General features: G+C 45.3%; 4 protein-coding genes across 7 annotated transcripts; all 4 read left to right on the top strand.

The window, feature by feature from the left end:
- Positions 1-65,838: 65,838 nt before the first annotated feature.
- LOC310770696 (uncharacterized protein) lies at positions 65,839-68,852 on the top strand (the record flags this gene model as incomplete). The annotated part of the gene is made up of 6 exons (XM_083663428.1): positions 65,839-65,971; positions 66,168-66,425; positions 67,139-67,238; positions 67,342-67,399; positions 67,674-68,110; positions 68,383-68,852. The coding sequence occupies 6 exons, from the start codon at positions 65,839-65,841 to the stop codon at positions 68,393-68,395; spliced, it is 999 nt and encodes a 332-aa protein (XP_083519554.1). The 3' UTR covers positions 68,396-68,852.
- Positions 68,853-86,687: 17,835 nt separating this feature from the next.
- On the top strand, positions 86,688-95,535 carry LOC310770703 (anaphase-promoting complex subunit 7-like). Of its 2 annotated transcripts, none has more exons than XM_083663433.1 (6): positions 86,688-86,903; positions 91,299-91,485; positions 92,401-92,521; positions 92,980-93,091; positions 94,601-94,754; positions 95,396-95,535. In XM_083663433.1, the coding sequence occupies exons 4-6, from the start codon at positions 92,986-92,988 to the stop codon at positions 95,451-95,453; spliced, it is 318 nt and encodes a 105-aa protein (XP_083519559.1). In that variant the 5' UTR covers positions 86,688-86,903; positions 91,299-91,485; positions 92,401-92,521; positions 92,980-92,985; the 3' UTR covers positions 95,454-95,535. Both variants share the same exon structure in this region; 1 of them encodes a protein (XP_083519559.1).
- Positions 95,536-95,579: 44 nt separating this feature from the next.
- LOC310770692 (anaphase-promoting complex subunit 7-like) lies at positions 95,580-116,837 on the top strand. 3 transcript variants are annotated; one of them, XM_083663424.1, is made up of 8 exons: positions 95,580-95,713; positions 97,795-97,921; positions 98,012-98,123; positions 112,601-112,787; positions 113,703-113,823; positions 114,282-114,393; positions 115,903-116,056; positions 116,698-116,837. In XM_083663424.1, the coding sequence occupies exons 6-8, from the start codon at positions 114,288-114,290 to the stop codon at positions 116,753-116,755; spliced, it is 318 nt and encodes a 105-aa protein (XP_083519550.1). In that variant the 5' UTR covers positions 95,580-95,713; positions 97,795-97,921; positions 98,012-98,123; positions 112,601-112,787; positions 113,703-113,823; positions 114,282-114,287; the 3' UTR covers positions 116,756-116,837. The 3 variants fall into 2 exon arrangements, 2 of the variants coding, with proteins under 2 accessions (XP_083519550.1, XP_083519551.1); XR_014552342.1 differs by lacking the exons at positions 95,580-95,713; positions 97,795-97,921; positions 98,012-98,123 and adding an exon at positions 107,990-108,205.
- Positions 116,755-140,963, top strand: LOC310770695 (CTD small phosphatase-like protein 2-A; the record flags this gene model as incomplete). The annotated part of the gene is made up of 10 exons (XM_083663427.1): positions 116,755-116,823; positions 116,862-117,015; positions 119,097-119,223; positions 119,314-119,425; positions 123,763-123,852; positions 124,961-125,023; positions 125,895-125,974; positions 138,239-138,356; positions 139,374-139,469; positions 140,616-140,963. 10 exons carry the CDS (start codon positions 116,755-116,757, stop codon positions 140,670-140,672), a joined length of 966 nt encoding a protein of 321 aa, XP_083519553.1. The 3' UTR covers positions 140,673-140,963.
- Between the last annotated feature and the right edge of the window lie 3,216 nt (positions 140,964-144,179).

Raw genomic sequence — 144,179 nt, 5'->3', positions numbered from 1 at the left:
AATCAGCATTGCGACTTAAAGACTCCGCTTGGGCAAATGCTAACTCCACTGGTGATCCTGCAGATTGGCTTCACTTTAGGAAAATGAGAAATAAATCCATTTGTATAATCAGAAAAGCCAAAGCGGATTATTATCTAGCTGCTAGCTGTAACACTTCCAACTTCTGGAAAACAGTTAAAACTCTCAAAGCCACACCTACCTCTACTCTCCCCCCCCAGATAAACGTTGATGGTAAAATAATCTCAGACAAACTTAATATGTGCAATACTTTTAACCAGCACTTTGTATCCGCGAGCTATTTGTTTGAGAGGCTCACTGATAACACGGCCCCCTCGACCCCCGCCCCCATTGGTGATCGCCCACCTCCGCTGGCGATCCCCGCCCCAGTTGGCGACCGACCGCCCTCGCTGGCGACCCCCACCACTGTAAACGAGCGACCGCCTCCATTGGCAACCCCCGCCTCCATTGGCGACCGTCCGCCCTCGTTAGCGACCCCTGCTGGAGATCGCCCGCCCCCGCTGGCGATCCCCGCCCCAGTTGGCGACCGATCGCCCTCGCTGGCGACCCCCGCCCCTGTAAACGAGCGACCGCCTCCGTTGGCAACCCCCGCCTCCATTGGCGACCGTCCGCCCTCGTTAGCGACCCCTGCTGGCGATTGCCCGCCTCCGTTGGCGACCCTCGCCTCCGTTTCCGACTCTCCGCCTCCGCCGGTGACCCCCGCCTCCATCAGCGACCGCCCGCCTCTGTTGGCGACTTCTGCCTTCGTAGCCGACCGCCCGCCTCCGATGGCGATTCCCGCCTCCTCAGATGACCATTTTCCCTTCAGACCAGTAAGTAGTCATGAAGTCTATGAGGCTCTCTCCAAATTGAATACCAGGAAATCCAAGGGTGAGGACGACATTCCACCGTTCCTTTTACGCCTTGGCGCTGACCTGGTCGCCCCCTCAATTGCCCATATATTTAATTTAACATTTGTCACGGGCGAGATCCCGGCCATATGGAAAACTGCTCAAGTTACACCCCTCTTTAAAGGTGGTGACTTGAGCGATCTAAATAATTACCGTCCCATTTCTAAATTGTGCTGCCTTGCCAAGGTGCTTGAAACCTTGGCGAACGTACAGCTCCGTGCATTTCTAGATACTTATAACATTCTTCAGCCTCATCAATCTGGTTTTAGACCCGGCCATAGCACGGTCACTGCCACATCCCTGGTTTTGAATAACATTCTGAATGGCCTGGATAGCCGCCAGCACTGTGCGGCTCTCTTTGTAGACCTCTCCAAGGATATTTCCATAAATGGGTTTAACCTTTTTAGAATTGACAGGAAGGCTAAAGGGGGAGGAGTAGTGATTTTTGCAAAATATCATTTAACAGCTTCTGTTCTAACTGCCTCCTCTGTCCCAAAATGTTTTGAGTGTATTATTTTAGATGTCTGTGTCGGGGGCGATATTCACCTTTCAGTAGCTGGTGTATACCGCCCACCCTCCGCACCGAAATCAGTTTTTGAAGATCTCGGAAAAATACTATCCAACTTCACCGCTGGTGAACTGTTAGTGTTGGGTGACCTAAATTCCGATTGGTTATCTGAAACATCTGCCAGTCTGAAACATCTGTGCCTTGAATTAGATCTATCCCAGCTCATCCAACATCCCACTAGACCGAATGTAAAAAATCCATCTAAATCCACTCTCATAGACATCATCCTGACAAATAGACCAGTTAAGTACCCTCTGAGAGGGGTTTTTGCGCAGGGAATCAGTGATCATTGCCCCATAGCTTGTGTCAGATTGACCAAAAGTTTTAAATCTAGTGGTAAGTTTATAAGAAAACGTAATTTTAATTTTTTTTCAGATCAAGCCTTTTTACATGATTTATTTTATTCTGACCTGGAGAGATCGTGTCTGATTCCTGACCCTGAGTTAGCATTAGATTATTTTTCTTGTGTCTTCAATCTGTTCGCAGATAAGCACGCCCCCTACAAAAAACTGAGAGTAAAAAATTGCTCCAGTCCTTGGTTCTCAGGGGTCATCAAATCAGCATTGCGACTTAAAGACTCCGCTTGGGCAAATGCTAACTCCACTGGTGATCCTGCAGATTGGCTTCACTTTAGGAAAATGAGAAATAAATCCATTTGTATAATCAGAAAAGCCAAAGCGGATTATTATCTAGCTGCTAGCTGTAACACTTCCAACTTCTGGAAAACAGTTAAAACTCTCAAAGCCACACCTACCTCTACTCTCCCCCCCCAGATAAACGTTGATGGTAAAATAATCTCAGACAAACTTAATATGTGCAATACTTTTAACCAGCACTTTGTATCCGCGAGCTATTTGTTTGAGAGGCTCACTGATAACACGGCCCCCTCGACCCCCGCCCCCATTGGTGATCGCCCGCCTCCGCTGGCGATCCCCGCCCCAGTTGGCGACCGACCGCCCTCGCTGGCGACCCCCACCACTGTAAACGAGCGACCGCCTCCATTGGCAACCCCCGCCTCCATTGGCGACCGTCCGCCCTCGTTAGCGACCCCTGCTGGAGATCGCCCGCCCCCGCTGGCGATCCCCGCCCCAGTTGGCGACCGATCGCCCTCGCTGGCGACCCCCGCCCCTGTAAACGAGCGACCGCCTCCGTTGGCAACCCCCGCCTCCATTGGCGACCGTCCGCCCTCGTTAGCGACCCCTGCTGGCGATTGCCCGCCTCCGTTGGCGACCCTCGCCTCCGTTTCCGACTCTCCGCCTCCGCCGGTGACCCCCGCCTCCATCAGCGACCGCCCGCCTCTGTTGGCGACTTCTGCCTTCGTAGCCGACCGCCCGCCTCCGATGGCGATTCCCGCCTCCTCAGACGACCATTTTTCCTTCAGACCAGTAAGTAGTCATGAAGTCTATGAGGCTCTCTCCAAATTGAATACCAGGAAATCCAAGGGTGAGGACGACATTCCACCGTTCCTTTTACGCCTTGGCGCTGACCTGGTCGCCCCCTCAATTGCCCATATATTTAATTTAACATTTGTCACGGGCGAGATCCCGGCCATATGGAAAACTGCTCAAGTTACACCCCTCTTTAAAGGTGGTGACTTGAGCGATCTAAATAATTACCGTCCCATTTCTAAATTGTGCTGCCTTGCCAAGGTGCTTGAAACCTTGGCGAACGTACAGCTCCGTGCATTTCTAGATACTTATAACATTCTTCAGCCTCATCAATCTGGTTTTAGACCCGGCCATAGCACGGTCACTGCCACATCCCTGGTTTTGAATAACATTCTGAATGGCCTGGATAGCCGCCAGCACTGTGCGGCTCTCTTTGTAGACCTCTCCAAGGCCTTCGATACAGTAGATCACAACATCCTGATTGCTCAGTTGTCCGCCATCGGATTAGACGACCCCTCAGTCAGATGGTTTACTAACTATCTGACTGGAAGGAAACAGTCTGTAACGGCGGAAAATATCAAATCCATTTCATTGGACGTCGGGAAGGGCGTGCCCCAAGGTTCCATTTCCGGGCCTATCCTGTTCACTCTTTATATAAATAACATTTTTCTTCCTTCTGATCTCTGCAATGTCCATTATTACGCGGACGACACAATCTTATATTGTTTCGGACCCACCCCGGCACAGGCCGTCTTATCTTTGCAGGCCGCTTTTGATTCGTTGCAACGGTCCCTGTTCGATCTTAAATTAGTGTTGAACTCCACTAAGACAAAGTGGATGTTGTTCTCAAGATCTTTAAACAGAAATGATAATTTGTGTATCCGTACGCTTCAAGGCGACCAAATTCAATTAGTTCATTCTTATAAGTATCTTGGTATTTGGTTGGACACCAAACTTTCTTTTCATGTACATGTAGAACATCTCACAAAGAATTTGAGGAGAAAAATCGGCTTTTTGTATAGAAACAAGTCTTGTTTTTCACGTTTGGCCAGAAAAACTGTTGTCCAATCTTTGATAATGTCAGTTTTTGATTATGGTGATGTGATTTACATGTATGCCTCTCCATCCGTCTTAAAGCCTCTTGATGCTGTATATCATAGCGCTCTGCGTTTTGTTACAGGTGATGCTTTCAGTACACATCATTGTATTCTGTACGAAAATGTGGGTTGGTCCTCCCTGTCGGAGCGTAGAGATCAGCACTGTCTGATATTTATTTATAAAGCATTAATTGGGAAACTTCCACCTTACTTATCCGCACTCCTTTCTTGTAACAGTGGAGGTTATCAAACACGATCGCGGTCCTATATCAGACTGTCTGTCCCACGGGTGCGAACCGAACAAGGAAAGACCGCTTTTCTTGGTTCGCCCCCAACAGATGGAATGTGCTCCAGGAAAACTTAAAAATGGATAATTTGATCCCGCTTGCTTCTTTTAAAGCACTTTTAGAAAGCATTCCTCGCAGGGTGTGTTCATGTTTTATTTGAAATTATTTAATTATGCTCTTGATGCTTGTTATTGTCTGCTGTGTTAACCTGTAATTTTGTAACTGCTGTATATGTTCTTTGTACACCAGGGCTCCCTTGTAAATGAGAGCTTGCTCTCAAGGGACTCTCCCTGTATAAATAAAGGTAAAATAAATAAATAAAAAAATAAAAATAAAAAAAAATCGGTTCTCCTCAATGAACTCTTTATTTCAATGTGTCTCCTCTCCAACACTGCTGTCCCCGGCGCATGCCGGTGTGAATTTCCCATGTTTAAAACTGTTTTGTTGGCACAAAGGCCCGTGCCCAGCCAGAAAACTAGAGACTATATGAAGCTCCACCTCACGTTAGTCGGCTGTGCAATGGAGTGGGGCGAGGAGGAACGAATTCCACCCAAACCTAGTCCAAAAAAAAAAAATATATATATATATATATATATATATATAGAGAGAGAGGGGGATTTTTTTTTTTTAATAATTAAAAAATCGATCCAAATGCCACAGGATCGATTCCAATCCTTAACGATCAATTATCGATTTTCGATAATTGATGAACATCCCTAATCCTGACCTGTCTATGGAAGCGCCACACATGAGCAAACACACACACACACACCAGGGCACACTCACTGCCCAACGCAACGGCATGCGAGGTTTGCATTGCAATTGCATTGATCCACAGACAGGCAGGCAGGCAGACAGACAGACAGACAGACAGACAGACAGACAGATAGGGAGCTCACTTATCTCAAGAGAAAAGGTTGTTTGTTGGCTGAGTGTTAAATGTGAAATGGAGTGAAGAAAAGGGGAAACTTATTCATCTTAAATTAAAGCACTTCATTTTAAGATGCAAATTTTTCCAAAGCACTCTGTTGTACGTTATTTTTAAATGCATTATTTTACTTGAAATGAGAAAAGAACATTTATTTATTATAGTAGGCTAGTTATGTATAATTAATCCAGTTAAATATGAAAACTGTAAATAAGCATTGTTGATGTTTATTTTGATTTAACAGTCAGTTGTTGACTACATACAGACGTACCATTAGGCTACTTCAATCATTGAGTTCAATGGCACTGAATCATAGCGCAAGCTACGTTACAATATTCCGGACCTTTGCTTGAGGAAATCTTCTCTAACTGGACCTCTTTGAATTTTAATTGAGTGCCCCTGGTCTAGTGCATCCTGGTGGCTCACCTGGTAGCACGCCTACGACGGAGGCTTGATCCTTCGCGCAGCCGACGCAGGTTCAAATCCGACCCGAGGTTCTTAAACGATTAATTGATTAACTTTCTGTCGATCGACTAATCATCAGGGAGAAGGGGAGAGAGAGGATGAAGAGAGAGAGGGAGAAGGGGGGAGAGAGGATGAATAGAGAGAGGGAGAAGGGGGGAGAGAGGATGAAGAGAGAGAGGGGGAAGGGGGGAGAGAGGATGAATAGAGAGAGGGGGAAGGGGGGAGAGAGGATGAATAGAGAGAGGGAGAAGGGGGAGAGAGGAGGAAGAGAGGGAGGATGAAGAGAGAGAGGGAGAAGGGGGGAGAGAGGATGAATAGAGAGAGGGGGAAGGGGGGAGAGAGAGGATGAATAGAGGGAAGAGAGAGAGGGAGAAGGGGGAGAGAGAAGCAAACTATTTTTTGCAGATCTCAAAAGCAGGTAAAACACTGGGATTAGTGAGAATGTTGCTAAAAGGAGGAGAGAGCGATGTGCGCCCTGGATGCTGTCATCCTCTGATCAGTGTGCCCTGCAGCCTGGAGGCTGTCATCCTCTGATCAGTGTGCCCTGCAGCCTGGAGGCTGTCATCCTCTGATCAGTGTGCCCTGCAGCCAGGAGGCTGTCATCCTCTGATCAGTGTGCCCTGCAGCCAGGAGGCTGTCATCCTCTGATCAGTGTGCCCTGCAGCCAGGAGGCTGTCATCCTCTGATCAGTGTGCCCTGCAGCCAGGAGGCTGTCATCCTCTGATCAGTGTGCCCTGCAGCCTGGAGGCTGTCATCCTCTGATCAGTGTGCCCTGCAGCCTGGAGGCTGTCATCCTCTGATCAGTGTCCCCTGCAGCCAGGAGGCTGTCATCCTCTGATCAGTGTGCCCTGCAGCCTGGAGGCTGTCATCCTCTGATCAGTGTGCCCTGCAGCCTGGAGGCTGTCATCCTCTGATCAGTGTGCCCTGCAGCCTGGAGGCTGTCATCCTCTGATCAGTGTGCTCTGCAGCCTGGATGCTGTCATCCTCTGATCAGTGTGCCCTGCAGCCTGGATGCTGTCATCCTCTGATCAGTGTGCCCTGCAGCCTGGAGGCTGTCATTCTCTGATCAGTGTGCTCTGCAGCCAGGAGGCTGTCATCCTCTGATCAGTGTGCCCTGCAGCCTGGAGGCTGTCATCCTCTGATCAGTGTGCCCTGCAGCCTGGATGCTGTCATCCTCTGATCAGTGTGCCCTGCAGCCAGGAGGCTGTCATCCTCTGATCAGTGTGCCCTGCAGCCAGGAGGCTGTCATCCTCTGAAACACTTTATGTCCTGATGTGCTCTTCAAAGTGGAAATTCGTTCAATAGCAACACATTTTCCTTCTGAGCTTTTCAAATGTGTTTCTGCTGGTTTTATTAGACTAATTCCGACACCTGCGGAGTAACATAATTAATTTGAGAATTGTGAGGATGGATTTTTTCCTTCTGCTCGCGTTTACCCCTTCTGCAATGTATGCAGGTCCTAAGCAGTAGCCTATGGGAGGAATGATTTTGTCTAGTGTGCTGGAGGATTCAACTAGTCTTTTTGTTTTGTTCATGTGTTTTTTCACAAACCTAGTTTAACTCTCTGTCTTCAGGACATAAACACAAACCTAGTTTAACTCTCTGTCTTCAGGACATAAACACAAACCTAGTTTAACTCTCTCTGTCTTCAGGAACCCAGCTCAACCGGGGGCTTTGAGTTCTTCAGAAATCGCAGCATCAGCCTGTCTCAGTCAGCAGACGCCATCGCGACGGGCAAGTTCAACCTGCAGAAGACCTTCAGCATGCCCAGTGGACCTTCTGCTAAATGGTACAGGCACACACACACGCACACGCACACACACACACACACACACACACACACACACACACACACACACACACACACACACACACACACACACAGAGGTACTTGTAGTATGACCACCTGCACAAATCACAAGTTTGTGGGTGTATTGTTAAATAGATCAGTTTGAAAGAAAAGCTAATCCTTGGTTATGTCCAACAATAGTTTTTGGAAGATTGCTGTTTGAAAAGTGTTTCTGCTCCTGGGTTTTCGCATGTACAGTACTGTGCGAATGACACATGTCAAATGAAGATGGTTTCAAAAATAATGAAATGGAAAGTTTCTAAATGTCAAAAGATATACTATTTAAGGGTTAATGCACGACGAGGTGTCCATTATCACTTTTTAAGGGACGACGTGGAGGCGTGAACCGGTCTGAGGCGAAGCAGAGGATGGTTGCCTCCGCGAAGTCCCTTAAAAAGTGATAATGGACACCTCGAAGTGCATTAACCCGCTTATACCATGGTCACTTGCCAAAGAAACAAAACAAGACCATTCATTTAAATTTCCATGCATTTTGCAATCAAAATGTAGTTTTCATAACCTTGAATATGAGTTGAGAACCGGCGAGACAAAATAGTCCCCCTCGGCTGCTCAAGATTAGGCTATCATTGGATAAAATGGCCGCTTAGTGCCTGCTGCACCTGGCACAATTCTCGAGTCAAGCTAACTAATAATTTGGCCAATTGTAGCCTATTTAACAACATACAAAATAAAACTGGCAATGTCTAAGAATGCAACGCCATGTAACTGGGTCGTTTAAACTCGCATTCCAGGGAATTGCGTTAATGTCGTATAAGATGTAAATGGCGCGAGGCTGGAGTAGAGTGAAAACTATCTGCTTTCAGTATGTTGGAGTCCAGGTATGTTTTGTACAAGGACCTCTCTCAGTGTGTTGCTGTTAAAGGAGAATTTCGTTTGTTTTCAACCTGGACCCTATTTTCCACACTGTATGTGTCTAAAGCTGGGCTCAGACTACAGGATTCTGACAATCCTAGCCGATTTTGAAATCTGGCTGTGACACGCACTACAGGAGAATCTTCCCAGATTATCTTCCTTAGAATCTCAAACATGCACACACTACAAGATTTGTAAATGTGGCGCACCACGCACTACAGGATATTATTAAGATTATCGGCAGGATAATCACATTGATTCGGCCATACTCGAACCTGTTTCGTTTTTGGGGTTCCAGCAGTGACCAAAGCGCTCCGCCCCCACCTCACCTCTCTCTCTTTCCTCATTTTCATGCCCGTCTCGCCAATCAAATGAATCTCACGGTAGTTAGCATGCGTGTAAACAACGCGACTCTATTGTCTGTACAAGCGAGAACACAAACACATGCGCTACCAAAATATATTCCCCTGCTGCATATCATGAGATCGGCAAAAGTTTGGATAGACTGGATTGCTTCCCCGCAGCAGCAAAGCCTTTTTCCCCCACACTGCCTGATAAGACAGGTAGGAGATTACAGCCTCTGACTGGCAGGGGCTCAAAACTACGATATAACAACTTTGTTATTCATTGGTCATTCATTGTGATATAAATTAGTGACATTTTCCCCCAAATACTCATGGTTCTGTGCTGTTGGTATTTGGTAGCCTATCTGATACCTGCAGTGCAGCGCATCAAATGAGCCGCGTCAATTAACGATAATGACGGGAGTCTCCCGCAGCAGCAGAATGATGTATTCGCGCAGATTTTCAGTCCTAAATATCAAACATGTTTGATATGATCGGGACGGCCCCGATGAGGCTTTGAGCAGATCGGGAGGGTTAAGATTGGATCTGCAAACAGCTCACACTACAAGATAATCGGTGCCGAAAGTCGGGCCCGACCAAGCTTGGCAAGCTGCCAGGCCAGATTTCTCCTCCGATTCTCGGGAGGGGTGAATCGGGCATAAATCGGCCCGAAAATCCTGTAGTGTGAGCCAGCCTTTAGGGACTCATCGTGACATATTCTTTTCAAATTGGTCGAGTACTCACCGAGATAGCCTTGTTTACAGCTGGAGCAATGTGCCCAAACAACTATCAGAGTAACTACACAGGGCAATCCCGCACCGCATCTTCAATACACGTTCGCTAATAAAACTGCTTGTTTTGCCGTCTGCGGGAAGGCTCAAACTGTCAATAGTGTTTGGCAACATGGAAACGACTCTATACATGAGTATTATTCTCCGGGGTTTACTGTGGGACAGAGAAAATGTGCGTATGAAGAGGCGAGGGGAGAGAGAGATAAAGGAGGACAGCACAGCGCTGTTGACACTTCCCAGTAACCTCGCGTCACCAGGCTCTTCTCGGCGAGAAAGAGCCTGGCTCCCGCCCACAATTGATTTTGTCACCCTACTGGTTCCCGCCTAGAGCCCGCCCTAGACCGGATGGCAGCGTTTCTAGCTCGTCAACTTTCACGTTAACTTGACAATTTGACCCAAGTATCAGAATCCTCTTTCACCGTTTTGACCGGTGTGTCAGGCGGTGGTGGCGGAGATGCCATATTGCATAAACGTTTTGTTTTATGTAACGCTAGCTTTGTTTTGATCAGACTCTAGTTTAGGTAACATCACCGCGTCAAGCTAACGGCAACAAAGACGCTGTTAGGCGCATTGCCATCCGGTGTTAATTCTGGGTCCGGGGTTTACGCCCCCATGACAAGACATCTCTCTCTCTCTCTCTCTCTCTCTCTCTCTCTCTCTCTCTCTCTCTCTCTCTCTCTCTCTCTCTCTCTTTTTCCTCGCCTGTTCACGCCCATTTTCTCTGTCCGGAGAGTCGTTTCCATGTTGCCAAACACTATTGACAGTGGCTCTTAACTCATTGAGTGCCAATGACGACTAATTACGTCAATTGCGTTTTTTGACGGTGGGACGTGGATCAAAGCCTGATGCATCTCCTGTAAAAGTATGGGCGATGTTGAAGGTGTTTAACACATTCACTGCCAGCAGTTTTTTTTTTACTGTAGGTAGCTTCTGCCAAGGTTTTTTTTTGAGGATTCTGGCTCATCTTTCAAAAGCCGAGGATTATTTTCTGCTAAGATTTTGTGAACACAAAATATCTCAAAAGAACTAATAGAATGTGTGCTTTCTCTGTCTAAAAGAGTTAGTTTGTAGAGTTAGTAGTTATGTAGACATTAGCAGTTGAATACAGCATGGTTTCAGCGTCTGAAAATTTAAGCTGAGATAAATGGCTTTTTGTGAAATTCGATAGAACAGTCACTTTAACCATTTATTTTTGGCGTAAGACGTCAGACATCTAAACAATAGTTTTGAACAGTAATTTCCTCCATAGCAGCAGGAAACCCCCCTCTCCTTCAAACTCCTCCCTCTGTGTGTGTTCTCCTCCCTCCGTGGCTGCAGCGGTACAAGCGAGGCTCTGCCTGTCTGTGCTGCCTGGCTGCTGGCGGCTGCTCTTTGGGCGAGTCTGCATGGGGCTCGTTCGTTTCGGTTGTGAGCTCAGCTGGAATGAAGCTGCGTGCGATTGTGGGCTTTCTGCCGGGCCCCGTTCCAATACCCATACTTGTACTTCTTTCTTGTAGTATGTACTGCCGCTGCCCTCACAAAGTATGGATTGTAGTGTGCAGCATGCATGCAAAATGCATACTATTGGGACACACTACATCTGTCGTCACGTGAGCTTCCTGAACTCCGACCTCTTGCTCACTTCCGCCGACGTCCGCAGCGCCACATTTGAGTTTTTTTTTTTTTTTTTCAATAAACAAAGTCTGGCAGTAACAAACAGTACATTATACAAAAAAATCAGACTAAACATTTACAAAATTGGAACAGACAATCAAATAAACAAAATAAAATAAATAAAGCAAAAAACATTAAGTCAGAGATCTAAACAGGAATCAAGATATGCATGTTTTGGTACACACCATGCTTGTTTGGTTTTAACATATTTCAAGGCTTTCTTAAAGTTAATTATCTCATTCATGAACACGCAGCTCAGTCAGTGCGATGTAACTCCAGTAGGTGGCGGTAATGCACAAAAAGTTGTTTGCCAACCGCCATAAAACATTAGAAGAAGAAGAAGAAGACATAACTTCCTGCTGCGCAAAGGATTGTGGGGAAGTTTGGCTGAAGCAGCATGCATCGATGCATACTCCGAAATAGGAGCTGATGTAGTACAACATCCTGGTACTCTTGGCATACTGCATCTGACATACTATGTATTGGGACATACTAAATCTTTTTTTGCCTACTAAATAGTATGGAAGTATGGGTATTGGAACGGGGCCCCCGTGTTTCAAAGTGTGTTGCACCCATAATCTATTATGCAAATTTGCAATCCCCCACCGCCAGCTCTCAGCGCGAAAGCGAAAGCGTTTTCGCCAATCCATTTTACAGTATGAGAATGGTTTCCTCGCGCGTTCCCCTGCAGTTTTGGCTCGCCTTTTTCTAGTCTGGAGAGCACTGTCGCCACTTAGTGGGTCGGTGGAATGGGTTGTACACGTTCGGTGGCTCCCATATTTTTATAGGAGACGTGGGGGGCGTTGATCCACGTCCCACCGTCAAAAAAACGAGATATCTCGTCCACGGCAGTGAACGTGTTAAGCTATTTTATGGACCCATTAGGTGGCGACAGTGCTCTCCGGATTAGAGAAAGATGAGAAAAAAGAGTAGAAGAAGCCGTGTGGGGAAACGGAAATGCTGTAACGTTGGCTGTGAACAGCAGCCAATCTGCTCCCACAATTGAGCCCCTCCGTCTCCGCTGCGATAGCCCTTCCACATGATTAGTTGCCAGAAAAGGACCACCCGACACTAGCGTCTTTCTGAAAAGCCAAATCATTCTCGGCTGGAGGCGCTGGGAGCCCCTGTTGGTGACAAAAACGGCGAAACGCTGTGAAAATAGAGCTGGGTGTAGCGCACTTTGAAACGTGCAGAGCAAACGTGCAGCAGGGTGGGGCACGCAGGGCACCATACAACACGTACCGACCCAGACAGCAGGCTCGATGGACAGATTGGCAAACAAGCTAGAATACCTGATGCCCACCAACTGTAAATCAAGACCAGCAAGTAGGTGTAGGGTCTGCGCACGCAGGGGCCAGCGCTGCTGGTTGCAGCTAAAAAATATTATTTTGCTATCAAAATTCCTTTGTTTTCGCTGTTTTATTGAAGGAAATTATTTTTGAGGTGTCACTACATCAGAAAATATTAGCTTCAGAGTCAGTGATGTGCTTGAAATGCTTCATTTCACAAAAGGCTCATTATCTCAGCTTCTAGTTTGAAACATCTGTTTTTGGTGAAACCAAGCTATCTTCTACTGCTAAAGAACGGAAAATGATATCAATAAACTTTTTTTTTGCTGATGATACAAGAGAGTCTCATCGTTCTTTGGGCGTGTTCGGTGTTTACATAGTAATATCACACAATATTCTGTGGGTCTTGAGAAATCACTGAAAACGCTATGAAAGGGCTGGCACTGGGAGCATCTGTTTTCCAAAAGTGGCTGGCACTCAATGAGTTAATGGCTCAGAGCCGGCTTCTGTCAGGGGAGGGAAATCTCCGAAACGAAAATCAAAATTGTAAATAAGAGTTATTTTTGATAAACTGAGCACACAGGGGTGATTTAAATAGTTACTTTGACCGACTCAATTTTGTTCTCAACTTAGAAAAGTGCCATATTAACCCTTAACGGGGGTATAGAGCTCAAACTGCTCTCTTGATAACTCTGTTGAAACTATGGCGCATTGATATGAATGGTGAACAGACCATTTGGCTGAACGACTTTACCAACTGTACATTATCACTTTTTAATGGACACCTTGCAGCCAATCAGAATCGAGTATTCACCCAGACCATGGTATAATTAAGCAATATATCACGAGAGCAAGTGTGTTGTGGTGAATATATCCCCCTGATCAGTTGTTATCCCACGAGGCCGCAGGCCGAGTGGGATAACAACTGAGCAGGGGGATATATTCCACAACACACGCTGCTCGAGTGCTATATTGCTTTTATAAAAGGGTTCCAAGTATAATAATATAATAATAATAACACTATAAGTCCGACTGGCATGGTATTCTGAGAGTCAGTTGAAACACTACTGTAAGGCGGGACCTCTAGCAAGAAGATAGACGTGCGGGTGATTTGATTGGATCGTTCTGGAGACTGAAGTTGACATTGGCCAATCCTGGCGCTTGGCTGAGAGCTTTCTGGAAACCCAGGCAGCTCGAGCGCAGCGTTGCATTCTCAGGGCTTGCCCGACACCAACTAACGTTACGGGGTTAAATGCGGGGTTAAATGCGGAGTTAACAGCCTTTCTTTTGCAAAGAAGACATTGGCCCGCATCTATTCTTGTACAAAACATCATTTTCTGCGAAGTATTAGTAAAGTTATAAGCGAAGATCGATTCACAAGGATCTGACAGCTGTCTCCGCCATTTTTTTTTTCTACGTTGTCATTTGAGGTAAGCCTTATTATTACTCTCTTAGTAAGAGAGTTGCCATGGCAACCAATAACCCATGGCCATGGGTTATTGAACTTGGTTACTGGAATTATTCAATGGCTGTGAACCAATCAGATTGCTTGATTTGAGAGAGCCATTTTATAAGAAGAGTTATAGTCTACTAACACACTAATGCAGATTTCTTTTTAAATATATATACCGTAATTCTGCTAATAAGAGCCCGGGCGCTTATTATGCTAAATCAATTTGGACCAGGCGGTAAAAGGAAGACAGGCGGCAATTATAGTCAGGCGGTTATTGTCATTTGGGCATAATTGAGCCAGGCGATTATTCTTTTTTGAACAGAAATGCCTGCTCAGCAAAAACGGAAAGTATCAAATTGCTCATTTAAACCAGTGAGATAGTACTTGGTACACACAAGAGGGTAGGTACAGGCAGTTTAAACCAGTGAGATAGTACTTAGTACACACAAGAGTGTAGGTACAGGCAGTTTAAACCAGTGAGATAGTACTTAGTACGGGGTCATCCCTATGTTCCCCGGGTCCTATGTTCCCCGGGTCCTATGTTCCCCGTTTTTAACACTCTCCGTAACATTTGGGGTGTCTATCCGCTATGCCGACCACCCGCAATGCCGACCTTAGGTTTAGGCGTGAGGGGTGGGAGAGGTTAGGTTTTGGGTTAGGGTCTGGGGGAGGTTAGGAAGGGTTCTATGTTCCCCGGTCCCAGAAAAACGGGGAACATAGGACCCGGGGAATATAGGACCCGGGGAACATAGGTACGCTCCCCTTAGTACACACAAGAGGGTAGGTACAGGCAGTTTTGAACATGCCTAGTATTGTACAAGGGACTGGAATGAACGAAAACAACTCAGTGATAGCCTTCATCTTCATTGTCATCATCATCATCATCATCATCCAACGTTACGGTATCAGTTCATTGCTCTCCTCGTCTCCCTCTGCCAAACAGCCATACCATATTTTAAACAAGTAACATTAGCCTACCGCTCACACATTCAGTTGTTTCTGTTTCATTGGAAAGAAACTCTCCCAGCATAGCAATGTAGAAGGCACGCTAACGTAGCTACCAAGCTAATTAAACAACACTGCAGTAGACAAAACAAGCAGACTTACCAAATACCGGTAGGTAGACGCCAAGTTTCCAATACATGTCCAGTATAATGGGTATAATCCATACTGCATTTATGATCGCTGTTCCGCTGAGAGAAATGCACTTTTACAAGGCACAAGTTAACATTACGCTACGTTAGCCTAAGTTGCCCACCGCTCTCAGTTAAACACTGCATCTACAGCACGTTGCCTACAGGAATCCATACCATTAAACAATGCGGTATGCATACTTGAAACATGTTGGTTACAGCATGTATAATTAAAATATAAAACTGTCTGACAGGAGGAGAAACTTCCGCCTGACTTCCTCCAAAACAACATCATTACCATAAGTGACTGAATTTAGTCAACACAAAAACATACAGTGCAAAAAAACGTATTTATTCTAAAAAATGCCCCGGCGGGAAAATGAGTCAGGCGCTTATTATGCTAAATCAATTTGGACCCGGCGGTAAAGGGAAGACCCGGTGGCAATTAGAGTACAGGCGCTTATTGGAAGAATTACGGTATATAAACATCTAAGACATTTGATATAAAAACTCTTGCGTGCCTAAGAATTTTGCACAGTACTTGTACTGTATATATTCCATGTTAAACTAATACAGTATCTATCTATATATCAAATTAAGTATGTGAGCTCTGTTTGTTTGTTTCAAGTTCTGTGTTCGGCCACAGCTCTGCCGTTTTACGTGCGATCGGGCTGAAACCTTCAGGGTGGGTAAAGGGCACCCGTGCGTGTGGGTGACGTGACGGAGCCTGATTTTTGTATTAGGCTAATTGGGTAATGATGTGATGTCATCTGTGATCATGTCAAAAGTGATGTCATAAGGGGGCACAACACACACACACACACACACACACACACACACACACACACACACACACACACACAAGGAGGCAATGTGATGATAAGATTGATCCAGGGCTCCAGAGTGCGTGTAAATACACACATTTTCCCACCTTAAATTCGGCCAGTGCTGTAAATATTTTTAGAACACGCACCAGCGCACCCTGGAATTTATAGTGTATTTTTCCCCCTCCTAGCCATGTGCTTTGGCATGTGCTTTTGCAAAGATATATATAATTCAATTAGATTGATAGGTTTTCTTTTATATCAGACACAGGTTTGTGTTCCTACCTGACATGTTTCGACGGTAATACTTCCGTCTTCTTCAGAGGTGTCACTAGATGGTGTGTGACGTGTCTTTAACAGCTGATGTTGTTTACAGAGGCGTGATCGTCCTGTCAGATTTGACAGGACGACCACGCCCCTCGCTGTCATCTCGCCGTTTGAGAACGCTGCTCCAGGTGGTGGAAAGCATGTAAGCCCCCTCGTCCCGGTTCATCGTCGTTTGCGCCCGCTTCCTGATCTCCACTGCCTCCATAATCCAGCGCTGGTGTTTGTTGTCCTGGGTGCGGATGACTTTGGCCTTATCCCAGTCCATAATGTGGTTCTCCCTTTTGCAGTGAAAAGGGGAGTAAACAACATCAGCTGTTAAAGACACGTCACACACCATCTAGTGACACCTCTGAAGAAGACGGAAGTATTACCGTCGAAACATGTCAGGTAGGAACACAAACCTGTGTCTGATATAAAAGAAAACCTATCAATCTAAGTAAAGTATAGACACTATGAACCTTTTTGGATTAATTCAATTAGGCCAAATCTGGTACCCTGTACTTATAGCCTATGTAAGATTAGATGACATTGTCTTTAAACAGTAGCCTAATGTTGACTTGCGAGCTGTCTCTCACAACCCAACCCCCCTCCCCCCTCCCCCGCCGCTCGCTCTCACTGACGTTATATACGTGAGACAAGGGAACGAGGCTTCATAGATTTTAGCCTCATTGGTAGAGCATTTGTCTCGTAAACCGAGGATTTCTGGTTCGAGAGGAGACACGAGCGTGCTCCCGTGAGGTGGGGAGGCGAGGCATTTGCCGCCGGGGGGGCATTTCTCGGCATAACACCTGGATTGGCCAGGAGCAAGTCTTTTTTCTTCTTTTGACAGCTGGAATCTCCCACAGCTCCCACATCACAAATCGCTGGTCACGCAGCCCAGCGATTTCATGAACCAACTTGCTCTTGATAGCGGACATTGAAATTAATTATTAGTGTATTAACGCCAATGAAAACGTAACACAAGCTTTTAACACACAATCGATTTTTAAACATTTATTTCAAAACATCATTGTAAAATTCAGGCCTTTAGCCAAAGCTTCAATAACAGAGCTCAGCTGACAGTTTAACCTGCAAATGAAAACTATAAAAAATATCAAATTAGCACATAGGCCTATGCCTTCTCACAGGAATGGTGTCCCTGTAACAGACATGGACATATTATAAAATGGACTGAGCATTGGTCCCGTTTAGTGAAGCCGCTGCATGTTAGATCGCCGCTCTGGCGGTTTAATCCAGTATTAGGTCACAAGGCCCGCCTCCCCATGTTAGTGGATGGGAAAATCACAACCGAAATAATCACAGTATACGTCAGATAATTTTTTTCCAAAGGTGGTTTGTATCATTTGATAGTCATTATCATGCTAATGCCTGTGCAAGTGGTAATTTTTCTGATCAGTTTGTTTTTAAGTAGTTATTTGACATATAAAAAGGCATAAAAATGGATGATTGACAGCTGTGGCAGCCAGTCTCAAGCCGTCATTGGCTGGACAGGCTCTGCACATTATAGATCTATCGTCATAGACAAGACACACGGCTTCATGTTATCTAACGCTCCCTGGAAGTCGGGTGGCTCATGGCCGGGTTGGCTGTGCTGGCTACCAGACATCAATGGAGCGCAATAAAAAGAACATTGTTTTGAGAAAGGTGCGCGAGGAATTAACGTTGGTTGGGGACTGAAGTAAGTTCAGAAAATATGTGTTTTATGAGTTACTACGTTATAGTACACAATGGTTTTAACATGCAGGCTAGCAATGGCGTTAGCCGCTTTCGCTAGTCAGCTGTTTTTCATTATTTATCGGCTTAATATAACTTAACAACCGATAACCATAGCTGGAATAACACAATAATAGACACATATTTTCAGAACTGACCAGGTTGTCCAACTGACAGGAAATGTGTTTTATAACGTTAACTCCCGTCCCAGCTATAAAATGGGGCCTGGCTAGTACACAACCACCAGCCATTAGCTAATCGCTAACGGGTTAGCGTCACATACAAACAGAGGTTTTATTTTTGGTAACGTTTTTATATGGATATGGGAAATGCTTTGACTGTGGGGATGTTTGTTCTTCACAAGTTCCTCTCTCAGCTGTTGTAATGATATACCATTGACATAAATAAGATATAGCTCAGTGGGATATACAGTCAGAGAAGAGACAGGCAGCCTGGCTAACGCACTGGGCTAACGTTAGGTTTGGCTGCCACCACACACTATACCAGTAAACAACGTAACCTAAAGCGTCACAAGATTTGTTAAACCAACATTTGCTCCAAAAGGAATTAAATCATAAAGTTAATCAAAATGCCACAGAAACATTAGGCTAATCAACACAGAGCTGCAAAGATCAGTTGACCGGATAATTTCCCCCTTATAGCTCAGTGAGAGGCTGAGCAGCCCGGAGGTCTATTGTCTGGCTGCTAGGAGCAATCTCCGACAACGAAATTCAGATTTCCGTACAGGCGTTATTTTGATAAACTGACCTCGGAGTGGAAATCTACATGGTTACTTTTGACTAGACAAAAAATATTAGAACTTAAAGTGCCATATTTACAGAGAGGATTGACTACACAAGGCACTGTGCGCAGATCTAGAAACCGCAGCTCTACATAAGAAAGTATAGAGAGGGGGGGGGGCTCAGACTGAGGTTTCAACCCAAAAGACCTAGTGCGCAGACTCTGGTTCTCTGATCTGAGAAGATTTTGGCTTCAATAGACCATACAGGGAGGAGATAGGGACGCTCCATTCATATTATATCCAGAGATGGGAAGTAACGAAGTACAAATACTTCGTTACTGTACTTAAGTAGATTTTTCAAGTATCTGTACTTTACTTGAGTATTTAATTTTCTGACGACTTTTTACTTTTACTCGTTACATTTTAACACAAGTATCTGTACTTTTACTTGTGTAGCCTACATTTTCAAAACAGGTTCGTTACTTTTGTTTAAATGCACGAGAATGTAATTTAAAAACGAGTAGAAACGGGAGAACGGAGCAGAAGTAATAGACGAGTTTCCCAGCGCTGCTGATAAAAGCTCATTCCAGCTCCGCCAATAGTATGACTTGGCACTCCTCCGGGGCGTGGACAAAGAAGAGAAACACGGATTTTCTCTGAGGGGAGACACACGCAGACATTAGGAGCCGGGTAACACTTTACAATAACGTACACAAATACTATAGTACTAGTTACTAGTAAACTAACCATTAACTAATAGCCAGTTAATGAGTAGCTAATGAAAGATTTGGCATTAGTCAATCACTAGTTAATCATAGTTAATGAGTGGGTAGTCATTAGTTAATGATTAGTATCTAATTTCCTGAGTAGAGTAGTTAATCATTACCTAATGATTACTAAATGTCAGCTTGTGAATAGAGTAGTTAATCATTACTTAATGATTCCAAAATGTCAGTGCGTGAATGTATTAGTTAATCATTAGTTCATGATTAGTTAAGGTCACATTGTGAGTATAGTAGTTAATCATTAGTTCATGATTAGTTGTTAGTTCCTTAGTAGAGTAATTACTCATTAGTTAATGGTTAGTCAATGGTCAGTTTGGGAGTATATAGTTAATTGTTAGTTATTCATTACTTAATTATTACCTGTCCATTAGTTACTCTTTTTGTGTACCTTATTGTAAAGTGGTGCATCATACTCAGTAGTTTATGAATACTGAATCATTACTTAATTATTATCTGTCTATTAGTTAGTCTTTTTGTGTACCCTATTGTAAAGTGGTGCATCATACTCAGTAGTTTATGAATACTGAATCATTACTTAATTATTACCTGTCCATTAGTTACTCTTTTCGTGTACCCTATTGTAAAGTGGTGCATCATACTCTGTAGTGTATGAGTACTGAATCATTACCTGTCCATTTGTTACTCTTTTCGCACCCGAATATAAAGTGAAAGATATCCTTATCAAATAAACACTCCTTCCAGGTGAGATTCGAACCCTGAACCCCAAGATTGTTAAATTGTAAGTCTGGTTCTCTACCATCTGAGCTAACCAGCCTGTTATTTGGTGGAGCCATACTATAGGTATGTAGAGTCAGAGACTAAGTATTAAAGTATAAAGACAGGCTTTTCTTAACCCTGCCTGTTAACTGTGGGTGAGAGATCTTCCCAATTTAAAGATCTCTCACTGTGTTACTAACTGTAGACTCAGGGTGACAGATTGTTTTCACAACTTAAATGACTTTAGAACGAAGTGCTCGAGTTGATGCTTGTGGAAAAGTTTTTTTTTTTAAACTGGACGTGCGGTATGTGATCTAACAACCATAATAATGAATAGTCTACAGCATTGCAATATATTCAGTTGGCCGCGCTATCTGATGACGGTCTGGAAAAAAAATACAGAGCAGTAAGAATTTGGTGGCTTAAAACAACTGAGTTGGTTAGTTTTACACCAACTTTGCTGGCTGGCCGTGTTCAGATCTTCAACCAATCACAGTGCTTAAAAACATGAGGCCCACCCAACCGGCAAGCCGGGCACAGTTTAGTCTGAGCCATGGAGCTGACAGAACAAGGATGGTTGGTGTCCAGCTGATTGAGGTGGGCTGCATCAGGACTAAAGTCCAGGTTCATCCCATTGTCTCAATGTGCTGCTGCTTTCACCTTCTGCAGGTCCCACTGTCACATCATCTCACCTGAAGTGACTGCTTGCTACAGTTTTTGAGGTTTGTCTTTGGTGGAATGGAGCCTTGTCTGTGGTGCTGAAGTTGCATTTCTGTAATGTTTTGTTTGTTTGTTTGTCTGTCTGTCTGTCTGTCTGTCTGTCTGTCTGTCTGTCTGTCTGTCTGTCTGTCTGTCTATCTGTCTGTCTGTCTGTCTGTCTGTCTGTCTGTCTGTCTGTCTGTCTGTCTGTCTATCTGTCTGTCTGTCTGTCTGTCTGTCTATCTGTCTGTCTGTCTGTCTGTCTGTCTGTCTGTCTGCTGTAATAGGAAAATATTGTTTTGCTAACACATAACCTGTCCCCATTTGACCTCGCTGTTCTTTGCTGATGTCGCAATACCATTTATCTGAAGTGATATGGACGTTCATTTTAGGCCTGGTGTGGTCAAGGTGTCGCGTCGTCTTGTCTCAGTGGAGACAGAGTTTTGCAAGCATGCAGAGCTACACAGAGATGCATTGACATCCTGTGCAGGTGCAGAACTGCAGAGAGAGGCACAGGCTTCCTGTGAGACTTCCTGTCCTCGCTCCTCTTCAGGGAAGGTGGAGTCCATAGATATATATAAAGGCTAGATGGCTTAAGGCGGAGTCACCAGCGTTGTTGAACGGCCGTCATCTTGCTACAGTGCCTTTCTGGTACGTTCTATGGTAGCTGGTGACCTGCACAGACAAAAATACTCATAACTCGCTGAAATCTTGACGGATTTACAAATGGTTTGGTTTATTACGGCCATATGATTAAAACAAAACAAACAAAAACATAGAAAACACAAAAACAGATGGCATATTCATACAAACATATAGGCATTCATTCACATATACAGTTCCAGTTTTATACATGATTACAAATAATGATTAAATTAGCTTTCTTCAGTTAATGGTAGCAAAGACTTTAAGACAACAAGATTGATAGAAAAAAGGGGTAGAGGGGGGAGGCCCCCATTTTTAAGTGTCCTTAGTTGTTTCTTCTACATAGTCAATCCATTTTCCCCATTTCTTCTCAAATCCCACTACGTTTAGTCTTAGGATGAAAGTGAGCTTTTCCATTTGAAAAATGTCAGTGACTATTTGAAACCAATTTTCTATGCTTGGGGGATCCGTTTGCAGCCATTTACGTGTGTCTTTTCCCCTGCCACTATAAAGACTTTCAATAAATAAGCATCACTCCTCGGGATGTCATCCGGAATGTCCCCCAGGCACAAGGTAAGGCAAGTATTCGGTATTTGTAATTTCAAGATCTCGAGTATTTTGTCCCAGACACCACTCCAAAAAGGCACCACTCTTGGACACCCCCAAAAAACATGGAAATGGTTAGCCTCCGCCCAACACAGTTCCTCCAGCATGTTTGTGGAATTCCTAGCTGCATTGATTTAACTTTGGGAGTAATGAAAAAACGTGTCATAGTTTTCCAGCAGAATTCTCGCCAGGTATTGGAGCTTGTAGTTGTGAATTGGGTATAACAAATATTTGACCATTGTTCAGCAGTAATTTCAGTACTCAGTTCCTTTTCCCATCGTTCCCTAATATAGTCTGTTGTATATTTTCTAGAACCATTAATGCTTTGGTACAACCTCGACACTATTCCCCTTGTCCCCTTTGTATATGTCTGTACTAGTAATTCTACCAATGGACTTGGTTTTACATGAGGACCTTGTTCCTGGATTTCGTGAAGAAAGTAATTCCGTAACTGTAAATATCTGTGGAAGTCCAAATTCTCTAAGTTATACTCGTCTTTCAGAGCTTGAAAGTTCTTCAGTTTATCTCCTTCCATTATTTTACAAAAAGCTGTAATCCCCCTGTTACACCATGATTGAAATCTTTGATCCATCTTCCCTGGGACAAACGCTGTATCGTGTGCTATCCATCTTAGTTTCTTTGATTGTTTTTCTATCTTTAGTTGCTTGACAATGGCAAACCAATTCTGAAGGGTAAATGTTGTGATTGGGTCTAGTTTATCGAATTTGGACTTGGCTAGCTTTTTATCTCCCAGTAGAGCTTGTATAGGGATTTCCAACCTGCTTGTTTCCATAACCTTCCATTTAGCCGTCTTTGCTCAGTGTGAGCGTAGTATATCTAATTCTTGGTTTTACTTCGTTTCGAACTCAAGCTCTCACTAGTGCCTTAAACGCTGCAACGCAGCCCTATGGAAGACTGTTATTTTGCTCCAAAATTACTTTTCAGTAAAACCTGACCACCCACCCGTAGGTGGCGTGGTACCCCCTGGGACTGACACGGATCCACGTGACTACGTCACGTCCTGCCAGCCCAGGGATAATCACTTCCGCTTTCTTCCAGCCGCTGAGAAGACGTGTTTGCTAAAAGCTCCACGGTTAACTATGAGTTAGCTCTTTTACATAGCTTTACTGTAGATACTAGGCTCGTTCCGTCTGATTTGCCCACCTCAAGAGGTTCGCGTGGACGGGATAAAGCAGGCTTCGGGGACCCGACCCTGTACCCTTCACCCTGCGGCGTCGGAACAAGTCATCTAAAGCTAAGAGTATCTTCCTTAGTTAACTGTTTATTGCTACCGCCGTGTAGCTCTGCTAGCTACCGCCGTGTAGTGGTTATTGCTGCCGCTGTGTAGCTTTGCTTCGCTCCCCTGGCTGGGGCAGCGTTTTCGTTTGAGGGCCGATTTAGGTCCGCGCTCAAAACTGTTAAGCTTTGCATACGTGCAAATAGCTTGTACCACGTAGCACAGGAACAAAGAGGCTAATTAGCCCAGTTGTTACAGATAGCTACCTTGGCACCTGTGCGGGTAGCTTTCGTGTGCTAGGTACTTTAGGCGCCGGCTTTAGAGCGCGCGCGTTAGATAGTTAGCTAGTTTGCTCAGTGCAGCTAGCTTGGACTACCTTGTAGCAGATAGTTAACGTGCACACGTGCAGTTAGTGTCTGTGTGCTAAGTACTTCGCACCAGCTACCCCTGTGTAGGGCGCGCCTTAAGCGAGAGTAGTAGCTAGAAGCCATGCTCTTCAGTTAGCTAGATAGCTAGCTTGCTCCCGTGCAGCCAGTATCTAGTGATGTGTAGCACTCCAGCTCTTACCGTTGCAGGCTTAGCTTGCACGTTAACCCCGTTATTCCTGTTAGCAGAGAGAGGGGGGAACAGCTAGGTGCTGTATTAGCTGTGAGGCTACGCTGGCCGGTTACGACCGGCACAATTAATTTGATGTGTGCATGCCTAAGGGCAGGAGCACGCCGCTCAGGCGTTGCTGGGACCTACATAAATGTAGTGTAGCTTTTACTGGCTTCGGCCCCGAAGGGGGCACTCTGAGATTTTAGCTAGGCGATTCGCTAGCTAGGTGAGCTCGCCCCGCACGTTGTGTGGGCCGCTTCTCTCAGTACTTACGCCATCTTAGCCAGCTTGCTTGTCTGCTAAGTGTTGCTTGCCTCGTGCAAATAGCATCTACTAGATTGTAACTCCCTCTGAGGAGTTTCTTCTGAGATTGACTAGCTTCGCGGGCCGCTGGCCTTGGCTTGCGGTCACGCTTGCTTCCCCGTGTTACTCAGGGTAGAGACTCGCTGCACCGGCTTGTGCGCAGGCTTGTGTTAGCGCACGCTTGTCTCTCAGTGCTTATGCTAGCTTAGCTAGTGGCTTCCACGTCTGTTCTCTCGGGTTAACAGGTTGTGGGTATTGGTGCCCCCCCTTCGGGATGGGCTATTGCCGCTTACGTTACCATTGCACGCGCACGTTCGCTAGCCTCCGGGTTGCTTACTGTCTAGCCTGTGCTTCTTGCTAACCTGCTAGCTTGCTTAAGCAGTACTCCCGCTATTAGGGGCGCCCTGCGGGAGCTTGCTATTAGTGGTTAGCTTCCTGCTTCCTCTTGCTACTGAGCAGGGAAGGTCAGGGAGGGGATGGGCCGTGTGTAAAACTACTTTGGCCGAGTATGAATCGGCACGTTAAGTGCGTGTTCTGCCTTGGGCACGAGCACGCTGCACAGGCGCCTTGAACCCTCGGTCTTGTCCGCAGCTAAGCTCTTGAGAGCTGACCAAGGTCCGCTCTCAAAGAGGTGTGAAAGCTAGCTTGCCTTGCATAGGTGCAGATAGCAATATTTAGTACTGTTTAGCACAGAACGATAGTATTTTGCAGATAGCTGGCGTGCACCCGTGCAGTTAGTATCTGTGTGCTAAGTACATTGGGCGCGAGCTACCTCCGCTACAATAGACATACTGCTCCTTGCTGGCGCTACGCGTCCAGCAGGGTTTACAGCTCGCCAAGGTCTGGGCTCAGTGCCAGCCTTTGGCTTGTAGCTCTAAGGACAAGCCCAGCGCCCTTGGTGCCCAAGGCCCGGGGTGGTTGGGAGCTCTCCATGGGTCGCACTCCCTTGTTGGGGCGCCCCCTGCAAGTGCAGAGAGCCTGGCTGGGGGCACAGCGCACCTTGGTCCATGGCCACGGCCTGGCCTCGGTTGGCAGCGCCCAGGTCAAGCCCACCGGTTGGCTCACCAAGGCTGGGCTTAGTTCCAGCCTGCGGCTTGTTACTTCGATACAACAGCGCGTCAGTAGGCGGAGCTTGCGTAAGAAGTTCTCCCCCAGCATGCACAGCTTCTACGGAACTGTCCATGCGGCGGGGGGGCGTAGCCTCTCACGTCCCGCCCCCCCATCAGGGCACCGGATCAAAAGGTCCCGGTGCCCAGCAATATGCTCACGACGGGTTCCGCTCCTTTGGCCACAAGACACCATCTTGTCCAACAGGCTCGATGCCTGGGAGCATCTATGTTCCCCGTCCCCATTACGGCGCACCCTCCAGAGGGGATACGCTCTACAGTTTGCCAGGCCCACACCCACGTTCGACGGGACCCCCGATCTGGCCGTGGAGGGGGAGGCCATGGACATACTCCACAAGGAGGTTATTCGTTCCTCGCCAAAGGGGCGATTCGCTCGGTTCCCAAGGCAGATGTGCGCTTGGGTTTTCTACCACAGGTACTTTATCGTGCCCAACAAGGACGGCTCCATGCGTCCAAAATTGGACCTTCGGCGTCTCAACAAGACGCTGAGGAAGTCCCGTTCCGAATGCTCTCTTCCCCGCCTGTTAAACGAGTTGAGACAGGGGGATTTCTTACTTCCGGGGATCTGGAAGGTGCGTTCTTCCATGTCCACATGGTCAGGAGACACAGGAAATACCTGAGGTTCTCCTTCCTGGGGAAGGCTTACGAGTTCTGTGTCTTGCCATTCGGCATGTCTTTGAGCCCGCGAACCCTCACGGTGTGCGTGGAGGCAGCCATGGCTCCCCTCCGCGCGAGAGGGATCCACGTCTTCCTATATCTCGACGACGTTCTCTTAGCGGCCGACTCAAGGGTCCGTGCCGCGGAACATACCAAGGTGGTGACCGAGCTCGAGCTATACTTCCTGCGAGCCTTTCGCCAGAGCGACAGGCTCGCACGGTTCGGACAGCAAGCCAAGGACGTTAGGTCTGTGCCCTCGGTGTCAGTGCATCAGTGCACAGTGATGTTGGGCCTGATGGCCTCAGCACTGCATGTGCTCCCGCTAGGGAGGCTACACATGCTCTCGTGGTCCAAATATGGTTCTCAGGCTTCGCCTGGACTCGGCCGGGGACCGTCATCGCAGGGTTCCTCTGACAGGTCAGGCCTGGCAGGCGCTGGCTATATGGGCGGACCCCCGTTATCTCTCGAGAGGTACTCGGTGCGGCCCTGTCCCGCTCAGGATGGTGATTCGCACAGACGCCTCCCTCTGGGGAGGGGGTGCGATTTGCGGGCATTTTTCGGCGAACGGCCGGTGGGAGGCTCAGGAGCTTCGCCACATAAACGTGCTAGAGCTGAAGGCGATTCGCCGGGCTCTGCTTCAGGACAAGCCCACCATCAATGGCGCCGTGGGCCCATTGTTGGTTGGGCGCTCTCTTGGGGACCGCACTGCCGGACAAGTCCGCGTGAGAGAACGTTGCCTCCGCAGTCCCCCTGGCCTGCGGAGGTAACACTTCCAGCGGCTCACACATGTGCACCATGTGCTGATTCGCTCGGACAATAGGGCAGCGATCGCCCACCTGAACAAAAGCAGGGCGGTGTGCGGTCGGGGGCGCTGAACCATAGCGGGGATTCACCTGTGGGTGTATCCCCGTCTCCTTTCAGTGTCAGCGGTCTATCTGCCGGGACGGCGGAGTTACGACCGGCCTGCTGTCTCGAGGCAATCCCCGTTATATGGAGTGGTGCCTCCACCCTCGGGTGATGGAACAGGTTTGGGCCAGGGTTGGTCGCGCCTGCGTCGATCTCTCGCATCGCGGCGCGCGACACACTGCCCACTGTGGTTCTCGATCCAGGAGGACAGCCCCCGTTAGGTCATGACGCGCTAAAAGCACACGCGTGGCCGAGGGAGGGGCTCTATGCGTTTCCCCCGACCCCCCCTGATCCGTCAGGTGTTGGACAGGGTGAGGGAACAGCGCCTCCGGCTCGTTTTAGTCTGTTTGGCCCAGGCAGACATGGTTTGCGGACCTGGTCTCCCTGGCGCAAGATCCGCCCTGGGCATTGCCGGTACGGGCCGATCTCCTATCCCAGGCGGAGGGGGAGGTGTTCCACCCCTCCCCAGGCAGGTGGAAGCTAGCGGTCTGGCTCCTGAACCGGACCAGTTGCTAGCCCAGGGCTTGCCTGATAATGTGGGATGCACTATGCAGCAAGTAAGGGCGTGGATCCAGTGAACTGCAGTGTGCGACCAGTTCTCTGTTTCCTTCAGAGCCTGCTTGACGCGGGTCAGTCCCCGCAGTCGTTTAAGGTGTACGTAGCCGCGATTCTGCTTGCCATAGGGGAATTGAAGGGAGCCCCGTGGGGGCGTACCCTTTGGTCTTGCGCTTCATGAAGGGGGCGCGTAAACTGCGCCCGCCGTCGCGGTGCGTTTTTTCCCCAAATCGGACCTGGTTACGGTGCTGGACGGGCTAACGGGTCATCCGTTTGAGCCCTTGGACTCCGCCGATTTAAGGGTTCTGTCTTTAAAGACTGCGCTGCTGCTGGCCTTGTTGTCAGGAAAGAGAGTTGGTGACCTGATTGCCCTCTCGGTGCAGCAGGCCTGTGTGGTTTTGGGAATGATGGGCGCAGGGTTACGTTGCGACCTAACCCGGCTTACCAACCTAAGATTATTAATGTCAGCTTTAGGTCTATGGTCATAGACTTATCAGCATTCTGTCCCCCGCCGTTCAGTTAGAGACGGGTGAGGAGAGACGTTTGCTCATGCTGTGCCCCGTAAGGGCGCTCTCGGCCTATGTGGCCAGGACGCGTTCTTTACGCATTACAGATCAGCTGTTGGTTTGCTTTGGGCAAATTTAAGGGCCCAGGGCGGACCCCTTTCCAAGGATCGCTTATCACACTGGGTAGTGGAGGCGATCGCGTTGGCATACTCTGCCGTGGGCAAGGTTCCCCCAGAGGGTATCAAGGCGCATTCTACGCGAGGTGTTGCGACATCCTCTGCGTTGTTGCGTGGTGTGTCGGTGGAGGACATGTGTGCCGTGGCCTCATGGTCCTCTCATCACACTTTTGTCAGGTACTACGGTCTCGACGTGTCCGGTTCGCAGTTCGCGCATGCGGCGCTGTCGGTGGCAAGAAAGTAGTATCGTTGCCACTCTAATATGTCATTTGGTTAGGCATAAACGTTGCCATATGGCCGTGGTTCACGGGTGCCTTTCGGGTCGCCCTGTGGGGTGCTCCCGGCAGCAAGGTCGGTTGAATGGAGGCACTAGTGAGAGCTTGAGTTCGAAACGAAGTAAAACGTTAGGGTTGTGCTACAACCCAGGTTTTACGAGTGAGAATGAGAGCTCTCACTACCCAGCCTTGCTGTGTCGATGCGTCACGGGGTGCGTCGGATCTCAGCGGGCTCGAAGAAATTAGAGTGATTATCCCTGGGCTGGCAGGACGTGACGTAGTCACGTGGATCCGTGTCAGTCCCAGGGGGTACCACGCCTCCTACGGGTGGGTGGTCAGGTTTTAATGAAAAGTAATTTTGGAGCAAAATAACAGTCTTCCATAGGGCTGCGTTGCAGCGTTTAAGGCACTAGTGAGAGCTCTCGTTCTCACTCGTAAAACCTGGGTTGTAGCACAACCCTAACGTTTTTTACCATTCCAAATGAACCTCGATATTTGTTTGTCCCATTCATTGAATTGCTTAGTGGGGATTTTAACTGGCAGGGACATAAAGAGGTACAGTAATCTTGATAGGATATTAATTTTAATGGTCTCAATTCTGTTACTGAAGTTTAATGGGAGCAGAGACCATCGACCTAAATCGTCTTTTATTTTGGTGTTAATAGGGACATAATTCTTTTCATATAAGTCATCCAAATCTTGCGTTATCCAGACCCCCAGGTATTTTATAGCTTTAAGGTTCCAATTAAGTGGGAAGTTCTGTCTGATACTAGTCGATGGGGTAAAGTTAAGGGATAAAACCTGCGTTTTCTGAATATTTAGCTTATAACCGGAATACCTGCCATAGTCAGAATATGGCAGTTTTGTTGATTTGTTGCACCAATTGTTGGTGCAATAATAAACCATTCACTGAAACTGGAGCCCTGCAGTGTGCGAGCGGTTTTATTCTTTTTGTATATTGTTCACTTTCAGCTCAGCACCTGCCACCTGCCCTTTTTAGTTTGCATGTGCATGTTTACTCTTTTTAACAGTTTTGTGGGTCCCACAACTCAGTTTTGAGAGTCAGGCCTATTTTGACAGCTTCATAGATCCTTTGCTAGAGGTTAATTTGCGTAGAACGGTAATAACTTCCTGTAAAGAGGAAGGAAGTGAATGTGTGATCAGAGATGCATGATTTGTGCAGACCGCCCTCACACTGACTCTGTCCAAAAGCACAACTTCTACATTCTCAGCCCTCACTCACTCTGTCAGCAGAGTGCTGTTGATTTGGACAAATCATTTCATGAATGATGGATTTGTGATACGGACGCCTCAAATATTGTTCTTCAGTAATCTTTGTGGAGGTTGAAGGACCATGTTGTCGGAAGAACCTGGATGTGTGTTTGTGGCTTTGTTGTACCTCTCAGGTATGAAGTGATTGTGTTTATAATTATCTCTTGTCAAATAATGATCATTCTTTGTAAATCGGAGTGGCAGAAGAAGTTGTTGATGTGTCTACAACACTATCAGTTAACCTGTACAATGTGGCCCTTAATAGTCTTGGGACTTTTGTCTGTGTTTAGAACCTTTTTTATTGATTTTTGGTATGGTGACCAATTGAAGGGCACATTTTCAATAAGAGACTTACTTAGAAAATATAATTAGTAATCAAAGGATTTTGCCAGTGAAGTAGCAAGGTAAACACATGAGAAGGACCAAAATTCCATAACCACTACAACGACCGTAAGTGGTCATTTTGAGCACATGATTCCAAACTCTATTTCTGCATTTACATGGACTTGAGTATCCCGGTTATGAGGCTTATCCTGGTTTTGATCAGGATATGGCGTTTACATGGAAGAGAGAGAAAGCAGGTTACTCATATCCCTGTAGCCTACATGATCAGTAGGCTACTAGTATCCCGGTTACTGATCACTGCATGCTATTTGCGCAGGCGCCTGTGATCGTTACAATACAAACGGGGGTCATTATTATTTTTTGCTTATTGGGTGCGTGTGACGTGACGTCATTCAATTTTTTGGGCCAAGACGTGGGATTCCCTTTGTTGTGATCGACACATTATGGACTGTACTGTATTACTTATATGTTTGAATGTGGGACATTTGAGTGTATTGCCTGTGTTTAGATATGGCCTCACATTCGGGGGAAGACAGAGAGGACCAAATGGCTGGGTCACACCCGACAGATACCAGCACAGCTGGGGGCCAAGCCTCAAAGGATTCCGGCCATTGTTTTATCTCTAAGGGTAATCAAGCCATAAAAACCCCTTTTCCCTTGCCTCACGTTACAGAATGGGCACAGTCCAGCTCACAGAGCGCTATCATTGGCCAGAACCATCACAAAAGACACATGACAAGCCAATGAGAACCCTTCGTGACTTCCCCATACAGTGAGACAAAACTGTTTGGAAAGCAGTTTAACTATCAGTCTACAGTAAGAGTCTCAACTAAGCTTGAACCAGGGGTTGGAGGGGCCAGAGAAGCCGGCTCCCCTCCCCCGCTCGCTGCACCCCCTGAACAAAGGCCTAACCAGGCCTGACCACAGCCACCAGAGGCCAGGGTGAACCGCGCAGCAGGCCCAGGGATCGCCTACCAAGGCCACCAGCCGCTCTCCTTGCCCAGAGAAGCCCAGCTGGACCGCAAAAGCCGACAACAAGACCGTACCGCGAGCAGACCGCTCAGCAGACCAAGAGGAGCAGAAGAAGCAGAAGAGCCACACCGCAGCAGATCCAACCAACTGCTGCAGACGAAAGACGCCCAAGACAGACCGTGGCCTGCAACCAGCCACAAAGAAGGACCACAGAGCACAGCACGACCCTCGACTCAACGAGCAGAGAGACTGCACGTCAACGCCCGGCATCATCTGCACCCCCAGCAGACATCCGCTGCCCGCTTTTCCAGGCCAGGGTGAACCGCGCTGCAGGCCATCGCTCCCACAACCCAAAGCCATCCTCCCTACTGCGCGTAGGACAACTCTCCCCAACCAACAGGATCCCGCTCCACAGCGTGGAACACACGTGAGAGTTCATTCATGGTTTAATGGTTTTGGGCAGTTAGGGTTAAATTGCATTATCATATGTGTTGATTACAGTATCCTGTATGTTGATGTACCACGTTTGCACACTGTTGAATGATCTAGACGCCTGAAGGTGAGCGCTAAGTTCAGCAAGAACTTAGCGGCCACATTTGGGCCACTCTTCCTCTCTCCCTCTCCCTCTCTCCCTCCCCCACTCTCTCGGCCTCCCAGCTGAGCCCGTTCAACCGGGAGGGCTAAGCTTGGAACGGTCTAGAGAGGGTCAGAATGTCCGCCGCCCGCAAAAATACAGTTAAGCTGAATTAGAGAGTTTGATTAGTCACTCACACAGAGTGACCCAGGCTAGGCAGGCAGAGTGATCCCTTCCTAAATTCGGCAGAACCGCCATTTTGGAAAGGAGGCGGTTCCAGACCGCCCCCCAGCCACCTCTGTCTGACCGAGTCAATCCTTCCTCAACTTTGGCAAAACCGCCATTTTGAAAAGGAGGCGGTCTACACACGATCAGCCCGCCTCTCAGCCAATCCTGTGATTACATCACAGAGACAGCCAGAACGAGCCACTCCGCCCTCTCCTCCCTCCTTCTCCCTCTCACACACACACACACACACACACACACACACACACACACAAGTACTAATTAACACACACACACACACATTCAGGCCTGCCAGCCAGGCAGACTTAAAGCACACACACACACACACACACACACACACAATTGATAATGTTTGTTCACCTTAGGTATTAGCTATAGATGTGGTAGAGTATTAGTCATAAAAGTAAAATGTGATGAACTGATATTTTAATCATTATGTTAATGTCAATTGATATTGTGATTTATTAAATCTTTTTATTACATAATGCTATGAATCTTGGTGGTTATTCATGAGGTATTTTATCTGTGGAAATCTGTGACAGAAGCTTACGAACTTTGACCTTCAATTAACTGTACAATGTACACTGTATCACTATGAGACTGATATGACAATTTGGTTTGGTGTCTAAACAAGTCATAACTTGACTTTTAGACAGGTCTGTAGCCTTAACTACAGTGGTGCCCCGAATCTTACAGAGAATACAATATTTTCTGTCAAATCTAATAAATTTATGAATATTAATAATTCATAATTATTAATAATCATATTTCATAACCAAACCAGCTCCTGCGAGCACAACATAAATGGTGCCCCGTGTGAGGCTTCTAATATCAGTATTTCCACAGATATGATATGCATGAATAATAAAAATTCATAAATTTTTGAAAAATCAAAGTTTTTCAAATTTTTCCAAAATCAGGTTTTCTATAGCGCTTTGCCAAGCAAATCACATGCGTCAGAAGACACTAAAGGAACTCTAATCATAAAATATGGAATCTTCCCATAATCTTAACACAAGTTAGGATTTGTATTGAACATTTCTGAGCAAAACAGTCCCAAAGACAACAGCTCAGTTTAAAATCCTTGATTCCATTTTTATGTTAGAAACCACAGTTAACAAACTGTTTTCCACTGTGCCTTCAACCTAAAATTATGAGAGATAGCAATGTTCCATCTATCAGAGAGTGATCTTTAACAGAAACAAACAGTGCTGCGCATTTTAAAGTGGGACCTTTGATGCTAATTTGAAAGCCACACCGGCAAGGGTGCGGGGAAGTCAGGCTGCCCCCCCCCCCCTCACATTAGCATTCAAAAACATTCACCCTGTCTCCTCCAGAGCCAGAGACAAAGTGTAAACAAAGCCCTGTGACCACCAGTCACAGTGAATTTGCATGCGAAAGAAAGGCAGGCACACCCTGCACTTGATGACACTGACAGCAGACACCAGCCGAGTGACAGCTGACAGATGTCAAACTAACTGCATGCAATTGGCAGCTAACTCACAGAGAGACTGTCACATTTGGGCCATTCTTTAATTAGAATTAGTAACTGTGGGCATTGACGCTCACGACAACGTGACGCCATAGCAAACACGGTGAGTGCACACACCTTTTGCTTAAAATTGACAGCAGTAAAACAGCTGCTTGACTCATCGCAATGAGTCTGCGCTGCCACAAGATGGTCAGCGCTGAAACTTTCTTTAAGATGGCCGCCACCGACTTGCAAGCGGTAGCCGCCTCTCTCATCTGCCCGCCCACAGGAGGAGCAGATGAATTTAGCATTGTAATGCTAACACTAGCGGTCCTAATAATTCCATTGGGAATTATTTTCTTTCTGCAAAATCGCAGATTCCAGGTGCAGGACGCTGCGCATCAGCGGCAGACCACTGTCTACCAGACGCAGATAGGCAGACTGCGCAACAGCTGTCAAGCTACGCTGCAGGCCAATCTGGGTCTGCATCGACAAGCCCAGGTCTGCCAAACAGAATTAGCCCGACTGCGTACCGAAGTTTCCCGGCTGCAACAGAGCCAAAAGGGCATGCCGACCGGATCCACGGCGGCCCTCGGACCCAGAACGGTCCCCCTCTCGGGTCGCACTGCTCCACCAACCACCCGAGCAGTGATCGCACGACTAAACGCGAGAACGGCCAAGCAGCAAGAGCACCAGAAGGCCGTAAGGGCCATAGCCCCGCCGGCACCGGAGGCTGACACGCCTCCTAGGGCTAGACCAACCCCCGACTCGAATCAGACCCCCGCACACCACTTAGCGCCCGCGCTGGCAAGCAGCCGCGCTGCTAGACATCGCGACACCACACCGCGAAAGGGGGGAGACCGCTCTCACAACGAGCAAACTGATTCAGGCTATTCAGCCCAACAGTCGTCGTCCGACTCAGAGCTCGACTTTCATGCTTATGACATACCAGTCAGTCATTCATCCGAGCAACCCACGTGTAGAATCAGACGTTATTCACGCTTTCATCCAGCTCTGACTTCCACCTCAGAGCACAAACCGCTGACAGTCAAACGACGTGACAGCGCCACTTCCGGTTATGACAAAACGATCCACACTGCAACCCCCTGCAGGGAGGAACGTGTGTCTTACCGACTTTCCATTTATCACGCCCGTGGCGAGTCGATCGACTACCGCCCTGTGCATTATAAACCGTCATTTGCTCAGGCCACCAACGGGTGCGCTGATAGGTCTTTTTCACCAGAGGCTATCCAGCCTTACTCACTTTCTAGCTCCTGTCCACCAAGGAAACAGGAAGTCAGCTCTTCCACCCCTCCCCCCGAAAGGCGGGACCCCGGGCATGATGACATTAGTCGCTCTTTGGTGCCCAATCGGGCAAACGGCCACTCCTTCTTGCAGCCTCTACTGCCAAAACAGAGTGATTCAGGACTCTCTCTCCGAGAAGCAGAGTCACGCTATCACTTACTGAAGTCAATCGCAAACGACATTGACTTGTTCGATCCCGCCAGTCACGAGGTACACTTGACAGATTATCTCAACGAAGTCGAACGTGGTTCGCAGGCTCTGCCACACGCCTCGCCGCGAGAGAAAGCTCAACTGATATGGAGAACGAGCTCAAAGCACGTGCGTGCGTTTATCCAAACGCAACCTTCCCATATCAGAGATGACTTTGACAAGCTTCGCGAAGCCTTGGGCGAAGAGTACATCCTTACCCAGTCGTCAGCGGCGGGGAGGAACGCGGCCTTACACGTCAAACAGAATTACCAGGAACATCCTAGGGATTACTTTAGACGCTTGAAGAAGATATATAGTCAAGGTAGAAATGGCCCGGATCAATCAGACGTGCCACGTCTCAAGGAACTCTTCCTAGACGGTCTGCATGACTCGGTGCGCCCATCCGTAGCCCTAGACGCACGTTGGTATGACCGAAGCATGCGCACGGTCCTCAAAACCGCCTCAATAGCGTGGGAGGTGGAAACCGAAGCAAAAAGCAGAAATGGCCAGTTTCAACCCACCAACCGCGTGTGTGTGGACCCAGAGACGGTACCACACACACGCTCACCACGCAGGCCAGACCACCTGGTTCTGCCGGACAGAGCCAAGGGGGGTAGCTGCTGCCCAAAGAGACATCACAGTCACGCCACAGGGCGCGAACGGCGTGAGTCTCCTCAGCACACTAGGCCCTCCACCCAATTAGACATCCGAACGGGAGCCAGACGCCTGACGGGCAGGGTGGGCATTCAAGCCACCAGAGGCCCTCCCAGGAGATGACATCAAACTCGGTGAAGGGCGGGTGACTGGACGCAGCCACCCTGTCACCCCTGACAGTCACCTGTCACTCGGCTCTCACCCTTATCTCTATGTAGGCTAGATGCATTGTCAACGCTGTGCTGTGAAACATAACACCTTTATGGCAGGCAGACCACATCAAAATAGGACAAAGCTTGGCACATGGCTACACATAGACACATAGCACAACACTGCTGGAATGCAGCACACATTCAAAATCACACCCTGTCACCCTCTCTCTCCTTCTCTCCTCCTGCCCTTCCCTGTTTACCATGTTGATTTTGAAATGATGTTGTGTATGTGACCTTAAGGTTGTATTATCTATATGGTAATGAGTCTAGGTATGGTTAGGAGTCTGCCCAGAACCAAACCTGAACTATGAACGGCCTGAGGATGACACTTTGATCCCACAGAACAGATGGACATGGACCAAAAGTTACAGCAAACTGTCTGTACAGCCCTTCATCCTCGCCTGCGGACCGCAGGTCGACCGCAGTCCACAGACGAGGAGGGGGGATGTTGTGATCGACACATTATGGACTGTACTGTATTACTTATATGTTTGAATGTGGGACATTTGAGTGTATTGCCTGTGTTTAGATATGGCCTCACATTCGGGGGAAGACAGAGAGGACCAAATGGCTGGGTCACACCCGACAGATACCAGCACAGCTGGGGGCCAAGCCTCAAAGGATTCCGGCCATTGTTTTATCTCTAAGGGTAATCAAGCCATAAAAACCCCTTTTCCCTTGCCTCACGTTACAGAATGGGCACAGTCCAGCTCACAGAGCGCTATCATTGGCCAGAACCATCACAAAAGACACATGACAAGCCAATGAGAACCCTTCGTGACTTCCCCATACAGTGAGACAAAACTGTTTGGAAAGCAGTTTAACTATCAGTCTACAGTAAGAGTCTCAACTAAGCTTGAACCAGGGGTTGGAGGGGCCAGAGAAGCCGGCTCCCCTCCCCCGCTCGCTGCACCCCCTGAACAAAGGCCTAACCAGGCCTGACCACAGCCACCAGAGGCCAGGGTGAACCGCGCAGCAGGCCCAGGGATCGCCTACCAAGGCCACCAGCCGCTCTCCTTGCCCAGAGAAGCCCAGCTGGACCGCAAAAGCCGACAACAAGACCGTACCGCGAGCAGACCGCTCAGCAGACCAAGAGGAGCAGAAGAAGCAGAAGAGCCACACCGCAGCAGATCCAACCAACTGCTGCAGACGAAAGACGCCCAAGACAGACCGTGGCCTGCAACCAGCCACAAAGAAGGACCACAGAGCACAGCACGACCCTCGACTCAACGAGCAGAGAGACTGCACGTCAACGCCCGGCATCATCTGCACCCCCAGCAGACGTCCGCTGCCCGCTTTTCCAGGCCAGGGTGAACCGCGCTGCAGGCCATCGCTCCCACAACCCAAAGCCATCCTCCCTACTGCGCGTAGGACAACTCTCCCCAACCAACAGGATCCCGCTCCACAGCGTGGAACACACGTGAGAGTTCATTCATGGTTTAATGGTTTTGGGCAGTTAGGGTTAAATTGCATTATCATATGTGTTGATTACAGTATCCTGTATGTTGATGTACCACGTTTGCACACTGTTGAATGATCTAGACGCCTGAAGGTGAGCGCTAAGTTCAGCAAGAACTTAGCGGCCACATTTGGGCCACTCTTCCTCTCTCCCTCTCCCTCTCTCCCTCCCCCACTCTCTCGGCCTCCCAGCTGAGCCCGTTCAACCGGGAGGGCTAAGCTTGGAACGGTCTAGAGAGGGTCAGAATGTCCGCCGCCCGCAAAAATACAGTTAAGCTGAATTAGAGAGTTTGATTAGTCACTCACACAGAGTGACCCAGGCTAGGCAGGCAGAGTGATCCCTTCCTAAATTCGGCAGAACCGCCATTTTGGAAAGGAGGCGGTTCCAGACCGCCCCCCAGCCACCTCTGTCTGACCGAGTCAATCCTTCCTCAACTTTGGCAAAACCGCCATTTTGAAAAGGAGGCGGTCTACACACGATCAGCCCGCCTCTCAGCCAATCCTGTGATTACATCACAGAGACAGCCAGAACGAGCCACTCCGCCCTCTCCTCCCTCCTTCTCCCTCTCACACACACACACACACACACACACACACACACACACAAGTACTAATTAACACACACACACACACATTCAGGCCTGCCAGCCAGGCAGACTTAAAGCACACACACACACACACACACACACACACACAATTGATAATGTTTGTTCACCTTAGGTATTAGCTATAGATGTGGTAGAGTATTAGTCATAAAAGTAAAATGTGATGAACTGATATTTTAATCATTATGTTAATGTCAATTGATATTGTGATTTATTAAATCTTTTTATTACATAATGCTATGAATCTTGGTGGTTATTCATGAGGTATTTTATCTGTGGAAATCTGTGACAGAAGCTTACGAACTTTGACCTTCAATTAACTGTACAATGTACACTGTATCACTATGAGACTGATATGACAATTTGGTTTGGTGTCTAAACAAGTCATAACTTGACTTTTAGACAGGTCTGTAGCCTTAACTACAGTGGTGCCCCGAATCTTACAGAGAATACAATATTTTCTGTCAAATCTAATAAATTTATGAATATTAATAATTCATAATTATTAATAATCATATTTCATAACCAAACCAGCTCCTGCGAGCACAACACCTTGGATTCCGTCTTCATGGTGGAGTATCCCCGTTTGCGTGCAGCGCGCGGCTTTTTCATTTGAGTCACAACACCTTCGTCCTGTAGTCTGTAATAGGACCCCGCTAGCCGGGCGCTTCTGGCTCATACGAGCGCATTAGCTAATGCGCTCGTAGGTCCCGCACAGAATCATTTTACCTGGAAATACTCACAGTGAGATGTCAGTGCAATTCGACTTAAAAGTCTCACTTCTGGAGCGATGAGGAAATGGAGTTTTGCCGAGTTTTCTCTTTCGGTGATGAAATAATTAAATGCTTGGCAGCTTAGATAGGAGAAAGCATCGAAATGCTGCCTACTTACCCCGCTAGCCGGGCGCAGAGAGCTTTCTCCTATCTAAGCTGCCAAGCATTTAATTATTTCATCACCGAAAGAGAAAACTCGGCAAAACTCCATTTCCTCATCGCTCCAGAAGTGAGACTTTTAAGTCGAATTGCACTGACATTTCACTGTGAGTATTTCCAGGTAAAATGATTCTGTGCGGGACCTACAGCAGCGAGGGTAGAGTGGGAAATGCCCTGACGGCGGTCTGATGAGGAAGTAACGGTGTGGCACTTCCATACTTTCTAATGTTACTGGACCAAATTCTGATAGTGAAACGGGTCATTTTGCGCAAGCTGTGTTGTGTACGGTAGCGGTGTTCACTTCCATGTAAACGCAGTCAGCGATAGGGGCTCACGCGCAAATGTCAGTGCAGGATAAGCCTCATAACCGGGATACTCAAGTCCATGTAAACGCAGTCACGATAAATACCCAATTGAGAGATTAATGCATTTATTGTGTTAACATATATTTTAAAAAGACAAAACCGAAATGTGAAGATATAGGCTAGGCTACACACTAAAAATAGGTCTACAACCCCTGAGAAATTCAGTGAGTTCAAAATGACCACCTATGGTCTTCCTAGGTAAAAAAAAAATATTTTCTTTGCCTTTTGTGTAATTCATATAAAAACGATTTTAAATGACAATACAGAAACTTTTAGGAAAAGTCAGCTACCAGCAGCGTTGTATTTTTAAATTCAACAAAGTTATTGCACATAATACATTTCAAAAAGGTCCAAATGACTGCTGTGGTCTTTCTAGTGCTAAAATGAACTTTTCAAGTGCACTTAATTCACAGCAGGCTATTGTGACGCCCGTGGTGGGCTTGTAGGCGTGCACTCAATTTAAAACCGACAACGCCACCTAGGTTTGAAGAGCCTAGGACTCTTTTAAATAACACAAAAAGGGATCTAAAACCAGGTTCGTTTCATCGGGTGGAGAGCAGTTAAAACCAGTGGTGTATCAAAAAAGGTGAAGAAGGACACAGTGCAAGGAATAAGAGTTTTTAATGGCTAAAATATAAAATGCAACAACAGTGCTCACCTAAGTCTAAAAATAAAAGACAGGGGGTTAAAACTGCAGCAGCTAAAATGTCTTCGTTAAAATACAGCAACTCAAATGGTCCAGCTAAAACTCTGGGCCGAGCCCATGCTGGATGACTGGGGGAATCCGGAGTCCACCATGCAGGGGGGGCCTCCTCTCCTCTTCGGTCAGACCTACAGACACAAACTGTAGGGGAGTCAACCGTCCTTTGCTTACATCCTGCTTATTACACGTCTACACCACAAGCACATGGAACACCGAGAAGGTCAAAGACTTACGCGGAAGGGAGAGTTTACACTCTCCCTCTGCTGGCCGCTAGCGAGCGGTGCTCCAAGGCTGGGTTTGGGTTGAGTTTCGGTCTGGCCCACTGCTCCTTCTGGTCTGCTGCTGCTGGGCTGCTGCTTAGGTCTGCTGCTTCAGGTCTGCTGCTTCAGGTCTGCTACTGCTTCTGGTCTGCCGCTGCTGCCACTGCGATCTGCCACTGCTTCTGCGTCCCACTGTCAGTCACTGCATGTTTTCTGCAGGGAAACGGCACATCGGCGAGCCGGGGAAGCCTCACCCCGCCTGTGGGTCTCAGCAACCTAGGTGTGGGACAACGTTTGGGCATCCCCCCCTCTCTCCCATCCCCCGTCAGTCATCTACGGTGCGCCCATAGGTACGCAGGGAGAGAGAGGGGCCCAAGCCGCAACGGCTCAGTTGCCCACACCTTACCTTGCCCACAGGCAGGGCCGTCAGCTGCTCCCCTCTCCGCCGCTTCCCCTCAGTGTGTGTTTCCGTCCACTCAGTGTGTGTTTTTTCCTTGTCTGTGTTCCCCGTGCCTTCCTGTATCGACAGTTTATATACTTCCCCCAAACAGGTTAAGTCCCTCCTCTGGTGCTGTTCAATTGGTCAACTCAGCTCCATCTATTTTCTAATAGGCCCCCCGCACTGCCTGTCTTTCTTGTGCTCCATCCAGCACAGATTGGTGCCAATAGACAACAGGTGTGCAGTGGTGATCAAGCTTGAGACAATTAACACAAAACCACGTCTAGAAAATAAAAGCATGCATCAGTTCAAAAGGAAACATAACAACTCAAAAAATAATTAAACACTGCAAAAGAAAGAATAAAGAAATACAAAAACATTGTCTCACCGCCCGGCTCACACTATCATCATTCAAATAGCCTATAAAGCCATGATTTTAGATGAAGAAATCTGTCCAGATCTTTTGATCATGTAAGCTTCTGTTTCAGGATTTCTGGGACAAGCAAGCAGCCACATCTGTGCCTTGAAGGGCTCATCAGTGGATCTGCCCTGCTCAGTTACACATCCCACTTCAAGCAAGACATGGTATACTGTAGACTGGGAGGGCCAGAAGAAGAAGATCTCTGTAGATGATCGTGTTATGTATGACAAGTCTAAAGAGAGTAACTCCACTCTAACAATCAATGATTCCAGAGACATTGATGACAATACGTACTTTTGCGGAGATGCTACTGACTTCCTCAACTCAAAATGGAATTTGTCCAGTGGAATTTCTCTCAGTGTTACAGGTACAGTGGTTCTTTGTCAGTGATTTATTACTTTGAGAATAATATCAGTACATTTAACAGTCATTTGTCATTCCAGACCTCCAGGTGAAGGTGATTCCTGTCACAGCGACAGAGGGACAGAGAGTAACACTGATGTGTAGCACCAGCTGTGATCTGACTGAAAAGCCTCCAGTCTACCTCTGGTACAAGAATGGAGTGTTTCTCTATCAGGACTGGTCTCCCTGGTACCAACACCTGGTCAGCAGTGAGGAAGCAGTCAGATACTCCTGTGCTGTCAAAGGCTACGAGCAGCTCAGGACCCCTGAAGTCTCAGTGGGTCAGTGGTGACATTAGCTCATAACTTATTTGACATTAGAGAATTATGATAAAGGAACAAGAAAGACATATTTTCTTAAAAATAATAAAAGGGCTGTATATAGCTATGATGAAAAACCAAAATTATGACTAATAAATATTGTGATAAAATAAATGTTTAACTAATTATGCTCATTAATATAATGCTGTAATACAATGTATTCCCCCCTATAGGTTTCCACTCCAGTACTGTAATGAAGTTCATTAATATAAGAATGCATGTTGTGTCTTTTCCTGCAGATTCTGTCACATCAGCCTGCTTTAGTGTGACCTATGCTGAAGGGTGGATGTGTTCTTCTGAGCAGCCCTGCTCCATCACATATCCCACAGGTTAGAGACTAGCTGTTATCCATCCTGTTCACTCAGTAACTCACACAAGTATTTTAGTGCATTAAATAATCTAGAATGTTTATCAGCCTCTGTGGGCAAACAGTAATATTTCCCTCCACATCAACAGAACTTCTTATCCACAAGTCTATGGCAAAAGTTTTAAACATTAAACATTTTACCTTTTGTTACTGGCACAATTATGTCCTGTAATTTTTCTTAATAAGCCTGCTTTGCTATTTCACATTAAACATATAATCAAGAAAATTGCCATGTAACTGATGGAAAATTCCTCATCCCAACAGAACTACATGTTGAAGTGGGTCCTGATACTGTAACCAGAGATAAAAACGATGTCAAACTGACCTGTAACACCATCTGCACTCTGACTGACCGCAAACCCACCTACACCTGGTTCAAGAATGGACAATTGGAAAGCGTCGGAGACCACATCTCTACTTCCAAATCCTCTGTTGACAGCTTCTCCTGTGGTGTGATAATCCATAAGGATTTACGCTCTCCTGCAGTCTGTGAGTATGAAACAACTCACAGTACTGCAGAACTTCTGCTATGAAACCTTTGTTTGATTAGTCTGCAATGTTTAAAAGACAGTAAGAAACATGATCTGAGGGGTGTCTGGGCAGTAGAGGTAAAAGCACTCTGCTACCACTGCAGAGACCCGGGTTCAATGCCTGGTCGCGGTACCTCCAGGTTGGACAGACGTTCCTACAGATATGACCCGTGTCTGCGGGTGTGAAGCCGGTGGGGAATGAGTCCTGGTTGCTGGACTAGTGCCGCCTCTGGTCGGTCGGGGCGCCTGTTCCAGAGTGAGGGGAACTGGGGGGAATAGCGCGATCGCCCCCCGCACTACGTCCTGCCGGTAACTCCTCGCTCCTCGCAGGTGGAGCAATAGACCAGAGAGGCTAAAAGCGCACTGAGTGAGTGTGCTATTACCCTCTCTGGTCTACCGTATTTTGGATTACCAGAGGCCTGGGCCACTGTCAAGGTAGCCACGAGAAAACATATGGTTTCCGGCCAAGACTTCAACCCAATGATTCTGTTCCGATGACATCACTGGTCGACAACTTAACTCAAGTCAACTATCAATAAATGTCAAACTAAATGAATGTCTGCAAACTGTTTAGAGATTTTGGATATGTGCGAGATCATGTGCAAAAAAAGATTTTCTTTGGTGAAGTGCCCCTTTATTTATTGTTTTGTCTTATAAAGATATTAGGAGGTTAGGGTGGAGAGCGTGTGCATCTGCATGTCATGTGTTACACTCTCCAGGAAAAACTCCTCACACAGGGGGGTCTGGGTACTGTGAGCACATCAGGAATTGACAATTTAATGGCAGAATTTGAAGAAAATGGGAGGGGGGGTAAAACAAATATTTGGGGTGTCCTTGTGGCTCTGTGGTTAAGGCACATACTATATTTAAAAGTGATATTCAATCATTCAAAGTGAGATTTCACTTTTACTCTTTCATCTATATTTCAGGTACTGAGGGTAAGAACTGCTGGAGTGTGAATTACGTCAGCAGGAGAATCTGTGCCCTGGAAGGCTCTTCAGTGGACATTTCTAGTGATTACTCATATCCTAGTGACCAGCAGTCCAAGCCTAAATTAGGTTATAGTATAAGGACACCTGGTATGGTGCTTAGTGAAAGTCTGATAGAAGATGCACGTCATGTGTATCATGACAACATGGAGAACCAACACGTCCTGAGAATCACAAACCTGACAAAAAGTGACTCAGCAGAATACACATTCAAATTCCTAATAGATGACCGGGAAAAGCAAAAATCTGGTGCTCCTGGAGTCACTTTAATTGTGACAGGTAAGTCTTCATTTTTGTTGTGTCATTTTATCTTCTAATGAGCATCATTTCCTGATGGGGGCTCATTGTGAGCCTTTCTGTGAATTCTAGACTCATCTGTGATTTCAATCATGAAATAAGAACATCCTTCCATAATTTTGTCCCGATTGAAATATATCTTTAACACTGAGTGATCAGTCTAACCATCTCTCAGCCCTGAAGGTTCAGGTGACTCCATCTGCTGTGGTGACAGAGGGCCAGAGAGTAACACTGACCTGTAGCACCAGCTGTCCTCTGGCCGACAACACCACCTACCTCTGGTACTACAACAGACAACCTCTGACCTCACCAGAGAGCCAGCACAAACACCTGGTTCTGGACCCAGTCAGCAGCCAGCATGCAGGAACCTACTCCTGTGCTGTCACAACCCTCCAACACATCAACTCCCCTGAAGATACGCTCACTGTCACAGGTGAGTACGGCTTTAAGATATTTCATGAGGTGTGTTTAGGTGTTACAGGTACAGGTTTTGCATTTGAACTTCATAACTGTTCCTTTTTGTGGTATCACATTATGCACAATTCTCTGCATTGGTAAGAATCACAAACATATTACATCACTTACACAATAAGAACATATTTCTTTCTGACTGGTGGATATTTTATTAACATCTGTATAAAGCTAATATCAAGCCAGACCCTTCAAAAAGTGAGTCCTCTGGTGAAACAGTATGTAGCAGATCAGCGACATTGACTTGCAGCAATGATGTTAAGTATATCTGTTTCAAGAAGACTGTAAATCAAGATCTTAAATCTATTATTACCTTTGCTGAAGATGAATGCATGCAGGTAGATGCTCCACCACTGGAATAATCAGAGAATTACAGTAAATGGGATAGATTAGATTTGGTATTGTATGGAAGTGATTTGTAGATCAATCAGGCATCTACAGTCTTTCTGGAGTCCAAGTGACAGAAATCTATTGTGATGGACAACTTCACTCCTTAACATCAATAAATGAACTTAAAAAACTGTTCCACCTAATTCACATTTAATTTGATCACAGACACAGAGACATGGACTATAGCAGCAGCTGCAGGAACCGCTGCTGTTCTCCTAGCTGTCATACTCCTCTCTGTCTTCCTGTGGATGAGGTGAGCTGTGCTCTGTTTCAGAACAATGACATTCAATCTCTTGTCTAAAATGTATTCATTCATTTACTCATTCATTCATTCATTCATTCATTCATTCATTCATTCATTCATTCATTCATTCATTCATTCATTCATTCATTCGTTACACTAACCAGAAGAAAGAGGACCTCCACTCAACCTCCTGGACCTGGGACAACAGACATATGAGCAGGTGAAGTACAATAATTAAACAATTCCATTGCAAAAATATAAACATTGTGCATGTTTCTGTCTTGTTTGGGAAATGTTACAGCTTTTCTCCCTTGCTCTTATTTCTTAAATTGCTCTGTCATAAATATCTTTCTAGTGAACAGAAATATATTTTCTTTATTTGTATGGGCACTGCAGCTTTGACCTTTGTATTGGTAGTTGCTTGTCATGATGGCAATGTAGGAATTAAAGCATCTTGTAATTATAGGTTAGACTGAAGTATGAGTTTACACTATCAGCCTTTTGTTAAATATGAAATGTCAGCATGTCGTCCACCACCGATATGATGGAGACCAGAACTACATTGACTTGCAAACACTGTACCAAACAATGGCTGTCTGCACCTTCAATATAAAAAATATTGCTATTGAGAATCAGCTTTCAAAAGCCCAAATCAGTCTAACCTAGTTGTGATCATTTTATGTTGTTCTGGATAAAAGGGATCAGCCAAAATACTAAAATGCAATGTAATGTAAAATAATGATAATAATGTGTTCTATGTTCTCTACCCAGTTAAGCCACCCTGGTGCTGTGTATGACACCATATCCGCTGTACGCCAGAGCCCCATCCCCATGCAGGGGCGTTTCTAGGGTCTGAAGACATTGGGGGCTTAGCCCAGCCCTCTTTAGGGAGGTTGTTGGGGTAATTGGTAATTGTACACAGGTAATTGTACACATTTCAAGCAATTTGAGATGAATACTGAAAAACTAAATCAGTTGTTCTCAAAGTGGGGTCTGAGGACCACCAGGGGTCCTTAAGAGAGTTCCAGATAGTCCCCATAGTAAATTCATGTTCAACTTCAGCATTAGCCTTGATTGACAAACTGAGAAGGAACCTATAAAGAAGCAAAATACATCACTCACATCCATGTGTTGGGCAGTAAGTAACACGTTACTAGTTACTAGTAACGTGTTATTATTATAATATTACTTTTCCCAGTAACGAGTAGTGTAATAAATTACTAATAAAATTGCAGTAATAATATTACTGTTACCCCAAGATAAAACAACTCGTTACATCCTTACTTTTGTTTATTCCATTCCGTGATTGCGATGTGCTGCAAAATGACATGTAGTCGACGTTCACGTGACCAAACAAGCTCCAAGCATCTCCAAGCAGCATGTCATATAAGGTTAGTGTACAACAATGCGTGACGTCACCGTGTTAGGTTGGAAGCAGAGCCATAGAGGAATGTCCGCCTTCAGCGGCTGGATATTTTCCCATTACTTGGGAAAGTAATGGGACAACTAAGGTGACAAGAACATCAAAGTGAAATATAACCTGTGTCCAGATACTAAGACTTTCCACTGCGAAAAACACCTCAAACCTCCTAAAACACATAACGTTAACGTTACGAGAACAGCACAATATGAAGCTCATGGACTAGACTACCACCAAAGGTGAGCACAGAAACCATAAAGCTATTAAAATACAGAGAAATGTAATGGTAAATCTGACAAGGGCACACTGTCCACTGCTGGCGGACATTTCATTTATTGGCTTTTATCGGTTGGTAACATTGCTATTATTGTCAGGTTAATGTTGCAGGTCTAATGTACAAACTTGTTATGCAAAGATGTACATTTTGTATTGAGAATGTGTTGGCAGTGCACTTACTGCGTTGTTGATAACAGAAGCTGTTTAAAAGATTGCGTCTTGTCATCAATTTGAGCCAGCTGTGCTCTTCATCAAGCATGTAACTTATGGATTCATACTAGCTAGTTTGAAGCTTTAGCTGTGCGCCGACAAAGTGATTAGACCTGTATTCACACATACGCGTCTGAATTTTGATGAGAAAGGATGCAAATACCAATTTTGTGGGGTGTAACGGAAAAGTAATATAACGAGTAGACGAATTACTGTTGGCATGGAGTAATAAGTAAAGTAATATTACTTTAAAAAAGAGTAACGAGTAACGAGTAATATATTACTTTTTTAAGGTAACGAGCCCAACACTGCTCACATCACAGTGTTTGGATTTTACAATCAAAGGTGAAACAACACAGATACTGTATGATGGTTTATAGTGGGACTTTCCGTGCCTGCCCCATTCACTTCAATACAACTGTCCCCAAAGTCTAGCCCCAATGCAACATTTGAACACTGTGATGTCTCTTCCTTCTATATAGGTTACTTGCACACAGAGAGGAAGCAAATTGTTGCATTCCTGATCAACTATAGGCTATCATATCATGTTATATTTGAGGGCTTTAAAGCATGAATGACAGATGAATAGATCTGGGGGCTATTAGAAAAAACAGTTCATAAAACATTCGGGGCTATATATAGCCCCCAATGCCCAGGCCTAAAGACACCCATGCCCATCCCTGCTGCACAGGGCAAACCAACAGAGCAGCCTAAGCTTCACTAAGCAGTGCCCACTTTTCTAAGAACCAGGAAGTTCCTCTCTACTCCACCGTCCTATCAGCTCAGCCCCAGAGACAGGAGGAGGTTCCTCTCTACTCTGCCGTCCAATCAGCTCAGCCCCAGAGACAGGAGGAGGTTCCTCTCTACTTCCCCGTCCAATCAGCTCAGCCCCAGAGACAGGAGGAGGTCTAGTATGCTGCTGTCAACTTCAACAGACCCAACAGTGATGCTGAGTGAGCACTGAGAGGAGGAGGCGCTAGTATAGCGACCAGGACATGCCCTTAATCCGGCTTCCCACCCGCAGACACGGCCAATTGTGCCTGTATGGACGCCCGACCAAGTCGGAGGTAACTCGGGGGCTCGAACCTGTGACCCTCGTGTTGGTAGGAAGGGAATCTACCGCTGCACTACCCGGACGCCCAAAAACCTTATTTTATTGAAATCTTAATTTGTGCTCGTGAAGTGAGATCATCTTGTTTTAATTGAATGTATTATTATAATAACATTCAGCTTGTTTAAAATAATTGGATCTCCCCTACTTCAGTTTATTGCCACTTTTTGGATACTCATGAAACAAGATGAATTGTGTTATAATAAAGTAACTGAAATCATCTCACCCCACTGCAGATATTATTTTAATAATATATTTAATATTCATATTATTTTCAGACTCAACAGATTATGGTTATGATGGAGATTATGATGGAGATTTTTTTGCATTGAATGTAATGTAGTAGTTTGTTGTGATGCTTAGTGCTAACAACAAGCTGTTACTCTTGTTAGCTGTTTTGAGCTTGTATTTGGTAACATGTGTCTCTAGATGTTAAGCAGCTTTAAATGTAGCATTGATAGGTGGTGACAGTGAAAACCCCAAACAGGTTTTCTTTAAAATAATGTTTCTTGCTGTTCCACGTGTAACACATCATATAATGTTTGAGTATTTCTTTATGAATCTTATGAAAGCATGCTCAAAATGAACCAGTTTCTATAGCTTTTCCACTCAGGCTATCCACAGACACTCCACTGCAGTTAAAGCTCAAAACCATTTAGCATAATCCACCGTATCCAGTAGCTGTTTCATTGTGTTAACAGTGTAAATGCTAATGTTTTCAGCTACATGTCAGTTGGAGTGTCAGTGTTATAAAGTATAAAGTGGAACAGATAGAAATCTGTGTCTGTCATGCACAGTTTGAGGCTATGTTGTTGAAACTGTTAATGTTGCAAACTGGAGAATCTTCAGTGGTCTCCTCCAAAACCACAGCTTACGTTCCCTTGAGCCAGGCACTTCACCCCAGATGTTCCAGTGTTTGTTCAGTGACCAACAGAGCAGACTACTTCTCTCTACAGTTCATGTGTGGTATTGTGTGTGTGGAGCAGAGTGTTACTGAGAGAGTGGATGGCTCAATAAAGCTTCAATCAAATAAAGTGGCAGAGTGACTTTCCTTTCCTTTTTACTGGGAACAACATCCAGTCCTTCAGTTAACAGGCGAAAGTCTCTGATTCATGTGTTGATTTCTTTTACATATTACAATCAAATCTTTCCACTCTGTGAACATAAAATTGATCCTTTTAAAAATTGAGCACGTCTGTCTTGAAAATTGGCCTCGTCTCTCTTGGAAAAATAATGAGCTTAATTAAATGTCTGTGGGGCTACCTAGATAAATATAGGTTAAAGGTTAAATTGAAAGAATACAGTGGAAGTAAAACTGCTAAAAACGTCCTCTCTTGGCTCATTTCCACCGCAGGTAGTAGCGCGATCCCGCTCCGCTCGACTCGATAAATGGTCTCATTCCACCACTAAAAACTATCCCAGCCCTGGTTGTATTGGGGTCGAGTCGTGCTACTTTTAGTACCTGCCTCGTCGTGGTTCTATTCTGTGAACCCCGGTTCATACGGTGACGTGAAAACATTGTTGACGACTGATTGGTCAGGCAGAATCGTGTTTACTCTGTCTACTGACTGTCATATGCAATGCTGGTGGCTGCATACCAGTTTAGTGGGCTTACCTTCTCTTCTGTTATGTATATTTCCATCAGTCTTTTGTGTTGCTGCCTTTGCCTCCGGTGAAATAAAATCGTGGCAATTGTCTGAGAAAAAAGTCCGCTGCTCGCTCAGGGAGCTCTGTAGCTGAGTGGAGGCTGCAGCGCTCCGCTAGGCCGCAGCGGGTGTTTGGTGAAGCCGCGGTCTTGCCTGGTGAGAGGCCGCGGGGTAGAGGCTTCACTCTGTTGCGCCTCTCCCGTCCCCGCACAGCGCAGCGCATGCCTGTGAGTTTGACTAACTACAAAGTGATATCCATTCTCCTGGTCGATTGTCACATTCGCCCATGTACACTGTAGGTCATTTAGAGGCACCAGTATTTCATAAACAGTTTAAAAGTTCTGTGGATGGATTTAATTGTAATGTTATGTTATAGCCTACTTCAGCTATAAGCGAAGGACAGATATGCGGTCGCTATGACGACCAGCAGTGGGCAGGGGTGGGTGGGGGCAGATGATCCGCGGTGGAAGCAAACCGTCCATCAAGCCGATACGATTAGAGCCGAGTGGTGACGAGCTGTGCAGGGCAGTAAAATGTGGTGGAAATGAGCCATATGTCAGGGGTGTCAAACATACGGTCCGAGGGCCAGAACCAGCCCACCAAAGGGTCCAATCCGGCCCACAGCATGAGAAGTCCTTCAATCCAATGTGATGCACTTGTGAAGGCTAAGAGGTACCAGGTTTCAGGAGCAAGTTAAATAATAAGTAGCCTATTCATGTTTTCTGTATTCATCACTAAATGCTCAATTATTTTCATTACCCTTGACTATAGAGAATTGCACAGTTCCAGTCCATTATAATGCAGTTACAGACAGTATTTGAGAATGTGTTCATGATAGCTGAAATGTGGAGGTTTTGTCATTTCTATGTTGTTATTGATTTTCTTTGTCTGGCCCACTGGGGACCAAATTAGGTTACATGTGGCTTGTGAGCTAACATGAGTTTGACACCCCTGCTCTATGTTGATAAGAAGCAAGAACAAGAAAGATCTTCAGCTGTTATGTCTTTATGGGGTTGTGGTGGATTACAGTAGAATTAAGTCATCAAATGTAATGATTTGGCTCATTACAACATAACAAGGCTAATCTCAAAGGCTATATTCTAGTGCCAGCCCTCCACCTCCATAGAGCTGAACACTCACGTGACATCTCCTGCCCCAGAAGATAGTTCCTCATTCATTTTATCCATAAACATTTCGAAAAATCAGTTATAAAGGCTGGAACCAAGCCAACCAGTGGCATACTGAATCTGCATGAGTGACCATAAAACATTTCAGTTGGAGCAAAAACAAAAAATAAAAAGCAGGGAGGGGGGGGGAAATCATAACATTTGATAAAAGTGCCTGGGAAATTATCCAAATGGTCTTGAAACATTTCAAAAGGGCAAAAAAAATCCCTTCTCAAAAAAGATAATTTCCTACCCTGCCCCCCCCCCCCCCCTACACACACACACACACACAGAGGAAATGTGGTGTGTGAGCTGCACATCCCCCCTCCCCCACCCACCCAGTTTCCACCAAGTCCTGCCCTACTCTTGCTCTGATTGGCTTACCCTGATATCTCCCCTAACTTTAACCAATCGTACACTCTTCCTGCCTAAACCCAACCAACAATCATCACTCCCCATGCTTAACTAAGGGAGGGACTTGGTGAAAAAGGGGTGGGGGAAAAATCATGTGTTAGCTGCTCAGGTGGTGGGCCTATCCTGGTGCAGGAAGTGAAGATGTTGCTCACTGACTGATGTTTCACTGGTCAAGTTAACGTGTTAAAGTCATCATGTTGCTGTTTGGCTGCAGTTTCAGTTTGATAGAAAACAACAGAAAATAATAGATACTCATCTTTACCACCCATTCTACCATCTCCGGAACATCTAGGTGTCATTCACACTGTGGGCACTTTTTGAAATGGACAATTTTGTCCCCATCACTTTTTAAGAGTCTGTTAAAGAATGTTCTGAAAAATAGCTTAGAATGGCATATGAAGCGGGTTGTTATAGTCTCCTATCTGAAATAAAGGAAGCCTGTCGATTGTCTGCTGGCTGCTGCTTCCACTGCACAGCAGATGTGTGACTTTCATGTCACACTTTGCACACGTGTGGTCGTCATTTATCGAAAACCTCCTTGCCTTGCGTGCACTGGGGGTGGAGGGGCGTTCCGGTGTGTCTCGGCCCGGTCTTCGCTCTCACATCTTACGGGGGTGGGGGCCATCGGTGCTCTCCATCATTGGTTGAGGGAGGTCAGAATAGTTTAGGGTAGGCTATAGATTAGCTCCAGCCTAACTGTAGGCTGTGGATTAGCTAGACCAGAGGATTCCAAAATCTGAGACCATGGGCCTCCTCTCGGAAAAAGCTCCATGGAAAAAGCTGCCTTCACTCTTATTCAAATTACTAGAATAACTCAAACTGAAATAACTCAAATAAATCACCCCCACTCACTGAGCCTCCCCTGAAACTGTTTTGAACGCCCTGGGGAGGCCCACCTCCCACTTTGGAAACCTCTGAGCTGGACCTTTTTGGCCCATTGTCAGCGCTGGTATTAGCGTGGCTAGTTCTCCATAGACATTTCGATAAATCCAAATATAACGAGTTTTAAGGCTCGAACTAAGCCAACACATGATCCAGGAAATACAGCAAGACAGCCAATCAAGCAGCAGCACCAAGCGACCAGCAGGCAGCAGGCGTCTACACACGAAAAACGCCGCTGAACGTTGAAAAACATCTGCACGGGGCATCAGTGCTGTCTGGCGTGTTTATGAGCTCGGTGGCAGATGCCCATAAATCTGAATTATCTTTGCAAATAAACATGCAAAAATTAGACGCAAAATATATGCTGTATCTTAGTCTAATGTAGATGCAACTTTGTAACATGCATTCCAGAAATATCACCATTCATGATATCTCTGCCCTGGTTCATTCATGATGTCTCTGCCCTGGGTCTTTCCCCTCCCTGCACAGCCGAACTGAGAGAGCCTGCCCCAGCTGACAGTCGTGCTGGGGGCAGGGGACATCCCCTGGTTGCCCCCAAATAGTGATTTTCTGCTGAAATGCTGTTATAACGAGCTGTTATAACGAGCAACAGTCCTTTGCCTAATTTTTGATTGGCTATTTTAAGTGAAGTAATATTAATATTTGATCTTAAAACGCTTCATTTTGAGGGCTATATGACGTATTTTACCATGAGCCCTGACACCCTACACCTACACATGAGCACACAAAACGGAGGGGGTAGAGCCAAGTGGTATGGCCGTGGGGGGGGGGGGTTTGGATTGGGCCAAAGTGACCACAGGTCAGGCACTTGTACTCACAATCCTGTGCTTCAAAGACCTGAGCTGAAGCTCTCCACCTCCACTTTGGTGTTCAGGGGGAAACCAAATAAAGGGTTAAAGGGTTAAAGTTCCATAATTGTCCCCCTGCTGAAAGCTGGATTTGTACCTTCTAATGCAGGGTTTCTCGGCTGGTGGGTCGGGATGAAGGCATTGTGTATTACTGCACTATTTTTGGCTAAATACATTTGAATGGTATAAAAAAAACAATTGGGTCGTGAGTTAATGACTACAGGCTCTGAACAGACAACAACAAAACTGAACAGAAACGTTTCGGCTACAAAGCCATCTTCAGTCATGGCTTTGTAGCCGAAACGTTTCTGTTCAGTTTTCTTTCTTTTGTTTCACATGGTAGCACCTTTGTATTGTTTTGTATATTCATTTATGGACCATTAAACATATGGCATCTTCACATCCGTGAACCTTGATTGATTGATTGATTGATTAGTTTATTTGGTCATATTGTTCCAGAAATCAATAATCAATACAAGAATTTTCATGTGGATCAAACAGGACCAAAAGGTGTAGACTGAAGCCGGGGCTTATTATGTCTACCCTTTTAACACAGTCTCAAAAAGCCTTTGTAGTGCAAAAGAAAATATTTAGAGAATGAAAGAAACGAAATAAAGAAAAATAAAAAATTAAATAAAAAATGTTAATCAAACTGGCGTTGTCTCGGCTAAGAAGCATCGAAATTCCATAATATATAATGTAATATATATATAAACATATATCTATATACATATATATATAACCTTTGGAGTGGACATTCCATTTTTTCTATCAGTGTGTGAGCTTCTCCTGGTTCCTTTTGTTTTGTGAAAATAATTATTCACCATGATATACTACGGATATGAGAGTAACGAGAACACTTAAAATCTCAAATAATTTCAACATTTTCAACCTTCTTTGGCTCATTACCAACAATGTGTAGCAGCAACATGTGAAGGGTTCTCCCAGGCCGCCTCTTTTTAAGCGGTGCAGCCGCTTCTATAAGTGACATGTGTGTCCGTTCTGACACGGACCATCTGTATGTAGAGTATGTACAGTATTACAGTATGTATGTCTGTCCTGTGGGCCCCAGCCCCACAATTGTTGATTTGTATAGCACATTTCATACACAGAGGCAATTCAAAGTGCTTCACATAAAATGGTTGACAGGAAAATAAAAGAATAAAAGAAGAGAATAACATGGACATTTAAAAGCATCACAACAAAACTTTAAAAAAGAGTATAAAAAGGGCATTAAGCAACAGGCGCAACAGTTGCAAAAAGAGCTAAAAACGTATAGGGGACTCAATGGATTTGCATAATAGAATAAATCAGTTTATCTATATTGAGTCCCCCGACATCATGACTATAAGCATGACTACACACACATAAAACTCAGGTCTGGGTACGGTGTCCTCTTTTCCTCTATACTGCAGTTTGGACGCCAAGCATACCCCCGCTTGAACCTTGCGTCATCTGTTGTCCGTCGACAAACAGGCCATTTTTTTTCTCTAAAACTTTTTTCTCTAAATACATCAACTGCCCCCGACTGATGATGTCATGCCCCACAATCATCAAGTGATGTGACTGATGATGTCATGCCCCACAATCTTTGAGTGATGTGACTGATGATGTCATCATGTCCCACAATCTTTGAGTGGGCCAGTGGTGACTGATGATGTCCCACTTATAGGTGGATTATGACATGACAGGCCCCTGGACCTGGATGCATAAAGCCCCTCCCCCCTCCTCACAGCGCACAATTTAGGCCAGAATAACAACTAGACTCTGGGCTGGATTATTCATATATCGCATCAGGCGAGTGCTTCGGGGCACCAGCTAATCTGCCTTGTTGGTGGGGCACCACCCATTAAAATTCAGTTGTTTATAAGCTTTGTCATATTTTCTTTATATATTAGCCATACTCCACGGCCAAAATTAATATTGAATACTAAGAGAATATATGCATAATGAGAATCATGATCACATTCGAATGTGTCCAGTTCAAGCATTTTGTGTGGTGAGAGAAAATCTGTTCACTGGGGGAACTTTGAGAAGGCAGGCTGAAAACTACTTCCTCAAGTGTGTTCACCACAGTCAGGCTTTTCTTAACCCTGCCAGTTAACTGTGGGTGAGAGATCTTCCCTGCCCCTAACTGTAGACTCAGGGTGACAGATTGTTTTCACAACTTAAATGACTTTAGAACGAAGTGGTCGAGTTGATGCTTGTGGAAAAGTTTTCTCTTTGAACTGGACGTGCGGTATGTGATATAACAACCATAATAATGAATAGTCTACAGCATTGCAATATATTCAGTGGGCCACGCCATCCGATGACGGTCTGGAAAAAAAATACAGAGCAGTAAGAATTTGGTGGCTTAAAACAACTGAGTTGGTTAGTTTTACACCAACTTTGCTGGCTGGCCGTGTTCAGATCTTCAAGCCAATCACAGTGCTTAAAAACATGAGGCCCACCCAACCGGCAAGCCGGGCACAGTTTAGTCTGAGCCATGGAGCTGACAGAACAAGGATGGTTGGTGTCCAGCTGATTGAGGTGGGCTGCATCAGGACTAAAGTCCAGGTTCATCCCATTGTCTCAATGTGCTGCTGCTTTCACCTTCTGCAGGTCCCACTGTCACATCATCTCACCTGAAGTGACTGCTTGCTACAGTTATTGAGCTTTGTCTTTGGTGGAATGGAGCCTTGTCTGTGGTGCTGAAGTTGCATTAGATCTCTGTAATGTGTTGTTTGTTTGTCTGTCTGTCTGTCTGTCTGTCTGTCTGTCTGTCTGTCTGTCTGCCTGTCTGTTTGATTAAGTCATGCTCTGTAATGGTTTGGCATTGCAGTCTAAGCCTACAGTCTAATCCTACAGTCTAAGCCTGCAGTCTAATCCTACAGTCTAAGCCTGCAGTCTAAGCCTACAGTCTAAGCCTGCAGTCTAATCCTACAGTCTAAGCCTGCAGTCTAAGCCTACAGTCTAAGCCTACAGTCTAAGCCTGCAGACTAAGCCTGCAGTCTAAGCCTACAGTCTAAGCCTGCAGTCTAAGCCTACAGTCTAAGCCTGCAGTCTAAGCCTGCAGTCTAATCCTACAGTCAAAGCCTGCAGTCTAAGCCTACAGTCTAAGCCTGCAGTCTAAGCCTGCAGTCTAAGCCTGCAGTCTAAGCCTGCAGTCTAAGCCTACAGTCTAAGCCTGCAGTCTAAGCCTGCAGTCTAAGCCTACAGTCTAAGCCTGCAGTCTAAGCCTGCAGTCTAAGCCTACAGTCTAAGCCTACAGTCTAAGCCTACAGTCTAAGCCTGCAGTCTAAGCCTGCAGTCTAAGCCTACAGTCAAAGCCTGCAGTCTAAGCCTACAGTCTAAGCCTGCAGTCTAATCCTACAGTCTAAGCCTGCAGTTTAGTCTTCATTCAGGCCTTTGAAAAATTATGATGGAAACAATACATTTTAGCAAGGTGTCTTTGATATATTTATTTTCTTTTTTCTTCATTATTTTATTTGACAGGGACAATGGACAGTCAGAGACTGTCCCAGACTTAGCTAAGAAGCTAAATTTCATCTGCAGTCCCTGGGTCCCTAGATGATACAAGGACAATCAAAAACACAATAAAACAGTTACAATGTAAATCTGATACACATGCATGTACATGCATGTACATAATCTAATTTAAGTAAAAAAGCATAAAATACAACACCAACAAAATTAAAGATAAAATAAAAGATGCACTGTTTAGCATTGGTTCTTAATGATTACATGATTGTTGGGATTTCAGCCATGATTCTAGTTGTTATTTTAAACTAGTGAAGTTAGGGCTTTGTCTGATGCTACTGGGAGTAGAGTATGAGTTGGATTCAAATGTAATACAGTGTTTCTGTGTGTAAAGCCTAAAATGGTGTTTGTAGGCTCAAGTCAATCTATGGTGTAAACTAGTAATTTGTTGTTTGGTAGCCGGCTACTCCTCCGGGTTAATGTGTATATGTAAAAACGTACATCTATACTACTGTTTTCTGTGGGGGGTGGGGGGAAATGTCCATGGACCACAGTAAGGTCCATGGACCACAGTTTGGGAACCAATGTCCTAGGGTTCCACACTGTTAATCCTGGCCTGACTAAGGGCTAATGTACACCGCCTCCGGAATAGATGCGGTACGACTCCGGTACGGCTGCGAACAGACCAACACTCATGTACATGTAATCTGTATGGACGTATGCGGGATCCGACAAAAATAGAACAGGTGAGTAATTCTTCCGTACAACATGTATCGCCCATCTATTAACATGGGCGAGAGTCGATCCGGCAGTTTTGCCGGATCCGCAACCCAGCTGTACGCATCTGGTGTACATTGCCTGTAAGACATACATTCACCTGCATCTCATTAGATTTACAGCACAGCACCTGAACACTCAAAGCCAAGAGCACAATAAGTAAGGGTTAATGCCCGACGAGGTGTCCATTATCACTTTTTAAGGGACGACGCAGAGGCGTGAACCGGTCCGAGGCGCAGCCAAGGACCGGTTGCCTCCGCGAAGTCCCTTAAAAAGTGATAATGGACACCTCGAAGGGCATTAACCCGCTTATACCATGGTCACTTGCCAAAGAAACAAAACAAGACCATTCATTTATATTTCCATGCATTTTGCAATCAAAATCTAGTTTTCATAACCTTGAATATGAGTTGAGAACCGGCGAGACAAAATAGTCCCCTCGAGATTAAGCTATCATTGGATAAAATGGCTGCTTAGTTTCTTCACCTGGCACAATTCTAGAATCAAGCTAACTAATAATTTCGCCAATCGTAGCCTATGTAACAACATACAAAATAAAACGGCAATGTCTAAGAATGCAACGCCATGTAACTGGGTCGTTTAAACTCGCATTCCAGGGAATTGCGTTAATGTCTGCGGGGTCTTATAAGACGTAAATGGCGCGAGGCAGGAGTAGAGTGAAAACTATCTGCTTTCAGTATGTTGGAGTCCAGGTATGTTTTGTACAAGGACGTCTCTCAGTGTGTTGCCGTTAACTGCCCATTGCGTTGTTTTATTTTTGTTGATCTCATCTATTTCCTCTTGACTTGATTTGTATCAGTGATAAGAGGCAGCGCGCGCTCTCCCAGAGCGCCTGGCTGCTGGTTGCTGCAGGGTGTAAACAGGGGGTTTGACAGTTGACAGCTGAGAGCCCGGTTTCTGTCAGCTGACCAGAACAGAGCCGGCTTCTCTCAGGAGAGGGAATCTCCGAAACGAAAATGAGTTATTTCTCTCTCTCTCTCTCTCTCTCTCTCTCTCTCTCTCTCTCTCTCTCTCTCTCTCTCTCTCTCTCTCTCTCTCTCTCTCTCTCTCTCTCTCTCTCTCTCTCTCTCTCTCTCTCTCTCTCTCTCTCTCTCTCTCTCTCTCTCTCTCTCTCTCTCTCTCTCTCTCTCTCTCTCTCTCTCTCTCTCTCTCTCTCTCTCTCTCTCTCTCTCTCTCTCTCTCTCTCTCTGTGTCAAAGGCCGGGCTCGCCCCCGCTCATGCACGTTAAAAAATCTCCGAAACGAAAATCAAAATTGTAAATAAGAGTTATTTTTGATAAACTGAGCACACAGGGGTGATTTAAATACTTACTTTGACCGACTCAATTTTTTTCTCAAGTTCCAAAATTGTCATATTAACCCTTAACGGGGGTATAGAGCTCAAACAGCTCTCTTGATACCACTCTTGAAACTATGGCGCATTGATATGAACGGTGAACAGACCATTTAGCTAGGTGTCCATTATCACTGTACAATATCACTTTTTAATGGACACCTTGCAGCCAATCAGAATCGAGTATTCACCCAGACCATGGTATAACAAGAAATAAAAATCTTGAAGAGGCTGAGGGTTATTATTCTTTTTTAACCTTTATTTATTCAGGGGAGTCTCACTGAGAGCAATGCTCTCTTTTTCAGGAGCGCCCTGTTCACATCTGCTGGTGCACTGAGCAGCCCCACTGCAGCGGTCGGGGTTAAGGGCCTTGCTCAAGGGCACCTCAGTAGGTGGTTATCGGCTCACTGAGCTCTTGGGCCCCTGGGCCTGGTAGGCCCGTTCAGTAACACATCCCTGGTCCCACTGATGACGTAGGTTGATGACATCATCTCCCGTGCTACAAACGGACATCATCAACCACGCACGCACACACACACACACACACACACACACACACACACACACACACACACAGAAATGAGTAAAGAGTTTCCAGTACTGATGCTCTGCAGCTATAACACAACCCTTTTCTGTCAGAATATGAATTGTGATTTACAATGACAATTGATGCAATAATAAATAAATGACTGAACCTGGAGCCCTGTGTGCGTGTTTACTCTTTGAGAGTTAGGCCTACTTTGACATCTATTAGCTTCCTTTCTTGAGGTTCATTTGAGTAAGAACGGTAATAACTTCCTGTAAAGAGGAAGGAAGTGAATGTGTGATCAGAGATGCAGGCTTTGTGCAGACAGCCCTCACACTGACTCTGTCCAAAAGCACAACTTCTACATTCTCAGCCCTCACTCACTCTGTCAGCAGAGTGCTGTTGATTTGGACAAATCATTTCATGAATGATGGATTTGTGATACGGACGCTTCAAATATTGTTCTTCAGTCATCTTTGTGGAGGTTGAAGGACTGCGGCCATGTTGTTGGCAGAAGCTGGATGTGTGTTTGTGGCTTTGCTGTGCCTCTCAGGTATGAAGTGATTGTGTTTATCTCTTGTCAAATAATGATCATTTGTAAAGTGGAGTTGCAGAAGAAGTTGTTGATGTTGATACAACATGACAACATCAGTTAACCTGTACAATGTGGCCCTTAATAGTCTTGGGACTTTTGTCTGTGTTAAGGCTTGTTTTATTGATTTTTGGTATGTTGGCCAATTGAAGAGCACATTTTCAATAAGAGACTTACTTAGAAAATATAAGTCATAATCTGAAGATTTTGCTAATGAAGTAACAAGGTGAACGACCGTAAGTGGTCATTTTGACCACTAGATTCCAAACTCTATAATCTCTCATGATAAATACCAAATTGAGAGATTAATGCAATTACTGTGTTAAGATATATTTTAAAAAGACAAAACAACACCAAAATGTGAAAATATAGACTAAAAAATAGGTCTAGAACCCCTGAGAAATTCAGTGAGGTCAAAATAGCCGCCTATAGTCTTTCTAGGTAAAAATGACATTTTCTTTGCCTTTTGTGTAATTCATATACAAACTATTTTAAATGCCAATACAGACACTTTTAGGAAAAGTCAGCTAGCAGCAGCGTTGCACTTTTTTAATTCAACAAAGTTATTGCACATGTAAATTTCAAAAAGGTCAAAATGACTGCTGTGGTCTTTCTAGTGTTAAAATGAACTTTTTCAAGTGCACTTAATTCACAGCAGGCTATCATCATTCAAATAGCCTATAAAGCCATGATTTTAGATGAAGAAATCTGTCCAGATATTTTGATAATGTCAGCTTCTGTTTCAGGATTGGAACAAGCGAACAGCATCTGTGCCTTGAAGGGCTCATCAGTGGATCTGCCCTGCTCAGTTACACATCCCACTTCAAGCAAGATATGGTATACTGTAGACTGGGAGGGCCAGAAGAATGAGGTCTCTGTAGATGATCGTGTTATGTATGATAAGTCTAAAGAGAGTAACTCCACCCTAACAATCAATGATCTAAGAAAGACTGATTCAAATAAATACTGCTGCAGAGAAGCTACTGACAACTCAGAATGGAATTGGTCCAGTGATATTTCTCTCCTTGTTAGAGGTACAGTGCTTCTTTCTCAGTGATTTATTACTTTGAGAATAATATCAGTACAATTAACAGTCATTTGTTATTCCAGACCTCCAGGTGAAGGTGATTCCTGTCACAGCGACAGAGGGAAAGAGAGTAACACTGATATGTAGCACCAGATGTGATCTGACTGAAAAGCCTCCAGTCTACATGTGGTACAAGAATGGAGTGTTTCTCTATCAGGACTGGTCTCCCTGGTACCAACACCTGGTCAGCAGTGAGGAAGCAGTCAGATACTCCTGTGCTGTCAAAGGCTACGAGCAGCTCAGAGCCCCTGAAGTCTCAGTGGGTCAGTGGTGACATTAGCTCATAACTTCTTTGACATTAGAGAATTATGATAAAGGAACAAGAAAGACATATTTTCTTAAAAATAATAAAAGGGCTGTATATAGCTATGATGAAAAACCTAAATTATGACTAAGAAATATTGTGATAAAATAAATGTTAAATTATGCTCATTAATATAATGCTGTAATGCAATGTATCCCCCCTATAGGTTTCCACTCCAGTACTGTAATGAAGTTCATTAATATAAGAATGTATGTCGTTTCTTTTCCTGCAGATTCTGTCACATCAGCCTGCTTTAGTGTGACCTATGCTGAAGGGAGGATGTGTTCTTCTGAGCAGCCCTGCTCCATCACATATCCCACAGGTTAGAGACTAGCTGTTATCCATCCTGTTCACTCAGTAACTCACACAAGTATTTTAGTGCATTAAATAATCTAGAATGTTTATCAGCCTCTATGGGCAAACAGTAATAATTACATCCACATCAACAGAACTTGACTTCTCCACAAGCCTTTGGCAAAACCCAAAATTAGAACATTTACCTTTTGTTACTGGCACAATTACTTCCTGTCATGTTTTTATAAGCCTGCTTTGCTATTTCACGTTAACACATTGAGTGCCAAGGACGTCTGTGGACGTCCTAAAAAAAAGTAACGAGGAGTGCCAAGGACGTCTGTGGACGTCCTAAAATCATAATTCATATTATTCCATAATTCTGCTGTTTAAGGTCGTACCCAGCCAGTGAGCATGAATCCCTTCAAGGGATCACACGGCGCCACCTTAAACATCGTCACAGGAGCTGCTCCACCCACCTCAGATCCTTTACTTTGTACAGGAGACAGCGGAGAAAGCTGTGATCAAAGTGGAAACCGATGCATGCTTTCTGCCAGAGCCGTATATATTGCTCTGTCTACACTACAGCGGAGAGTGGGCTTGGCTGCATCCGCGCTCACAACTGAGCTCTTATGCTTCTATCTATCTCCACACGATTTCCTAGAAAGCCAGCATCCGAAGCCGAACGGCCAAGCCTTTTCGTTCAGTCGCGTTTGCCAGCGCGCATCATTTCCTTGATGGGCGCTGGGATCTGTCCGGGGCAAAAACGGAGTCGAGAAAACAAACTCTGTGCGTGTGGGAGGAGCCCGCAGCTCAGAGGTGGAGAGGGGGGGGGGGGGGGAGAGGGGTGTGTGGCACACAGGCTGCACAGAAACCACACCACACGCCACCACATCAGAAAACACCAGCCAGAGTCAGTGAATGTGCTCGAAATTAGAGTGCAAAAGGTATTCATAAAAGGGACTATATCTTGGAAAGTTAAAAAAAACGACAGAAAACCCTTGAAAGTGCACTTTTTTGAGAGGCTGTCATTTCATAATGGAACTGTCTAGAAACAAAATTTCTTCTTTGGAAGAAGCAGGAGTGTTCACTGTTTCATTAAAGTCCAGCCCCGTTAATATAGCCATAATAGAAAAAATTCTATAGCTGTTTTCAACTGAATGGAAGTGAATCTGGCACAGGCTCCAGACAATTTTACTGAAGCGCTGTGGCACTCAATGTGTTAAACATCTAATTGAAATTTAAAATTCTAAAAAGAAATTGCCATGTAACTGATGAAAATTCATCATCTCCCAACAGAACTACATGTTGAAGTGACTCGTGTTACCAGAAAGGGAAAGTTTGCCAAACTGACGTAACACCAACTGCACTCTGACTGACCCCAAACCCACCTACACCTGGTTCAAGAATGGACAATTCAAAGACGACGACGTCATCTCTACTTCCAGCTCCTCTGTTGACAGCTTCTCCTGTGCTGTAACAGACCATAAGGATTTACGCTCTCCTGCAGTCTGTGAGTATGAAACAACTCACAGTACTGCATAACTTCTGCTATGAAACCTTTGTTTGATTAGTCTGCAATGTTTAAAAGACAGTAAAAAATCTGATCTGAGGGGTGTCTGGGCAGTAGAGGTAAAAGCACTCTGCTATCACCACAGAGACCCAGGTTCAATGCCTGGTCACGATACTTCCAGGTTGGACAGACGTTCCTACAGACATGGTCGGCCGTGTCTGCGGGAGTGAAGGGGGGAATGAGTCCTGGTCAGCAGGGGCGGACTGGGATCATAATTCAGGCCGGGCATTAGATACCAAGCAGGCCAGGCCGATACGGGCCGACGTGCGTGCCGCCGTCGAAAAATTGGGGCCGTTTGAAGCCCAATTTGGGCTGTTTGAAGCCAGATTTGGGCCATTTGAAGCCCAATTTGGGCCGTTTGAAGCCCAATCTGGGCCGTTTGAAGCCAGATTTGGGCCGTTTCCAATTTGGGCCGTTTGAAGCCCAATTTGGGCCGAGTCCAATTTTACAATGAGATGCACCCACTTTAACCCTGAATAAAGTAATAAAACCACTAGTAAACCAGTAGGCGGCACCTGGCCTGCTGTTCAGTGAGTGGCCTGACTGTGGGCACCAAACATTTTTTTCTTTTTTTTTTAGGCCAGGCCAGGCCACCGGGCATTTGCCCGCAGCCCGACGTGCCCGATTATGCACTCCGTGCCTGCTGGTCAGGTTCGGTATCTTTCCCAAGGAGACTTCGAGGAGGAGCCGAAAATCAAACCACTGACATTCTGATTACAGCTGCAACAATTAATTGATTAATCGATTAGTCGATCGACAGAAAATTAATCGACAACTATTTTGATCATGGATTAATCGTTTTGAGTAACTTTTTAAGAAAAAAGTCAAAATTCTCTGATTCCAGCTTCTTTAAAGTGAATATTTTCTGGTTTCTTTACTCCTCTATGAGAGTAAAGTGAATATCTTTGGGTTGTGGACAAAACAAGACATTTTGAGGAAGTCATCTTCGGCTTTGGAAACGCCATTTTCTGACATTTTATAGACCAAACAACTAATCGATTAATCGAGAAAATAATCAACAGATTAATCGATTATGAAAATAATCATTAGTTGCAGCCCTAATTCTGATTAGTGGATGACGAGCCACAGCCGCCCATTATTATGTGTTTTTCCTTGTCACACCATACTTATGAGATTAATATCATTGCGGAGCACTTCACCAAAAAACAATGCTTTTTTACTGTATTTTGTACATGATATCTCATACATATCCGACAACTGTAGACAGTTTTGCATTCAGTTTGACAGATATTGGCTGAGTTTCCCAACAAAGAAGCTTCTTAAGAGTTAAGAAGCTTCTTAAGGAGTTAAGAAGGCTCCAAAGAAGTGTTTCCCAAACGCCTTCTTAACAGAAGAGAAAAATAAAAAAAATAGAAGGCTCTTAAGAAGCATCTTAACTGGAGCTGTCCACCATCTCGATGTGAGAGGTCCTCTGCGGCCCACTTGATGGCACTCTGAGCCCACCAGTGGGCCACGACCCAGTGGTTGAGAAACACTGTTGTAGAATAACCTAATCATGGTCATGTTAAACTTTATTAAACATTATTTATTTCAGACATGGACTGCAGTTCAAATTGCTTTATATACACAGCATACAACAAAACAGAGAAACACTACAGAATTTAAGCAACCTTGGGTTCTGTGAAAGGTGCTATATAAATCCACAACATTATAAAAGGAATCCATTCTGATTAGAGGAATATAGCCTATGGTAAAACATTTAAAACACAAGTAACCATACATAGAGGGGAGATTTTCAAGTGTTCCCCAATTTTAAACACTAAAGGGTGCATGAAAGAAAGGAAAAAGGGAAAAACACAAGAGGAACAGTGGACACAAGTATCTCCTTTTGCCTGACGCGGCTGGATCTGCCAGTGTTTTGTCATTAAGAAGGTGTTAAGAATGCCCCAGACCCTTCTTACAAAACCTTCTTAACGAAAGATCATCTTAGCGCTAAGAAGCTTTTGGGAAACGCAGCCTTCTTAACGGAAGATAATTGGAAGATAATTTTAGGCTAAGAAGCAATCGGGAAACACGTTGGCTTCGTTGGCTTCTTAGGGGAGCCTTAAGAAGGGTCAAAGAAGCTTCTTAGCGCTAAGAAGCTTTTGGGAAACGCATGCCTTCGTAAAGAAGCAATTGGGAAACGCGTTTGCTTCTTAAGGAGGCCTTAAGAAGGGTTAAATTAGCTTCTTAGCGCAAAGAAGCTTTTGGGAAACCCAGCCATTGAGAGTTGATTTGAGTTAGGTTATGGACGAGTGATGTCATGGATCTGTAAGAGTAGCCTACAGATCCAATGGTTCTGTTCCGATGAGATCACTGGTCCACAACTTACCTCAAGACAATTATCAATAACTGTCAAAGTAAATTAATGTCTGCAAACTGAGTTTGCAGATTTGTTTTTATGTGTGTTTTTGGATATGTGTGAGATCATGTACAAAATAAGATTTTTTTTGGTGAAGTGCTATAGATTTAACTATTGTTTTGTTTTATAAAGATATTAGCAGGTTAGGGTGGAGAGTGTGCGCATCTGCATGTGTTATGCTCTCCAGGAAAAACTCCTCACTCCCTCCTCCGTCCACAGGGGGTCTGGGTACTGTGAGCACATCTGGAATTGGCAATGGCAGAATTGGAAAAAACAATGGGGTGAATAAAACAAGGATTTGGGGCATCCTGGTGGCTCTGTGGTTAAGGCACATACTATATTAACTGTGACATCCTGCGTTCAAGTCCAGCCCTTTGTCACATGTCATTTCCCCTTCCTGTTCTCTTCACAGATTATCGAATGCAAGTATTATATTTAAAAGTGATATTCAATCATTCAAAGTGAGATTTCACTTTTAGTCTTTCATCTATATTTCAGGAGAATCTGTGCGCTGGAAGGCTCTTCAGTGGACATTTCTAGTGATTACTCATATCCCAGTGACCAGCAGTCCAAGCCTAAATTAGGTTATAGTATAAGGAAACCTGGCATGGTGCTTAGTGAAAGTCTGATAGAAGATGCACGTCATGTGTATCATGACAACATGGAGAACCACCACATCCTCAGAATCACAAACCTGACAAAAAGTGACTCAGCAGAATACACATTCAAATTCCTAATAGATGACCGGGAAAAGCAAAAATCTGGTGCTCCTGGAGTCACTTTAATTGTGACAGGTAAGTCTTCATTTTTGTTGTGTCATTTTATCTTCTAATGAGCATCATTTCCTGATGGGGGCTCATTGTGAGCCTTTCTGTGAATTCTAGACTCATCTGTGATTTCAATCATGAAATAAGAACATCCTTCCATAATTTTCTCCTGATTGAAATATTATATCTTTAACACTGAGTGATCAGTCTAACCATCTCTCAGCCCTGAAGGTTCAGGTGACTCCATCTGCTGTGGTGACAGAGGGCCAGACAGTAACACTGACCTGTAGCACCAGCTGTCCTCTGGCTGACAACACCACCTATATCTGGTACTACAACAGACGACCTCTGACCTCACCAGAGAGCCAGCACAAACACCTGGTTCTGGACCCAGGCAGCAGGCAGCATGCAGGAACCTACTCCTGTGGTGTCACAACCCTCCAACACATCAACTCCCCTGAAGATACGCTCACTGTCACAGGTGAGTACGGCTTTAAGATATTTGATGAGGAGTGTTTAGGTGTTACAGGTATAGGTTATTTTGCATTTGAACTTCACAATTGTTCCTTATTACGGTATCACATTAAGAATCACAAACATATTACATCACTTACACAATTTTTTTTTTTATTTTATTTAACCTTTATTTAAACAGGTAAAAACACGTTGAGACCGAGGTCTCATTTTCAAGTGTGACCTGTTCAGACAAGTACAAATTACAAAGACATAAAAACAATCAATACAGTCCGTACAATAACAACATATTTCTTTCTGACTGGTGGATATTTTATTAACATCTGTATAAAGCTAATATCAAGCCAGACCCTTCAAAAAGTGAGTCCTCTGGTGAAACAGTATGTAGCAGGTCAGTGACATTGACTTGCAGCAATGATGTTAAGTATATCTGTTTCAAGAAGACTGGAAATCAAGATCTTAAATCTATTATTACCTTTGCTGAAGATGAATGCATGCAGGTAGATGCTCCACCACTGGAATAATGTGAGAAATACAGTAAATGGGACAGATTAGATTTGGTATTGTATGGAAGTGATTTGTAGATCAATCAGGCATCTACAGTCTTTCTGGAGTCCAAGTGACAGAAATCTGTTCTAGTGATGGACAACTTTACGCTTTAACATCAATAAATTAACTTAAAAAGAAAATCCACCTAATTCACATTTCATTGGATCACAGACACAGGGACATGGACGTGGACATGGACAATAGCAGCAGCTGCAGGAACCGCTGCTGTTCTCCTGGCTGTCATACTCCTCTCTGTCTTCCTGTGGATGAGGTGAGCTGTGCTCTGTTTCAGAACAATGACATTCAATCTCTTGTCTAAAATGTATTCATTAATTTAGTCATGCATTCATTCATTCATTTGTTACACTAATCAGAAGAAAGAGGACCTCCACTCAACCCCCTGGACCTGGGACAACAGGCAACTCTGTGCAGGTTAAGTACAGTAATTAAACAAGTCCATTGCAAAAATATAAACATTGTTTAGGAAATGTTACACCTTTTCTCCCTTGCTCTTATTTCTTAAATTGGTCTGTCATAAATATCTTACTAGTGCCACAGAAATATATTTTCCTTTATTTGTATGGTCACTGCAGTTATATATATATATATATATATATATATATATATATATATATATATATATATATATATATATATATATATATATATATATATATATTCATATTCTATGTTCTCTACCCATCAGTCAAACCAGCCTGGTCATGTATATGACACCATCTCAGCTGTAGGCCAGAGCCCCATCCTTGCTGCACAGAGCAAACCAACAGAGCAGCCTGAGCTTCACTACTACAGCAGCATCCCCTTCTCTGAGAACAAGGAGGATCCTCTCTACTCCCTCATCCAATTGGCTCAGCCCCAGAGACAGGAGGAGGATCCTCTCTACTCCCTCATCCAATTGGCTCAGCCCCAGAGACAGGAGGAGGATCCTCTCTACTCCCTCATCCAATTGGCTCAGCCCCAGAGACAGGAGGAGGATCCTCTCGACTCTGCCGGCCAATCAGCTCAGCCCCAGAGACAGGAGGCGGATCCTCTCGACTCTGCCATCCAATCAGCTCAGCCCCAGAGACAGGAGGAGGTCCAGGATGCTGCTGTCAACTTCAACAGACCCAACAGTGATGCTGGGTGAGCACTGAGCAGCTCTTGTCATTACAACTGGCTCAAAATGTCAAACTTTGAAAAGCCGTGATTGCTACACTGCTGGTCTGATTTTGATTAAACTTGGCCGGTGGAGTGCCAGTGTCATTCGGATGACATGTTTACATTATGCTACTGACCACAACCACAACTCAGATTTTTTTTTTTTTTTTTTAATAGACAATAGGCTACACTAATCTGCAAAACACTTTGCAAATTGGTTAACTTACTAATGTGTTGTTGTTGTTGTTGTTTTTCAGGCTCATTGGCTAGGCAGTGGATCTCTACAGAGTCTGAAGGCGTGAACACACTCTCTGTGGTGTACTGAACTAGTGTTTCTCAACCACTGGGCTGCAGCCCACTGGTGGGCCTCAGAGCACCACCTAGTGGGATGCGGAGGACCTCTCACGTCAGAATGATAAGCTATCATGTATTTGGGAAGGTGGTCCTCGGAAATGTTTTAACAATCAGAAGTGACCTTGAATTAGAAAAGGTTGGGCTTTCCTTTAGTAACTAAACAACCTTTCAACTTCAAGCAAACTCTTCCATTATCTTTGCATTTGTATTTACATTTAACTCATTGAGTGCCAGCCACTTTTGGAGAATGGACGCTCCCAGTGCCAGAGTTTCAGAGCGTTTTCAGTGATTTCTCGAGGCCCACAGAATATTGTGTGATATTACTATGTAAACACTGAACACGCACAAAGAACGATGAGACTCTATTCTATCATCTGCAAAAAAAAGTTTATTGATCCCATTTTCCGTTCTTTAGTTATGAGCCGGAGAAGATAGCTTGATTCATCCAAAAACAGCAATTTTTTTCTAGAAGCTGAGATAATTGGCCTTTTGTGAAATTAAACATTTCAAGCACATCACTGACTCTGAAGCTAATCTTTTCTAATGTAGTCACACCTCAAAAATAATTTCCTTCAATAAAACAGTTTAGGCCAGGGAATTTTGTTTGGCAGAATAATATTTTTAGCTACAACCAGCAGCGCTGGCCCCTGCGTGCGCTGCTGGTTGCAGCTTCTTGCTGGTCTTGATTTGCTGCTGGTGGGCATCGGATATTCTGGCTTGCGTTTGTCAATCCTGTCCTGCTGCCTGGGTCTGTCTGGGTGTTGCGTGCTGCTCTGCGTGCCCCCCCCCGCCCCGCCCCGCCTCGCCTCAACTGCACTCCTCCTCCTGTCTGTGGTGGCTCTCTGCTGAGTTTGCTGTGCGCACAGTGAAGGGTGCGCAACATCCATTTTTTTTACAGCGTTCCGCGTGTGTTTGTCACCGGCAACGATGCTTCCAGTTGAGAATAATAACAACTGCACGGTGTGGATGTGCGGCTGTGCTGTCGCAACCGACACGGAGCGGCTCAATTGTGGGAGCAGATTGGCTGCTGCAGGCACAGCTGCAGTAACGTGCTTCAGCATATCGATGCATACGGATGCGATGCGATTTCCGTTTCCATAACGACTTCTTCTTTGTTTTTTCCTTGCCTTTCTGTTATGTGGAGAGCACTGTCGCCACCTAAGGGTTCTGTAAAATAGGTTATAGACCTCCAATAGCTACAATAGTTGTACCAGAGATGTATCAGGGATTGATCCACGTCCCACCGTCAAAAAACGCAATTGACGACAATCGTCGTCTTTGGCACTCTACGTCAGTATTTGAATTGACGACAGCTGTCGTCATTGGCATTCAATGAGTTAATAGTGGGGTGTTAGCTAGAAATTTCATAAGGATTGTGCACTTTGTGAAAGAAGCACTAAACTTGGTACACATGTAGCCAAAGGCAATCAAAAAAGATTTGGATATGGAGCCATCATGAATTTTCAATCTGTCGCCCATGGCAACCATTTAATTCAAAATGGCCACCAAATAACCACAACAATTGAGCATTTTGTAATAAATGCACCAAATGTGGTACACATGTAGCTAAAGGCATTCCAAGATGATTTGGATATTGAGCCCTCATGGATTTTCAATATGTCACCCATGGCAACCTTTTTTTTTCAAAATGGCTGCCAGATAACCACAAATATGGAGCATTTTGCGATTAAAACATCAAATTTGGGACCGATGTAGCCAAGGGCATTCCAAAATTATTTGAATAGAGTGGATGTCAAAACACAGCCAGGGCACACTGGTGACACCACTGCTGTGAAACTCAGCATGGGGTTCAATGTCAGCTAAATACACTATGCTTTAATGCTATACTTTCTGTATCCACTAGTTCACAGTAGGCTAGTAGTGTAGTTTAGTTTCCTAAATGCTATCTAATTTTAGCCCCAGATCTAGTTAATATTATGTATATTTAGATGTAGTTAGATAGCCGCACCTGAATTGACAGGATGTGCCAGCGCAGGAGAGCCGAGCCAAGGGTAATGGGGCTTTGCATGACTTTCATAGTTACCCGGATGGTGTACAGATCGCACAGGAATTAAATGGCATTGGATGAACGATCGGGCTAGGTGTAGGTCAATTTTCACATCCAAACCTAGTTGAATCCCATACATAGATGTGCCTCTATAAGAGAGAAACAAAAGACTTACTGCAAGAATCCAAGAAAATGTCAAAGAACTTCAAACTTGTGGAAGTCGATGGTCAAGGACCATCAACCTCTCGTGCAGACAAGACTGACTGGAAGCTCTGTGTTATCTGCCAAGAACACAAGGAAGAGGCATTAACATGTCCTTTGCAGTCCAAACGACAAGACAAGGGTAGTGGGTACAGATCACTTGCAGAGCATTTGATCCAGTTCAAAGAACTTCGCCAGCTCCCTTCAACATTCACACTTGAGAGACTAGATGAGGGCCAAGGTATTGAAGCAACAATGGTTGCAAACCAAGCTCGCTACCATAAAACATGTAGGCTCAAGTACAATGCAACCAAGCTCCAAAGAGCACAAAAGCGAGCACTGGGAACAGACAGTGAAAGTCCTGACCCACAGACAGAATACAAGCGCACAAGGTCCCAATCATCAAGCCCTTCTGAAATGAGACAAGACACCTGCTTCTTCTGCAGAGAGCCTGAACTTCCGATACCTCGCAGCCCATGAGATTGCAGCAGGGCTGGGACCTGAAAAGGCACGTGCACTTCCGATGTTCCACGCATTGACGGGCTGCGACACTGTATCAAGCTTTGCTGGCCACGGGAAGAAGACAGGGTGGGCTGTCTGGGCTGTCTTTCCAGAGCTGACACATGCCCTGCTGACACTATCTTCTGCCCCAGATGACATACCACAGGAGGTAATGGCCACAATCGAGAGGTTTGTTATCCTTCTTTATGACCGAACCAGCACATGTCAAGAAATAGACAAAGCAAGAAAGAAGATGTTTGTGAAGAGGCACAATGTGCTCTCAATCCCTCCAACAAAAGCTGCCTTAGAGGAGCATGTAAAGAGAGCAGTGTATCAAGGAGGCCATGTGTGGGGTCAGATGCTGGTATCCACACCAAAACTACCTTCACCATGTGGATGGGGATGGTCACAGACATCCGAGGGGTACTATGAACCCTTCTGGACATGCCTACCAGATGCAGGCCATTCCAGCCCTGAACTTGTCTCTTGTAAATGCAAAAAGGGTTGTGTTAGGCAGTGCAAGTGCAAAAAAGCAGCATTAGACTGCACAGCTCTCTGTTACTGTGAAGGGGAGTGCTGAATAGACTTTCCTGTGATAACGTTAGATCCTAGGTTTGTCAAATCAATGTTATGACTTGTTTCGAGTATTGAGTTATGGTCTCTGAGCAATTCTGAATTTCCTGATTCAAGTTCTGAATCATAAAATATGATGTGAAACCAATATCATCCACATCACAATAATCTACACAATGTTTTATTGCAATTACTACTTTCATATTGTTATCTTTATCATTGCCGTTATCAAAAAAATAAAAAACGAAAAAAATGAAAAAATGAAAAACACAAAAAAATAATAAAATATAAAAAAATATATAGAAATACAAAAAATACATAAAAAAATACAAAAACAATAACATTGGGGGAGACAAAGACAGCCTCTACGTGGCCTCCCCTACAAGTAGCTTACAGGTCCAAAAGCCTAAAAAAGTGAAACTAATGTCTTTAACACAAATCACAATTGTTGTGGTCATCTAGCATTCATTTTGAAACAATAGTTGTCATTGGTGACACACTGAATATTTTTAGAATAACTTGGGCAACATGTGTACCAAATCTGGTGCTTTCGTCACAAAAAGCACAACGGTTTTGGTTACCTGGGCGGCCATTTTGAAAAAAAAATGTGTGACATATTGAAAATCCATGGGGACCAAATGTTCAAATCATTTTGGAATGCCTTTAGCTACATGTTTACCAAATCTGGTGCTTTTATTACCAAATGCAAAATTATAGTGGTTATCTGGTGGCCATTTTGAAATAAATGGTTGCCACGGGCGACAGATTACAAATCCATGATGGCTCCATATCCAAATATTTTTTGATTGCCTTTGGCTACATGTGTACCAAGTTTAGTGCTTCTTTCACAAAGTGCACAATCATTTTGCTAATCTGCCCCACTATAAGCCTTTTTAGCAGATTATCTTTTCAAGAGTTATATACTGTATACTGTGAATGAGAAGGAAGGATCTATATATTGTGAACATGAATGACCAGATTCTTCTATCATTGTGTGCTTCTATTGCTTGTAAATGCACTGGTGTGTTTTAATATTTCAATGTAAAGTGTGTCGTGTTTTCTGCACTTGAAATAAAAATGTAAAAACAAATAAATGTGTTTATTTTTCATTTGATGTAAAGTGACAATGATGAAGGCATGGCCGTAACTAGCTATGAGAACGGGGAGGTCCGGACCTCCCCTAATATTTCAGAGGGATTTTTTTTTTTTTTTTTTTTTTTTTTTTTTATATAAAACAATCTGCATGGAAAAGCATGAAAAACACGGGATCGCTTTTATTTTAAAACGAATGGCAGGTCAGGCAGGAAGTCATCTGACGCCGCGTCCGCGGTAACTTGATTCCGAGAGAGCAGCAGCATGGTGGTGAGTGATGACTCTCTGTCTGCCTGGCGAGATAATTGAAGGTGAGCGAGCTGCGAGACAGTGAGCGAGTGAACGACAGACAGTGAGTGACACTGACAGATTTTTTAGCAACAACCAAGAAAGTAAGTGTCTAGTCTGTCTCTTAAGTAATGTTACCTGTGTGACACGTTGGGATGCTACTGGCTAATCATGCATGATGCCAATTGCCAAGCTCCCGAAGTCAGGTATGCAGGTGGCTATATGCATGGTTTCAGTTTCATGACCCAATAAGTAACAAAAAGAGGTGGTGTAAAGTTAAAAACAACATAATATATTTTATTTTATTTTTCAATCGTTCCTATCGGGAATAAATGTCCCTCTGTATGTTTTTTTTATTATCGATGATGACTTTGTGTGTTGTGTACGGCTTGGGTTGTGTACCTGTGTTTGTAGGTGTCATTTTGATATGAATTTGGCTAAAACAGTTTGTGTTTGTTAGTTACAATTATGTTGACAGGAGAGCTGAGCAGGTGGTGACATGAAAGAGAATATACTGAATAATGACATCACAACAGTATAATCCTAATGTTGATTTAAAATGATATATTACTCTAAATATGGCTAAAAAAGGGGGGGAAAAAACCTCAAATTTTTCCCCCCCCTATAGGCTAATGGTTGCAGTCCGGGGTCTAATCACATGCGTTGTTGTTTCAGCACCCAGCCCTTACAGCTGGACAGAGGTGCTACCTTGTCAGTATAGCAAATGTTTACAGCACAGAGCACATGAGACGCCAGATGAAACAGCATTACCTCAATGTGCTGCACACGTGCATTAAGTCAGGTGGGTATCTAAATGTAAAGCATTAAAGGGACAGCTCACCCTACAATCCAAAATAAATTTTCCCTCTCACCTGTAGTGCTATTTATCCATCTATATCGTTTTGTGTTATTTGCTTGAGTTTTGGAGATATCGGCCGCAGAGCTTCTGCCTTCTCTCCAATACAATGGAACTGGATGGCACTCAGTTTGTGGGGCTCAAAGTGCCAAATAAATACATTTGAAAAACTCAACAGCATTGTCTCTTTTCAGAAATCATGACCCGGTTACTCAAAATAATCCACAGACCTTGTTATGAACAGTTTCGTTGAGGAACTATTTTCTTTTGACCGAACTACACCCGCTAGCTGCTAGCTAGTTCGTACAAAAGAAAATAGTTCCTCCATGAAACTGCTCACAACAAGGTCTGTGGATTATCTTGAGTAATCGGGTCATGATTTCTGGGAAGAGACAATGATGTTGAGTTTTTCAAATGTAATTTTTGGGTGCTTCGAGCACCACAAGCCGAGTGCCATCCAGTTATATTGTATTGGAGAGAAGCCAGCAATCTCTACGGCCAATATCTCCAAAACTCAGGCAACTAACACACAATGATATAGATGGATAAATAGCACTACAGGTGAGAGGAAAAATATGTATTTTGGATTTTAGGGTGAGCTGTCCCTTTAAGTCAGGTGTGTATCTAAATGTAAACAAAGAGATATAAAATATATCTCTCACAGTGCATTTTGTATCTTGTATCGTCTAGGTCAGAGTTCCATAGCCATAAGAAGGCATGGGGACCATGTGCTTAAAGACAGGTGTAGGTTGAAGGCACATGCAGAGGAAGATGTGGGATCCAGGACGAAGAAGCCACAGGGGAGAAGCAGCAGCAGCACAGCTCACTCTCAAGTCATCCTTCCAAAAATTGTTAACAGATGACAGACATAATACGATGAGTGATTTGCTCTTTTGAAAGCCTGTGTCAACAACCTTTTAGTGAGTGTTCTTTGTTGAGCTCTGTGTAACCATAGTGTCAACATACCTATATTGTAGGGTACCATAGCACAACATCTGAATACTTTCCCAGACCAAGAAATGTGTTTATTCATATGTCAGTTGAGACATACACATTAAGGAACACTGTATGTAGTGTTACATTTTTGCTCCCAAGAGACTAGTTGTCAGTGATTAACTGTCATTTCTATTTTCTCCTGTCAAAAAATAAAGCTTTCACATTGATTCTTATGTTGGATACATACTTGTGTCTATCAGTTGTCCCTGTCGGTTAATTAGCCTAAAAGTATTTCCTTCTCTAAATGAGGAAAAGAGGTCACATTGGTCTTTATAAGCCTTTCAGGAGTCAGATACTGCACTACACTGGTTTAAACTTCATCATTAATGCATATAGTTCAGTCAATCTGTGGTTTGACCCAGAACAAATTGCAATAGTAATGATTCAAGGTTTAATGTGCTCACTAGGGACATGTAAATAACATACTATAACATATCATTATTGGATCAATGTAAATTCAGGTGTCGAAGTCTGGGGACTTCATGTCGCAGCGTCACACAAATAAGTGTGTGTATCTCTGCTTCTAAACATGTTGTGTTCATATAATTGTCTGTAATGTCTCTATACAGTGGTTTTCTAGTGTTATTTCACATACAACCATCAGATATGACCCGTTTAAATATGTGCACTTTGGAGGTACCCTTACTGTAGGAGTCATTTATGCTTATTGTTGGCATGTCATATTATTTTGTTTAGATTATCTTGCAATATTATTTTTAGACACTTGGTGGCGGTATGGGATCACAGAGTTGTGTTAGGCACAGGTGAGGGGAAGCTCACACAGTTCTCACCAGACCACAGCCAAGAGCAGCATTGGAAACAAACTGGTGTGTTCATCTCATCTCTACAATAAACAACAGACTAAACTGCAATCACTGTGTGGAATCAGTTTGTTATTGGCTCTGTGTAAGATCACTCCAACCTACCTGTGTATTATGGCAAGTGGAATGGACATTGGAAAGTTCAAAAATGGCTGTAACACTTAGCCCAAAATGAAGGTGAGACATGACAGGTGAATATGGTAAAAAGAAAAAACTGATATGAGCATGAAACTTCCCCAGTTGAGTATTTACTTTTGTATGACAAGTTTTCTGATGTTATGTTTAAATATGCAAATGAGGCATGATCTACTTAATTTGCATACATTTCCAGGACAGAACTCTGAACATTGGATGAAGCCAGGTTCAAAATTCTTATTTCATTTTGTTGATATATTAAAACAAACGTTTTTACAGAGGATATCTCCTTTTATCACTCCATAAATCAGAAAATACTGTCAAAATCATTTTTCACCATGTTTTTCGGAATTGAATAATAAAATGACCTTTAAAAAAATTCAAACAAAGTCAAATTAGGGAATTCATACAAAACACATTTATATAAAACATTGTACAAACATACAAAACATACATTTATACAAAATATTTACATTAAAAAAACTATTTACATTGGAATAATATGTCATCTTTGACAGGCCTTGAATGTTTAGCTGGTCATCAGCTGCACAGAGGAACACGTCACACCAAGGTGTCTGCTGCCGGTCAGCAGATGAGGAACATACACATTCCCACATCTATGATTATGACGCCCTTCTTACAGGTACGCAGCTCAGACTTGGACAGATGCTGTTTGTCCTTGTCATTTTTACTGTCACAGTGCCAACATGGTTTGAAGGAGGTAATTTGCCTACAGCAGAGGTTTTCAGGGGAGGTGGGCCTCCCCGAACCACAGACCCCCATTTGATAAGATTTTTGCTTTTAGATGTTTTATTACATAAAGTGCATGAAACCCAGCCATGACCAACATAGCCGTACATTCTGGGCCGGACCCCACTTTGAAAACCACTGCTGTAGCCTATAGGTTGCAGTCCGGGGTCTAATCACATGCGTTGTTGTTTCAGCACCCAGCCCTTACAGCTGGACAGAGGTGCTACCTTGTCAGTATAGCAAATGTTTACAACACAGAGCACATGAGACGCCAGATGAAACAGCATTACCTCAATGTGCTGCACACGTGCATTAAGTCAGGTGGGTATCTAAATGTAACGCGTTAAAGGGACAGCTCACCCTAAAATCCAAAATACATTTTCCCTCTCACCTATAGTGCTATTTATCCATCTATATCGTTTTGTGTTATTTGCTTGAGTTTTGGAGATATCGGCCGCAGAGCTTCTGCCTTCTCTCCAATACAATGGAAGTGGATGGCACTCAGTTTGTGGCGCTCAAAGTGCCAAAGAAAAACATTTGAAAAACTCAACAGCATTGTCTCTTTTCAGAAATCATGACCCGGTTACTCAAGATAATCCACAGACCTTGTTATGAACAGTTTCATGGAGGAACTATTGCCATTGATTGGCATTCATATTTGATCTTAACTATAGAACTCAGTTTGATCAGTAACAATCTATCAAAGGATCATATAAAAAAAATAAGGCACAGCAATAATTAATATAGCCTCATATTTAGCTGCACTGTAATAAAAAAATAAGTATGTGGTTTTTGACCATCTTATAAAAAACATTTGCATATTAAAACTATGCCTAAAAGAAACAAGTCAGAACAGAACATGGCTGAAATTAAATAGTGCAGCACAGACTTGTGAACTTGAGTCATAACAGAGAACAGTGGCTGTCTTCAGAAAGGTTCCTCATATGTGTGTGTCTGTAGTAATGAGTCATAACAGACTGTCTTCAGAAAGCTTCCTCATATGTGTGTGTCTGTAGTAATGAGTCATAACAGGCCGTCTTCAGAAAGGTTCCTCATATGTGTGTGTCTGTAGTAATGAGTCAGAGGACTTGGGCTCAGCGTAGAGAACAGTGGCTGGCCGTGGGCTGTTCACATGAGGGGAAGGGGCGCAGTAGCCATTGGACAGCGCTCTGTGTGTGTGTGTGTGTGGGGCAGTCATACTGAGCATGGGGGCATGTTGTCCTGGTACCACTGGTGGGCGTTGGCATAGGAGGGCCATGTGTCTTGTTGGGAAGAGTTAGTTGTAGAGCTCAGGAAGGAGGCTGATCTCCATCATCTCACTGCGTGCGTACTTCTTCCTGACCATCTGGAGGGAAATACAAAAAGGCATTAGGTCACTAATAACTAGGCTTGGGCAGTATTGAGCTATTACTGTACACCAGGGTATTACTCTATACCAGGGTATTTAGAAATCCCCAAGGTAGGATTTTCACTACCGGCAAAAGATGCTTCTATCTTTTCTGTTCAGCCAAAATAGTCACAAGTGTCCTTGCCTGTGCTGGACTTAGCCTTTATTAATGAATGTTTTTTGTATTCAGCGTTTGTAGGAGACTTTTCTAAACCTTATTAATAGGCAGGGGTATACATGTTACAAACAACACTATATTGTTTAAGACCACTTTAAACTCAACATGCTAGGCTTGACCATAACGCTGTCCATTCCCTTTGTTTCATTATCATTCTCCATTGAGGACATTTTGTTAACAACATTGTGCATGTAAATAGCTTTGTGAAACATGTAAATAGCTTTGTGAAACATGTAAATAGTTTTGTGAAACTTGTGAAACATGTAAATAGCTTTGTGAAACATGTAAATAGTTTTGTGAAACTTGTGAAACATGTAAATAGCTTTGTGAAACATGTAAATAGTTTTGTGAAACTTGTGAAACATGTAAATAGCTTTGTGAAACATGTAAATAGCTTTGTGAAACATGTAAATAGTTTGTGAAACATGTAAATAGCTTTGTGAAACATGTAAATAGCTTTGTGAAACATGTAAATAGCTTTCTGAAACATAGAAGGTGCCACTTTTTGAATTGATGGGACATGCATCTATACATAAGGAACTTAGCCAACAGAAGAATTATTTGGAATTTTTGAATGTTGTTGGCAACCAACTCACCATGAAGCCCAATTCCCCCTCATTGGCAGCCATCACATTTCTGCCGATGCGCCACATGATGGGCCTGAGGTGGGCCTCGTCATAACCCGAACAGTGATGCTGAGTGGGAGCCTGCAACACAAAACAGGAGAGATCAACTCACTCATGTGTTAGTTCATTCTTGAAGTCATGTAATGTGTCTTATTATCAAACTCATGTTGACTTGCTTCAGTCAGCCTTTCAATCTATTTCTATAGACGTCAGTCAACTCACCCAGGACCGTCCATCCAGCAACAGCTGGGAGAAGCAGAGAGATGCAGCCGCGATCTCTGATGGCCGGTAGTGCACCAGGTTGTAATCGGGGAGACTCAACTCCATGAAGTATGTCGCCAGCATTTGTGTCTCTATAGGAGACTAGACAAGACAGAAAACAGACAGTCACTTTGAGAGCCCTGATGACCTAAACTATTAGCCTGGTAACCAGCCCAAATGAATCCTTCTATTCATTACGTGTATGGTGTTGGGAGGTATTTAGTAGACAAGACTCACGTTCGCAGCTTTTGAAGCCCTGCTGAGGAAGTGCAGCGGCAGAGGTCGTCCCAGATCGAAATTGAGTGTCCTCAATATCAGCCGCTCCATCCGCCGAATCTGGGCCTTTGTGACGGTGTTGTCGGTCATGTTGGCACATTCTGCAATCGGAGGACTGTAGATCTCCTCGTACTTGCAGGCGAGCAGCATGGCCGTCACTCCTACAAGCTGCAGCTTAGTAGGAGGCACTTGCTTGACCTGCAGCACATTAAGAATAGTGTTAGCTAGTTCACAGAAAGCTAGTTCACAGAAAGCTAGTTCACAGAAAGCTAGTTCACAGAAAGAGAAACGAGAACACTTCTAAAACAGTTGTGTACCTGTAGGAAACGGTCCAGGATGGCGACGGCAAGGTACAATGTCTCCTGATGCAGAGCAAAGTGGGAGTGAAGCCCGATCATCCAGTCCACCACCTTGGCTCTCATCTGTTCATTGATTTGGTACCCCTCCATGTAATTGGGTCGCACGGCCTGCTGCACCTGTGGACACACAACAAATATATATCAATATAAAATACACACTCCAATGGCAAAGAAAGAGCATAGCAGCTCAAAATAAACTAATCAGGGTGGAATTAGATTGTAGTCCCATGACATGTTGGTTCCTCCTGAATTTAAGAAATTAAACTGTGGCTGACAGCATGAATTACCTCAAGGAGGTGCATATAGGCATAAATGTCTTCAACGTCTTCAGCGCACAGCTGTGGCATGTCCCTGTCCTGCTTCACATCAGCTGTCTTCATCTCTGCTACAGGGGGAAGTGGGTACCACGCTTTGGTATGCACGCATGCACGCATGGGTTGAACCCGTTTTTGGTTGACTGGTCCGGCCTTCTGAAAGTACAATTGAATGTCACTCAAAGTCAGACATACTGTTAATAAGTTCAACACAACGCATGTTGGTTCATAACTTTGTGTCTGTCTGTTCTCTACCTGGCACTTCTTCCTTCCTTGGTGGACAACCAGGCCCCTGGCACTGGTCACCTTTGTCCATCCACAAGGACACTCACGCAGGATGAAAGAGTCCTTGTCGGACCTCCTGGCACGTCTCTGATGAGGGAAAAACAACAGCACAATGACAAACACCTCCACTGCATTTCTATTTGTTACAAGAAGGACGTCTTCCTCACAATAAACCCTGTCCACATGTTACATCCATAGTAGCCTATACACAGAAACGTATACAAAGCGACTTTAGCCTAAATCAATTAAAATCACTCAAAATAAAGTAGCTACATGAAAGTACAAACATAGCCTACACAAGAGCGGTGGAGGAGTGCAGTTGTCTGTCAGTGATTCTCAACCTTTTTCATATCAAGGACCCCTAATTTGATGACATTTTAGCTCTGACCCAAATCTGAGTCTTTATTAGATTTGCAAATAAACTATTTAGGCAGAGACAACAAAATACCCTATAGTCATTATTCTACACTGTGAGAACTGCTTGTAAATAAAATAATGCTGAAGTGGAACAATTCATCAATTTGCTGAAAACTCACTGAGGACCCCTTCTGGTCCCCCAACCACAGGTTGAGAACCACTGTTGTATATTAGCCTACATGATTTATCATGTTGTGTGCTGTGACAGTAACCGACCCTGAATCACTTACATTCTTATAGACCATGGTGACAGACTGACAGACAGCTTTGATGGGAAGTTGACTGTGAAGATCGAGGGAGCTGTAAAACAAGTGGACAAAAGGAATTTCACTAACTATGACCAAGCCACAAATAACTGATAGTTTGTTAGGGAGAATGGGGATGAAGGGATGGGGGAAGGGATGGGGGGAGGGGTTGATGGGATGAGGGATGAAGGGATGAGGGGATGAGGGATGAAGGGATGAGGGATAAGGGGGTGAGGGATGAGGGAAGGGATGGGGGGAGGGGGTGATGGGATGAGGGATGAAGGAATGAGGGATGAAGGGATGAAGGGATGAGGGATGAAGGGATGAGGGGGTGAGCGGATGAGGAATGAATGGATGACTTGGAGGAAGTATGAGTAGATGTCTCGAGGAACCAGGGAGTGAGACTCTGGATGGGGGAACTGCCTCGGCGATGGAATCTTCATGGTCTTGATGGCTCCATCTTATCCCTGGTGGTTCCTAGGCTGAGATAGAAGATTAAGGGGTTGGGTGGGAGGGATGAGTTTGGTCTTGAGACGAGAGAAAGGATCTTGGTTTGGGGCGTATATATAGGTGGAGCGAATGATTGAATCCGGGCGGAGCAAGGGATTGCCTGATTGAATGATTGACTGAGTGGTTAGTTGTGGCATGGCCTTGTTCCCGAACTTTAGTTATAATGTTATTATAACTTCATTTCACTAACTATGACCAAGCCACAAATAACTGATAGTTTGTTAGGGAGAATGGGGATGAAGGGATGGGGGAAGGGATGGGGGGAGGGGTTGATGGGATGAGGGATGAAGGGATGAGGGGATGAGGGATGAAGGGATGAGGGGATGAGGGATGAAGGGATGAGGGATAAGGGGGTGAGGGATGAGGGGAGGGGGTGATGGGATGAGGGATGAAGGAATGAGGGATGAAGGGATGAAGGGATGAGGGATGAAGGGATGAGGGGGTGAGCGGATGAGGAATGAATGGATGACTTGGAGGAAGTATGAGTAGATGTCTCGAGGAACCAGGGAGTGAGACTCTGGATGGGGGAACTGCCTCGGCGATGGAATCTTCATGGTCTTGATGGCTCCATCTTATCCCCAAAAGAACTTCATTGGCTGAGATGAGCATGGGCATTACGGACGTCACTGAGGTTGCTATGGATGTAGCTGTGGTAGGCTTGGGATGACCAACGGCCTAGGACTTTGATGGTGTGATCAGGGATACCTTGCCTGGAGGCTGAAGATGCAGCTCCGATGCGGAAAGAGTGGCCAGAATATAATTCAGGCGATATTCCTGATTTTGAGAGGACTTACGGGAAGATGGGATGTGAGGTTCCGAGTCGATCGGATTTTGAGTTTGTAGATGATGTCGGAAGTATGAATTGTAAGGTCGGAAAGACTTGCATGTCGAGGTGGATTGGAGATGGACGTGGTTGAGTTGAATTCTGAACGTCTGAAGAAACGTGGATCTGAGGGTTGCGTTGGAGACGGGGATGAGTACCCTGTGCGGAGGGTGTTGATGTTAAGTGTTGAAGTTAATCGTGGCTCTGCCTTTCCGCAGGCTGATGAGGGAAAGGGAGATGGCAGGACGTAGGCGCCAGTGAGTAGTTGACAGGGGAATTGATGCTATTGAAGTAGATGTGGATCACGAAAGTTCTGATGTGAAGAGAGGAATGGGCGTAGGTGATGAAGTTCAGATGGTGACGACGTCCGATAAAGGAAACGATAAGTTGTAACGTGTGAGGACGGACTTGAAGCAAGTCCATCCTGTGGGGTATGATGACGATGTTCTGGGAGCTAGGTTGTTGAGGATGGCTTGTCAGGATGCTGAGGTCAGGTGCTGCAGCTGCGAGTTTTAGTTGAAGATGGGGGCTAAATTGGAACTGGAATTAGTCGGAGACTGAAGTAGAGTTTGAATTTCTGGAATGAGACACTGGTCGGAGAATCAGTGATGGAGTTTTGTAACTGGAAATGTGAGCGGTACGGATGATGAATTGATGCTGGGCTGAGATCGGGATAAGGTAATGTGTGATTTGCAAGATGATGATGTTGACTACTGCTGTGTTGTCTATGTAGATGACCACTTGTGCCCCCAAAGAAGTGCTGCAACCAAGATGGGATCCAACTTGTGGATAGCGGCTGAAGGGGAGAGTAGAGCGAACTCAGGTGGCCAGTCGGATGCGCTCCACCTCCCTCCGTGGTAGCCGGTGAATCCGATGTATGGTTTTGCATCGGTGAACAGCTGGATGTCCAGGTTGCGTGAGATCATCGTAGAAAACGATGTGCCGTTCCAGGAGGGGCAGTATTGCTATTGCCATGTCTCCGTTTTACAAGCGTTGTCTATGGCAAATTGGCAATGTGGTCAGATGTCGTCGTGGATGAAGATCGCATCCTGGGAGGGAGCCCGCTGGGCTCGGTGTCCCAGGATAACGGACGATCTCCATCCACCCGCGGCGAGCTTCAACGCAGCAGCAGATGGCTCGTCAGATGTCGTCGAGGTCGTCGTGGATGAAGATCGCATCCTGGGAGGGAGCCCGCTGGGCTCGGTGTCCCAGGATAACGGACGATCTCCATCCACCCCCAACAAGCTTCAACACAGCGGGAGATGGGCTGGTCAGATGTCGTCGCAGATGTAGCTGTGATATGCTGAAGCGGCTATGTACAGGAGGTGGGAGAGGGAGGATCATCCTTGGGGAATGATGGGGATGGCGTAGACGAGGTGTCTGAGCAGGGCGAGGAGTTGGCATTTGGTACATGTAGCAGCAAGGAGGTAGCTGACTGAAGGTTCTGAGATGACCTGGATGCCTGGCTGGAAATCGTGAGAGAAACTGAAAATGAGGAAGTTTGACGAATTTAGGGTCTGGGTGTTGTTAAAAGGCATTGTATAAGGTGTTGATGTTGATTGGTGTGCAGGGATGCTTGGCATTCATGCTGAATGTTTGGTAAGGTAGTAAGGGTAGGTGTCCGTTCTCTGGAGCGGGTGGGGTGAGGGTGTTTTGAGTAGGATGGGTCCAATGTTGCTTTGTAATTCTCTGGAAGCATGATGGTGGAATGTGGAGGGTTGGAGTAGTTCAGCGAGGGCCATGTAGTTACCAGTTATTATCTGCTACCTGAGGGTGGATGAGACTGGAATTGGGCGTGGTGCTGTGGGTTGAACTGGAGGTTGAGCGGTGGTAAGGGTGAATAGGCTGGCTGCAGGTGGGGCTGAAGAGAATGCTGGGAAGCTGGCTGTAGGTGGCGCTGTGGAGAATGCTGGAAAGCTGGCTGATGGTGGAATTGTTGCAAAACCGGTTGCAGGTGGTGCTGTGGTTGAGGGTGCAGAGCTAAACGGAATTAAATACATTTGGGTGATGGGGAAGGGGAGGGGGGAGGGTTTGGGGGAGGGAGGGGAAAAAGGACAGGTTAGTAGGAAATGAGTTGATCGGAGCAACTGTTATGGAGGCTGAAGGAACCGCAGTAGCCGGTGGGTTGATGTTAACACTGGCAGAAGGAAGGGAAGAAGAAAGGATGTTGGGATGAGGGGGTGCATGTGCATGGGGTGATAGTGCAGCCTGCGGACATAGGGATGAGAGAATTGAAGCAATGAGGTTAGACAAAGCAGAAACAGAGGGAGCAGGCACGGGGGGGGGGGGCATTCTCGCCCTCCTGACTGAGGCTGCCAGAATGGCTGCAGGAATGGCTGCCGTCTGCGACGCTGGACTGGCATGGGACTTGGAAAGAGTGGAAAACATGAAGATGGACTGTGTGCAACTGTGTACAACTGTGAAACGTGTATTCATGGAATGTAAATGTTACGCACGAGAAAGAAAAAGGCTGTATGCTGCTGTATAGGACGAGTCAACGTGACTTCATTTGCCACCCATAGTTAATAGTATGAGCTGTGCCAACAACATTAACATCCCGAAACTATACATCACATCGCTTATATTTTGATATTCTGAGTGAGAGCAGAACTAGCCCGAGAGTCTGATGTATAATATATACGTGTCGTGTCAAAATTGTGTGAACTGTCTCAGTTCTCCAAATGCAAACGGAGTCAAGCCAGCTAGAGCAGACACTCACACCTCGCACCACTTGGGCTCCATAGGGTTCGAACGCCGCTGCCACCCAGTGAGCGGCCCGTTCATCAAAATGCCGCTCGGCTGATCCCTCACACTAAGCCTGGGCACAAAGACTAACAATGAAGAGCCTGCTGAATCCACTGAGAATCAGTGTTGGGCAAGTTATTCTTCCTATTGTTATTGTCATCTATAATGGTTGGTTATTTGCATAAGACAACGGTTTGATTAGGAAATTATTGTATAAACTATGTGCTTTGATTTAATAAAATGCAACTCAATTTGTAACTTGAGTTACTGATGAAGTAACTGGTATATATTACTGAAATCCTATAAGTAATAAGTTACATTACTGAGTTACTGCTAAAATAATATATTACGTGTAATATGTTACTTTGTAATGAGTTAACCCCAACGCTGCTGGGAATCATGCAAGGACTGTGCTGGCAGTTCTTGAATTCACACCATAAAACACCATAAACAGTAATATTTCCGACCAGTGAGAGGCAGCAGTGTGCCGTAAGGCATCAAGTCTGCCGGAAAACTATAATAATAATAAGAAGAAGCTGCACCGCGCCAAAGAGCATGGAAGGAAAGAGACGAAACTCCGGCCATTTTTGGAAACAGAATGCGCCTCGCAGTGGTCAGCTGCGGTAGCGCGGGCCCCTATAATCAGCCTCTCTAAACAGTAACTCAACGGGAGAACACTCTAAATTTCGTGGATTCACATCTTTTCTGGGCGTACTGCAAATCTTGATTGAAGTGGTGTAGTGCAGGGATGTAAAACAACAACCATATTGTGGAAACTAAGCAAAATTTTTCGTTTTCTTTGTTTAGTTTTTTCAAGATAAATAGCTAATGCGGCTGTCGTCCACTCCGTCAGAAGTGCGTTGCCGTGGTTTTAACCTCGGGTCCTTTGCATTTACTATTTATCTTGAAAAAACTAAAAGAAAAAAACGAAAAATTTTGCTTAGTTTCCACAATATGGTTGTTGTTTTACATCCCTGCACTACACCACTTCAATCAAGATTTACAGTACGCCCAGAAAAGATGTGAATCCACGAAATTTAGAGTGTTCTCCCGTTGAGTTACTGTTTAGAGAGGCTGCTTATAGGGGCCCGCGCTACCGCAGCTGACCACTGCGAGCCTGTGCGAGGTTCTTTTGGCGCTGTCACGCTTCCAAAAATAAAAAATGGCGGAGGCTGCTGGGCGCTGATGTTGCAATGGGGCAATATGGAGCTTTCAGTTCTTTCCATAAAAGTTCTTTGACCGCGCTGCAGCGTCGGTCAGCGTGATGACGTCATCCGGGATCGCCGTGGTGTTGCCGGAAGCGCCCGGTGGCTTTGGGTGCTGGATGATGACGTTGTTGATTGATGAAGTTTGGTTAGCAACCAAACTTTTTGCAGTGATCACTGCGATGAAATGGTACCTTGTTTTTACGGATGGCAGTTGTCCCGTTGTTGACGTTTGTCGTCGGCATGATGTGTGTGTGTGGATTGAGATGAGACTGGATTACCGTGAGTTTGGCCGCGTCGGCTAAACGGCGATGATTGCCTTGTGTGGCTACTAGATGGCTAGTAGTAGCGTTGGCACTGCTGTAGGTTTGAGCCATGGTTTGGGCATACCGTTGGGAAGGCTTGTGAATCTCCGAGCGAAGACGAGGCGGCAGGTCGGAACGACGGACCGGAGGCTCGTCGGCAGCATTGCATTTGCAAGTGAGATGAAACCTGTGTGGGTCCTCGCCGACGCCAAGCAATTCGTTGCTGTCAGAGAGGTGGAACTGGAACGTGGATTCCATGACAGTCAGGTAAGAGCTGAAGTTTCGTGTTGTCTGTCTTGGAGTGAAACTCAGAATGAGTTTGGTCTTGAGACGAGAGAAAGGATCTTGGTTTGGGGCGTATATATAGGTGGAGCGAATGATTGAATCCGGGCGGAGCAAGGGATTGCCTGATTGAATGATTGACTGAGTGGTTAGTTGTGGCATGGCCTTGTTCCCGAACTTTAGTTATAATGTTATTATAACTTCATAAGTAGTGAGAGTCGTTAATAATCCAACATACTTTACTTTACTTTATTGGTATTTAGCAGACGCCTTTATCCAAAGCGACTTACATCATGATCATATACAGCACACAATAACATGAATAGATCAAATAGAAAAACAGTAGTAAAAATATGAGAAGCCAATATAAAAGGGGAGATTAAAGGTGAGAACAGTTAAAGGAGCCATCATATAAGAAACAGAAAATTCAATTACAAACACATGGAAAGCAGGCAGAGGGAAGGGAGGGAATTCAGGAAGAGTCAATATAAAGTCTGAAGAGGTGAGTTTTAAGTTTCCTGCGGAAAATGGGGAGTGATGCAGCAGTCCTGATGTCCGGGGGAAGTTCATTCCACCATTTTGGGGCCAGGTAGGAGAAAAGTCTCGACCGAGAGCGGCTTCTGAGCCCACGTAGCAGGGGAGGGGCGAGACGTCCTGCACTAGTAGAGGGGCGGAGTGGGCGGTGAGAGGTTTGAAAAGTGACCATAGACTGTAAGTATGAGGGGGCTGTTTGGTGAACGGCCTTGAAAGCTAGTGCCAGAGTTTTGAATTTGATGTGTGCTAGGATGGGAAGTCAATGAAGCTCTCGGAAAAGGGGGGTGACATGGGAAAAGGGGGGTGACATGGGAAAAGGGGGGTGACATGGGAAAATCTAGGTAAGTTGTAGACCAGACGGGCTGCTGTGTTCTGAATGAGCTGAAGAGGAAGTATTTCAGAGGCAGGGAGGCCTGCCAAAAGGACGTTGCAGTAGTCAATGCGTGACAGTACCAGTGCCTGTACGAGAATTTGTGTAGCTTCTCTGGTGAGAAATGGGCGGATCTTGCGAATATTGAAGAGGGAGAACCGGCAGGAGCGTGCTGTTGCGGCAATGTAGGCAGAGAAGGTGAGTTGGTGGTCAAGGATCACTCCCAGGTTTTTAGCTGTTTGAGATGGAGTTACGGTGTGGTTGTCAATGGATATGGAGAGGTCAGTCAGGGGGGATTCTTTGGCAGGGAGGAAGATGATCTCGGTTTTTCCAGGGTTGAGTTTGAGGTGGTGATCCGCCATCCAGACACCAACGTCTTTCAGGCAGGCAGAGATCCGTGACCCAATTGAAGTATCAGAGGGGGGGAAGGAAAGGTAAAGCTGTGTGTCGTCGGCATAGGATGACATGAGTGGCCTTTTACAAGTCGTTACTGTTACCGTAAATTCGGTTGAAACAGTAGGACTTTATGTCAATAAAATCACAACTGTGTAAGAATAACAGGTGAACCGTTACAAAAGTTGAAAATCGGTGCTGAAGAGCGGATGGTAGCAATTCAGAAAATGTCTTAATAATCCGTATTTACTTTTGCAGGTAACCTATAGCCTCGTCGAGGCTAGAGATAAGCCCACGTTAAAATTGCTAGATTTTTTAAATGGAGCGTCAGTCTCTCTCGATACACAACAGTGTTGCAACCATCGACATAAATAGGGTTGCAACGAGCACTGCACTCCAAGCACAGCACTCCGAGAGTGCGTTAGAACCTACTTGACGGGCAATTGACTTGATCAGCGAGCATTTTGAAAAGACGTCACCAATGTGCAAGGCCGTAACATTAACCTATAGCCTCGTCGAGGGCGAGGCTACAGATAATAACCAAGCCCACATTAAAATTACTAGATTTTTAAATGGAGCGCCAGTCTCTCGATACACAACACTCGAACGGGTTAGAACCTACTTGACGGGCAATTGACTTGATCAGCGAGCATTTTGAGTTTAAAACGGTTAATATGGTCACCAATGTGCAAGGCCGGGTGAAAGGAATCTGTGTCACGTTAACGTTACCTTCAAGCTGAATTATGTTAGGCAGTTTGGAACCAGACGTGCACAGTTAAACACAGAAGTAACTTTGTCATATTTTTCTACGGTGGAAAAGAACGTGCATTCTTACCTTGAAAGGGTAGGCGGTGTCGTCTCTGGGCGGTGTATCCTTCTAGTTCTTCGTTCACTGTAGTGTTCAATTGACGGAGCGAGTCCAGTGTGTCGACTGCTTGCGTCAAAAAAAGCTAGCACCTGAAAACTTTCCGCTAAAACTTTCAAATATATGCCGCATTCAAGCGCCGGGATTGGCCAGGCGCTCATGCTTATGGCAAATGGAGACGCTGCATAAAATAGGCCACGCCCATCGTTGCTGGGATGTTGCTGGGGGAAAACGCCATATTAATACGTCACACGACTGGAGCTGTAAGCTAGCTAGCGTTAGCTGTTTACAAGCCACAAACTTTTAGTAAACCCTCAGCGCGATTCAAAATGAATGTAATAGATCATGTACGGGACATGGCTGTGCTGGACTTCATTCCAATGTCCGGATCATGAGCAGTTTGTTACTGACGATGAGCAATAACAACCTGTGAGTAACGTTAGCTTAGCAGCGTTAGCGCGCTCCGTCTATTTGCTGAATAGTCATCTCTGTTGTATTTGCTCATATTTAGCGAGTGACAGCATAGTATCGTTAGCGTTAGTTGGTTATTATATAGCACATAACGTAGTAGGCCAGCCAGTTAGCCACCCATAATAACCTCAACATGAACGCAAACTACACAGTAGCCTACACAGGGTTTCAATGATGTCAGCTGCAAGCTAATTTAGCTTGAAGTTTTCTGCTCAAACGTGTCTAAACGTTATGGGATACGTTCTCTTCACATATTTTCTTCCACAATGTAAACGGTTTAGTATACTGTTGTATCAAGCTAACGTTATAGCTAACGCTATCTATAACGCTATCTAAGTTCCAGGGAATACTGCAAAGTCAAATGGCCATGGTAAAGTAGAGCAACGTATAGTGCCTGGTGTCCTTTAGGGTCCCCAGTAAAACATGAACATAGCGTTTAATTTCATTGTTGCCTCATTCATTAGAAGTTAGATTAGCACCATGAAAGAAAGGACTTTTCTGACCAGATGTTTTACTCTCCACTTACAGTGAGTGTAGACAGACAACAAAGATCTTCATAGACTGTCTGGGACTGGCTCATAGACTGTCTGTGGTCTAAAGTGGTTCGCTTTGACTGAAAGACACTCCTATGTTCCTCTAATATGCTCTACTCGTAACTGTGGGTATTTAACTTTTGCATTTAAAAACTGGGACATTGTTGACTAATTTTCCAGTCAGGAGAACACATGGGAAATGAGACAAATAGTAAAATGTTCTGGAAAAGCTTGTGTTGTCCTGGATGATTATTTCACCATGCCCATATTTTCCTTTAGCTGAGCATGTTCTACTAGGCTATCTATCAGAGCTCATCAAAACGGATAACATTGCCATCTGAAAGGGCTAAAGTATGTTCAGGATCTAAACGTTCAAATGGTAGTTCATAAACAAGAGTATTTTGAATAGGCTTCTCTCTGTTATGTTGTGGAAACACTGTGAACGCACCACAAAGTCACGTCACATGATAGCACATGCAGGTTAAATGGCATTACAACTGACCAAAACTCAGAATGATGTAAGTTGCATTATCCTTCAAATGTAAATATTAGGGACTGCTGGCTGGTGACTGTGGTAGTTTTTATTAGGTTTACCCAAGAACACATCCCATCTTAAAAGTCTAACTTCCATCGCTATGTACCTCTGCAGGTGTGTTTATTCTATGATAACTTTGTCATCATCTCTAAGCATGTAAGAGATTATTTTATTGCTAAGTTATATAGCCATAGACTGCACAATCTATTAAATCAGACATCCACAGAGAAGAACATCTTGTATCCCTCTCTGTCATACCAGCTAGATCATCACTGAAAAGGTCCTGGAATAAGTCCTGGAAAATGATTTCTAGAAAAGAGTGGGAACCCTGACAATGCTTCCTGTCCAAGCAGGGTGTCCACACACAACAATGTGCTATATCAACTATCCTGGATTGCTTGTTGCATCCCAGTGCTCTGGACCTTTATTTTGTATTTTTTATTGGGGGAAGGGGGGGGGGGGGAGGGCTAATTAAACATTTGTTCTTCTATCATTTCTTTATTCATTTTAGTTGTCAGTTGCACATGTTTCTATAACCACATTTTGCTATCTTGTTTATATCCCATGTTTAGGCTAATTGTGTTTTCTCCCTGCTGTAGTCTATTGCTGTTTGCTGCTGCCATGACACAGATACATTTTTCTGCATTCATTTATATTGTCTGGATCTCTTTGACTACAGAGAGCTGTTCTCGCCATCCCAGAAGTACCAACTGTTGGTTTACCACGCCGATGCCATCTTCCATGATAAGGAGTACCGCAATGCTGCCTGCAAATACAGCATGGCCCTGCAGCAGAAGAAGGTCCTCAGCAAAACATCTAAAGTTCGTACTTCTAATGTTGGGGGAGCGTCCAACATACAGGCACAGGTATGTCATGTAAAACCTATCAATCTGAAACTGTAATCAACCCATGCTACCATATGTTCTCTTTATTATTATTATTATTATTATTATTATTTATTATTATTATTATTTATTATTACTATTATTATTATTATTATTTATTTTTATTATTATAATTTCTATCTGGGTATCTGGGTAGTGTAGAGCTAAAAGCACTCTCCTACAACCACGGAGACCCAGGTTCAATAGAGGGTATGCACACCCACTGGAACACACCCCCTCAATCGGGAATGAGTGTCAAAATGAGTTCCTCCCTGAGCAGCAGGTGTCAGTTATCTAGGCTGATTACTGCATTCAAGCTCAGTCTTGCTGTTACTCAGTGGGTGTGACCCCACAGTGACTTCTGCCACTGTGACATCACATGCATACCCTCTATTTGCGGCACTGGTACTTCCAGCTTGGTCGGACGTTCCAACAGACACAATTGGCCGTGTCTGCAGGTGGGAGGCCGGTGGGGTATCAGTCTTGGTCGCTGCACTAGTGCCTCCTCTGGTCGATCGTGGCGCCTGTTTGGGGTGGAGGAGAATTGGGGGGAATAGCGTGATCCACCCACGTGCTACGTCCTGCCGGTGAAACCCCTCCCTGTCAGCTGACAATAAGCGTCTGGCTAGTACTGCACATGTATCGGAGGAAGCATGTGCTAGTCTACAACGCTCCCCAGATCGGCAGAGGGGGTGGAGCAACGACCAAGACAGCAAGGGGAATGGGCCAAGTGCAATTGGGGAGAAAATTCAGAAAAAAATAAGAATGTTCCTGAGTGCCTAATGTGCACAACTACAAAAAATATAATATGCAGTAGTATTTATTCTCCATTGCTATTGTCTTTGTGGTCTACAGTGCCTTGCAACTTTGAAGCTCACCTGTATTGTTGTCTTTCAGAGTTTGCCCTCAGAGATTGAAGTGAAATACAAGATAGCTGGAGTGCTACACCATCCTGAAACTGGACAAAGATGCTATTGCAGTGCTTGATGGGATTCCTTCCAGACAGAGAACTCCAAAGGTACAGTAGGCTGCCTAACCTACCTTGATCTTCATTCACTGTGTGCCTTCTATCTATCTATATATCGAATGAAGTATGTGGGTTCTGTCTGGTTCAAGTTCTGTGTTCGGCCACAGCTATGCTGTTTTACGTGCGATCTGGCTGAAACCTTCAGGGTGTGTAAAGGGTGTTTAATTAGGTTAATTAGCTAATGATGTGATGTCATCAGTGATTATGTCAAAAGTGGTGTCATAAGGGCGCACACACACACGCATTGTGACAAGACTGATCAGCAGGCCCAAACAGAATCGGCAGAGTTCTGCGTGCACAGATTCCGTCTGGGCCCTAGTACTGATCAGTGAAGAATTGAGAATATAATGATCACAATATTGAGCAAAATAATTGGGCTGATCATCTTTGACATAATCCACCTTCCAGTTTTCATAGAGATTTGAGATGATTTCTCCCCCTTGCCTCAGATCAACATGATGCTAGCCAACCTGTACAGGAAGGCTGGTCAGGAACGCTCTGCGGTGACCAGCTACAAAGAGGTCCTGAGGCAGTGTCCCCTCGCCCTGGACGCCATCATCGGTATGCATGTCCACAGAGACGCCTCCCTCCTGCTTTGGCTTGCTTACTGCTTACAGCACTTCCTTGCTGAAGTCAGATATCTTAAGTTGATCTTCTCTCTCTATACCAGCCATTCACAACCAGTGGGCCACGAAGGTTTTGCAAGTGGGCTGCCAAATCATTTCCAAAACATTTTAATCTTTTGTCTTTAATTTTTCTCATACTTATTATTAGTATGAGAATGCATTTCTCCATTGTTGAATGATGCCGCAATTTAATTTGTAGTCAATTATTTAATTAATGATTTGTTAATTAGCCTATTGCAGACAGCCCCTCACTTTTAGTTTCTGCTTTCTGTGTGCTGCTGATGGACAACTATTTTTATTGTTAAAATAAAAAGTGCTGTGAGAACACATTTTGGCCTCCGTACTGTTTACGGTCAGATGGGGCCAAAAAAAAAACACATTCTCCCTCCCCCTGATTTCCCCCATTTTCTCCCAAATTATGTTTGACAAATTTTCCCCCTGCTGCCCCTGTTGCTGCGCCACCCTCTGCCGATCTGGGGAGAGCCGTAGACTAGCACCATGCTTCCTCCGAACACATGCGCAGTTGCCAGCCGCTTCTTTTCACCTGACAGCGGGGAGCTTCACCGGCAGGACGTAGCACGTGGGAGGATCACGCTATTCCCACCAGTTCCCTTCCACCCCGACCAGGCGCCCTGACCGACCAGAGGAGGCGCTAGTGCAGCGACCAGGACACACACCCCGAATCCGGCTTTCCATCCCACAGACACCAGCCAATAGTGCCTGTATGGACGCCCGACCAAGTCGGAGGTAACACGGGGGTGCGAACCTGCGACCCTCCTGTTGGTAGGCGGCCACAAACATTTCTGAGATTTTCAAGTGGGCCTTGACGCAGAAAAGGTTGGGAACCGCTGATCTATACCGTTTAGGGCCAGTGATACTCAATTTGCGGCCCGCGGGCCACATGGCGCCGGCGCCCCCTGTGTGGCCCGCGATGGAATTGTGCAATTCTTTTTTTCAATATCTTTCAATAATCTATGATTTAGCTGCTAAATTGTCAAATTGCCTGCTCGCTATACCCAGGCACTTATGTATGTACTTAACCTAACTAACTTAACCTAACTAACTATCCAGTGTGCACAAGATTGTCAGACTAAACTCCGGCTGACACCCCAAAAACCTACAATCCGCTACAGAAAAATGTATATATAGTTTGTTTATTAACTGGCCCCTGGCCTTCTATCATTTCACGAAAGTGGCCCCCGGGCAAAGCAAGTTGAGTATCCCTGCTTTAGGCTCTTGGCTAGGCTCACCCACACACACCCACACACACACACCCACCCACACACCCACACACACACACACACACACACACACACACACACACGCTCTGGCCCTCTGTCTTGGAGTTTGTATTGTACCTGCTCTGTCTCTTGTGTTTCTATGTTTTGTCTCTTTTGTGCTTCAGCAGATAGTGGAAAGCTCTCTCTCATCTTGTTTCCTCTAGGCCTCCTCTCTCTGTCAGTGAAGGGAGCTGAGGTGGCGTCTATGACTATGGATGTGATTCAGAGTATCCCCAGCCTGGACTGGCTCTCTGTCTGGATCAAAGCGTATGCCTTCATACATTCAGGGGACAACCACAGAGCTATCAACACCATTTGGTGAGCCCAGTAGTTCTCCTTTCTGCTCTGCAGAGGGATGGCTTGTAAAAGTACCATTTAATGCACACATGGGCAAACTAAGGCCCGCGGGCCGGACTCAAAGAAAAACAAAACGACCACCAAAAACTCAATAAAAGGCAGAATTATGTTAATAAATCTTATCTGCTCCAGCCATTGGATTTGTATCCCTATTGTATCAGGAGATTAGCAAGAATAATCACAACGGGAGAGAGGGTTAAAAATAGGGAGACTCCCGTGAAAATCAGGAGTGTTGGCAGGTATGATCTCCAATGTGTGGTCCTTCACTTACTTGATGTAAGTCAGGATGGCCCTCAGGAACTAAATGTTGCCCACCTCTGATCTATCCAGTGATATTTATTATTTTATTTAACCTTTATTTATACAGGTGAATCACCTTGAGACCTAGATCTCATTTTCAAGTGCGACCTGTTCAAGCAGCATCTATGAGCTAGTTAGCAGCGTCAAGATGTCTCTGCATCAATCATATTAAACGCCAGACAAAATCTTCAAAACAGATCAAGGTGTGGAAAAAGAACAGTATGGCATTTTGTCATAGAAGATGTGTAGGAACCCTGATAACAGTACACTTACACTCTTCTCCATGCTGCCTCTCCACCCAGGTGTTGCTGGCCCAGTCCTGTGCCTCCCTCCCCTACTCCTCCCACGTCATGGAGCTGATGGTGCCTGTGGTGCTGGAGGAAGAGGCCACGTCGCAGGAGCCCATCCCCGACCCGCTGCTGCCCAACGTGGCCAAGTTCATCACAAGTTCCCCCTCTTCCTCCAGACCATCGTCCACTGTGCAAGGAAGACGGAGGATGCCCTGTGGAATCACCTGTTTGCTGCCGTGGGGAACCCCAAGGACCTGTTCAAGGAGTGTCTCATGGCTCTGGATCTTCTGGACACAGCAGCCTCGTATCTGATCATACTGCAGCCTGCAGGTACTGATTGGTTGCTGTGGTGGTCAGACAGACACAGTTCCACTCTAACACACTATGTGCTGTCCTATTCACCTTATGTTCAGACCTTACAGTGGGCCAAATTCTTCCGGGTCCTTTTAACACTTCCGGCGGTCACGGCGCAAAATAAGAGAGTTGTTTTTGGAGCGGACAGTGCAGGGGTAAAATAAAAAACGTAGCCTACTACTTTGAGCCAGTACACGGCAAGCAATCGAGTATCCACTGTTAGCCAGGTCAGATAACGTTATCGTCGACAATGACGAGCACTTTCTTGTAAAACATACCTGGACTCCAACAAAGAAAGCTTCAGATAGTTTTCTATCCTCCGAGTTGCGCTCGAGCCACTAACGTCAATAAGACCCGCAGACATTAACGTAATTCCCTGGAATTCGAGACTTAACGAGCCAGTTACATGGCGTTGCATTCTTAGACATTGCCGCTTGCTTTTATTTGGTATGTTACATACAATTGGCTAAATTATTAGTTAATTCAGAGTTAGATGATATTGGAGAAGCCAGCCATTTTATTTTATTTTAAGCTGGAAGTTTTGATACGGCCACACAACCGGGTAAAATGGGCGTGGCTACATAAGGTGAATACTGCTTCTCTTTCTACATGGTTGAGTGTTGATATGGATGCATTTTAGATTTTATTTGCAGATATTTGATATGTAGTGATAATAAAAAAATGCAGATATGTGTGTACATGTAGGGCTGGGCAATATATCGATATTATATCGATATTGCGATATGAAACTAGGTATCGTGATATGGCATAGGTGTTGTCTTTCCCTTGTTTTGAAGGCTGCATTACTGTAAAATGATGTAGTTTTCTGAACTTCGCAGAATGTTCTATTATTTGCCTTTACCCACTTAGTCATTATCTCCACATTACTGATGATTATCAAAAATCTCATTGTGTAAATATTTTGTGAAAGCACCAAGTTAGAAGTTACCTAGCCTGGTAAACCAGCCGGTCATGTGAACTCCCATTTCATTAAATCCTACCAGACCGTCTGTCCTTAAGCATTCACGCGGTGTTTAGGGGTGTCTAAAATAATCAATTATAAGATGCATCGCGATGCGGATGTACACGATTCTGCATCGATTCACAAATGTCAAAAATCGATTATTAAAAAAATATATATATATATATATATTTTTTTATAATCGAATAAAATATAATGGAAGTACATGCATTTGTTTATTTTAATTATGGATCATAATACAATGCATTTCCAATTTAAAAGTAGCCACACAGTGAGAAAAAAGAAAGTGAGAAAAAATAAATCATGTATTGGGGGAAAAAAAGTGATGCATCGATTTTAAGATGCATCGAGATGCAATCGAATCGTAGCCCTCTGAATCGAATCGTGAGGCCAGTGAAGATTCACAGCCCTAGTTTGCAGTGGGCGGAAGTTGGGGTGGGGGGTGAGGGGTGTACTTGCCTTGAGAGACAACTCCTTCAGCCAATCAGCATTGGGTCCAGTCAAACCCAAATCCACTTGGGAGAACGTCAAAAAACATATTTTCCGCTGAGAAACCCCGCTGTTGCATACTCCTGTACTTGTTTAATTGTTATTATTGAGTCTGTTTCTGCCATATCTATAAAGTAAGAACTAAACCAAACCCTCGCTGTGTGGTTTTGGTGTTTTGCGGAAAAAGTGTCTCTCCTCTTGACTTTGACCAGCTAGTAGTGTGGCTCTCATGGAAAAAATAGTGAGAATCACTGTGTACGCAGTCTTTCAAATAGATGTTGTAGGGAACTGGGAAGCTCTGAATGGCTGGAATCAACTTCTACATTTTGCACTGAATCAAATCAGTAGGAAAACAACAAAGCGTAGGAACCTGATTGCAAAAACCTCAGCAGGTGATCGACTTTTCTCAGCCGCCAAGCTTGAATTTGAATTTGCTGTTTAAGAAGCTGTTGGGAAGCCGGGACAAACCTGCACATTGTCTGCAGAGTTTCCCCGGCCACTCAGCTCTGTAGGAATTGAATGAACTCGTTGGTGGTGGTGGTGGTGAGTGCTGGGTGCTGATGGAGGGTCTGGTTCCTCTCTGCAGATGTGAAGAGTCCAGGGCAGAAGGACGTGCTGATGGGTGATGAGATTGATGAGGAGCCGTGTGTGTTTGGCTTCAGCTGCTCCACGGACCTGCTGGGGCTGGATGGAGAGGATGACGTCTTCAGCCCGTAAGTCTGCCTGCCTGCATGTCTCAGTGTCTCTGGCCTGTCAGTGGATCCCTTTGTTCTTTACCTTAACAGTGTTGTTTTGTTTTACAGCTTTACCTTCATCAAGAACATCCCGTCCCTCTCCCAGCAGGCCAAACCCAGTGCCAGACATATTCCCCCCAAAACCAGGAGCGCACCCAAGGCCACGCTGGTGTTGGGCCTGGTGAGTTCAGTCCTGCTCCTTCAGATACTTTATCATCCTCAGAAAGGAGATGGGGCTCTGTCTGTCTGTTTCTTACACACACACACACACACACACACACACACACACACACACACACACACACACACACACACACACACACACACACACACACACACAAGAGACAGACAGGCACACACATGCACACATAAACAAGAGACAGACACACACACTGATGACATCACTGATGATCACTGGCGCCGGAACAAGGGGGACATGGGGACATTTTGTCCCCCTTAAAATTTGGTCCCCCTAAAAAAAAAAAAAAAATTTTTTTTTTTTTTATTTATTTTTTTTATCTGAGGGGGCAACTGCCCCTGACGCTTAGAGCCCACTTTACACTGTTTACACAGCCTGTGATGCTTGTTAAAGCCGTGATCATTGTGGGATTATTACACCTGAGACAGACAGACCCAGGGATCAAGTTACAGAGAGCCCACTTTACACTGTTTACACAGCCTGTGACACTTGTTAAAGCCATGATCATTGTGGGATTATTACACCTGAGAGACAGACAGACCTGGACTCTGTACTGCACTCACTGTCATTGGCTGCTGCTATAATCGTATACGGTTATTGTTATTTTATTTTTGTTTTGAGATGACAAGTTTTGCACTGTGTTTCGAAGTGATAATAATAATAATAATAATAAGTTCAGTGTTTCTGCCTGTGTTGCTGTCTGTTGTAGTGTAATTATAAAATTACCTAAAGGGAGAGCAGGTCACCAAGTGAGTGAGAAAAGGAAAAATACTGAATAATTACATTACTACAGTATAATCCTAATGTTAATTTAAAATGAGATATTCATCTAAATATGGCTAAAAATCATCCAAGCGTCCATAAAAACGTCAATTTTTCGTCGGCGCCCTAATGGGCGCCGAAAAAAAAAAAAAAAAAAATTGTTTTTTTTTTTTTTTTTTTTTGTGTCCCCCTTATTGCAAACTCGTTCCGGCGCCACTGCTGATGATGAGAGAGGGGGAGCTCTCGACAAGTGAAAACAAAGTATTTTCTAACAAGCGTACCAGTCGATGGATTTCTGCCATTTGCAATTGCAACTAACGGCACAGTTGAGAAGTGTTCACACATTCAAGCCTCTCTTTTTCATTGTCTGTGAGCTTCTGCTAATTTTCATTATAAAAATTCTCAGTGTTGTAACAGTAATTATTAACCTTGGGTGGGTATACTGTGTACTTGCCTTGACAGACAACTCCTTCAGCCAATCAGCGGTGGATCCAGTCAAACCCAAATCCACTCGGGAGAACGACAAAAACACATTTTCCGCTGAGAAACTCCGCTGTTGCAAACTCCTGTTCTTGTTATTGAGTCTATTTATGCAATAACTGCACTTTATGGCTGCTTAAACTCGACAAACATTAACATTACTCCTCGAGACGATCAGGCAAGGAGGCGGCCATTATTGTTTTGTTAGTGCAGTGCTAGTGGCGTTCCTGATTGGCCAACTTGTGCAGTCGCTGATTGGCTCTTCCACTTTGCAGTTTCTGCTTGAGGCCAGATGGTCCCGCAGAACCAAATGAAATGTGAGTTCCTGTGACCGCGGCTGGTTTACCAGGCTACGTACATCATTACAGTACAGAAAGCCATCTTGGTTTCCTACTATAAGGTAGTCTCTCCCCAGACTCAAACATACGTTGAATCGCTGCGCTCCACATACTACATAAATGAGTCTGTGCCACTTCACAGCCACTGCTGGTTTTTAAGGCGGGTTGAAATTAAATTAGTGACGGGTCGTAGCACCGATGAGAGAGATCCTGATTGGAGAGGACTGAATCCATTACTGGCATATGACTGGCCAAGTGAACGGTTCCCTCCCATAACCACTGCCAGCCCTCTGAGGGAAAGTGTCCCAGACCCAGAGAGAGCTCTGCAGCATGCAGTAACGTAGTGTATCAGACCCAGAGAGAGCTCTGCAGCATGCAGTAACGTAGTGTATCAGACCCAGAGAGAGCTCTGCAGCATGCAGTAACGTAGTGTATCAGACCCAGAGAGAGATCTGCAGCATGCAGTAACGTAGTGTATCAGACCCAGAGAGAGCTCTGCAGCATGCAGTAACGTAGTGTATCAGACCCAGAGAGAGATCTGCAGCATGCAGTAACATAGTGTATCAGACCCAGAGAGAGCTCTGCAGCATGCAGTAATGTAGTGTATCAGACCCAGAGAGAGCTCTGCAGCATGCAGTAATGTAGTGTATCAGACCCAGACAGAGATCTGCAGCATGCAGTAACATAGTGTATCAGACCCAGAGAGAGCTCTGCAGCATGCAGTAATGTAGTGTATCAGACCCAGACAGAGATCTGCAGCATGCAGTAACGTAGTGTATCAGACCCAGAGAGAGCTCTGCAGCATGCAGTAATGTAGTGTATCAGACCCAGACAGAGATCTGCAGCATGCAGTAACATAGTGTATCAGACCCAGAGAGAGCTCTGCAGCATGCAGTAACGTAGTGTATCAGACCCAGAGAGAGCTCTGCAGCATGCAGTAACGTAGTGTATCAGACCCAGAGAGAGCTCTGCAGCATGCTTTTGAAGCCCTGCTGAGGAAGTGCAGCGGCAGAGGTCGTCCCAGATCGAAATTGAGTGTCCTCAATATCAGCCGCTCCATCCGCCGAATCTGGGCCTTTGTGACGGTGTTGTCGGTCATGTTGGCACATTCTGCAATCGGAGGACTGTAGATCTCCTCGTACTTGCAGGCGAGCAGCATGGCCGTCACTCCTACAAGCTGCAGCTTAGTAGGAGGCACTTGCTTGACCTGCAGCACATTAAGAATAGTGTTAGCTAGTTCACAGAAAGCTAGTTCACAGAAAGCTAGTTCACAGAAAGCTAGTTCACAGAAAGAGAAACGAGAACACTTCTAAAACAGTTGTGTACCTGTAGGAAACGGTCCAGGATGGCGACGGCAAGGTACAATGTCTCCTGATGCAGAGCAAAGTGGGAGTGAAGCCCGATCATCCAGTCCACCACCTTGGCTCTCATCTGTTCATTGATTTGGTACCCCTCCATGTAATTGGGTCGCACGGCCTGCTGCACCTGTGGACACACAACAAATATATATCAATATAAAATACACACTCCAATGGCAAAGAAAGAGCATAGCAGCTCAAAATAAACTAATCAGGGTGGAATTAGATTGTAGTCCCATGACATGTTGGTTCCTCCTGAATTTAAGAAATTAAACTGTGGCTGACAGCATGAATTACCTCAAGGAGGTGCATATAGGCATAAATGTCTTCAACGTCTTCAGCGCACAGCTGTGGCATGTCCCTGTCCTGCTTCACATCAGCTGTCTTCATCTCTGCTACAGGGGGAAGTGGGTACCACGCTTTGGTATGCACGCATGCACGCATGGGTTGAACCCGTTTTTGGTTGACTGGTCCGGCCTTCTGAAAGTACAATTGAATGTCACTCAAAGTCAGACATACTGTTAATAAGTTCAACACAACGCATGTTGGTTCATAACTTTGTGTCTGTCTGTTCTCTACCTGGCACTTCTTCCTTCCTTGGTGGACAACCAGGCCCCTGGCACTGGTCACCTTTGTCCATCCACAAGGACACTCACGCAGGATGAAAGAGTCCTTGTCGGACCTCCTGGCACGTCTCTGATGAGGGAAAAACAACAGCACAATGACAAACACCTCCACTGCATTTCTATTTGTTACAAGAAGGACGTCTTCCTCACAATAAACCCTGTCCACATGTTACATCCATAGTAGCCTATACACAGAAACGTATACAAAGCGACTTTAGCCTAAATCAATTAAAATCACTCAAAATAAAGTAGCTACATGAAAGTACAAACATAGCCTACACAAGAGCGGTGGAGGAGTGCAGTTGTCTGTCAGTGATTCTCAACCTTTTTCATATCAAGGACCCCTAATTTGATGACATTTTAGCTCTGACCCAAATCTGAGTCTTTATTAGATTTGCAAATAAACTATTTAGGCAGAGACAACAAAATACCCTATAGTCATTATTCTACACTGTGAGAACTGCTTGTAAATAAAATAATGCTGAAGTGGAACAATTCATCAATTTGCTGAAAACTCACTGAGGACCCCTTCTGGTCCCCCAACCACAGGTTGAGAACCACTGTTGTATATTAGCCTACATGATTTATCATGTTGTGTGCTGTGACAGTAACCGACCCTGAATCACTTACATTCTTATAGACCATGGTGACAGACTGACAGACAGCTTTGATGGGAAGTTGACTGTGAAGATCGAGGGAGCTGTAAAACAAGTGGACAAAAGGAATTTCACTAACTATGACCAAGCCACAAATAACTGATAGTTTGTTAGGGAGAATGGGGATGAAGGGATGGGGGAAGGGATGGGGGGAGGGGTTGATGGGATGAGGGATGAAGGGATGAGGGGATGAGGGATGAAGGGATGAGGGATAAGGGGGTGAGGGATGAGGGAAGGGATGGGGGGAGGGGGTGATGGGATGAGGGATGAAGGAATGAGGGATGAAGGGATGAAGGGATGAGGGATGAAGGGATGAGGGGGTGAGCGGATGAGGAATGAATGGATGACTTGGAGGAAGTATGAGTAGATGTCTCGAGGAACCAGGGAGTGAGACTCTGGATGGGGGAACTGCCTCGGCGATGGAATCTTCATGGTCTTGATGGCTCCATCTTATCCCTGGTGGTTCCTAGGCTGAGATAGAAGATTAAGGGGTTGGGTGGGAGGGATGAGTTTGGTCTTGAGACGAGAGAAAGGATCTTGGTTTGGGGCGTATATATAGGTGGAGCGAATGATTGAATCCGGGCGGAGCAAGGGATTGCCTGATTGAATGATTGACTGAGTGGTTAGTTGTGGCATGGCCTTGTTCCCGAACTTTAGTTATAATGTTATTATAACTTCATTTCACTAACTATGACCAAGCCACAAATAACTGATAGTTTGTTAGGGAGAATGGGGATGAAGGGATGGGGGAAGGGATGGGGGGAGGGGTTGATGGGATGAGGGATGAAGGGATGAGGGGATGAGGGATGAAGGGATGAGGGGATGAGGGATGAAGGGATGAGGGATAAGGGGGTGAGGGATGAGGGGAGGGGGTGATGGGATGAGGGATGAAGGAATGAGGGATGAAGGGATGAAGGGATGAGGGATGAAGGGATGAGGGGGTGAGCGGATGAGGAATGAATGGATGACTTGGAGGAAGTATGAGTAGATGTCTCGAGGAACCAGGGAGTGAGACTCTGGATGGGGGAACTGCCTCGGCGATGGAATCTTCATGGTCTTGATGGCTCCATCTTATCCCCAAAAGAACTTCATTGGCTGAGATGAGCATGGGCATTACGGACGTCACTGAGGTTGCTATGGATGTAGCTGTGGTAGGCTTGGGATGACCAACGGCCTAGGACTTTGATGGTGTGATCAGGGATACCTTGCCTGGAGGCTGAAGATGCAGCTCCGATGCGGAAAGAGTGGCCAGAATATAATTCAGGCGATATTCCTGATTTTGAGAGGACTTACGGGAAGATGGGATGTGAGGTTCCGAGTCGATCGGATTTTGAGTTTGTAGATGATGTCGGAAGTATGAATTGTAAGGTCGGAAAGACTTGCATGTCGAGGTGGATTGGAGATGGACGTGGTTGAGTTGAATTCTGAACGTCTGAAGAAACGTGGATCTGAGGGTTGCGTTGGAGACGGGGATGAGTACCCTGTGCGGAGGGTGTTGATGTTAAGTGTTGAAGTTAATCGTGGCTCTGCCTTTCCGCAGGCTGATGAGGGAAAGGGAGATGGCAGGACGTAGGCGCCAGTGAGTAGTTGACAGGGGAATTGATGCTATTGAAGTAGATGTGGATCACGAAAGTTCTGATGTGAAGAGAGGAATGGGCGTAGGTGATGAAGTTCAGATGGTGACGACGTCCGATAAAGGAAACGATAAGTTGTAACGTGTGAGGACGGACTTGAAGCAAGTCCATCCTGTGGGGTATGATGACGATGTTCTGGGAGCTAGGTTGTTGAGGATGGCTTGTCAGGATGCTGAGGTCAGGTGCTGCAGCTGCGAGTTTTAGTTGAAGATGGGGGCTAAATTGGAACTGGAATTAGTCGGAGACTGAAGTAGAGTTTGAATTTCTGGAATGAGACACTGGTCGGAGAATCAGTGATGGAGTTTTGTAACTGGAAATGTGAGCGGTACGGATGATGAATTGATGCTGGGCTGAGATCGGGATAAGGTAATGTGTGATTTGCAAGATGATGATGTTGACTACTGCTGTGTTGTCTATGTAGATGACCACTTGTGCCCCCAAAGAAGTGCTGCAACCAAGATGGGATCCAACTTGTGGATAGCGGCTGAAGGGGAGAGTAGAGCGAACTCAGGTGGCCAGTCGGATGCGCTCCACCTCCCTCCGTGGTAGCCGGTGAATCCGATGTATGGTTTTGCATCGGTGAACAGCTGGATGTCCAGGTTGCGTGAGATCATCGTAGAAAACGATGTGCCGTTCCAGGAGGGGCAGTATTGCTATTGCCATGTCTCCGTTTTACAAGCGTTGTCTATGGCAAATTGGCAATGTGGTCAGATGTCGTCGTGGATGAAGATCGCATCCTGGGAGGGAGCCCGCTGGGCTCGGTGTCCCAGGATAACGGACGATCTCCATCCACCCGCGGCGAGCTTCAACGCAGCAGCAGATGGCTCGTCAGATGTCGTCGAGGTCGTCGTGGATGAAGATCGCATCCTGGGAGGGAGCCCGCTGGGCTCGGTGTCCCAGGATAACGGACGATCTCCATCCACCCCCAACAAGCTTCAACACAGCGGGAGATGGGCTGGTCAGATGTCGTCGCAGATGTAGCTGTGATATGCTGAAGCGGCTATGTACAGGAGGTGGGAGAGGGAGGATCATCCTTGGGGAATGATGGGGATGGCGTAGACGAGGTGTCTGAGCAGGGCGAGGAGTTGGCATTTGGTACATGTAGCAGCAAGGAGGTAGCTGACTGAAGGTTCTGAGATGACCTGGATGCCTGGCTGGAAATCGTGAGAGAAACTGAAAATGAGGAAGTTTGACGAATTTAGGGTCTGGGTGTTGTTAAAAGGCATTGTATAAGGTGTTGATGTTGATTGGTGTGCAGGGATGCTTGGCATTCATGCTGAATGTTTGGTAAGGTAGTAAGGGTAGGTGTCCGTTCTCTGGAGCGGGTGGGGTGAGGGTGTTTTGAGTAGGATGGGTCCAATGTTGCTTTGTAATTCTCTGGAAGCATGATGGTGGAATGTGGAGGGTTGGAGTAGTTCAGCGAGGGCCATGTAGTTACCAGTTATTATCTGCTACCTGAGGGTGGATGAGACTGGAATTGGGCGTGGTGCTGTGGGTTGAACTGGAGGTTGAGCGGTGGTAAGGGTGAATAGGCTGGCTGCAGGTGGGGCTGAAGAGAATGCTGGGAAGCTGGCTGTAGGTGGCGCTGTGGAGAATGCTGGAAAGCTGGCTGATGGTGGAATTGTTGCAAAACCGGTTGCAGGTGGTGCTGTGGTTGAGGGTGCAGAGCTAAACGGAATTAAATACATTTGGGTGATGGGGAAGGGGAGGGGGGAGGGTTTGGGGGAGGGAGGGGAAAAAGGACAGGTTAGTAGGAAATGAGTTGATCGGAGCAACTGTTATGGAGGCTGAAGGAACCGCAGTAGCCGGTGGGTTGATGTTAACACTGGCAGAAGGAAGGGAAGAAGAAAGGATGTTGGGATGAGGGGGTGCATGTGCATGGGGTGATAGTGCAGCCTGCGGACATAGGGATGAGAGAATTGAAGCAATGAGGTTAGACAAAGCAGAAACAGAGGGAGCAGGCACGGGGGGGGGGGGCATTCTCGCCCTCCTGACTGAGGCTGCCAGAATGGCTGCAGGAATGGCTGCCGTCTGCGACGCTGGACTGGCATGGGACTTGGAAAGAGTGGAAAACATGAAGATGGACTGTGTGCAACTGTGTACAACTGTGAAACGTGTATTCATGGAATGTAAATGTTACGCACGAGAAAGAAAAAGGCTGTATGCTGCTGTATAGGACGAGTCAACGTGACTTCATTTGCCACCCATAGTTAATAGTATGAGCTGTGCCAACAACATTAACATCCCGAAACTATACATCACATCGCTTATATTTTGATATTCTGAGTGAGAGCAGAACTAGCCCGAGAGTCTGATGTATAATATATACGTGTCGTGTCAAAATTGTGTGAACTGTCTCAGTTCTCCAAATGCAAACGGAGTCAAGCCAGCTAGAGCAGACACTCACACCTCGCACCACTTGGGCTCCATAGGGTTCGAACGCCGCTGCCACCCAGTGAGCGGCCCGTTCATCAAAATGCCGCTCGGCTGATCCCTCACACTAAGCCTGGGCACAAAGACTAACAATGAAGAGCCTGCTGAATCCACTGAGAATCAGTGTTGGGCAAGTTATTCTTCCTATTGTTATTGTCATCTATAATGGTTGGTTATTTGCATAAGACAACGGTTTGATTAGGAAATTATTGTATAAACTATGTGCTTTGATTTAATAAAATGCAACTCAATTTGTAACTTGAGTTACTGATGAAGTAACTGGTATATATTACTGAAATCCTATAAGTAATAAGTTACATTACTGAGTTACTGCTAAAATAATATATTACGTGTAATATGTTACTTTGTAATGAGTTAACCCCAACGCTGCTGGGAATCATGCAAGGACTGTGCTGGCAGTTCTTGAATTCACACCATAAAACACCATAAACAGTAATATTTCCGACCAGTGAGAGGCAGCAGTGTGCCGTAAGGCATCAAGTCTGCCGGAAAACTATAATAATAATAAGAAGAAGCTGCACCGCGCCAAAGAGCATGGAAGGAAAGAGACGAAACTCCGGCCATTTTTGGAAACAGAATGCGCCTCGCAGTGGTCAGCTGCGGTAGCGCGGGCCCCTATAATCAGCCTCTCTAAACAGTAACTCAACGGGAGAACACTCTAAATTTCGTGGATTCACATCTTTTCTGGGCGTACTGCAAATCTTGATTGAAGTGGTGTAGTGCAGGGATGTAAAACAACAACCATATTGTGGAAACTAAGCAAAATTTTTCGTTTTCTTTGTTTAGTTTTTTCAAGATAAATAGCTAATGCGGCTGTCGTCCACTCCGTCAGAAGTGCGTTGCCGTGGTTTTAACCTCGGGTCCTTTGCATTTACTATTTATCTTGAAAAAACTAAAAGAAAAAAACGAAAAATTTTGCTTAGTTTCCACAATATGGTTGTTGTTTTACATCCCTGCACTACACCACTTCAATCAAGATTTACAGTACGCCCAGAAAAGATGTGAATCCACGAAATTTAGAGTGTTCTCCCGTTGAGTTACTGTTTAGAGAGGCTGCTTATAGGGGCCCGCGCTACCGCAGCTGACCACTGCGAGCCTGTGCGAGGTTCTTTTGGCGCTGTCACGCTTCCAAAAATAAAAAATGGCGGAGGCTGCTGGGCGCTGATGTTGCAATGGGGCAATATGGAGCTTTCAGTTCTTTCCATAAAAGTTCTTTGACCGCGCTGCAGCGTCGGTCAGCGTGATGACGTCATCCGGGATCGCCGTGGTGTTGCCGGAAGCGCCCGGTGGCTTTGGGTGCTGGATGATGACGTTGTTGATTGATGAAGTTTGGTTAGCAACCAAACTTTTTGCAGTGATCACTGCGATGAAATGGTACCTTGTTTTTACGGATGGCAGTTGTCCCGTTGTTGACGTTTGTCGTCGGCATGATGTGTGTGTGTGGATTGAGATGAGACTGGATTACCGTGAGTTTGGCCGCGTCGGCTAAACGGCGATGATTGCCTTGTGTGGCTACTAGATGGCTAGTAGTAGCGTTGGCACTGCTGTAGGTTTGAGCCATGGTTTGGGCATACCGTTGGGAAGGCTTGTGAATCTCCGAGCGAAGACGAGGCGGCAGGTCGGAACGACGGACCGGAGGCTCGTCGGCAGCATTGCATTTGCAAGTGAGATGAAACCTGTGTGGGTCCTCGCCGACGCCAAGCAATTCGTTGCTGTCAGAGAGGTGGAACTGGAACGTGGATTCCATGACAGTCAGGTAAGAGCTGAAGTTTCGTGTTGTCTGTCTTGGAGTGAAACTCAGAATGAGTTTGGTCTTGAGACGAGAGAAAGGATCTTGGTTTGGGGCGTATATATAGGTGGAGCGAATGATTGAATCCGGGCGGAGCAAGGGATTGCCTGATTGAATGATTGACTGAGTGGTTAGTTGTGGCATGGCCTTGTTCCCGAACTTTAGTTATAATGTTATTATAACTTCATAAGTAGTGAGAGTCGTTAATAATCCAACATACTTTACTTTACTTTATTGGTATTTAGCAGACGCCTTTATCCAAAGCGACTTACATCATGATCATATACAGCACACAATAACATGAATAGATCAAATAGAAAAACAGTAGTAAAAATATGAGAAGCCAATATAAAAGGGGAGATTAAAGGTGAGAACAGTTAAAGGAGCCATCATATAAGAAACAGAAAATTCAATTACAAACACATGGAAAGCAGGCAGAGGGAAGGGAGGGAATTCAGGAAGAGTCAATATAAAGTCTGAAGAGGTGAGTTTTAAGTTTCCTGCGGAAAATGGGGAGTGATGCAGCAGTCCTGATGTCCGGGGGAAGTTCATTCCACCATTTTGGGGCCAGGTAGGAGAAAAGTCTCGACCGAGAGCGGCTTCTGAGCCCACGTAGCAGGGGAGGGGCGAGACGTCCTGCACTAGTAGAGGGGCGGAGTGGGCGGTGAGAGGTTTGAAAAGTGACCATAGACTGTAAGTATGAGGGGGCTGTTTGGTGAACGGCCTTGAAAGCTAGTGCCAGAGTTTTGAATTTGATGTGTGCTAGGATGGGAAGTCAATGAAGCTCTCGGAAAAGGGGGGTGACATGGGAAAAGGGGGGTGACATGGGAAAAGGGGGGTGACATGGGAAAATCTAGGTAAGTTGTAGACCAGACGGGCTGCTGTGTTCTGAATGAGCTGAAGAGGAAGTATTTCAGAGGCAGGGAGGCCTGCCAAAAGGACGTTGCAGTAGTCAATGCGTGACAGTACCAGTGCCTGTACGAGAATTTGTGTAGCTTCTCTGGTGAGAAATGGGCGGATCTTGCGAATATTGAAGAGGGAGAACCGGCAGGAGCGTGCTGTTGCGGCAATGTAGGCAGAGAAGGTGAGTTGGTGGTCAAGGATCACTCCCAGGTTTTTAGCTGTTTGAGATGGAGTTACGGTGTGGTTGTCAATGGATATGGAGAGGTCAGTCAGGGGGGATTCTTTGGCAGGGAGGAAGATGATCTCGGTTTTTCCAGGGTTGAGTTTGAGGTGGTGATCCGCCATCCAGACACCAACGTCTTTCAGGCAGGCAGAGATCCGTGACCCAATTGAAGTATCAGAGGGGGGGAAGGAAAGGTAAAGCTGTGTGTCGTCGGCATAGGATGACATGAGTGGCCTTTTACAAGTCGTTACTGTTACCGTAAATTCGGTTGAAACAGTAGGACTTTATGTCAATAAAATCACAACTGTGTAAGAATAACAGGTGAACCGTTACAAAAGTTGAAAATCGGTGCTGAAGAGCGGATGGTAGCAATTCAGAAAATGTCTTAATAATCCGTATTTACTTTTGCAGGTAACCTATAGCCTCGTCGAGGCTAGAGATAAGCCCACGTTAAAATTGCTAGATTTTTTAAATGGAGCGTCAGTCTCTCTCGATACACAACAGTGTTGCAACCATCGACATAAATAGGGTTGCAACGAGCACTGCACTCCAAGCACAGCACTCCGAGAGTGCGTTAGAACCTACTTGACGGGCAATTGACTTGATCAGCGAGCATTTTGAAAAGACGTCACCAATGTGCAAGGCCGTAACATTAACCTATAGCCTCGTCGAGGGCGAGGCTACAGATAATAACCAAGCCCACATTAAAATTACTAGATTTTTAAATGGAGCGCCAGTCTCTCGATACACAACACTCGAACGGGTTAGAACCTACTTGACGGGCAATTGACTTGATCAGCGAGCATTTTGAGTTTAAAACGGTTAATATGGTCACCAATGTGCAAGGCCGGGTGAAAGGAATCTGTGTCACGTTAACGTTACCTTCAAGCTGAATTATGTTAGGCAGTTTGGAACCAGACGTGCACAGTTAAACACAGAAGTAACTTTGTCATATTTTTCTACGGTGGAAAAGAACGTGCATTCTTACCTTGAAAGGGTAGGCGGTGTCGTCTCTGGGCGGTGTATCCTTCTAGTTCTTCGTTCACTGTAGTGTTCAATTGACGGAGCGAGTCCAGTGTGTCGACTGCTTGCGTCAAAAAAAGCTAGCACCTGAAAACTTTCCGCTAAAACTTTCAAATATATGCCGCATTCAAGCGCCGGGATTGGCCAGGCGCTCATGCTTATGGCAAATGGAGACGCTGCATAAAATAGGCCACGCCCATCGTTGCTGGGATGTTGCTGGGGGAAAACGCCATATTAATACGTCACACGACTGGAGCTGTAAGCTAGCTAGCGTTAGCTGTTTACAAGCCACAAACTTTTAGTAAACCCTCAGCGCGATTCAAAATGAATGTAATAGATCATGTACGGGACATGGCTGTGCTGGACTTCATTCCAATGTCCGGATCATGAGCAGTTTGTTACTGACGATGAGCAATAACAACCTGTGAGTAACGTTAGCTTAGCAGCGTTAGCGCGCTCCGTCTATTTGCTGAATAGTCATCTCTGTTGTATTTGCTCATATTTAGCGAGTGACAGCATAGTATCGTTAGCGTTAGTTGGTTATTATATAGCACATAACGTAGTAGGCCAGCCAGTTAGCCACCCATAATAACCTCAACATGAACGCAAACTACACAGTAGCCTACACAGGGTTTCAATGATGTCAGCTGCAAGCTAATTTAGCTTGAAGTTTTCTGCTCAAACGTGTCTAAACGTTATGGGATACGTTCTCTTCACATATTTTCTTCCACAATGTAAACGGTTTAGTATACTGTTGTATCAAGCTAACGTTATAGCTAACGCTATCTATAACGCTATCTAAGTTCCAGGGAATACTGCAAAGTCAAATGGCCATGGTAAAGTAGAGCAACGTATAGTGCCTGGTGTCCTTTAGGGTCCCCAGTAAAACATGAACATAGCGTTTAATTTCATTGTTGCCTCATTCATTAGAAGTTAGATTAGCACCATGAAAGAAAGGACTTTTCTGACCAGATGTTTTACTCTCCACTTACAGTGAGTGTAGACAGACAACAAAGATCTTCATAGACTGTCTGGGACTGGCTCATAGACTGTCTGTGGTCTAAAGTGGTTCGCTTTGACTGAAAGACACTCCTATGTTCCTCTAATATGCTCTACTCGTAACTGTGGGTATTTAACTTTTGCATTTAAAAACTGGGACATTGTTGACTAATTTTCCAGTCAGGAGAACACATGGGAAATGAGACAAATAGTAAAATGTTCTGGAAAAGCTTGTGTTGTCCTGGATGATTATTTCACCATGCCCATATTTTCCTTTAGCTGAGCATGTTCTACTAGGCTATCTATCAGAGCTCATCAAAACGGATAACATTGCCATCTGAAAGGGCTAAAGTATGTTCAGGATCTAAACGTTCAAATGGTAGTTCATAAACAAGAGTATTTTGAATAGGCTTCTCTCTGTTATGTTGTGGAAACACTGTGAACGCACCACAAAGTCACGTCACATGATAGCACATGCAGGTTAAATGGCATTACAACTGACCAAAACTCAGAATGATGTAAGTTGCATTATCCTTCAAATGTAAATATTAGGGACTGCTGGCTGGTGACTGTGGTAGTTTTTATTAGGTTTACCCAAGAACACATCCCATCTTAAAAGTCTAACTTCCATCGCTATGTACCTCTGCAGGTGTGTTTATTCTATGATAACTTTGTCATCATCTCTAAGCATGTAAGAGATTATTTTATTGCTAAGTTATATAGCCATAGACTGCACAATCTATTAAATCAGACATCCACAGAGAAGAACATCTTGTATCCCTCTCTGTCATACCAGCTAGATCATCACTGAAAAGGTCCTGGAATAAGTCCTGGAAAATGATTTCTAGAAAAGAGTGGGAACCCTGACAATGCTTCCTGTCCAAGCAGGGTGTCCACACACAACAATGTGCTATATCAACTATCCTGGATTGCTTGTTGCATCCCAGTGCTCTGGACCTTTATTTTGTATTTTTTATTGGGGGAAGGGGGGGGGGGGGAGGGCTAATTAAACATTTGTTCTTCTATCATTTCTTTATTCATTTTAGTTGTCAGTTGCACATGTTTCTATAACCACATTTTGCTATCTTGTTTATATCCCATGTTTAGGCTAATTGTGTTTTCTCCCTGCTGTAGTCTATTGCTGTTTGCTGCTGCCATGACACAGATACATTTTTCTGCATTCATTTATATTGTCTGGATCTCTTTGACTACAGAGAGCTGTTCTCGCCATCCCAGAAGTACCAACTGTTGGTTTACCACGCCGATGCCATCTTCCATGATAAGGAGTACCGCAATGCTGCCTGCAAATACAGCATGGCCCTGCAGCAGAAGAAGGTCCTCAGCAAAACATCTAAAGTTCGTACTTCTAATGTTGGGGGAGCGTCCAACATACAGGCACAGGTATGTCATGTAAAACCTATCAATCTGAAACTGTAATCAACCCATGCTACCATATGTTCTCTTTATTATTATTATTATTATTATTATTATTTATTATTATTATTATTTATTATTACTATTATTATTATTATTATTTATTTTTATTATTATAATTTCTATCTGGGTATCTGGGTAGTGTAGAGCTAAAAGCACTCTCCTACAACCACGGAGACCCAGGTTCAATAGAGGGTATGCACACCCACTGGAACACACCCCCTCAATCGGGAATGAGTGTCAAAATGAGTTCCTCCCTGAGCAGCAGGTGTCAGTTATCTAGGCTGATTACTGCATTCAAGCTCAGTCTTGCTGTTACTCAGTGGGTGTGACCCCACAGTGACTTCTGCCACTGTGACATCACATGCATACCCTCTATTTGCGGCACTGGTACTTCCAGCTTGGTCGGACGTTCCAACAGACACAATTGGCCGTGTCTGCAGGTGGGAGGCCGGTGGGGTATCAGTCTTGGTCGCTGCACTAGTGCCTCCTCTGGTCGATCGTGGCGCCTGTTTGGGGTGGAGGAGAATTGGGGGGAATAGCGTGATCCACCCACGTGCTACGTCCTGCCGGTGAAACCCCTCCCTGTCAGCTGACAATAAGCGTCTGGCTAGTACTGCACATGTATCGGAGGAAGCATGTGCTAGTCTACAACGCTCCCCAGATCGGCAGAGGGGGTGGAGCAACGACCAAGACAGCAAGGGGAATGGGCCAAGTGCAATTGGGGAGAAAATTCAGAAAAAAATAAGAATGTTCCTGAGTGCCTAATGTGCACAACTACAAAAAATATAATATGCAGTAGTATTTATTCTCCATTGCTATTGTCTTTGTGGTCTACAGTGCCTTGCAACTTTGAAGCTCACCTGTATTGTTGTCTTTCAGAGTTTGCCCTCAGAGATTGAAGTGAAATACAAGATAGCTGGAGTGCTACACCATCCTGAAACTGGACAAAGATGCTATTGCAGTGCTTGATGGGATTCCTTCCAGACAGAGAACTCCAAAGGTACAGTAGGCTGCCTAACCTACCTTGATCTTCATTCACTGTGTGCCTTCTATCTATCTATATATCGAATGAAGTATGTGGGTTCTGTCTGGTTCAAGTTCTGTGTTCGGCCACAGCTATGCTGTTTTACGTGCGATCTGGCTGAAACCTTCAGGGTGTGTAAAGGGTGTTTAATTAGGTTAATTAGCTAATGATGTGATGTCATCAGTGATTATGTCAAAAGTGGTGTCATAAGGGCGCACACACACACGCATTGTGACAAGACTGATCAGCAGGCCCAAACAGAATCGGCAGAGTTCTGCGTGCACAGATTCCGTCTGGGCCCTAGTACTGATCAGTGAAGAATTGAGAATATAATGATCACAATATTGAGCAAAATAATTGGGCTGATCATCTTTGACATAATCCACCTTCCAGTTTTCATAGAGATTTGAGATGATTTCTCCCCCTTGCCTCAGATCAACATGATGCTAGCCAACCTGTACAGGAAGGCTGGTCAGGAACGCTCTGCGGTGACCAGCTACAAAGAGGTCCTGAGGCAGTGTCCCCTCGCCCTGGACGCCATCATCGGTATGCATGTCCACAGAGACGCCTCCCTCCTGCTTTGGCTTGCTTACTGCTTACAGCACTTCCTTGCTGAAGTCAGATATCTTAAGTTGATCTTCTCTCTCTATACCAGCCATTCACAACCAGTGGGCCACGAAGGTTTTGCAAGTGGGCTGCCAAATCATTTCCAAAACATTTTAATCTTTTGTCTTTAATTTTTCTCATACTTATTATTAGTATGAGAATGCATTTCTCCATTGTTGAATGATGCCGCAATTTAATTTGTAGTCAATTATTTAATTAATGATTTGTTAATTAGCCTATTGCAGACAGCCCCTCACTTTTAGTTTCTGCTTTCTGTGTGCTGCTGATGGACAACTATTTTTATTGTTAAAATAAAAAGTGCTGTGAGAACACATTTTGGCCTCCGTACTGTTTACGGTCAGATGGGGCCAAAAAAAAAACACATTCTCCCTCCCCCTGATTTCCCCCATTTTCTCCCAAATTATGTTTGACAAATTTTCCCCCTGCTGCCCCTGTTGCTGCGCCACCCTCTGCCGATCTGGGGAGAGCCGTAGACTAGCACCATGCTTCCTCCGAACACATGCGCAGTTGCCAGCCGCTTCTTTTCACCTGACAGCGGGGAGCTTCACCGGCAGGACGTAGCACGTGGGAGGATCACGCTATTCCCACCAGTTCCCTTCCACCCCGACCAGGCGCCCTGACCGACCAGAGGAGGCGCTAGTGCAGCGACCAGGACACACACCCCGAATCCGGCTTTCCATCCCACAGACACCAGCCAATAGTGCCTGTATGGACGCCCGACCAAGTCGGAGGTAACACGGGGGTGCGAACCTGCGACCCTCCTGTTGGTAGGCGGCCACAAACATTTCTGAGATTTTCAAGTGGGCCTTGACGCAGAAAAGGTTGGGAACCGCTGATCTATACCGTTTAGGGCCAGTGATACTCAATTTGCGGCCCGCGGGCCACATGGCGCCGGCGCCCCCTGTGTGGCCCGCGATGGAATTGTGCAATTCTTTTTTTCAATATCTTTCAATAATCTATGATTTAGCTGCTAAATTGTCAAATTGCCTGCTCGCTATACCCAGGCACTTATGTATGTACTTAACCTAACTAACTTAACCTAACTAACTATCCAGTGTGCACAAGATTGTCAGACTAAACTCCGGCTGACACCCCAAAAACCTACAATCCGCTACAGAAAAATGTATATATAGTTTGTTTATTAACTGGCCCCTGGCCTTCTATCATTTCACGAAAGTGGCCCCCGGGCAAAGCAAGTTGAGTATCCCTGCTTTAGGCTCTTGGCTAGGCTCACCCACACACACCCACACACACACACCCACCCACACACCCACACACACACACACACACACACACACACACACACACGCTCTGGCCCTCTGTCTTGGAGTTTGTATTGTACCTGCTCTGTCTCTTGTGTTTCTATGTTTTGTCTCTTTTGTGCTTCAGCAGATAGTGGAAAGCTCTCTCTCATCTTGTTTCCTCTAGGCCTCCTCTCTCTGTCAGTGAAGGGAGCTGAGGTGGCGTCTATGACTATGGATGTGATTCAGAGTATCCCCAGCCTGGACTGGCTCTCTGTCTGGATCAAAGCGTATGCCTTCATACATTCAGGGGACAACCACAGAGCTATCAACACCATTTGGTGAGCCCAGTAGTTCTCCTTTCTGCTCTGCAGAGGGATGGCTTGTAAAAGTACCATTTAATGCACACATGGGCAAACTAAGGCCCGCGGGCCGGACTCAAAGAAAAACAAAACGACCACCAAAAACTCAATAAAAGGCAGAATTATGTTAATAAATCTTATCTGCTCCAGCCATTGGATTTGTATCCCTATTGTATCAGGAGATTAGCAAGAATAATCACAACGGGAGAGAGGGTTAAAAATAGGGAGACTCCCGTGAAAATCAGGAGTGTTGGCAGGTATGATCTCCAATGTGTGGTCCTTCACTTACTTGATGTAAGTCAGGATGGCCCTCAGGAACTAAATGTTGCCCACCTCTGATCTATCCAGTGATATTTATTATTTTATTTAACCTTTATTTATACAGGTGAATCACCTTGAGACCTAGATCTCATTTTCAAGTGCGACCTGTTCAAGCAGCATCTATGAGCTAGTTAGCAGCGTCAAGATGTCTCTGCATCAATCATATTAAACGCCAGACAAAATCTTCAAAACAGATCAAGGTGTGGAAAAAGAACAGTATGGCATTTTGTCATAGAAGATGTGTAGGAACCCTGATAACAGTACACTTACACTCTTCTCCATGCTGCCTCTCCACCCAGGTGTTGCTGGCCCAGTCCTGTGCCTCCCTCCCCTACTCCTCCCACGTCATGGAGCTGATGGTGCCTGTGGTGCTGGAGGAAGAGGCCACGTCGCAGGAGCCCATCCCCGACCCGCTGCTGCCCAACGTGGCCAAGTTCATCACAAGTTCCCCCTCTTCCTCCAGACCATCGTCCACTGTGCAAGGAAGACGGAGGATGCCCTGTGGAATCACCTGTTTGCTGCCGTGGGGAACCCCAAGGACCTGTTCAAGGAGTGTCTCATGGCTCTGGATCTTCTGGACACAGCAGCCTCGTATCTGATCATACTGCAGCCTGCAGGTACTGATTGGTTGCTGTGGTGGTCAGACAGACACAGTTCCACTCTAACACACTATGTGCTGTCCTATTCACCTTATGTTCAGACCTTACAGTGGGCCAAATTCTTCCGGGTCCTTTTAACACTTCCGGCGGTCACGGCGCAAAATAAGAGAGTTGTTTTTGGAGCGGACAGTGCAGGGGTAAAATAAAAAACGTAGCCTACTACTTTGAGCCAGTACACGGCAAGCAATCGAGTATCCACTGTTAGCCAGGTCAGATAACGTTATCGTCGACAATGACGAGCACTTTCTTGTAAAACATACCTGGACTCCAACAAAGAAAGCTTCAGATAGTTTTCTATCCTCCGAGTTGCGCTCGAGCCACTAACGTCAATAAGACCCGCAGACATTAACGTAATTCCCTGGAATTCGAGACTTAACGAGCCAGTTACATGGCGTTGCATTCTTAGACATTGCCGCTTGCTTTTATTTGGTATGTTACATACAATTGGCTAAATTATTAGTTAATTCAGAGTTAGATGATATTGGAGAAGCCAGCCATTTTATTTTATTTTAAGCTGGAAGTTTTGATACGGCCACACAACCGGGTAAAATGGGCGTGGCTACATAAGGTGAATACTGCTTCTCTTTCTACATGGTTGAGTGTTGATATGGATGCATTTTAGATTTTATTTGCAGATATTTGATATGTAGTGATAATAAAAAAATGCAGATATGTGTGTACATGTAGGGCTGGGCAATATATCGATATTATATCGATATTGCGATATGAAACTAGGTATCGTGATATGGCATAGGTGTTGTCTTTCCCTTGTTTTGAAGGCTGCATTACTGTAAAATGATGTAGTTTTCTGAACTTCGCAGAATGTTCTATTATTTGCCTTTACCCACTTAGTCATTATCTCCACATTACTGATGATTATCAAAAATCTCATTGTGTAAATATTTTGTGAAAGCACCAAGTTAGAAGTTACCTAGCCTGGTAAACCAGCCGGTCATGTGAACTCCCATTTCATTAAATCCTACCAGACCGTCTGTCCTTAAGCATTCACGCGGTGTTTAGGGGTGTCTAAAATAATCAATTATAAGATGCATCGCGATGCGGATGTACACGATTCTGCATCGATTCACAAATGTCAAAAATCGATTATTAAAAAAATATATATATATATATATATTTTTTTATAATCGAATAAAATATAATGGAAGTACATGCATTTGTTTATTTTAATTATGGATCATAATACAATGCATTTCCAATTTAAAAGTAGCCACACAGTGAGAAAAAAGAAAGTGAGAAAAAATAAATCATGTATTGGGGGAAAAAAAGTGATGCATCGATTTTAAGATGCATCGAGATGCAATCGAATCGTAGCCCTCTGAATCGAATCGTGAGGCCAGTGAAGATTCACAGCCCTAGTTTGCAGTGGGCGGAAGTTGGGGTGGGGGGTGAGGGGTGTACTTGCCTTGAGAGACAACTCCTTCAGCCAATCAGCATTGGGTCCAGTCAAACCCAAATCCACTTGGGAGAACGTCAAAAAACATATTTTCCGCTGAGAAACCCCGCTGTTGCATACTCCTGTACTTGTTTAATTGTTATTATTGAGTCTGTTTCTGCCATATCTATAAAGTAAGAACTAAACCAAACCCTCGCTGTGTGGTTTTGGTGTTTTGCGGAAAAAGTGTCTCTCCTCTTGACTTTGACCAGCTAGTAGTGTGGCTCTCATGGAAAAAATAGTGAGAATCACTGTGTACGCAGTCTTTCAAATAGATGTTGTAGGGAACTGGGAAGCTCTGAATGGCTGGAATCAACTTCTACATTTTGCACTGAATCAAATCAGTAGGAAAACAACAAAGCGTAGGAACCTGATTGCAAAAACCTCAGCAGGTGATCGACTTTTCTCAGCCGCCAAGCTTGAATTTGAATTTGCTGTTTAAGAAGCTGTTGGGAAGCCGGGACAAACCTGCACATTGTCTGCAGAGTTTCCCCGGCCACTCAGCTCTGTAGGAATTGAATGAACTCGTTGGTGGTGGTGGTGGTGAGTGCTGGGTGCTGATGGAGGGTCTGGTTCCTCTCTGCAGATGTGAAGAGTCCAGGGCAGAAGGACGTGCTGATGGGTGATGAGATTGATGAGGAGCCGTGTGTGTTTGGCTTCAGCTGCTCCACGGACCTGCTGGGGCTGGATGGAGAGGATGACGTCTTCAGCCCGTAAGTCTGCCTGCCTGCATGTCTCAGTGTCTCTGGCCTGTCAGTGGATCCCTTTGTTCTTTACCTTAACAGTGTTGTTTTGTTTTACAGCTTTACCTTCATCAAGAACATCCCGTCCCTCTCCCAGCAGGCCAAACCCAGTGCCAGACATATTCCCCCCAAAACCAGGAGCGCACCCAAGGCCACGCTGGTGTTGGGCCTGGTGAGTTCAGTCCTGCTCCTTCAGATACTTTATCATCCTCAGAAAGGAGATGGGGCTCTGTCTGTCTGTTTCTTACACACACACACACACACACACACACACACACACACACACACACACACACACACACACACACACACACACACACACACACACACAGAGACAGACAGGCACACACATGCACACATAAACAAGAGACAGACACACACACTGATGACATCACTGATGATCACTGGCGCCGGAACAAGGGGGACATGGGGACATTTTGTCCCCCTTAAAATTTGGTCCCCCTAAAAAAAAAAAAAAATTTTTTTTTTTTTTTATTTATTTTTTTTATCTGAGGGGGCAACTGCCCCTGACGCTTAGAGCCCACTTTACACTGTTTACACAGCCTGTGATGCTTGTTAAAGCCGTGATCATTGTGGGATTATTACACCTGAGACAGACAGACCCAGGGATCAAGTTACAGAGAGCCCACTTTACACTGTTTACACAGCCTGTGACACTTGTTAAAGCCATGATCATTGTGGGATTATTACACCTGAGAGACAGACAGACCTGGACTCTGTACTGCACTCACTGTCATTGGCTGCTGCTATAATCGTATACGGTTATTGTTATTTTATTTTTGTTTTGAGATGACAAGTTTTGCACTGTGTTTCGAAGTGATAATAATAATAATAATAATAAGTTCAGTGTTTCTGCCTGTGTTGCTGTCTGTTGTAGTGTAATTATAAAATTACCTAAAGGGAGAGCAGGTCACCAAGTGAGTGAGAAAAGGAAAAATACTGAATAATTACATTACTACAGTATAATCCTAATGTTAATTTAAAATGAGATATTCATCTAAATATGGCTAAAAATCATCCAAGCGTCCATAAAAACGTCAATTTTTCGTCGGCGCCCTAATGGGCGCCGAAAAAAAAAAAAAAAAAAATTGTTTTTTTTTTTTTTTTTTTTTGTGTCCCCCTTATTGCAAACTCGTTCCGGCGCCACTGCTGATGATGAGAGAGGGGGAGCTCTCGACAAGTGAAAACAAAGTATTTTCTAACAAGCGTACCAGTCGATGGATTTCTGCCATTTGCAATTGCAACTAACGGCACAGTTGAGAAGTGTTCACACATTCAAGCCTCTCTTTTTCATTGTCTGTGAGCTTCTGCTAATTTTCATTATAAAAATTCTCAGTGTTGTAACAGTAATTATTAACCTTGGGTGGGTATACTGTGTACTTGCCTTGACAGACAACTCCTTCAGCCAATCAGCGGTGGATCCAGTCAAACCCAAATCCACTCGGGAGAACGACAAAAACACATTTTCCGCTGAGAAACTCCGCTGTTGCAAACTCCTGTTCTTGTTATTGAGTCTATTTATGCAATAACTGCACTTTATGGCTGCTTAAACTCGACAAACATTAACATTACTCCTCGAGACGATCAGGCAAGGAGGCGGCCATTATTGTTTTGTTAGTGCAGTGCTAGTGGCGTTCCTGATTGGCCAACTTGTGCAGTCGCTGATTGGCTCTTCCACTTTGCAGTTTCTGCTTGAGGCCAGATGGTCCCGCAGAACCAAATGAAATGTGAGTTCCTGTGACCGCGGCTGGTTTACCAGGCTACGTACATCATTACAGTACAGAAAGCCATCTTGGTTTCCTACTATAAGGTAGTCTCTCCCCAGACTCAAACATACGTTGAATCGCTGCGCTCCACATACTACATAAATGAGTCTGTGCCACTTCACAGCCACTGCTGGTTTTTAAGGCGGGTTGAAATTAAATTAGTGACGGGTCGTAGCACCGATGAGAGAGATCCTGATTGGAGAGGACTGAATCCATTACTGGCATATGACTGGCCAAGTGAACGGTTCCCTCCCATAACCACTGCCAGCCCTCTGAGGGAAAGTGTCCCAGACCCAGAGAGAGCTCTGCAGCATGCAGTAACGTAGTGTATCAGACCCAGAGAGAGCTCTGCAGCATGCAGTAACGTAGTGTATCAGACCCAGAGAGAGCTCTGCAGCATGCAGTAACGTAGTGTATCAGACCCAGAGAGAGATCTGCAGCATGCAGTAACGTAGTGTATCAGACCCAGAGAGAGCTCTGCAGCATGCAGTAACGTAGTGTATCAGACCCAGAGAGAGATCTGCAGCATGCAGTAACATAGTGTATCAGACCCAGAGAGAGCTCTGCAGCATGCAGTAATGTAGTGTATCAGACCCAGAGAGAGCTCTGCAGCATGCAGTAATGTAGTGTATCAGACCCAGACAGAGATCTGCAGCATGCAGTAACATAGTGTATCAGACCCAGAGAGAGCTCTGCAGCATGCAGTAATGTAGTGTATCAGACCCAGACAGAGATCTGCAGCATGCAGTAACGTAGTGTATCAGACCCAGAGAGAGCTCTGCAGCATGCAGTAATGTAGTGTATCAGACCCAGACAGAGATCTGCAGCATGCAGTAACATAGTGTATCAGACCCAGAGAGAGCTCTGCAGCATGCAGTAACGTAGTGTATCAGACCCAGAGAGAGCTCTGCAGCATGCAGTAACGTAGTGTATCAGACCCAGAGAGAGCTCTGCAGCATGCAGTAACGTAGTGTATCAGACCCAGAGAGAGATCTGCAGCATGCAGTAACGTAGTGTATCAGACCCAGAGAGAGCTCTGCAGCATGCAGTAACGTAGTGTATCAGACCCAGAGAGAGATCTGCAGCATGCAGTAACGTAGTGTATCAGACCCAGAGAGAGCTCTGCAGCATGCAGTAACGTAGTGTATCAGACCCAGAGAGAGATCTGCAGCATGCAGTAACGTAGTGTATCAGACCCAGAGAGAGATCTGCAGCATGCAGTAACGTAGTGTATCAGACCCAGAGAGAGCTCTGCAGCATGCAGTAACGTAGTGTATCAGACCCAGAGAGAGCTCTGCAGCATGCAGTAACGTAGTGTATCAGACCCAGAGAGAGCTCTGCAGCATGCAGTAACATAGTGTATCAGACCCAGAGAGAGCTCTGCAGCATGCAGTAACGTAGTGTATCAGACCCAGAGAGAGCTCTGCAGCATGCAGTAACGTAGTGTATCAGACCCAGAGAGAGCTCTGCAGCATGCAGTAACGTAGTGTATCAGACCCAGAGAGAGATCTGCAGCATGCAGTAACGTAGTGTATCAGACCCAGAGAGAGCTCTGCAGCATGCAGTAATGTAGTGTATCAGACCCAGAGAGAGATCTGCAGCATGCAGTAACGTAGTGTATCAGACCCAGAGAGAGATCTGCAGCATGCAGTAACGTAGTGTATCAGACCCAGAGAGAGCTCTGCAGCATGCAGTAACGTAGTGTATCAGACCCAGAGAGAGATCTGCAGCATGCAGTAACGTAGTGTATCAGACCCAGAGAGAGATCTGCAGCATGCAGTAACGTAGTGTATCAGACCCAGAGAGAGCTCTGCAGCATGCAGTAACGTAGTGTATCAGACCCAGAGAGAGCTCTGCAGCGTGCAGTAACATAGTGTCCCAGACCCAGAGAGAGCTCTGCAGCATGCAGTAACGTAGTGTATCAGACCCAGAGAGAGCTCTGCAGCATGCAGTAACGTAGTGTATCAGACCCAGAGAGAGCTCTGCAGCATGCAGTAACGTAGTGTATCAGACCCAGAGAGAGATCTGCAGCATGCAGTAACGTAGTGTATCAGACCCAGAGAGAGCTCTGCAGCATGCAGTAACGTAGTGTATCAGACCCAGAGAGAGATCTGCAGCATGCAGTAACGTAGTGTATCAGACCCAGAGAGAGCTCTGCAGCATGCAGTAACGTAGTGTATCAGACCCAGAGAGAGATCTGCAGCATGCAGTAACGTAGTGTATCAGACCCAGAGAGAGATCTGCAGCATGCAGTAACGTAGTGTATCAGACCCAGAGAGAGCTCTGCAGCATGCAGTAACGTAGTGTATCAGACCCAGAGAGAGATCTGCAGCATGCAGTAACGTAGTGTATCAGACCCAGAGAGAGCTCTGCAGCATGCAGTAACGTAGTGTATCAGACCCAGAGAGAGCTCTGCAGCATGCAGTAACGTAGTGTATCAGACCCAGAGAGAGATCTGCAGCATGCAGTAACGTAGTGTATCAGACCCAGAGAGAGATCTGCAGCATGCAGTAACGTAGTGTATCAGACCCAGAGAGAGATCTGCAGCATGCAGTAACGTAGTGTATCAGACCCAGAGAGAGATCTGCAGCATGCAGTAACGTAGTGTATCAGACCCAGAGAGAGATCTGCAGCATGCAGTAACATAGTGTATCAGCATAAGAACTCTCATGGGTCTGGCATTGAGACTAACTATAAGGTGACTCTGTCTCTGTGCCTGCAGGATGAAACCCTGATGTTCAGCTCGCTGAACGTGATCGAGGAGGCGGAGCACTCCTTCCACACCACCTTCCACCACCACCACCAGTACAAGGTGAGGCTGTGGCACATCAACAGTGTGCCTCTTTGATGTTTCCTCCTATCACAAGCAGTGTTGGGGGTAACTCATTACGAAAGTAACATATTACATGTAATATATTACTTTTAGCAGTAACTCAGTAATATAACTTATTACTTATAGGATTTCAGTAATATTATACCAGTTACTTTGTCAAGTAACTCAAGTTACAAATTGAGTTACATTTTATTAAATCAAAGCACATGTTTAAATAAAGATACAATCATTTCCTAATCAAACTGAGTTTTTATGCAAATAACCACTATAGATGACAATAACAAAGGAAAAGAATAACATTTAGAATGTTGGATTGTTTACACTGACTTCAAGGTGGTTGAAATTATTTTTCGGGATGGTTCCGGGGTGGCGATGTCATTCTGCTGCTGCTGTTGTTTTGGTCAAAGTAATGCAAAAGTAGTGTAATAAGTAACAAGTTACTCTACACATACAGAAATATTGTAAAGTAACTTATTACTTTCAAATGAAAGTAACTAGTAATATGTAGTATATTACATTTTGAACGTAACTTGCTGATCACAAGCGATGTGAATCAGACAAACGCTCGCAGGAAAGTGAGGAAAAAGCTGTTGATCCTCAGCTGCCCCCTGTTTTGCCTGATTTATTGAATGTTCTTTGTTAGTACAGCTTGTTAGTTTGTTGCTGCTGCTGACTTGCATGTGTGTGTGTGTGAGAGGGACAGCGGTGCTTGTGGGAAATGTAGTCCTGGGCCCAGTTGCACAAAAAGCACCTTAGGTTAAGATTTCCCTTAGAGTCAGAGTTAAGGTGTCCATAAAATAGATTCTGCTGCACAAAACACCCTTAAATCTTCTCAATAAGGCTAAACATTTTAAGGAAAACATAAGCACAAGATTTAAGGGTGTTTTGTGCAGCAGATTCTATAATCTTAAAAGGTTGTGAATTTAACTTTGGGATTCCTGCATATACCCTGAAAATAGATTTAGTCAAATATTTGTGTGACTGAAGTGCTAGGTGAACAAGGAGGAACTAAGGAGAAAATGTAGAATATATATGCATTCATTATGGTACAGGACTTTATTTATCGACTCCCTCATCTTCTCATCAGGTATACATGGTCCTGCGGCCGCATGTGATGGAGTTCCTGCAGTCCATGGCAAAGATCTACGAGGTAAGTTTCACGCCCAAGAAAACGAGTTTTGAATATATTTAAAATGAAGCTGCCTGGTTCCTGTGACTACACTACAATAGAGTTTTCTTTGGACAAGCAAGTGCTTTCTGTCTGTATGTTTTCAGTGACAATATTCATCAGAATATGTATATATATATATATATACCGTAATTTCCGTACTATAAGCCGCACCGGAGTATAAGCCGCAGCAGCAAAATTGCCTGTTTGTTACATATATAAGCCGCACCGGACTATAAGCCGCGGGTGTTTTAATGTTTTTTTTTTTGTTTTGTTTTTTGTTTTAATGTTTAATTACCATATGTAAGGGTTCGTGCACAGAGGGGATTGTCGGGAAAGAGATGGCTGTTTGAGGAAGCTCCCATTTATTAACATTTCAACAAAACAACATAACACAACACCACCTGTGTTTTTTTTTACAGTGCACACAGTGTCCGCGGTGTGGTGAAAAGAGGGCAAGAGAGGAAATTAAAACAGAAGTGGATTTATAGTTAGAAAGAGTGCTAAAGAAGAGAGAATTCCGTTTTTTATTTTTATTTTTGCTGAAAAAATCCATAGATAAGCCGCACCGTTATATAAGCCGCAGGGGCCAAAAAACGGGGAAAAAGCCGCGGCTTATAGTCCGAAATTTACGGTATATATATAGTGACTGAATAATATTATAGGCATTTCCCCCATTTCTTTTGTCTCTCTACACAAACGGTAAATGTAAGGTGATTGAACTTTTGCTCTCACAGTATCTTTCTGTGCGGCTTATCTTATCGTCTTTATACATGCAAATAAACTGTGGTAAAGCGTGTTAGCGCTCTGCTCTGGGTGGGATGTTTTCAGCTGCTGTTTGTTTGTGTTCCAGATGTTTGTTTACACGACAGCCAAGAAGCAGTACGCAGAGAAGATCCTGGACATCCTGGACCCCGACCAGAAGCTGTTTCGGTGCGTCTTCCCCACATCCGCGTACACCATCAAAGTCATTCATCAAAGTTTTCCACAACACAGAGACTCACACTCCGTCAGGTTTATTAGTTACACCTGTGTTTCATCAAAGTTTTCCACAACACAGAGGCCCAATCCCAAACCAGCCCCTATCCCCTAACCCTATCCACTACCCCTCCGTTTGCGCGTTCACGCGTAGGTCCGCCATATTAAGGGCGTCCCAAACCAATTCCTACTGAGTGCAGGCGGCTTGTCAAACCCTTAAACAGCGAGTCTGCACTGGTGCAGGCTCGCCGACGGTTGCTGCAGAAACTACGTCCGGAGGAAACACCATTCAAGTGTAAGTTAGTTCCGTCTACTTCTTCCAAGTATTTTAGATCAAACACGTACCTTTATTTCCCTCATAGTGACTTTACATCTCGAACTAAATCATGGAATATGTCGAGTTATTAGTCCACAATTGAGAGGGTATAGGCTACTGTATTCAAGACAAAGTGGCTAAATGAGAGCTAAGCATAGACCTAATAAACACAGTCAAGAGCGATGCGAATATACAGCACGAAATTGCGATGCGAGTTTTGACCCACCTGTCAATCCACAGATGTGTTCCGACGCGTCGGAAGCGAATTTCTGAAAAATCGAAAAAATAAACACCGCAATAACGCTCAGCGAAAAGGACTTAGAAGCTTTATTTTGTAGCCCATGTGTGTCTTTTTCATATTTGTGGATGGTTATTAATTAAAAAATATATACATTTTGTGTGTAGTCTAAAACATGTCTATGCATAGACAACATTATCCTGGGCTAAATGAGAGCTAAGCATAGACATAACGTTAAAATCTTGTGCTCAGATAAATTACCTTTTATGCTAACGTGGAGGACTTCTCTAGTGTATATTTTTGTATTTACTGCTAATTATTCATTTTAATAATGTATTTACTGCTTGGTCTAAAATAGGTCTATACATTAGCCGGCTATATGAGAGCTAAATCATAGACGGCCCATTGAAATCACGTCTATTGTGGAACAGCATGACACAGGCAACGCGTCTGTCCGTCTCCATGGTGACGGCTCCTTCCTGTTTCCGGTAAGGTAGCGAGGGCGTCTCACTTGTTCGGCTTCTCTTTTATGCCTCTCCCCTTAATCAGCAGTGCCCTCTACAGCTGCGAGTGGAACTCCATTTGGAGTGGCACTCGGTAGTGAAGTGGTAGTGAGTAGGGAGTGGTTTGGGATTGGGCCAGAGACTCACACTCCGTCAGGTTTATCAGTTACACCTGTGTTTCATCAAAGTTTTCCACCACACAGAGACTCACACTCCATCAGGTTTATCAGTTACAGTGAACCCTTCTGCGTCCGTGTCTTCCTGTTAGTCGAGGTGCTTCTTGCTATTTTTTCCCTGTAATTTGCCTCGTCAGCGTCTGGGATTTATCCAGTCTGAATTACAGTCACTGACTACGTTTACACACACAAAATATTCAAGTTTTTGCCCTTACTCCGAAAAAAGACTCCACCTTTCATGCGTTCAAACACCTTCTTGAAAAGGTCCGCGTTGGGATATTTGCACATATCCAGAAACCTGTTGATATCCGAGTCTTTCATAATGAAAACCTGTTGATATCCAAGTCTTTCATAATGAAAACCTGTTGATATCCAAGTCTTTCATAATGGCTGAAAGGGTTTCTCCTTCCCACCAGAAAAGTGGGCTTTTCTTTCGGGGATGCATCTCTGGCTAGTTGGTTTGTTTACAAGCACATAGCTACTGTAGCTGACTGTGAATCAGAATCAGAATCAGAATCAGAAAGACTTTAATAATCCCCGGGGGGAAATTGGGACAAATCACAGCTGCTCGTTCACAAAACACACATATCCTAAAATAAATACACAGTAGTAGTGCAATAGTAAAATAAGCAGAATAGAAGAAACAACAACACAACATAGCATGGAGTAAACAGTATAAACAGTATAAACGTTAACCAGTATTACTGCGATAGGAGCAAAGTAGTACAACCTACTAAACCTATCTAAATAGTAACCTATCTAAATTATTGCACACTGAAACATGTATTATTATTCGGCTTGCCCTATACTTTACACGTGGCTCAGCCAGACACATTTCTAGTTAGCCTATCGGCTGGCTCAATCTCAGGGAGACTGAGCGTCTCCGAGGTGCTCTTTTAAGAGAGGCATTAAATAGGCCAATGGCCACAGGCAGGAATGATTTCTTGTGCCTCTCCGTGCTGCATCTAGGTGGAATCAGTCTCTCACTGAATGTACTCCTGTGTTTGACTAGCACGCCGTGGAGTGGGTGCGAGACATTGCTCATGATGGAGCGTAGCCTGGATAACGTTCTCTTCTCTGACACCGCAGTCAGAGAGCCCAGGTCCAGCCCCACAATGTCCCTGGCCTTACGGATCAGTTTGTTAAGTCTGTTGGCATCCGCCGCCTTCAGCCTACTGCCCCAGCACACAATAGCATAGAGGAAGGCACTAGCCACTACCGACTCATAGAACATCCTCAGCATGGTCCGGCAGACGTTGAAGGACCTCAGTCTTCTCAGAAAGTAGAGACGGTTTTGCCCCTTTTTGTAGAGTGCATCAGAGTTCTTAGCCCAGTCCAGTTTGTTGTCAATGTACACTCCAAGGTACTTGTAATCATCCACTATGTCAACACTGACCCCGTGGATTGAAACAGGGGTCACCGGAGCCTTGACCCTCCTCAGGTCCACCACCAGCTCCTTTGTCTTTGACACGTTGAGCTGCAGGTGGTTCTCCTCACACCATGTGACAAAGTTGGCCACCACATCCCGGTACTCATCTTCGTCACCATTTTTGATACATCCCACTATCGCAGAGTCGTCAGAGAACTTCTGAAGGTGGCAAGACTCAGTCAGGTAGGTGAAGTCCGTGGTGTAGATGGTGAAGAAGAAGGGAGAGAAGACCGTCCCCTGTGGAGCTCCAGTATTACTGACCACTCTGTCTGACACACAGTTCTGTAAGCGCACATATTGTGGTCTGCCAGACAGGTAATCCACAATCCAGGCCACCAGGGGGGCATCCACTCGCATCGCCGTCAGCTTCTCGCCCAGTAGAGCCGGCCTGATGGTGTTGAACGCACTGGAGAAGTCAAAGAACATGACTCTCACAGTGCTGGCTGGGTTGTCCAGGTGAGCGTAGGCACGGTTGGTCAGGTAGATGACCGCGTCCTCCACTCCCAGTCGGGGCTGGTAGGCGAACTGGAGGGGGTCAAGGGATGATTTGACTATAGGCCTGAGCTGCTGCAGGACGAGTTTCTCCAGGGTCTTCATGATGTGGGACGTCAAAGCTACCGGCCTGTAGTCATTGGAGCCGCTGGGTCTTGGCTTTTTCGGTACAGGAACGATACAGGACGTTTTCCACATCACGGGGACCTTTTGGAGACTCAGGCTCTTGTTGAAGATCAGCTGCAGTACATCACACAGCTGGGGGGCACAGGCTTTGAGCACCATAGGGCTGACGCCATCCGGGCCAGCTGCTTTTCTCGTGTGTAGTCTCATCAGCTGATTCTTCACCTGGTCCGCTGTGATGGTCAGCGTGGGTGGGGGGGGGGGGGGGTGGCATCCTCAGCTCTGAAGCCCTTTGGGGGAGGGGGGGGGGATATGACCTAGTCTCTGGGTGACGGGGTATGAGGGGGGGGGGGAGGGGGGCCATCAAGTGGGCCATCAGCCGGAGCCAGAGAGAGGGCGGGGGGGGGGGGAGAGCCGTGTGGCGGGGGCTGCTGTTGGAATGCAGCCGTCAGGAGAGTCAGGAGAGTCGGGGGAGGGGGCACCCGGGCCAGCTGCATCAAACCTGTTGAAAAACAGATTCAATTCATTGGCCCGATCAACCCCCCCCCTCCACCCCCCCGCCCCCTGCTTTGTTAAAGCCCGTGATGGCTCTCACACCTCTCCACACCTCTCTCATATTGTTCTGCTGAAGCTTTGCCTCCAGCTTTGCCCTATAGCACTCTTTAGCTACTCTAATGCTCGCTTTCAGTTCTCCCTGGATGGCTCTGATCCTGTCTCTGTCCCCCGACCTAAATGCACTTTTCTTGGCGTTCAGGATGGCCTTAATGTCTTTAGTTACCCAAGCTTTGTTGTTTGGAAAACATTTTATTACCTTTGTGGGTATGTTGCAGTCCACACAAAAGTTTATGTAGTCCGTAATGCACTCTGTGATTCCATCTATATCCTCTCCATGTGGGTCACAGAGTGCCTGCCAGTCCGTTACCTCAAAGCAGGCTCTAAGCGCCTCAGTTCCCTCCTCTGACCATACTGTAACGTGTCGGGTAATCCAGGTATTACCTGTAATGTGATGTACAAGAGAAGTGTCTAGATTGTAGCTAGGAACTAATGTGTGTGGGTGCGTTCCTAGGGGAAACGGGGTATATAGGACCAGCGGCCGCTGTGCCGGGGGAGTCAAGCTATGGAGTGAGCGAGACCGGGTGTTGTGTGTAGAGCTAGCTCTGTGAAGCTAGCTGCTAGGAGCTAAAGAAGCCTGTGAATAAAGAACCTGTACCAACTACAACTCTCCGTTCTTTGGCGTATCACCGATACGTTACATTGGTGTCAGGCAGTAAAGCGGTAGCGCCTCTGATTCGGTCAAGAGGGGAGAGAGTGAGGAGGAACGGCGGAGAAAAGTTGGAGATCAAAGGCTCGAGCGAACTAGCGGTAGCGAGCTAGCTGTGTGAGCTAGCTGCTACGAGCGCCACGTGTGATGGTGCGATTAGAAGAATGCCTGTCGGCGAACGGGAGAAAAGAAGAGCTGACGACAGAGATCAGCTCGGCGCTGGCGGCCATGGAAGCCCGTGTGTTGAAAGAAGTCAGACGGCTGTTGGAGACGATACCAGCCTGGGCAGAGGGGCTTATGGAGCTGCTACGAGAGCTCGCGCAGCACGGAGAGAAGCGGACGGAGGAGCCACAAAATAGACTGTGCTGGAGCTGTGGAGAACCGGGCCACGTGGCGAGGTGGTGCCGAAGCGAGCCCGGGAGACGGACCGGGTATGCGGGACAACGACATGGACAGCAGGGAGCCTGCTGGGCATGCGGCGCGATCGGACATTTAGCCAGAGAATGTCAAGAAGCTGTCGAGGACTGGAGAACAGCGGGAGAGGAGAGACGTGCGGGCGGTGGACAGGTGAGACTTTGTTGGACGTGCAGGTCGCCTGAACATTTAGCTAGAGACTGCACTAAGAGTGTGAACGCTGGAAGAGACACACAGCCGGGGGAGCAGCCCGAGCAACAAGCAGTGGAGCAGCCTGAGCAACAAGCGGCGGAGCAGCGGGGCAGTACAGAGCCGATTGTGCTGGGCAGGAGAGTGACTGTTGATCCGGCCCAGGCTAGCTGCTCTGGAGCGGGGATCGTTTTGAACAGCCAGAGGGAAGTGAGCGACATCACCTGCAGTGCTGTTACAGTCGGGGGAGTGGCGCTCGTGTCCCCGGGGGAGCGAGAGAGGTCAACGCTGGAGGAACCGGCCCAACCAAGCCGCTACACAACCCCCACGGCTGCACTGCAGAAAGTCGAGGTGGAGATCGACGCCGATGGTGTCCGCCCTGCTGTCCTCAACACGCCGCCCCCTGGGGGAGCGGGACGGGAGGACGAGCGAGTGCAAGACCGGGAGGATGAGAATGTGACTATGGAGGATGTCGATCTGGAGGAGTGGATACGCAGACAGGCGGAGGACGCTAGCGTTGGACCGGTGTACAGGTGGGTGGCGGCCGGATACCGGCCTCGCCTGGAGGAGATGTGCATGTGTTCAAGTACCACGAAGGAACTGTGGGAGTTGTTTCCGGACCTGAGGGTGAGGGAGTCGGGGATTCTGGGGTTAGATGGGCGCGGAAAGAGTGGCAGCGTCGTGGTGGTGCCCAGCTGCCTGCGGGGACTGGCGCTACGGGGGGCGCACAGGGGCCGCAGGGGTCAGGGGCATCGAGGGGCTGAAGAAACACTCAGCCGCCTTTGTCGGGTTTTCTACTGGGTACAGATGAAGGGAGACGTAGAGGACTACTGCCTTAGTTGTGTCGACTGTAATGTACTTCAGGGGGGACAGAAGCTGTAAAAGGGGGGATGGAAATAGTGGTTGAAGTGAAGTGGGATAATGTGAATAAGAAAAAAAGGTTTAAATGAAGGTAATGAAAAAAGAATGATGTAAATGTTGGGGGTTATTGTCGAACTGAAATTATAGGTGGGTTGAATTGAAGATGAGTGTAAAGAAAAGAGGAAAACGAAATAAGGTAAATGTGGGGGTTATTGGTAAATTGAAATGTGTGTAAAAAAAGAGAATTGAAATGTGGGTTGAATTTAAGGAATGGGAAAAGAGGGAAGAAATGAGAAGAAATGCAAATGGTGGTGGTGGAACGAAAATTAAGAAGTAGTGAAATAATAAGAGACAAATTGGGGGAATACAAAATGTTGTGGGGTGGTGTGTTTTGGTACAGGGGGATATGTGTGGGTTGTGGGTGTCAATGTGGGCATTGAGCTAATGTTGGGTGAGGAGTATGTAACGTGTCGGGTAATCCAGGTATTACCTGTAATGTGATGTACAAGAGAAGTGTCTAGATTGTAGCTAGGAACTAATGTGTGTGGGTGCGTTCCTAGGGGAAACGGGGTATATAGGACCAGCGGCCGCTGTGCCGGGGGAGTCAAGCTATGGAGTGAGCGAGACCGGGTGTTGTGTGTAGAGCTAGCTCTGTGAAGCTAGCTGCTAGGAGCTAAAGAAGCCTGTGAATAAAGAACCTGTACCAACTACAACGCTCCGTTCTTTGGCGTATCACCGATACGTTACAATACCCTCACTGTCCTGGAGGATACAGGCAGCTTTTTTACCATCGGGGTATATCTAGATCTGAGGTAGACTAGGTTGTGGTCGGCGCGGCCAAGCGGGGGGAGGGGTGACGAAGAGTAGGCAGCATCCTTCACGTTCGCGTATACATCAAGTCAATAGTTTTATCGCCCCTAGTGCTACAGCTCACGTACTGTTTAAAGTTGGGCAGTGTCTTTGACATAGTCACGTGATTAAAATCTCCTGATATCAGTATCAATGCACTCGGGTGCTTAGATTGGAGTCCCGCAATGGCGTTGTGGATAATGTCACACGCTGATATCGGATTAGCGGAAGGTGGGATGTAGATCGCCACAACAATCACATGAGAGAATTCCCTAGGTACGTAGTATGGCCGTAATCCCACGGCTAAAAGCTCCGTGTCAGGTGAGCACGAGCGTTCTTTAATGCTGATATGGGCCGGATTACACCATTTATTGTTAACAAGAATGGCAAGGCCACCTCCCTTACTTTTACCGCTCGAAGTGCTATCACGGTCTGCCCGTATAGTCTGGAAGCCATCAATAGATGCGTTGCAGTCCGGAATGTCCTTATTTAGCCAGGTTTCCGTGAAGCACATTAGGCTGCACTCGCGAAATTCCCTCTGAGTCCTCGCCAGACCTGTTAATTCCTCCATTTTATTCGATATCGATCTGACGTTGCCCATCATCAGCGAGGGGAGATTAGGCTTGAATCTCCGACGTTCTCTTCTGGCTTCGTTTTTTCTCTGCCTCGCTCTCCTGCCTCTCCCCCTCCTACCACGCCGTGCATTCTCTATCAGTTCCTCCGGAATAAGCGGCGCTGGGACCGACTCGCCGTCCGGCGAACGGAGCTCCAGCAGCTGTGCTCTGCTGTAAACAATGGCCACATGTCCTGGCGCCAGCTGTTGTCCCCAGGCGATACATTGTAGAAGCAGTAAACCGGTCAAAAATACGTTAAAAATTCCTCTGAACCGCATGGTTACAGGCGGATACACTATTTACACAATATATACACACGATAAGTGTTAGAAAAGAGCGATAATAATAATAATAATACAAAGAGCACGGAAACGAACGAGCAGCTGCAACAAGCGACCTTCCTGGTCGACGCCTGCGCACACGCCTCAGGCAAGAGGCCAGGTCTGTCGCAAACTGTCATCAAAACCCCCTGATTGAGACGCATGTTCTGAATGTGCTTGTTGTCCAAAGAATGCTCCTAAAACCAGAATAATATCAACATATCCCACGTCTTAAAAAATGCTACATTAAAGCCTAATTCAGAATATCCAAACGGAATATGCTCACCTGTATACAATTCAGAATATTGTCATTTTGGTTTGGTTTGGTTTATTTGAAAGTTAAGGTGATAATACGGAAGATTTACATTTTCTTGTCTCTGACAACACCTATGGCCATGAGCAGTAATTGCAGATGAGATCCACACAGTGGTGCATATGTGACGTGAAGGTTTTTTTCCTTCTTCTTCTTAATACATTTAAGTTGGCCAGTAGGGGGCAGTAATGCAACACTTGGACGCCAACCACGCAGCTGTCAATCAAATCTTCATAATCCACGCACACATCTCAAATGAAGAAGTTGGTCAGCGGTGCTCATGGATCCTGTAAAGGCTCGCTCCTGGCCAATCCTGACGCTTGACTGCTGCGTAGGCGGGCGCAGGTTGTGTTCTGCCCAAATCTCCAGTGGGATCATAATAACGCAGAAACGGCAACTTGCTTCGACTCCGCCTACCCTCTCTGGCGGGTGCTGGGTGATGACAAAGACGTCAAGAACTGTGCGCCGCTTGTGATATCTTTGTTTTTTAGTTTGGGGGGCGGGGAAAGTGTCGCCACAGACACAAGTTCATAAATGTTGCAATACAGAGAGATGCAAGGGCTTCCATCAATGGGCGATGGGCTTAATCACCATTGTGTTAACTCACTTGAGGATATATAGTGACTTTACAGACATTTATTTACATGAAAATCGTAATCCCTTTTAAAAAGAAAAAACACACAAATAGTCCGCCCATCCCACAGACAGGAAAGAACCACAGTATGCCATTCCATAACTAACGGGAATAATAGTGGACAATATTGGTGTGCATGCGTGTAAACATTCTTAACACATTCACTGCCAGCCGTTTTTTTTTTACTGTAGGTAGCTTCTGCCAGAGGGTTTTTTTGAGGATTCTGGCTCATCTTTCAAGACCCAAGGATTCTTTTCTGCTAAGATTTTGTGAACACAAAATATCTCAAAAGAACTAATAGAATGTGTGCTTTCTCTGTCTAAAAGAGTTAGTTTGTAGAGTTAGTAGTTATGTAGGCATTAGCACTTGAATACAGCATGGTTTCAGCGTCTGAAAATTTAAGCTGAGATAATTAGCTTTTTGTGAAATTCGATAGAACAGTCACTTTAACCATTCATTTTTGGCATCAGTAAGACGTCAGACATCTAAACAATAGTTTTGAACAGTAATTTCCTCCATAACAGCAGGAAACACCCCTCTCCTTCAAACTCCTCCCTCCGTGTGTGTTCTTCTTGGCTGCAGCGGGCGTGTCACAAGCTCGTTTCTGCTGCTGCTGTAACCTCCCGTCACCAGGCTCACTGCTTTGCTGCTGCTCCTGTCTGCTGGCGGCCGCTAGGCAAGTCTGGATGGGCTCGCTCGTTTCTTGGGTTTTCGGTTGAGAGCTTTGATGAAGCTTTTGCGACTCTGGTCTTATTTATGCTGCGTGTTTCAAAGTGTCTTGCACCCATAATCTATTATGCAAATTTGCAATCCCCCCCCGCCAGCTCCCAAACGCGAAAGCGAAAGCGTTTTCGCCAATCCATTTTCATGAGAATGGCTTCCTCACACTGCTTTTTGCTTGCCTTCCTCTAGTCGGGAGAGCACTGTCGCCACTTAGTGGGTCGGTGGAATGGGTTGTACACGTTCGGTGGCTCCAATATTTTTATAGGAGACGTGGGGGGCATTGATCCACGTCCCACCGTTTTTTTTTGACGACTCAACTCGTCATTGGCAGTCAACCGTTGGATTTTTTTTGACGAGTCAACTCGCCATTGCCAGTGAATGTGTTAAAGTCGAGCTGAACCCAAAAATGACTTTTCTTTTCTTTTAGTTCAAATACCTGGGTATGCAGTGCACCTATTTAATAATGTATGCCAAAAAAATCACAAAAATATAATTTCTTTAGTTTTTCACACTTTTTCACATCAAAAGTTCATTTTTCAAGATGTCATTGATAACAGTAATCTACAGTTTGCTGATGTCACCTAGTACTATCAAATTTTTACCCCATTTCAACCAATCATATCATGACATGCAGCTATCAATCAAATCTTCATTTCAGGATAATTTTCTCTTCCAAATGAAGTAGAAAATGGCGCCTAGTGCCTGTCATCTGGCAGAATTCCTATCCCATAAACTAACTACTAACTTGGCCAATTGTATGAAACATGAACAAAAAACAAAAACTATAATCTCTAAGAATGCAAAGAAATGTAACTGGCTCGTTAAAACGCGCATTCCAGGAATATCGTATTTACAGAAATAGCGTAAATGGCGCGCGCTTGAGAGCGTGGTGGTCAGGGGTCGCCCCTCGGAGATTCCAGGCGGGCGGGCAGCACCCATGCATCGGATTGTCCGCTCGCTCCGCATGAAGCAGGTGGCTGCCTGGTACTCTGCGGATCCCACTCGCGTAGCACGACAACACGCTGAATCCCACTCGATTTGGGGGTTGAACACGCCATGATTGACCAATGCAAAAGCCAGTCGACAATTGTCAAATCAAATCATCAACACCATATATGGTCCGCCTCTCAATTTGTTTTCAGTCTAAAACGGACTCAGACGCACGTGACGAACGGGTTCAGCTCGACTTTAATGAGTTGAGCAGTAAAATGAGCTTGAAGCGTCCAGCATGTTGTGTGACTTGTTGTTTATGTCTTTATCTAGGTACCGTCTGTACCAGAGGCCTGTACTACGAATGTTGTATTAGAAGATCCAGGATCTGTCCCTTGATCTGGTTTGTCTAAACCAGATCAGCTCGATTGTAGTTAACTTGTACTACGAACGTCGATTGGCACTCGTTAACTCGAACCAGGTTTTTCTAATCAAGCTGACAGCGCGTGCACATGAAAATGCCCGTGCACTGGAGCTCGTGCCCGCAAAAGAGGCGTGGTTTTTAACAACTGCCAATCAGAGTGCAATATGGACTGCTCCAACTCCGACAGCGCCAGACACGCCTATTTCCTCATTGAATGAAACCGCAAATACAAATCTGCGTTGGATATTATTACTGTTCCGAATGACTGTCTAAAGTGACCACTTTTATCCACACCAGTAATTTATTTGAAGAGCGGTTTCGTAGGCTATCTACAGCTCTCTATCTACAGTCTTTTGTGGAAGCAATGTGTAATCTATCTCAGTCCAAAATCCGTATGTAGCTATAGACCATTTAGGCTCAATGAATAATAATGATCCGTGTCTGTACTTTGTTCAGTATATTGTATTTCAATTTGTAACCGTCAAATAAAATAAAATAAAATAAAATAAAATCAATGTGTTTAGTCGCACTGATTGAATAATTCCTATAGGCTAATCAATAAAAAAAAGAATGATAATAAAATAAAATAAATGCTTCTGAACTGAATCGACACGGTATGTGCGGGCATAGATTTCATTTTTAAAAAATAGTCTATTTTGTGGTCACATGGCTATTGTAATGTCAGCAGAGTCGCATATCTCCATATTTCATATAATGATGCTGGAAATATGAAGTTCAATCACATCATACAGGCCAAAAGCAACAGAGTTGCAGCTGCAAAATGCAGGAGTAGCCTAGATATGAATCATCTTAATATGGGATCGCCTGTGTGCAGGTGATCCCATATTAAATTGCTTAGATGTAGTAGGCTGTATGACCATTTCAATTCCAACCCAACGTCAGTCTCAGCTCCGTTGCGCACACGGCACCGTGCGCTTTGGAGACGTTTATGTAACCTTTTTATGCCGGTTTAGTGATATGTCTCCACTCACTATTCAGCTGCAATCGATCAGCGGGGTCAAACAACGTATCTAGGCTACTTGAGAGCACAAAAATGAATATATAAAAACATATTCCAAAGTGGTAAGTAGGGCTTAATTAAAATGTAGCCTGCAACAAGTGCAAGGCTTTAGTCCTTGGTTAATTCAACATTACAATTTGTGCTCCTTCCTCGTCCAGAAAGGGGTTGGCCATTTTTCCAAACTGCTGATTTGATTGGTTCGTGGGCGGTGTATTTAAGGTCTAATCTTATCCTTGCAACTTAACCTGCTGCGGACCAGGTTAAGTGTGAAGCATAAGTTGCTATGGAAATATATGTCGGTAAGAAGTTAACTTGCTTTGTAGTACGGCCAAACCAGGTTTAAACCTGAAGTTACCTCGCTAAACCACTAATCTTGCTTTGTAGTACAGGCCCCAGGAGGACTGCATCTGTGTCTTGGGACATTATGTGAAGGACCTGGGCGTTCTGGGCAGAGACCTGGCCAAGATGGTGGTCCTGGACAATGCCCCCCACACCTACCCATACCATGTAAGCACCCACACCCACCTACTCAACCCACCTACAAGAAGCTAACACAATTAAAGAATGTATCAGAACGACTGGTTTGATCATAGCTTCACTGTTATCTCTCTACCTACAATACACATGATGGAATTCTGGACAAAATCATATCTGACAATACAAATATTCTCATATTTGGGTCCGAGAGACAACATTTCATCAAATGGAGGTCCGTGGCCCTAATGTGGACTCAATTAGTATCAACCAAGAATTTAAAGTCCCTGGAAACCAGAAATATTTTTTTATTATTAATTATTTTTATTTATTGTGTGTGTGTGTGTGTGTGTGTGTGTGTGTGTGTGTGTGTGTGTGTGTGTGTGTGTGTGTGTGTGTGCATGTGCGTGTGCGTGCGTGCGTGCGCGCGTGTGTGCGTGTGTTGCTCGGCGCATAGCCTACTGACAGAGAGGAAGAGATCTCTGCCGCTGCGAGTGCACAGCGCTTGTGTGTGTGTGTGTGCGCGCGTGCGTGCATGCGTGTGATTCGATTAAATCTTATGACGTGATAAGATCATGCATTTTAGCACCGCGCGCACCGCTCTCTTCAATGAGGAAATGGAAATCCAGACCTTGTAGAAAAGTGTTGATTTTTGGGGTTAGGGTTGAAAGTAATGTCAACCATTTTCTGAGGCACACAATTACTAACATAAGACCCTAAATTTAATAGTTAGAAGGTTTTTGTGGATTTTGGTTTCCAGGGATTTTAAATTTCATTTATCCGTCTCAGTCACAATTGTAGCACAGTTTGCAGCTCGAAAAATGTCATGTTAAGAAGATGAATTCCAAACATGAAGACTTACAATTGTGTTTTTTAAAGAGACCTTTTGGGGTGGTGTCCTAATGTAACTCCCTCTTATCTCACCTCAGTACAGAGGGAAGAGCGTTTGTATTTGAGGTGGTGTACTAATGTAACTCCCTCTTATCTCACCTCAGTACAGAGGGAAGAGCGTTTGTATGAATTGAGGGTGATTTTTATTTTGTTTTGTAGCTGAGGAACACGATGCCCATCACGAGCTGGTCTGGAGCGCAGGAGGACACAGAGCTGCAGAGGCTCATCCCCTACCTGGATCAACTGGCTACCACTGTGAGTCACTGCTATCACATGACATCACCTTTATTACCCGCTTGTTTCATTTGTGGATGATTTTTGTTTTATTGTTATTATTAATTTATTTTATTTTTATTTTTATTTCTTTATTTTTCTTGATAGAGGCCCATTCCTACCATGAATAAAATATGTTTTTTGAATTCTGAGAAATAGTCAAGGGCGATATTGGTCCTTGATCAGCGAGCTGCGCAATCACTGGACAGGCGACCTGTCAATCACGCCCAAGCCTTTATTTTTTATCATCTATTTTACTCTAAACGGGTGAATTAGATAGAACTTCGCCCCCCATACAGTTGGCTTAGAACTTAACTATAGAGACCAAAACTGTTTTTTGTACCAGCCAGGGCTGTAAACATGTTTATTTCTGCTGTAAAGTCAGGCGTTTTAACATGAGGTGAATGGGGAATGACTCCCTTTTGCAGCCAGCCTCAAGTGGCCATTTTTGGAAGTTGGCACCTTGCATGACTGCAGATTGCGACGGTGTGTGATGTGAGCATGGATGGGTGAATGTAGACATTACTGTAAAGCACTTTGAGCGGTCGTCAGACTGCCAAAAAGCACTACAGTATATAAATCCAGTTAATTTACCATTTTACATGTGAGGGTGTCACCTTAGGCTTTGGGGAAAAGAGTGATCGCCATTTTTCACCATTTTATAGATCAAATGACTAATTGATTCGTCGAGAAAATAATCAACAGATAAATCCATAATGAAAATAATCGGTAGTTGCAACCCTAGTCCTGTTCTCCAAACATCTGGTCAGCTGCTGAAACTATGATTATTTACCTTGATTATACCTTCATAGTTACTCCACATGATATCAGTCTATGGAATAAAACTCCTTGTGATTATTGTGGTATTGATGTCTAGTGTGTGTGTGTGTGTGTGTGTGTGTGTGTGTGTGTGTGTGTGTGTGTGTGTGTGTGTGTGTGTGTTCTCGTGTGTGTGTGTGTGTGTGTGTGTGTGTGTGTGTGTGTGTGTGTGTGTGTGTGTGTGTGTGTGTGTGTTCTCGTGTGTGTGTCTGTGTGTGTTCTCGTATGTGTGTGTGTGTGTGTGTGTGTGTTCTCGTGTGTGTGTGTGTGTGTGTGTGTGTGTGTGTGTTCTCGTATGTGTGTGTTTAGGAGGATTTCCGGGAGACGCTGGAGGAGGAAGGATCATTTCCACCGGCTGCTGTCTGAAGACTGACACCGCTCCCCGCTTCGATTGCTTGTTTCTCTCATGAGATCTGGCAACCCTGCTCCTCTCCCTCGGACTGTCGGTTCCAGACTGAATCCTAGATGCAGCTTGACTTGTACCGTCTTGAAGCCAGCAGCACACCCTCTGTCTCCCCTAATGACTTGAAAGGCTGTGTGGCACTTTTATACTGTTATACTGTTTATACTCGTAACTTTAAATTCTATTAATTTCGCTGTTCTTTTTTTGCAAATAGAATTGATGTACTGTAAATATTATGTTGTGAATAAATCATTATTTTTCAGGCAGACTGATTATTTGCTTTTGGCAGATATACATATTACTTACTGTATATAATGCATTTCAATACTATCTAATAATATTAATATTAGTCTTTATTCTTTATATATATTTTACATCCAGTCTGCTCCACAGTGAGAGCAGTGAGAATGATCTGAACAGTCTCCTCTGTCTTTCTCTCACTGTGCTTTGTTCAAATGAAAGTAAAATTATTCCCATCCAGCAACCCAGTTTGTCTCTCATTAATGTGCTAATCCATAAGATTCTAGATGGGTGTTTTTATTTTATTTAGTCTTTGTTGCTGACAGCTGAACAATGCTTTGTCGGAAGGTGTTGAAAGTATTGTCACGACACAGGTGAGGCTATTTTACAACCTGTGATCTCTGGATTACACGTATCTAGAGAGGTGATAATAGTGTATTTTTACTTCAGAAATGTGATATTCTATATACAGTCCATGTATTCTACGTATCAGTGGATTGCAGAAGCGCAACCTGCCAACATTTTATTCTGGGTTAGGCTGCCTTGTATCAAGTGAAATTTAGAGGCTGCTGTTAAACCTTTTCACACTGCCAGTAGATGGAGAAACACCTGTAACACCTGCTGTCAATCATAGAGGAGACCTTAGCTGTTCTTATCATGATGCACTCAGCAAGAGGTTTATGTAAAACCACATGCATCTCATCAACACCTGAAGGTCATTTCTTTTCTTAGTCTTTGCACACACAGTCAGTTTTTTTCATCCAAAATTGACGCATGAAAAAAAAAAAAAAATACGACCTCATTTGTGTGGCCCAATCTCAATGTCCGCACTCACAGACTCACGGACTTTGAGGCGCGTGCCCGCGAGGTGTGCGATCATCATTGACACACCGAGTCCGACAATTACGTCCGTCCGTCATTTAAGTTTTCGGACGAGGTTCGATTTTCTGTGTTTTTCGCATCAGTCAATAGCTTTTTGCGAGCTGGGACCCGTCTGTGTTTTCAGATGACGGATTAAGAAAATGCATATGAAGAACAAGCGAACTGTGTGTGCAAAGACCTTTAATCTTAAAGTAGGTACTGAAATGCTAGTTAACATGCCTGACCGGAAGTTGGACACAAAGCTCTCCAGTATTAATTTGAATACGTTTTAAGGCCTAAACATGGTCGTCCGTCAGAGCCTCGCCCCGCCCTCCGAAATGTGGCGAAAACACAGCTCATAGTTCAGGGTTCAGTGGCTCGAAAGCGGACATGTTTGGAGAGAAGCTCGCGCTGTTAGAAAAAAAATCAGGCACAACGCGAGCGGCCGTTGGAGCTAGCGAATAACCACGCCCAACAAATTTACGTAATTTGACCCGCCCGCCCCTCGCTCCACCCCCGCGCCCTTCACGGCAGGGTGAGCATAATTCAGCCGCACGGGGAGGGGGCGCCGTCGGCTGACGGGGGCTGCTCGAAAATGTGACTTCACGGCGACGATACGTGCGTGACGTCAGCTGCAGGAGAGTTGTGATTGGCCGTTGCCTTGGCTCTTCGTCGTAAAGTCGCCTTTCAAGGCAGGATGTTAGATTATAACGAACTAGTTGTGTGGCTTAGCCTTCCCAAATGTTGAGGGTCGTTTTTTAGAATTTAATACATAGAATTGGGAATGTTACATTCAATTTCATTCAGACTGCCTGGCACACAATCTCCGCCATTTTCACACGGAGCTTCCACAGGAGGAGGGAGGGTGTAGTGGCGTCCGAGCATGTAGGGCTCGCTGGCGCCGCCAGACGGCGAGACGGCTCCAATTCGAGGCGGACGGACGACCATGTTTAGGCCAGGCCTATAAAACAGAGCAATTCGTGATTTTGTTACTGTAGTTTCTGCAGAGTAACGTCCATGTACCTTTATGTATTGCAAAGGGATCTGACGGATAGTGCAGTAACAGTCAGCAGCTATGATAGCGCAGCCAGGGGGGGAGGAAGTCCATATGGTCCATCCGGTCATGGGGCACAGGACATTACGTCATCACAGGATTAACGCGATTGGCTGCCTCAGATCTGTTCAAATCTGAGCCAGCCAATCACGTTGTCCTGCGTTGTTTGGGACGTGTATAAAAGGCGACCGCAGATGGGGGTGGGTGGGGGGAACCCCCAGAGAGAGAGGGGGGAGAGGAGGAGAGAGAGGGGGAGAGGAGAGAGGGGGAACCAGAGGAGAGGAGGGGAGAGGAGAGAGGGGGAACCAGAGGAGAGGAGGGGAGAGAGGAGAGCAGAGGGGGAGAGGAGAGGGGGAACCAGAGGAGAGAGAGGGGGGAGAGGGGGAACCAGAGGGGGGAGAGGAGGAGAGGGGAGAGAGGAGGAGAGAGAGGGGGGAACCAGAGAGGAGAGCAGAGGGGGAACCAGAGGAGAGGAGGGGAGAGAGGGGGAGAGGAGGAGAGAGGGGGAACCAGAGGAGAGGAGGGGAGAGAGGAGAGCAGAGGGGGAGAGGAGAGGGGGAACCAGAGGAGAGAGAGGGGGGAGAGGGGGAACCAGAGGGGGGAGAGGAGGAGAGAGAGGGGGAACCAGAGGAGAGGGGAGAGAGGAGGAGAGAGAGGGGGGAACCAGAGAGGAGAGCAGAGGGGGAACCAGAGGAGAGGAGGGGAGAGAGGGGGAGAGGAGGAGAGAGGGGGAACCAGAGGAGAGGAGGGGAGAGAGGGGGAGAGGAGAGCAGAGGGGGAACCAGAGGAGAGAGAGGGGGGAGAGGAGGAGAGAGAGGGGGAGAGGAGAGAGGGGGAACCAGGGGAGAGAGGGGAGAGGAGAGAGGGGGAACCAGAGGAGAGGAGGGGAGAGAGGAGAGCAAATTAATAGATATCATTAGAAAAAGTAAAAAGGAGTTTTATGATAATAAATTAGAAATTAATAAAAATAACATCAAGGGAACATGGGATATACTAAATAAAATTATCACAAACAAAACCACCAGCACTAGCTACCCCAGTCATTTTATTGACAATGGAAAAGTTGTCGGTGACATGAATGAGGTAGCTGAAGGTTTTAATGAATTCTTTGTTTCAGTGGGCCCAAAACTGGCGGAGTTGATAACACCGCCAGCAGAGGGCAGTGCAGCGCAATTCTATGGTAACAGAAATTCTGCAACTATATTCCTGAAAAAAGTTGATGAAAAAGAGATTATTGAACTTGTTAATAAATTTAAAAACAAAAAATCCACAGATTGGAATGGGATAGACATGTCTCTAGTTAAGGAAGTAATAG

The sequence above is a fragment of the Poromitra crassiceps genome (assembly GCF_964638095.1).
Source record: "Poromitra crassiceps genome assembly, contig: HAP1_SCAFFOLD_179, whole genome shotgun sequence".
NCBI lineage: Eukaryota > Metazoa > Chordata > Actinopteri > Beryciformes > Melamphaidae > Poromitra > Poromitra crassiceps.
The sequence above is the reverse complement of the archived record's forward strand: the minus strand, read 5'-3'. Positions and strand labels throughout refer to the sequence as shown.

Bases quoted from the DNA above. Each gene is read 5' to 3' on its own strand.
- LOC310770703 (XM_083663433.1), top strand. From the start codon at position 92,986: ATGATGCTAGCCAACCTGTACAGGAAGGCTGGTCAGGAACGCTCTGCG. The intron at 93,092-94,600 runs GTATGCATGTCC...TGTTTCCTCTAG, and splicing joins CGCCCTGGACGCCATCATCG to GCCTCCTCTCTCTGTCAGTG. The intron at 94,755-95,395 runs GTGAGCCCAGTA...CTCTCCACCCAG, and splicing joins AGAGCTATCAACACCATTTG to GTGTTGCTGGCCCAGTCCTG.
- LOC310770692 (XM_083663424.1), top strand. From the start codon at position 114,288: ATGATGCTAGCCAACCTGTACAGGAAGGCTGGTCAGGAACGCTCTGCG. The intron at 114,394-115,902 runs GTATGCATGTCC...TGTTTCCTCTAG, and splicing joins CGCCCTGGACGCCATCATCG to GCCTCCTCTCTCTGTCAGTG. The intron at 116,057-116,697 runs GTGAGCCCAGTA...CTCTCCACCCAG, and splicing joins AGAGCTATCAACACCATTTG to GTGTTGCTGGCCCAGTCCTG.